The 127336-nt window shown below is 40.8% G+C and overlaps 2 protein-coding genes and 1 long non-coding RNA gene across 5 annotated transcripts; 2 read left to right on the plus strand and 1 right to left on the minus strand.

The window, feature by feature from the left end:
• Positions 1-13679: 13679 nt before the first annotated feature.
• On the minus strand, positions 13680-16736 carry HTR1A (5-hydroxytryptamine receptor 1A). The gene has a single exon (XM_053408436.1). It carries the CDS (start codon positions 15675-15677, stop codon positions 14355-14357), a length of 1323 nt encoding a protein of 440 aa, XP_053264411.1. The 5' UTR covers positions 15678-16736; the 3' UTR covers positions 13680-14354.
• A 32604-nt stretch (positions 16737-49340) lies between these two features.
• LOC128423370 (uncharacterized) lies at positions 49341-62417 on the plus strand. 2 transcript variants are annotated; one of them, XR_008332736.1, is made up of 3 exons: positions 49445-50012; positions 53733-53890; positions 62246-62417. It is a non-coding gene; the product is annotated as an uncharacterized LOC128423370 (long non-coding RNA). The 2 variants fall into 2 exon arrangements; XR_008332737.1 differs by lacking the exon at positions 53733-53890 and having other exon boundaries at positions 49341-50012.
• Positions 62418-69481: 7064 nt separating this feature from the next.
• Positions 69482-121119, plus strand: RNF180 (ring finger protein 180). Of its 2 annotated transcripts, XM_053407869.1 has the most exons (8): positions 69482-69862; positions 72740-72875; positions 80384-80479; positions 81398-82345; positions 105654-105731; positions 106557-106770; positions 109267-109392; positions 120801-121119. In XM_053407869.1, exons 2-8 carry the CDS (start codon positions 72768-72770, stop codon positions 120995-120997), a joined length of 1767 nt encoding a protein of 588 aa, XP_053263844.1. In that variant the 5' UTR covers positions 69482-69862; positions 72740-72767; the 3' UTR covers positions 120998-121119. The 2 variants fall into 2 exon arrangements, with proteins under 2 accessions (XP_053263844.1, XP_053263845.1); XM_053407870.1 differs by lacking the exon at positions 105654-105731 and having other exon boundaries at positions 69483-69862.
• The last annotated feature ends 6217 nt before the right edge of the window (positions 121120-127336 follow it).

The following is a 127336-nucleotide window of genomic DNA, read 5'->3' on the forward strand; positions in this document are numbered from 1 at the left end:
TTTTAAAAAATTCCGAGAGCACTAAAGCAGATCCCAGCCATCACCAACACAATGGAACTTTCCATTTTTAGTCAAAGTCAGTGTTGTCTTCCTTGTGTTTTGTCAGAAACTGAGGACACTGTTGTTTCAACAGGCTTCTCATTTACAACATCTGTTAGGATTAAGGCTGTCAGGTTTCTAGGTAATTGTTTTATATATGTTTTTGTCTGTTGGCAATTTGATTATTGTCTTGTATTTTAGGAATGCATTGCATGTATTTTTCATCTTGTAGGTTTCTGTGGGCGGGGAGTGGAAGAACACGGAAGGAATCATTACTACTGTTGTTGTTCTATCATTATAATTATCATTGTTGTTTTCAGCTAGTAATCAATCCATTTGTTGGTAAGGACACAAGAAGGACATCAGACCAATGGTCCATCAGTCCAGCATCCTGTATAAAAAAGTGGCCAACCTATGGGAAGCCCACAAGCAGGACCTGAGCATTATAGCACAGCCTCCACTTGTAATTCCCAGCAATTGGCATTCAGATCCACAATGCCTCCAGTAATGGAGGAACAACGGTAAAGGTAAAGGACCCCTGGGTGGTTAAGTCCAGTCAAAGGCGACTATGGGGTGCAGTGCTCATCTCACTTCAGGCTGAGGGAGCCGGTGTTTGTCCACAGACAACTTTCCAGGTCATGTGGCCAACATGGCTAAACCGCTACTGAAGCATGGAGGACCGTAACGAGTGCCAGAGCACATGGAAACGCCGTTGACCTTCCTGTCACAGTGGTACCTACTTATCTACTTGCACTGGTATGCTTTCGAGCTGCTAGGTTGGCAGAAGCTGGGACAGAGCAATGGGAGCTCACCCTGTCTCGCAGATTCGAACTGCTGACCTTTTGATCAGCATACTCAGTGATTTAGACCACAGTGCCACCTGTATCCCAGCCAATGAAGGAACAACATAGCCATCCTGTCTCATAGTCCTATCCTCCATTAATTTATTGAAAGATGTTTTAAACTATCCCAGTTTGTGGCTATCACTGTCTCCTGTGGAAGTAAGCTGAACAGTTTAATTATGTGATGCACGAAGAAGTACTTTCTTTTATCTGTCCTGAATCTTCCAACTTTCAGGGTCAGTGGACTATCCACTTTGTCCACCTCATGCTTAACTTCATGTCCTCCCTCACTTTCCTTATCTCTAAACTTATAATCCCCAAAGGCTGCAACCTTTCCTCATAGGAGCATTGCTCCAACCCCTTGATCATTTTTGATGTCCTTTTCTGAAACATTTCCAGTTCTACAAATATCCTTTTTGACATGTGGCATGCAGGCCTTTTTGCATGCAGTGGTCACACCATAGATACATATAACGGGCAGCATTGTGATATTGGCAGTTTTTATTTTCAACCCCTTTCTTAATTATCCCCAACACTGAATTTGCCTTTTTCACAGCTGCTGCACACTGGGTTGACATTTTCACTGAGTGACCTGCCATGACCCCAAGGTCTCTTTCCAAGGCAGTCATTGCCAGTACTGAGCCCATTGGTGTGTATGTAAAGACAGGGCCTTTTGTCCCAATGTTCATCATTGTACACTTGCTATGGCCCATTTTGGAGCCCCTGGTATTTAACACAGATACAGAGTCAGCAAACATACAGTTCCAAACTATTCATCATAACCTTTCATCGCTTTTGTGCCTTTGAAAGCTCTTTGAAAATATAAAGAAACCAGAAGATGCAGCTTTTCCTAGCACTGTACTGAAGAGAAGTGTGCCTCTGTGCCATGCAAGTCTATAAAGGCACAGGGGTTATTTTCAAAGCCACACGTTGCATAAATAGGGATCTGCACAGGTAACAGTAAATAATGTTGTGCAGTACAGTAGCAATGCTAAACCATGATATTGAACCATAGTTCTACTTTAAGTGTTAACCCAGCCCAGCAGCTTAACTATAGGTAAAGGATTCTTGTCAACCAAGGCTTGCAGTGGGTTTATAAACCTTGGTTAATGTTAAACATAATTTAGTGTTACATGCAAACCCAGACCCCACTACACCATAAAAATTACCTATTTGACCTAATTCATTCACCTTCAGCTACTGAAGGGGATGAAGCCCCATCTTCGTCAATCAGGTTCCAATCCTTCCCTTAGATCAGTGCTTCCCAGACTTGGGTCTCCAGCTGTTTTTGGACTACAACTCCCATCATCCCTAGCTAGCAGGGCCAGTGATCTGGTATTATGGGAACTGTAGTCCAAAAACAGCTGGAGACTTAAAGACTAGATTTATACTTTCCAAAGGTTAAACTTTTGACTTGCCGGTTTGTATTCAACTAGTGTTTGCTTAGAGTAAACCCTCTGAAATTAATGGCCAGGACTAACTTAGGCTGTTCATTTCAATGAATCTACTCTGAAGAAAATGTGACAAAACACCCCAAAATGCTGACTTCTGCACTCACCTCTCTGCCTGTATATTACAGTAACAAAATAAATAAGCATAATCTTCTCTCTAGATATTGCATTCTCAGGGAAACTTTTACCAACCTCCATTAATATCAAAAGAAGGATTCTAGCAGTCTTCAAGGGAAGTTCATATACAGTACCTCTGGTAATGCAGTTCCTCTGCCCTTAAATGTCTGCAGGACATATTCCCCACAGTATGAAGCAAAAATTATTTTGCTGTCCATTTAGATTTTCTCTTTCATCATTGCCTGTGCTAACATTCATCTTAAAACTTAAAGAAAGCATTCGCATTTGTGCATACCTGCTACTCAAAATATTGATTTAATATTCTTCTCTACAAGAACAAGTCCATAATGCGATTAGAAAGTCGGACCAGGGTACTATGAAAGCTGCTACAGATAAGTGCAATTTCTCAACATTAATTCCTTATCAGAGCGAATGAACTGAGAGAAAATGAGTGCTGGGGCTTAGCACTATGTGAGCTTTAACAATGGCAATTAGCTGCCCACAGGACACCTATTTTTTAAAAGCCACACTCTGTTGCTACTGGGCAAGAGTCAATAATAGAGAAAGCAAATATTCAAAACTGGATTAAACCAGTAAGTGAGGATCCTTCCAAAATTCTCCTTGGAGTTTCTCCCTGGATTTTGACATTCCAAATTACCTTTTCCTGTTTTAAAAGGGGAACCCAAACCATCAGTAATTCTATTTTTTTATTATCAACACTGTTGCCACAGCAGTATTTGCAACAGCTGCATGTACCCATCTTTTATTATGAAAATTGTAAAGTTTTCCCACACAAATTTTGCATTGTATTCTGCACATTTTGCCCCAAAATAGGCATTTGTGTATGTATTTTAGTACATTCAGTATTGCATAATCTGGAGAAGAGTGAAAAACAAAGGATGACCGTATTCCAATCTATATGTTGATCCAGAAAGTGTGGCTCTGGTCTGTGCACATTAAAGTGCTGGACAAATCACCTTGAGCATCTCTGTAGAAAGGAATGCTATTTGAGAAGTATAAGCCCCAAGCTAGGGGGAAGTGCTATGGCTCAGTTTTGGGGCATCTCTTTTGCATGCAGAAGGTCCCAAGTGTCTCCCATCATCTCCAGGTCAGGCTGGGTGAATCCTTGCAAAAAAGAAAGAAAGAAAGAAAGCCACTGCCAGCCAGTGTCGACAACATCAGGCTAGATGAACTAATGGCCTGGCTTGATATGGCAGGTTCCTAGTTTCCTGAGCTCCACTGGGCATGCATAACTGCATGGATGGTTTATTTTTTCCTTCTCTCCAATCTGCTATTGAAGGTCACTGACCAGATACATGTTCAGATTAGGTGGAGAATAAGTATATGTCACACCTCTGCTTTTTCATATGAAGTTTCATTTTTTTGCAAATGGAAACCAGTTCCCTTTAAAGGTAAGCCCAACAAAGGGGGGCAAGTGGAAACAGGGTTTTTTTCCTCTCTCTTTTTACAAAACCCATTAAGCAGCTTTAAAATGCCTTCATTTATTTTACTGCCGCCTTATTTTTCTTGTTCCTCTCCCACAGCAATTCTAGGCGGGTTCTTTAATTATGCTCGCAATGGCCATTGCTGAGTTACCCTAGCAGTGCTACGTATTTCCTCTGTAGAAATATTCCATCTGGTAGCATCAGCTGTCTGCTAGTGCCAGCTCTTTATGGTACCCTGTTGCAACGATATTCGGCAGTAAAGTATCAACAAACTTAAGCCTGCCTGTACAGCAGGAACTGCCAACTTAGAGAGAATACACAGAATCAGCATCCGACTTAATTTCCTTAATGAGTTCTGTGTGAGGTTTTTGCAGGGAGAGCTGGCATCTGTAACTCGCTGGAGCTATCAAGGTTCTCTGAACGCTGCACCTGTTTGCTAGACACACAGATCCACCAAGAGGACTCCTGAGTACCTAAAATGAACTACTTTGATAGCAGTCAAAAAACAGGAAAGCTTCATTTGAACTATCACTTTGGAAACAGGTTTCCAATTGAGGAAGATGAATCCAGTTCTAACCTAGTATTATGAGCTTAGTAGAATTGTAAAGCAACAGTGGATTTTTTTCTGTTCTTCCCTGCTGTTTGATGGGTGGTGTTTTCAGCAGCATCAGAGCTCACCTTGGGCTAGGGAAACATTCCCACAGAGAACCACAACCCTCTGCTTATTACTACACTCGGTAATATCCGTTGAACTCTTATGCTCATCTCTAACTGTGCTAAAGTCAGGATATAAAGCACTTTATATCCAGTGCTTAAACGTCGTTACATACATAGCCAAAACTGCACCACTTAGAGACAAGAGGGAGACATCAGCAGGATCGAGAAGACCCAAAATTTGCAGAAGCCCTTTTCTTTTTTAAAAAAAAGGATGTAAGGAAAGAACCCAAAAAGAGCCCACTGAGAGCTGAGCGTGCTCACTTTTGTGAACTGTTGACTGGTGGTTGGGGGAGAGATGGAAAACCCGAGGGAGATGGAATGGGGTGGAGTGGAGTTTCCTTGGACTATCACTCTGAACAGGAGCACTCCACACTACTGGCTTTTGTATATATTCAGACTGATTTCTAAAGCACCCCAATATACTTGAATCAACATCCCTCATAAAAAGATTCCCTCTCACGTTCATGCTTAAACATGGAATTTGGTGCATCTCTGCAACCCTCTCTGCTTGGTTGTAAGTCACTTTGGGTTGCCTTGTGCAAAGTAAAGCATCTAACAAATTTAATTAATAATAATAGAACCATGCAAGCAATCTCCACCTCTCCATGAAAAAGGAAATTGCCATAGTAAACTGGAGGACTCAGGATACATTCCCACAACCATGTTTTCCAAGGGAAACATCCCTTCAGCTTCCATGGCACAATATTTGTACGTAAACCTATTCAAAACAATCCAGTGGTGATTAGTTTGATTATGTGAATCATCAGGGGGTTGTCTGCATCCAAATTATTACAAATATGTGGCTGTGGGAAATAAAACTGATGCCAAGGATGTGAATCTGCTTCTCAAATCAGTTCGGCTGAAAGAAAGCTGAGTCAAATGACTTATCTACGATAGATATATTTGTTTAACTGTCATTCTCCCTCTCCAGGGAAGTCTAGGCCTGTAGTTCTGTGAGGGGAGGCAGATTTGTCAACACTCCACCAAGGTACAATTCCCAGATTCTTTTAGGGAAGCCTTGACAGTCAAAGTGGTGTGAAAAATCGTCCATGTCTATAATGTAAATATGGTCCTACTGATCACCTACAGCCCATAACTCAACTTCCACTTAAACTGGCAAATTATGTCAGGCAGACACGTGGTTGAAATAGAAGTATGATTTACGAGTTATATTTCTCTAAAGGCATAATTTCTCTGAAGCCATAGTCCACTGATGACTAATATAGCCTCTTCCAGATCGTCCATTAAGAGCTGAAGCCATGCATGTAGCTTTCTGTTTGCTTCAAAGCTCTTTGATTGCCCAGCCAAAGTGGAACTCTCATAAAACTGTTGCAAAAGAAAATTAATTGACTAAAAAAATAAAATGAAAGAGATTGTGCATACCTCTATCAGGGTATAGGTTATAATCTGTGGCCCTTCAGGGGTTGGTGGATTATGTCAGCCACAACAAGCATGGCCAATGGTCAGGGATCATGGTGGTTATAGTCTAGCACCATGTAGAAGACCACATATTCCACACTAGTGGTGCATATAAAAGAGATCTAGACTGACCATTCCTTCCATTTTGTGATACATCTCCCTGAAAGGAGTAATAAGAAAGAGAGGCAACCATCATGACCCACAACACAGGGAACTTGCAGCGTATGGCAGAGGACTCTGATGAGGACAAGGTTCAGATGCCATCTTTGAGAAGACAGCCATGAGCATGTCAGAGGGCACAGCCCTGCCAACACCCTCTAACTCAGAGAATGAGTCCCATGAATTGCTTCTGTCTCCCCAGCCCTGCAAAAGGCAAAGCCTACAAAACAAGGTAAGAGCCCTTTAAATAACCAGCTAGCTCCTCCGAGGAGGCAGATCCTACCACACTCTAGTTCTAGCCTACAACATCTCTGCAGAAACAACATCATTTGTAGCTTACTCCAGAGGACAGTGTGTGATCCAAGATGTGACCTGAGGAGGAATTTGAAGTAGTGCTGAGGAGATCACTCCATCAGCACTAGCATCTCTACTTGCCTGGTGAAATGATATCACCTCTCTTCCACTCTTGCCCTGTTCTGGGGATTCTCCTGACCTCCTAGTGTGAATTAGGGGGCACGGATGAGGAGAGGGGAATCCCCATTGTATTTATAGGATGTGTTACACTGGCTTCCACTAGTGCTACTATCTAGATGCATCCAGCCTTGGACTAGATTTGACACTAGTCCTTCCCCTGTGATCCTCAAGTTCTCATTAAACTGTGCAGAAAAATCAGAATATAGTATAAGAACAGCTTTATGGCAATGATCTGTCTATTCCAGTAGTGTGATACTCATGCATAGCCAGGTCTAGGTCCTCTCAGTGTGTAAAATAACAAGCACCTCTGAGCACCCTATGCTTCACTAGATCACCTCCAGCTTCTGACCATGTGATATTTAGGGAAAACAAGAAATACAACCCATTTGTTATCCCATTTAATCTTCCACTAAAATAAATCCAGCTCTAATCCGGCATTATAAGCTGACATAACTACATTTAGAAAGTATTTAGTGTTTTATACCAGGAAAGAGAAAGGAACATAGGAAACTGCCTTGTGCTGAGCTCACTACTGACTACACTGACATGCAGTGACTCTTCATGATTTCAGATGCAAGTCTTTTCCCAGTTTTAGATGGAGATGCCAGTGATTAATGCAGTGGGACCCACTGCATGCAAACCATGCTCTCTGTCACTGAGTTACAGGAAGGAAGGGAAAGTAGGAACCAACAAATTTGCAGATGCAAACCATTCCACACCTACACAGATAAATAATGCATATTTTTCAAATCATCATCATCATCACTACTCATGCATAGGGAACTTTTTGTTTCAACAAATATCACCCACCAGTAACACAGAGCTAATGAATTAATTTGTAAAGTCCCCTGAAATGTTGTTTATATATGTATAGCTAACAAATTTCCTGCATCCCTGTGTACAAGTTGTGTCTGTTGCTGTAATATGGCTATATCAGCAACACTTGTTAATTCTTGTGTGTTCGCCTTTTGCAGTGTTGTGGGGACCTCAACTTCATTTTCAAAGACCAGAAATTCAAAAACGTGTTGATCAAAGAAAGAGGGGAAAGTGAGATCAAAGATCACTTTAATTGAGAAAATGCAGTCCATTTTAATCAGAAAATTAGACTATTTATAGAACATATTAAAATTATCAACGTCATTGAACACAGTATGTAGTAGCATCAGTTCATGAGTGGACATATACATTCACATGAATCACAGAATAAACATTCCCTTTATCGCTAGGTAGCACAAACTGTATCAAACTAAGCAGGACAATCACCTCTTTCTCTGTCTTTGGCTCAAGCATGAGATCATAGATGAACTTCACAAAGGTTTCAGACTATTTCATAGTGCAAAATTAGCATCCCTGTCAAACCAGGAGTTGGGAACGTTAGACTAGATCACAATCCATACCCTGTATGAAGATAGGGGGTGCTGTGCAAAATGGGCATTCTGTCACCTCCCTACGAGTTCTGATTCTGGAAAGGACCTCAAGGATCATCTACTCTAAACCCATCTCCCTTAAGACAACACATGCCTTCCTTAACCCATCCAGGTTAAGGATCGTTCCAGAGTAGAAGACTCTCAATAACTTGTATTATTGCCCAACTGATCTTGCAGTCAGGAAGTGAGTCCTAACACCTAACATTTGTTTATACTACAGCATGTTAAAATATCTCACCATACACATCCCTCTGTGTTCTCTGTCTTCTTTGTGGTAACTTTTAAGTGCTGGAAAACTGACCCCAAACACATACATCTCTCTTTTCATACAAATTGTTTTCAGGCTCAAGATAACAAGGTTGACATTTTAACAGCACCTGAGAGATCTGCACCTGGATTGTAAACACATATATTTGGAAACAGGTCCGGTGGATTTCTATAGAACATCTTTCCAAGCCAGAGTGCTTGGGCTTGAAGCCAAGAAAACAAAATTCATTTTCAAAATGGGTTTTCATGGGACTTGGGTTAATTCTATCCATGCTATTGACACTGCTGATGTCAATGGATTTCGTTTAGGTCAGGATTACATTGAAAGGGACAAGCCAGTCAGGTAAACTATGCGTAATAAGAGGGGCTGTGGAAATTGGGGCGGGGCTAAAAATAGCAGGAAAGGGTTGGAATGAAATCTTATGCAATTTGACTCAACTTCTGTTTATTTATAAGTTTCCAGGAAATTGAATGGGACTTGCTCCTTGCTAACTGGTTTACACTAACCCCTTTTCGTGTGTGGATTTTTCTAAAACAGGAATCGGGAACCTTGGGATGGTGGGGAGGGAAATGTGGTCCTGCAGGCATCTCCATCTGGCTCTCAAGACTCTCACCACCATCCTTCTCCCCAGGTCACACCCATCATCTTCCTCATTTAGTGTTTCTGTCTCGCATAAATGTATCCTTGAATTTGGATAATGCGTCTGTCTTGCTGTGCGTAGAAACCAGCCTACTGTACATAGGTAAAATTCACATATGTTGCCCTGCCAACCTTTGCCTTTGGCCCCATCCATCACCAGCATATGGTGCCCAAAGTGTTGCCAAGAAGACAGTGCAGCCCTTGGGCTGGCAATGGTTTCCCCAACCCTGCCGTAAAAGGGTTTTTTTCATTGTTTTGGCTTCCTTTAGTTACTTGTTTGTTTAAGCGCCTAAAGCTTTGAGTCCCACGGAGGCAGGACATGCATATGTGCAAAGCTGTTGTGAGGCACCGTGAGTCCTGGGAGATGGTGGAGTATAAATATTTTCAAAGTAACTCATGTAAAAGACCAAACCCTGCATGCCAGTTGTGCTGAAGCAATGTCAAGGTATTCACATAGCAAGTCCAGCCCCTGCTAGAAGGCAGGTTATAGATGAAGGAGAGAATTGGCATCTTTTTCAAGTATTGGCTCTTGCAGAAATATCTTGAACTGGTACTGTCACTGAGCCTTCAAAGTGACTTCAGCTGCCATGTTCAAGAATAAGCGGTCCCATATGCAGGAGAAATGATTTTGAGGAGCTATGGAAGGTATTTGTAGAATTTGTACTGTTAAAATGGAAAAGGGTCAAACCATCGCAAGAGATGTTGAAATTTCGGGAGGTTGGATAGTTACAATGCAATAGTCTCAGGGGTGGGGTGCACATTATTATTATTATTATTATTATTATTATTATTATTATATTATTATTATTATTATTATTATTATTATTATTATTTTAAAATAAATGAATGAATAAAAAGAATAAGTGGTCCTGAATCACAACCTTTGCTTCCAGCTCCAATTATATGGGCATTTAGTATAAATATAACATTAGCTCATTCACATCGTGATCAACTCCTGCCCGGAAACCAATGTCCCCACTGTGGAAGGACGTGTGGATCCAGAATTGGCCTCCACAGTCACTTACGGACTCATTGTTAAAACTGTGTTTATGGGAGACAATCTTACTCGGCTACGAGTGATCGCCAAAGAAGAAGAATTGCAAAATTGTGCAAGATCCACTACAACCTAAATATCCCTTTGCTGTAAAGTGTATCAACTGCCCAATCAGCGCACTGGCTGCAAAAGCACCCTTGAAATGATGGAGAACACTTTTGTTAACTACCTGGGAATTGTCTCTATACAATAAAGATGTAATGTGTACATCAACCCATAGCTATTAAAACTCTTACATGCAAATATGATTCTTAGGCAGTAACAATCCACTTTCATAGTTGCATGCCCCCATAAGATTTCAGTGAACTCAGTTCTGTGTAAATATGCTTAAAACATTGATAGACTTCACTTGAAATTATGTCCCATTCATATGCCTTTGGTGTTACTTTTAGTCCCATAAGGAAAAGTGCATTCTTCTGCACGTTGACTTGGAAGGAAGTCCCACTGTGTTCAGTGAGACTTACTCCCTAGTAAGTGTCTTTAGGATTTTAGACTTAAATAATTAGCAGTCAAACTGTATTCTAGGTATGGATTTTAGCCTGTGTTAAATTGTTCAGCAAGGACTAACTCAAAAGTAATAGCTTGATATTGGGTCAAGATTGGAGTAGCTTTGCTGCAAATAATAATCTTGCTCTAGGGGAACAACAATATTGCTGCTTTTTTATATATTAAAAAATACAGATGTAGGCTTCAGTCCTGAGAAATTCTGGGAGTGATTTATTTTATTAAGAGCTACACAAATATTGCCATGCTCCACATATAAAGCAATGATGGGGAACCTGTAGCCCTCCAGAGGCTTTCAGACTCCAACTCTCCTTATCCTTGACCATTGTCCACACTGGCTGAAGCTGACAGGAGTTAAAGTCCAACAATATCTAGAGGGCTGCATATTTCCTATCTCTAACTGGAAGATTAATGGTAATTATAATTTGCTAAATTGGACTTCTTATATGTACATGAAATTGAAGCAGGCATGTGGAAGAGTTGTGCCACTTGTGACTGATAATGTCACAGACACTCTCCAATATGTGCCTGCAGCATTGATGCTGCCACATTCTACACAATAATAAAAATATCAATGGATGCACCGTTGGGATCCTACCAATAACAATAGTTCAGTTGGAGAGCAGTGGAAATTGGATATTGGATCCCTCTAACAGAAGCATAGCTTTCAGAGAATATATCTGGGTCCTTCACAATAAATGACTCACATTTTGTTTCTATTATAACTTAGTCTTCTGGAGTTACCCTGCAGGGATATATCTGCTGTGTAGTTATCCATGTGTGTTTTTCTTGGTGAAGCCCAGTAACTGAACCAACACAAATCTAGTCTCCTTGGGAATTCAACCTTTAAAAATCTGTGTTGCTAATGAATTCTGACAAGACTTTTTTCCCTAGGTTTATTATGTCTTCATAAGAAGAATTCCAAAAGCTTTCCCATGGAAGCAAGTTTTACATAGAAATGCCCATGACTTCTTTGTATATGTGCTTAGGCTTGTTGCATCTGGTGTCCATTATGTTCTACAGTCCGTGACTTGTCAGAAAATCTCACTTCCTGGAAGCAACGCAATGCATTTTCCAGTCATGTGCTCAAGGGACTGAAGCACTGGGCACTCTAACATGGTTGCTCATGAGTTTAAGTTGTCCTTTTATTTATTTACAGCTGTATGGCTATTTTTACAGCTGTGTGATGCACAAGACGCCAGACATACCTTTGTGCAAACTCCTCTGAAGGATTTGAGAGCACTTCTCATGCTCTGGCACAAGTTCCATTCATATCAATGATGGAATGCACAGAACTTTGGGAGTAAAACTTGCCTCTCTTCATTAATCTTCAACAAGAGAACTGAGATTTTTAAAATGAAGGATTCAATATGAGTCAAAGTCATTGTGGGAGGAGTTAGGAGACCTCTTGCTGCCTCTGCTAACATATGCCCTCTACACCTACTAATCTTTAGTGGTACTTTAAAATACTCTTTTCAAATAAAATAAAAAAGCAGAGTGACAGTTTTCTACAGTCTGCAATCCACAAGCCACATCCTTGGGCTTGTGAACTGCAGTCAGTAGCTGCATTGTAACTTTCAGCAAAGTTTATTAGACATGAGGGCTTTTTTATATGCAGACATGCATGCAAATAAATTCAGTCTGTGGTCACGTTTCTCTGATTGGACATTTAAATAATATGTAATGGCATTATATTACACATTTCCTTTGATTTATGGACTTTTGCTATCTCTTGAGCAATGTTTTAACTTCTTTGCTCACTCTCTTGGCATACAGCCCACTCATTCACCTACTCTGCAGACAATCTGTCTACTTGGGAGTAAGTGTCTAGAGGCTTGAAGCCAGCAGGGTAAGTTAAGGGCATCACGTTCATCTATTGATGCAATAGTAAGAGTTCCAAGTCTCACGTGTTGATCCCAAACAAGAAAGAGTAATACTCAACTGAGACCATATATTTATCTGGACCAAATGTTGCAAGCATTTGCTAATCATTTATAATTGCTAGGACTGCCTTCTTTATTTTGACTTTTCCAAGCATTGTGGGAGACTCCAGTGATGCAGAACTGTCTTTGTTCTGCTTCCAAAGGACACCTCTGGGCACTATCCACCAGAAGCTGTTTTCTCCCTGGAACAACTTTTTCTAATTTGCATCCTGATCAAGGATTTTTGATCTAATGAACGCTGCCTGCATTAAGCATTTCACTACTTATTTGTCCTGATAAAGGGTTGAATCCCATGCTAGTTCTACTCAGTGTAAACCCACCGAAAATAACGGGCACCCCAAACATTCATTTCAGCGGATCTGCTCTGAGTAAAATCTAGCTGGACTCAACCAAAAGATATGTAAATACTGTATCAAGTTAACCCTACATCGGTTTGTCTGCTGCAGGAAGTTCAGTGTGGCCCGGAAGCTTGCCTCTAGCGCTTTAAACACCGATTAAAGCTATCTCCTCGGTTGCTGAATCTTTCATAAGAGGTGTGTTTCCCACCATTTCAGGCTTCAAGCCTTAACGGCGGCCCGATCCGATGAACGTTTTTACTTTGAAGTAAATCTCGCCTCAACCAATGGCTCTTCTCTCCGTTCCCCTCCCACCCAAGTGTGCCAAGGACCGCGGGCTTCCTTGGGAGCATTGAGCTCGGTAGGACTTACTTCCGAGTAAACATGCGTAGCGTGGGATCGGCTTGCCCTTTCGCGGGAGTCCTGGACATAGAAATGGCTGACAACATATAAGCAGGAGAGCGCTCTCTACAATACATGGTACAGACCGATCAGTTAGCAAGTTACTTACAGGATTGCGGATCCGCTTGACTCCCTCCCTGCTTTCCCACCCCATCGAAATGCACTTTGCTCAAGCCAGCGACCACCTGGAAGCCGCTCCAGTTGGCTTGGTTGCTTCGCTCCCTTTCAGAGTTCGTACTTACTCGGCCTTAAAAGAAGCAAAGAAGTTTTTTAGCTTCTTCTTTAAAATAATAAAAATAAATAAATCCGAGGGGTTTTTGGGGGGGCGTGTGGGGAGCGAGCGAAGGAGAGAAACCAGACAGATTTACGTTGTTATGCATAGGATGGTTTTATTGTGTGGTTTCAATTCGGGCAGGTACCCTGTTTGTTGGTTGGTTGGTTGGTTGGTCGGTTGGTTAGTCTCCAGGTCTGCAGCCCATCCTACCACCCCCACACGCAAACACACACCCTCAAAATCCCAGATCAGCTCCCCTAGATCGGATTGTTTCTATGCACAGTTTGGAGTAAGGAGGAAACTCTGAGAAGGAGTCGAGGCCGGGAGCAACAACAAACGAGACTGTCAGGCTTCCCTGGGACGCTCCTACCTTCCTGAGCCGCCTCGCGGTGTTGAAGCAGGAGTTCAGAAAAGGGACCCCCGAGGGCGCCGGATGAGCAACACTGCGGGGCGAGAGCAGTTGGCTTTGGGCCCCGGTCTGTTTTGGGACCCAAGGCACAGGGCAGCCTCCATTCGAGCGTCCCAAATGGGGAAAGGCGGGGTCCAGGCGACGCTCACCGCCCTCCTCTCCTCCTCTCCCGAAAATAAAAGAGCCATCAGTGCCCAATGAAAATGGCGCAGAAGAGGTGAGATGGCCCAGCCCCGACGGCATTACAGGGCATCAGATGTCTGCAAAGCATCCATGGTAGAAGGAGATGCCTGGGGGGAGGGGAGTTCATGAAGAGGTGAGGTGGAGGATAAGACCCACACACCCAGTGCCTACCCTACCCCTCTCCCAGCCCCCCACTTTACCCCCCAAAAGCATCTCTCTCTGTGTGTGTGTGCTGCCCCTCCCTGCGCTCCAGTCACTGCGTGCAAAACTTGCACTTGATGATCTTCTTAAAAGCACTTTGGAAATCTTTGTTGAAGTAGGCATAGATGACCGGGTTGAGGAGCGAGTTGGAGTAGCCTAGCCAGTTGATGACGGCGCCCAGCCAGTCCGGCATGTAGCAGCCCGAGCCGCACAAGGGCAAGACCAGCGCCACGATGAAGAAGGGCAGCCAGCACAGGATGAAGGTGCCCATGATGATGCCCAGAGTCTTGACCGTCTTCCTCTCCCGGGCCAGGGCCATCTTGCGCTTGGCCTCTGCGTTCTTGGGCTCGTTCTTGCGCTCCGTCGACGGCGTGGCCGCCCCCGAGCTGCCTTGGGGAGGGTGGTGGTGGTGGTGATGGTGGTGGTGGTGATGGTGGTTGGGCAGGGGCAGGTGGCTCTTGGTGGAGTTGGACGGGTTGACCTCGAGGATTTCCAAGGCAGCCACCGGGCCGTCCTCTCCCAGCCGGAGGGCCCCATTGACGCACGGGCCCTCAGGCCCTTTGGGCTCGACGGAGCTTTTCCAGCTTTTGGCCTGCTGCTGGGGACCCCCGTTGCTCCGCTTGGGCTCTCCGCTGGACGAGGAGGCTGACAGGCAGGTGTCGGCCACCTTCTCCGAGTCCTCATGCTGCTGCTGCTTCTTGTCTGCTTTCTTGACGGTCTTGCGGATCCTGAAGCGCGCCGCCTTGAAGATGCGCCCGTAGAGGACCAGCATGAGCAGCAGCGGGATGTAGAAGGCGCCGAAGGTGGAGTAGATGGTATAGCCGGGGTCCTTGCTGATGGTGCAGGCGTTGGGGTCGGCCCTGTCCTCTGGGGTCCGCCAGCCCAGCATGGGCGGGATGGAGATGAGGAAGCCGATCAGCCACGTCAGGCTGATGAGGACGGCGGCCCGACGGGGCGTCCGCTTGTTGACGTAGTCGATGGGGTCCGTGATGGCCCAGTAGCGGTCCAGGGCGATGGCGCACAGGTGCAGAATGGACGAGGTGCAGCACAGCACGTCGAGGGAGTTGAAGATGTCGCAGGTCACCTGGCCCAGCGTCCACTTGCCCAGCACCTGGTACAGGGCGGCCATGGGCAGCACGAGCACCGACACCATCAGGTCCGTGACGGCCAGGGAGCCGATCAGGTAGTTCGCCACAGTCTGCAAGGTGCGCTCCAGGGCGATGGCGGCGATGACACACGCGTTGCCCACCACGGCGAACAAGATCAGCGCGCCCAGCACCACCGACGTGCACAGTTGGTAACCCAGGGTGGCCGCGGGCGCCGGGCTGGTCGGCTGGCTGCCGTTGGCCGCCGTCGTGCTGTTGGGCATCTCCATGGCGGAAGGGGGTCGGAGGGAGGAGCGGGGGGGGCGGGGGGCCGAGGAGGCAGCGCCTTCACTCCGGCGGCGGCGGCGGCAGCGGCGGTGGGCAGCAGCGCTTCCAGAGGGTCAGCACCACCATGGCCCCCCGACGGGACGGGCGGAGAGAGGCGGCGGCAGCTGGCGGGACTCGCGCGCCCCTCGGCGGGCTAAAGCCAGGCAGCGCCTCGGGCTAGCGCCAGTCCCGGCACACCGGCTGCATCTCCTGTTCCTCCTCCTCCTCCTCCTGTTCCTCCTCGGCTAGGCATTCCCGGGAGCAGTGCCCAGCACCTCCTCTCGAGCTTCCTTGCTGCTGCTGCTGCTGCTGCCCCCTCCCGCCGCCGTCGCCGCTGCTCAACCCTCCGGCGGCCCCCACTTGCTGCTGGGCTGGCTCTCCTGCTTCCTCTTCCTCGCCCTTCCTTCTCAAAGTCTCTCTGCTTCTCTCTGGCTCTTGCCCGCCGCTTCTTATCCTCCCTGCCACATCCCCCCGTCACTCACTCGCTGAGCTTGGCTTCTCGCAGCCTCCCGTCGCTCTCGCCGTCCTCTCTCTCTCTCTCTCTCTCTCTCTCTCTCTCTCTCTCTCTGCTGCTCCTCTTCCTGCCGCTGCCTCTTGGGCTCCCTCCTCGACTTCTTTGTCTCCTTTATTTATTTATTTCCTTCTGCCTGGCTCCCATTTATTTATAATTTTATATCCCTTTTCTCTCTGCCCCACTTCTCCTCTTCTTCCTCCCTTGTCTGCCCTCTCCCGCCTTCTCCCTCGCTTCAGCTCCGCTTCTCTAGCCCTCGCTGCTGCTGCTGCTGCTGCTGCTGCTCTCTTTCTGCAGCCGCTCTTCCCCCGTCCACACACACACTCTTTGCAGTCCTCGCTGCCTGCTGCCAGCCCTCCCCTTCGTCTTCTCCTTGTCACCCCGTCGGCTTCTTTGCTCCTCTTTCAACCTTTAGGTCTGCCCCCCGGCTCCTCTCCTCTCCTCCTTTCCTTCCTTCTTCTTTTCACTTCTCCATTGCCAAGGACTGCTGAGATCTCTCGCCTTCAGCATTTTGTTGCCCCCCTCCCCCCAATTCTCCTCCTCTTGGGTTTATTTCCTCCCTCCACCTCCCCTCGGTCCCTCCCTTTCACTTCTCCGCCCCCCTCCACACACACACACACAAAACGCCCCCACATAGACACCTCGTGTGTGTTAGTGGGTGCTTCTCGCCGGATGACATGGGACTCTGGGCTGATGGTCCTTTTCGTCAATGGAATCTGGGGCAACATTCATTGGGTGCCTTAGCAGCCATAGGGGAGTAAGGATAGGACCGATAGGACACATTCTCTCCTCCCCACCCCAACACACATTCACACATGATCCATACACATGTCAGAAACTAGACCAGATAGATTCTCTAAAGGAAGGGGAACCCCCTACACGCAACGCAAACCGCCTCCTGCTCCCCGCCCCCCATCGCAACCCTCCAACAGCAGGCGAGAATCGTTAAAAAGAGCAAAAGTTATAGTGGTGTTGCTGGGAGTCCGGGACTGCTTCGCCGCGCGTCAGCCCCCTCCCCTTGAAAACTCAGTCCCTGTAGGTGCGCCCTCACGTCTACCCAGCCACGAGTGCCAAAGAGGCAGCATGCAGTGGAGAATGAGCTTCGTCTTGGCCGGAGGCGACCCGGAGGAACTGGCGGGGGCTTGACGAGGGAAAGCAGCGAGAACCGCTGAACTGAGCTCCCCGTCTCTCATTTCGCTTCGTTTCAACTGGAGCGCTTTGCCTGGGGAAGCAGCTCCGTTGAACCAGCGGAGGGTCACTGGCGAGAACCGTAGGGAAGGGATCCCCCTTCCCTCCCCCCCCCCGAACCGCCTTGTTCCCTCGCTGGAATCGGGCGCTTTGCAAGGAAGGCGGCGGCGGCGGCGAATGGGCATCCCTGCTCTGCTCCCCGCCTTCCTCGCGGCAGCAGAGCCGACGAAGTCCGTTTCGGCGCCGGCTGGGGAGCGCCAGGATTTCAGCACCCTGGACAGCGCTGAGCTTCAAGGGCATTTGTCGCCACCTGCAGGCGCGCCACGTCGGGCTTCGCCTGTTCAGCTCGCGTACCTGCGCTGACTCGGAAAGCCTCCCCAGATAGCTCTGTAGGCAGAGGACGGCCACGTTTCGGCGCGCCCGTGGGCAGCTGCTTCCCCGCTGAAAAATGCTTCGGGTCGCTTGAATGTATCTGCCCGAAAAGTCCCTGAAACTCCACGTCGCCTTTGCCCACCTCGGGTCAGCGGGGGCGGGGGGAGTTGCGGGGGAAGGCATTGCTTGGGCGCCTTGAAGCGAAATGTACTCGAACGCTCCGTCTTTTATTCTCTCCCTCCTCTCCTTTTTCCTTGAACTTTTGTTGCTACCATTTCACAGACAGGTAAATCGGACCGCCCTGGTGTTTCAGAGCAGCGGAGTGTCGGTGTGTGGGCGCATTTGCCTGGAGGTTACAATTAGCCCTTTTATTTCGCCTAACCACAAAGGCTCGAACGGGGTTTGGATTGTTTGGAGTGGGGGAATCCATAAAAGGCAGCACTTCAGTTCCAAAATGATGGCGCACAAAGGCTGGATATAAGCCGCGCTATCTGCTTTGAAAGACCCCACTCCTAATTGCAGGTGATCTTTAAAAGTGGCTGTTACTAAGCAGTTAGGAAAAAGTGCTCTGCAGAGGTACTCCTTTCTTAGCTAGCACTTCAGGGTTAAGGGGGGGTGCTTTGGCACTGAAAACAAGAACACAGGAAGCAACCTTATACTGAGTCTTCCCATCTATCTCAGTATTGTCTACACAGACTGGCAGCGACTATCTAGGGTTTCAGGCACGGGTGTCCCCCCTCCCCTCACAGCCCTATCTGGAAATGCTGGGAAATGAACCTGGAAATTTCTGCAGACACAGCAAATGATTTACCACTAAACTCCCTGGAAAGGTTCTGGAGCTGACTCTTAGCTTGCACCAACACTTTATAATATAAGCATATGGGAAGGCATACGGTTACCAGGTACTTTTTAATTGCAGCCAACAATGATTTTCAGTGCACTTAAATGAAAAGGGACCCCAAGCCAAAGAATTGTATGTCCGCTGAAATTTCCCGTAAGGAATGGTGACTTGTATAGCAGCTAAAGAGTTTGTTTCGTTTCTGGGTGTGCAATCGCACCAGAAAGTCATTGTCAATCTGGCTGTACGTGGATGACTGTGCAGCTGTTTTTCTAAGCTCTTCCAACTTCCAATGGAGTAAATGAATCGTTTTGTCCTAGAACCTTTGAACTGAATTAGTTGGGTCACACAATGATCAATAAAAGAGCCAAGGTAAGGGGAATAGACCAAGGCAGGTTTCTATAGCGTCATGTCCTTGAAGTATCTTAAGATGGATTTGTTTACATGTTGTCCACTCAAATCATTTGGAAGCACTGTAGCACAGAGTCATTTAGGAATATCTTATCCATCCACTAGATACTGGTCACTGAAAGTGGAGAGGTTTGTCTGGTTGTTTCTGAATCTGTTTTCTGGATTCTGTCATGTCTCACACACACAAAAGCAAGGATCCATTCTGTCCTGCTCTCTCTGCTCAAAGGAAAGTTGCATTGCAGGAAATTACAATGCAACCAAGTATTGAAATTGCTGATCTCCAAAAGATAAAGGATGCTATAGCTTCACTTGATAGAAAGAGGCAAAAAAAACCAAACCAAAACAACAACAACTAAAAGAGAGCTTGAAATGAAAACAGTATCTCTGGGAACAATCTGAAATGAGCATCAGATTGGCACACCGTAAATCAATGCATTTCTAGCTGGTAAACATCTCCAAAAAGTTCAGAGGGTTTGGGGCTGGTGACAATTAGCTGACAATTTTATTTTGTTGACAAGAGTGTCAGTTTCACTGGAAGAAAGAACTGAAAATCCTGAGGAAAATAATATCACTAGGTTGGTGGGATTTTCTGCATCTCTTTACAAGGTTCTTTTAATAAAGAAAGGGGATTTTGCACCCCAGTTTGCCCTCAGACATTTTTAGAGTTGAATGTTGCTTAGAACAATGTTTTTTCTTTTAAAAATGTTGCTCTTAAGAACATAATTTATAAATTGCCTTGTTGGTTCAGACCAAAGGTTTATCTAATCTATAATTCATTTTCCAACCATGACAGCCAGATACCCTTCAAAAAGGGTATAATGAAGATAACTACCTCTGTCCTTGGTTCTTAATAACTAGCAATCAAGTCCACAACACACCCACACACACCACACGAGCTCCTTTTTCAGCTATCATATATACTACTAACAGCAAACTCATTATCCGAGTGCTAATAATTATGTAGCCAAAATGGCACTATCGTGCACGTGAGTTGGCTCGAGGGAACCCCAAGGTTTGCAGAAATGCCACAAAATTGGGGGGGCAAGGAGAGACCCAAAATAGTCTAGTGAGGACTCAGCATGGTCAGTGGCCACAGAACACAGAGCGACATAGAAGGGAGAATATCCTTTTGGGAGCGGAATGGAAAATCAGGGAGAAAGGAATGGAATGTCCTGGAATGGGGCATTAATTGGCTGGAACTCTGAACAGGAGCACTCCTATTGCAACATTTAGTCACAGAGGTGCACCTTGAGGTGTCTAATAACATTAGTCCCACCTTCTCTCAAACAATTAGAGGCATTATGGGTAAAGCAGTCATACATGAAACCTGCAAAGAGAAATTGTGTTTGCATTTCCAACTGTGAATTTGAATATCAGCTACTGCTGGGTCCCCAGTAATATTTGGCGGGGGAGACTATTATTAACTTTATGATGAGGCCCTTCATGCATTCATACATATCTTCTTTCCTAAACAGAACACTACATTGTGGATTTCATAATCCTACATCTACATGAGCTTACATAAAAGGAGCCATAGCTCAATGGTAAGAGCACATTATTGATACAGCTACAGCCCTAGGTTTTCTTTCTGGCACTTCATCACAGTTAAAAAGGATCTGAGGAGGCAGGGAACAGAGAGAATTATGTGCAAGACCTTGGAATACCACTGCCAGTCAGAGTAGACCAGTCAAACTTAAGCTGGTGCCCTTCAGATGCTTTGGACTAAAACTCGGACTGTCAGCCCCAGTCAAAGGTAGGAATGGACACTGGGGCTCCTATTGTTAGCAAAATGACTTGGTATACCACGCTGTCCTCCTAGGATGGCCATTGAATGACAATATAAGGGTGTGGGGTGTGGGGAGATCTGGAAAGGAATGGTGGCTGCCAGAAGAGGAACACACAGATGGTGGGAATGAGAAAGAAAGAAAGAAAGAAAGAAAGAAAGAAAGAAAGAAAGAAAGAAAGAAGCCACTACTAGAGGAAAGGTGAGTTTCCCCAATCCCCCCTTCTTTTCAATCATTTTCTTCCACTCTCCAATTTTGGCACCTTCATAGAAGTTTCTGCTCAGGACTACATAAGGGGAGGAGAGGGTTTCACATGTAATGCTGAACCATAGGACAAGCTGCAGCTTCTCCTCTCCTCCTCCTCCTCCTCCAATGCAACCACGAGGAAGCAGTTCAAAGCTTCCACTTCCATTTTAGATTAAGCGCAGTTTTGTGTTGTGTCTGAACCCGAAACAGTGTTTAATCTTAACTATGGTTTGCTGAAACAAGTCAATTTTTCAAACCAAGGTTTATATTAACAAATATTTGGGTTCTAACAACATAGCATGCTCTGATTAATTTTAAAAAATAGAGGATTCCAAAGCCCTCAAGGTCACACCAGAGAAGAAGTAGCAACACTGGAGAGAGATTAGGACCCTAAACTGTGTCCAAACAAGCCCTATGATTCTCAGTGTTCTATTTGCAGTCCCTTTTTTAGTACTTTTTGATAATCAATTATTTTGCTGCTGCAGCAGACTGTGCTAATATTTCTACTGAGCTTTCTACTCTGCCCCATGACCTCTTTTGTAGGCAACTGCAGCTATTCTAGATTTCCATAGCAGTTGGGATTTATTTTCCCCTTAAGTGTTCTTGTTCTTTTTTGGGGAGAAAGTGCAGCAGTTTACACTTACTCACACTTGATCTCAACTCTGTGATTGTGTTGCCCCTCAATAGTTCTTCACCGTAATCTCAAGAACGTGATGTTTCAAAAACTTACCTCTTACTATTAACTGATGGCTCCAGATCATTTCTGACCCCAACTCCATAAAACCTTCCCACCAACCCTATACCCACTTACCTGGGACGAAGGTAGTACCTTCCACCTCTATGATTCTATGATGCAATAGGACTTATTTCTGAGTAGGCATGCTAGGATTGCTGTGTTACTAGAGAGTAAGTCTCATTGAGATCAGTGAGTCTCAGGGGCAGAAGTACACATAGCAAGGAAATACAACAGGCACAACTGTAAAGGAATGGTTTGTGATTTACTGTGTCATTTTATTGAGTTGCTGTACCATTGGAATACAAATCGAGCATTGTTTTATTCCGCTATCAGGCAAGATACATTTAATTGGGCTGTTTTCAAAAGCATAGAGCTGCTGTCACTGGACTGGTGCCCACCAGGTGTTATTGAACTCCTGGCTCATCCAGCATGGCCACAAAGGACAGGAATGGTGGGAGTAGCAATCCAAAAGCACCTAGGGGGCACCAGGTTGGGGAAGACTGCCATAGAACATACATTTCCCACACATCACTTTCTTATGTGACCATCTCTTGTTAAGTTCTCACACTTCCTTGGAGGTTTTTAAGCAGAGGTTGGATGGCCATCAGTCATGTATTATTTAGTTCACAGGCAACTGGACTAGATCCTCAGCATCCGTTCCAACTCCACAATTATTTGATTCATAGTTGTGACTTAGGCTGCAACACCATTGGACTTCTGAGTAGACATGCCTAAGATCTGGCTTGAAATTTGTTTATTGTTTCCTTTTGGAGACAATATAGGTTTTAATTTCCTGGCTTCCAATAACCTTCACACGGTTAGAGAAAGAAAATAATAAAGGAGGTAAACCCTGTATTTGTGGTCACCAACTTCTGCCTTCATGCACATGTATATAATGGTACCTCTGCATTTTTTCCTTTCTTCTCTTTAACTGAAAAGCAGCCTTGGGAGACTGAAATCAGAAGTGGAAGAGTCAGTGGTAGACTCAATAGGGGCATAGTCATTTCCCCACTGGCGATTGTTCTGCCCAAAATTGGCTCCCCATGTAACATTCTTTATCAAAACTGAAATATATGTGGCATTTTAGTGAAGGGAAATAGCTAGAAAGAAAAGAATCAAGTATCCCATTTCTTCACCACTACCATGCTTCCAGCACCAGATATTCTCCTACTCATACAATAATTCTGAGCTTTATTTGATGGGTATTAGTAAGAGGGTATATCAATTATATTTAATCCTCTACAGACTCGTGTGCTTGGGTTAGCTAACAAAGGAGAAAATGACTGGTGCCAGTTTTAAAACCGTGGGGCTAGCACATAAAGAGCCCCAGTAGCAGAGTTTAAAAAACTCTACCCAGTAAGCAGATTAAAGAAGCATAGGAATGGGTTATTAAACCTTATTTTAATGCCTTCCCAGGGCCATAGCTAGGGGGTGGTGAGGTGGGCCCCCGCTAGGGGCGCAGGTGATTTGGGGGCACAAAATCGGCTAAAAATATGTCCATAAATATTGATTATTGCCTCATAAGAAATGGTTTTGGTGGAGGGAGGGGGTTGGAGGAGAGGCAGAAAGAAGAGCTAATTTGTTCGTGGCTAGGGGACGCAATCTGGATGGTTCTACCAGGGATGTAAGATCACCTAGCCACAGCTCTGTGCCTTCCAGCTGCTTGAGGCAGCTGGCCTCCTTACTACCCTCATGCAATGAAACACTCTGAAGTAAGTTTTAAAATGCTTTTCTTAATCCGAGGTCACAGTCATGCATTATCCTATGTAACAATAAGGAATGCAGGTAAATGTTCTTGGATAGAAATGTATAGCAAAGGCAGCCTCATACACATATCTGAGGCAGAGAGGTATGTTGAGGCATGTCTGCCTCCATCACTTGCAGTGGAGAGGGAGAGAGGGAGGGAGGGAGAGAGGGAGAGGAACAGGAACAGGAAACAAGCCTTACTCCCTTCTTCTCAGGAGAAGCGGGAGGTGACCTCACTGAGCCTAGTGTAGCAATTTAGAACTCTGCGGTCCTTAACCCCTTCACATACTAACTAGCATCTCCAAAGTAAAAGCAAACTGGGAATAAATCCCATTGAATTCAGTGGGACATACTATTGAGCAGATACAGGATTGAGTTACTAAATGTTCCTTTCAGCATCAGGTTATAAAACCTGAGTATTCCAGAAGGCTTTGAGATAGCATTTTGTAGCCATTTCTGCACAGTGGCATTGACAGTGTTGCTATTCTCTGTGTTATTAATTGTTTTTCTCTTGCAGCTGTGTGGAATTTCCTGTTGGAAATAGGGTCATTATTATTCTTTACTTCTTTTGTATTTGGTGTTTGGAGACTGTATTTTATCAGTAATTAGCAATATGATTTGACATTTTTATCTGGTTTTATCCTTTATCAGCTGCATTGGATCCATCTCAGTGGAGAATGTGGGGTGCAAGCAGTTAAAATAAGATAATTAATAAATATAAATAATATTTAGATTAAATTAATAAAGCTGGGGAGTTACCTAGCTGCTGAGTAAGCTTTTCAAGTTCTGTAGTATCATTGGAGCTAATGGTCTGGAACCAACATCTGCCCCAGTATTTTTTAAACTAAAGAGCTATAGTCCTTATTAGTATTCTGGGGAGAGAGTTCTAGAAACAACTCACAAGTGCAGGATATACATACATACATATAATAAATAAACTGAAAAGCTACAAATGTTGCAATCCTATACCCCCTTAACTGGAAGGAAGCCCCATTGAATTCATTGGGACTTACCTCTGAGTAGACATGGCTCAAATTGCATTGCAACCCTAATTAGCAGTTAAGAGGGGCACAATCCAAGCACTTGCCACCAATGAGGCTTTATGGAGTAGCAGGTCCACTGCCTCACCTACAGCCATGCTGCTCATGGCAGCCAGGGAAGCAGGAGGACTATAGCTGTTGTACTGGACCTGCTGCTCCATAAAGCCTAGAGCTGGTACAGCGATCAGACCTGATTTGGGTCCCATGCTATTGCATGATGGTAGTGAAACAGACTGGGAATCCAATGGAACCTGGCCAGCTTAGCTCCACCCTGCAGGCATCTCACCGACAATGGTATTCCCACCCACTGGTTCTGTGGGCAGAAGGGGTACTGCCTCACTGGCTGAGTGACACTAGCAACACTCTGGTGGCAGCTGGTGGGAGGCTACCTTGGCCAGGAGAGCTGGGTGGGACACTTCTGCTGAATCTGTACATATACGGCAGCTTGGGGCAAAGCAGGTCAGGGTGGAAGAAGGTTAGATTGCAATGTTGTTCTTTTCTTTCCTCAATACATTTTCAATAGGACTGAGCTGAAATTTCTCGGAAAAGAATTATCTGGCCTGAAAAAGAAACAAGTCCATGAATTTTGTGTGCAGCTGTGGCTCCAGTTTTTAAATATTGTACAATACTGTTTTTATATCTGATGGGAGCCATGTCTTGGTCCTTGCTCCTTCCCATCCTTCTGTCTTAAACCATTGCTTTCTTTACCCAGTAATATGAAACGAAATGAAATAATAATATGAAACAACAACCATTGAGTTTCATTATCCATTAGTGAAATTAATTCTCAGAGGCAGTGTGGTGTAGTGGTTAGAGTGTAAGACTAGGACTTGGAAGACCAGGGTTCAAATCCCTCTATTCAGCCTTGAGGCTTACTGGATGACCTTGAGCCAGTCACTCACACTCAGTCTAACCTACTTCACAGGGTTTTTGTGAGGATAAAGGGGGAATGGACAGAACTATGTAGGCTGCCTTGTGATCCTTGAAGGAAAGATGAGACATAAATGCAATAAATAAATAATCTGAGCTAAAATTTCCCTGATCAATTTCTTTTAAAACATGAATATTTGGCAATCAAACACATGTACACACCAATTTCAGAGGTAACATGGAGAGTTTTGGAAAAGCATCCTCACTCAGTCATGCTATTCCACAAAGAGCAAATGCTGTCTGTTTTGCCTTTCTTCTTTGCACTAGAAATAGAATCAACTAAGAAACACAAGGTCCTTGGCTTATTGCATTGCTTATTAGCTAGAATGATGCCGAAGTGTCACAGCATGCAGAAAGAGAATATGCTTCATTATGACTCTATTTGGACCACTAACCCCCTGCTACTGCCTCTCCCCCCCCCCCCCCCGTTCTACAGGATGAGTCAGAGAGCTCTTGCTGCAACAACTGTAAGCATGACAGCTACATGGAAGTGCCAATAAATAAAGTTTTCCGTTTGTAAATGGAACTTTCTCGGTGGAGAGGGGCTTCTGAGTTTGTGCTCGCTTTTACGGTGACGCTTGAGAGCTTGCTTTTCATCCAAACAGGCCTATAAATATTAAAAATGCAAGCCAATACACATCTCGAAACATAAAAACCATTAAAAGCAATCAGTTCAGAAAATCAAAGAAGGCAGACAACTGTACCAAAGAGCACATCCAAGAGATAAATAAATATATTTAAGCATTTCATTGTATTTCTTAATTTTCATATGATATTATATTGAATTAAAAAGCTTATCAGTTTTTCCCTGCCAACAAAATGGGTTGTCATTTGTATCAGAACAGCTTAGGACCAAAATCTTGTTGGATCACAAATTTCCATGCTAGTGTGCAAAAATCTTCAGATGGAGCCCAGTAAGGAAGCCATTGCCCATTGAAGGGATCATTGCTTGTGATGACATGGAGGTGGGCTGGTGCTATGGAATGCATTTCCTGCCAAATGGTATTCTGCTGGCTTTTAAAGATCCACCTGCTTACACAGGCATTCCATAATGTTTCAGCTTCCTGTTATAACTGCAGTGTTTGATAGGATTGCCTTATTTTACTTTAATTTTACCTTTATTTTAATGGGGTTGTTTTACTGTGTATATTAATTATGAATGCTCATATTTTAATGTTTGTGTGATGGGTTTTTATACTTGTAAACTGTTTTGATTAGATGGTGATGATCACAGAATCATAGAATTGTAGAGTTGGCCGGGACCATGAGGGTCATCTAGTCCAGCCCCTGCAATGCAGGAATCCTGTCCACAGCCATCCCTGGGTGGGCTTGAACGACCAACCTTCTGGTTAACAGCCAGCTGTACTGCCCTTCTGCACCATTCTCCAAGGTAGTTCCTATGAAGAAAGGGTATTCAGGGGCCTCCTTCTCAGGTAAAATTGTCTGGGTTTCCCAAATGCAATGATCTTCCTCTCAGCTAACATTCCTCTCCTGTTCACATGGTTGAACCAACTTGGGAGGTGGAGGTAGACAGAAAGAGAAAGATTGATTAATAAAGATTTAAGGTTTTATTGTGTAATAATAATAATTTTTTTGACATTCTTTCTACATGAATCCTAATGGATCATTTGGATCTTCATGGCATACAGCACATATATGCTAATATTCCTTCAGATAATTCAGGGTGGCTTACCTGAAACTCCTGGGTTGGTTCTTTCATCCTGGCATTAACCAAACCAATGAAGTAAGTGTGTGTGTTTATTTTTTTTGGGGGGGGGGTTTAAAAAAATGTACTTGTTACGATTCAATTTAAAACACAAAATTGAAGTTCATTATTTAAGTGACCAATTATTTGTTTGGTTTGGTTTGGTTTCTCTGTCAAGGCTGCAGTGCTGAAGATGAAAGATTAATTTATCTAGGCTTCTTTCCCTTGCAATCAATAAAGATGCCTGTTCCAACATTTTAATGGCATTGCTTACAAAGAGAAAGAGGTGACATTATTCAATGTGACACACAAGAATCTTTCCAAATAAAAACCCAAAGGCCCCAAAGTTGTTGGCGCAGGGTGACTCACATGGCCATGAGTCTTCCACTGAGAGCCTGTGTAATCCAGTATAGTGATACCTTGGGCTAAGAACTTAATTCGTTCCGGAGGTCCGTTCTTAACCTGAAACTGTTCTTAACCTGAAGCACTGCTTTAGCTAATGGAGCCTCCCGCTGCCACCACGCGATTTCTGTTCTCATCCTGAAGCAAAGTTCTTAACCCGAGGTACTATTTCTGGGTTAGCGGAGACTGTAACCTGAAGCATCTGTAACATGAAGCATCTGTAACCCAAGGTACCACTGTAGATAGAAAGTTAGCCTTATAGACAGAACATAAGAACAGGCAACCTTTGCATAGCAGCGGTGGCAATAGGGAAACACATGGACATCTTCATCCTCTAGTTTAAACAAGTAAGAACAATGGCTATTCAGTCTAGTCCCCCACATGGATGGATGGATGGATGGATGAATATATGTGGGTGGAGGAATGTCTGTGTGTGTGAATGGACGGGGGGCGGGGAAGGATTTGGAAGGACTCTTACTCCCTGTTTGTTAGAAAGAGTGTGAAATGGTCTGATTCGAAGTTAAGATCACCATTGCCATCAGCTTCTTTCCTCTTTGGATTGAAATAATGTGGGGTGATGATTCTCTTAAGAGAGAGGAAAAGTGTAGGGTGTCTTCAGCCCCATCCTCCAATGTCTATGGACTCGTCCAACTATCAGCATGAAGCTTCTGAAACATTACAGTTGGTGGGACTCTTTTTCAGTCCTTGGGGGGGGCAGTACCCCACCGCTGAGCAAAGTTCTTGAACAAGTTCTGAAACTCTTGTTCCAGAAAGCTGATGTTATGATAGCTTCATTTTAACTATAGTTATTCATTTTCTTCTCTGTGCAACTTGAATAGAGACACAGCATTAAAGGTGATTAGAATTTAAAATACACCCTTGTGACCCAATGAGCCTTGTACTAATCTTTCGATCACAAACTCAAGTCACTTGGGCTTTTTTTGCAAGCTGCTTGTTTGTAACAATTTCCAGAAGGGTAGCTGTATTAATGTCCTGGCCATCACTGATAATTTTTTTTATAAGATATTTATTAAAGTTTTCAATATTAATACAATAAGAAAAAAATCAAAAAGAAAAAATAACAAAAATACAAAAATAAAAATAATTAAAAACACATAAAGTTTCCATAACTTATTTTCCATTAACTTATTTCCCAGACCTCCTCCTACCTCCCTTTTTTGTATTCCAATTCAAATTGTTAATTCAACAAATCCTTGTCAATAAATTTTAACCTGCTTCTTTTTAATTCAACAAATCCTTATGTTCCAGTTCAAATTGTTAGTTCATCAAGTCCTTATCACCAAAACCTTAGTTTCACCATATTTTCCTTTATATAACCCGCTTTTTAACTTTATCCAGACTTAATTCTCGTCCAAATCTATATAACGATGCTTATTCTTAAAACATTTCCCTAAGGTCGAAAGAAGGTTCCCTTCCACAAATTTCCAGTTCTCCTAGAAATAAGACCAAAAAAAATTGAACAGAAAAGCAACTTATATCATGTACCCTTCCCATTTTTCATTCCACCCACCCCCCTTCCTGGTTTCAGTCCCAACAAATCTCAAAATAAAACCACCAACCCGGTGACCTTATGTCCGAGGCTCTTAAGTCTCTCTCCTGACCCCTCTGCCAGTCTCTTTGATAGTCTTTAATATTCAAGACCAAATCTCGATGGGGCTCCCGCCCTGCAGCATCCAAGTTTCTTCCAGCCAGGCCTACGTACTTGAAAGTAAGGCCTATAGGGTATTCCACATCTTGTTTCATTCTCCTTAAGATTCCAAATGTCCCTATAGCTCCAACTGTTACGAAAAAGGAGCAATGCAGAAGCAAGCACCAGGTGGCTGGAATGGTAAACAGGATATGGATGTTATTGGATTGTCCCGTGGGAAACTGGGACTGTCTGTAAAGTGCTCTGAGAGCCGGATGTTACCTCAGAGCAGCACATAACCCTGTACTGGAAGTACATGGGTGGAGATTATTCTCTCTCTGCAGTGGGAAGCAGAGTGTGCAGACATGTTTTCTCTGTACTGGTAAAAGACAGGAATAAAGACATGTAGATATATTTCTGTCTGTCTCTTTCCCCCTCCCCTGGGAATGGAGGTGGGGGGGGAGTGGTGTGTTCTCTTCACGTTGAGGAGAATCGCCGATTGGAGACCTCCTTTGATCTTGCCGGGAGTCGCAGACGGGAGGTCATAAGGATTCAAGCCGGGCACCTGGAGGGTGGCCAAATTCCTCTGGACTAAGAGCTAAGCTGGAGGCTCTGACTTTTGGCTTGATCCCGACACCAACTTCCAACTGAATCAAATTTATAATCCAAATGTCATATGATCTCCAGATAAGGAGATCTCTCCATTTTTCATTTTCCAATTCAGGCCAGGCTTCCATCTTCAAAGGTTTGTTTCTTCTTATTACCATCGTGTCAGGCCTCAGGTTACAGCTCACCTTTTGCATCTGCAGGGTTGGGTCCCCCCTTTTTTTCTCTTCAATGGCAGCATTATTCTCCTTCTCAATTTCCTCTGTTTGTTCAGTTAAGTAGAAATCCTGTACCAAGTTCTTATCAAGTTCATTGCTAGAACTGGCTCTTGTGCCCAAGGTTGTAACATTTGTAGTCAAAACACCTATTTGATCTTGCAGCTTTCCCAAGAGAAAGAAAGTCTTGTTCAGTTCAGACTGTATTTCTTTGCCAACTGCCATTCTTAAACATATCAAGGTCAGAAAACAATTTCTCAGCTGGTTCTTAATGCAATGTCCCAAAACTCCCTCTAGGGGGATTTAAGTTTCTTTTTACTCCTTTCAGCACAAAACCAAAAGTTCCATACGTTAAATTGTAGCAGTCCTTCCTTCTTTTAAAACATAAAAATGTAACCAGTACTTACATTGTAGCCAATATAAGCAGCAGAGACAAAATCCTCTTTTTGTATCTTGACAGCTAACTTGACAGCTGTCAAATTATTCAATTACTACTCAACCGGCTCTCACGGACCACTCCCGGGTCCAGGGGGGGTGGCACGTCGGTTTTTAAATTTAGTTCTTCTCCCACAGGTTCCCCTGCTTCCAAGTAAGTTTCCTTGTAATTTCAATCGGTAGAATTAAAATCTTTTATAAAAAGTAGAGTTCTCCACGACCTTAGTTGGAGGTTCTTTGCTTTAAAATATTTACAGAAAGGGGAGGCAGACTTCCTGGTTGTACCTTCCCCGATCAGTGCCGAATTTAAAAATATTTAAAGGATCCAATTTCCGTACTACTCACGGGTTGTTGTTTTAAAGTCCCAATTGTTCCAGGAAAAGGCAGCACTCTCCGGCAACAGCAATGCGGCTTCGCTCCACGGAAATAGCCGATGACTCTCAGCACCGCGCCGCTTCCCCCTCTTCACTTCGGAGCCCGTTGGTGGGTTCCTTAGTGGGTTGGGGGGGGCGCTAATGGTGCCCGCCGAGTCCCATGGTCACAGGCTTCATCCGCCTGTCATTTTTGAAAGGGTCCCCGCTTCGCCGCAGCGGATACGACCCGTTTCGTGCGGAGCTGGTCCCTCCAGTTCAGAGGGAGGCAGACATTGCCGAAGGTGCCACCCCGGAAGTCCATATTAATGTCCTGGCCATCACTGATAGATGCAGGGTTCAAACTCCCAACTCTGTTTCTGCCAAAGGTTTTAATGTGCATGTCAATATGATACGTAACTCAGGTTACAAAGCATTCAGATAACAGGTGTTGTGGCAGTCTTAGCTTAAGCTAATACATTGTCCAAACACTTCACACACACAAGTGATACACATACACACCTGTAAGTCTGGATTTTTCTTCATGCATCTGATGAGGTGGTCTGTAGCTCACGAAAACTTATGCCATAAGTCCCATTGTTGTTTGGACTCTTCTGCAGTAGAACTTTTACATTTTGGGGGGGTTGATATCACTAGCTTAGAAACTTGGAAAGGTGAGAATAGGATAAAGTGAAACTATTATATGTGCAATCATGCAAATAGGTCTCTCCCCCCTTAATGCTAGTAAAAATGTTCTCCTGGGTATAAATTAAGATGCATCCCATAATTACAGAACAACGAAAGAGACTAGGGCTGTAGATTAAGGTATTTCTAGTTGATTGTATTTTTTAAAAAGCAGCATGATTAAACAGGGAGCTATGACATGTATACCTCACAAAACAGTGCAAGGAAAATTGAAGCCATTGATTTTAGTTGAACTTCCACTAAATATGGGTTGTGAGTGTGGCTCCTGTTACATTTGTCATTCAAAAAGTTCTTGTATTTCAATTAAAGCGTGAATTATACATATATTGAAAAGGAAAAGGGGTGTTTAAATTGGGGAACAAATTCTACCTGAGCTCAGATCTGCTGGGCTGAGCAGCTCAGGATTTAGAGTTGTCTGGTGCAGTCAACCAAGTCCTGGCTCAGCCAGGTTATGTTGGTGGAAGTTCATTATCCTGGTTTAAATTAAACCAGTATAATGTACACCAGTTTACTGTGCTCAGGATTGCTCTCTTAGGCTGCAGTCATAAACACATTTATTTAGAAGTAATGAACTCTGTAGCAATTACATCTAAGTAAACATGGATAAGTACAGCCAGTTGGATAGCATTTGGAGGGGACCCACCCTCCCACTCTTGCTGTAATAGATTTAGCAACTGGATGAATATTTAACTTTGGGGTAAACAATTGATGAAGCTGCAGATGCAGTATAAATTCAAGGATGGCTTCATTGTGTAATCAGAACAACAACGAGTCCGGTAGCCCCTTAAAGACTAAATTCACAATTCTCTGCACACCTGGAAGTAAGTTCCACTGAACTCGATGAGGCTAGTTTCTCAGTTAAGATGTATAAAATTCATTTACAGGAGTGAAATTTTCATGGAGAAGACTCTACTTTGTCAGATCCAGCATAGTTTGTTGAATCCTAAAATAGTAAATATTTTAAACTGGTCATGTGGAGGGTGTATTGTCACATTTTCACATTCCCTGACTGCTTTTTAGCAACTGTATGGGCTTTTATTTTTTTTTAAAAAAACAACAACAAATAAATTGTTACATTCTCTGAATTTTGGTCTGATGCTTTAATCAAAATTAATCAGATTCTGGAAGTCTTTTATTCTGGCATTTAATGAGCAATTATAACGACAGACTTCACTGCCTTATAATAACTTTACTAGTAATGTACCTGTCAGAGGAAAACTCCATTAACTGTCAGAAGTCCAAATGAAGTGGCATCCCCTAATTTTAATAACATTTAATATTCAGACACTTGAGGGCTTTCATTAAAAGCCTTTTTTATTCCATTCAGTAACAACTTCAGGAAATGACCTTCATGGAAATTTCCTTATTAGCAGTGTATGGAAGTCTTCCCCAACCACATGCCCTTCAGATGTAATTGGAAGACAGCTCCCATCAGCCCCAGCTAACATGAACAGTGGAAAGGGATGATGATGAGAACTGTAGTCCAAAAACACCTGAAGACCCATGATGATGGTGGTGGATCTTACCTGCACTGTCTCCATTGTCTCACTCTGGTCTTTCTACTTAGCTGCTTGAGGCAAGACAGCAGTCTCCTAGCTAACTGTTATTTATTCAGTATTCCAGGAGTAGCCTCAGCACCAGGTCCTACATCAGAGCTCCACATGGGACCATGAATAATAATTGTAAGCGAACAAACCAAGACCCAACTTATGTCTCTATTACTTGTAGTGTGGGACTGGGAACAAGTTCTGCGTTGGTCCAGTCCTAAGCTGTACTGCTAAGGACCTCATAAAGGAACCAAGCAGACTGGGTGAACGAATGGCAGTTACTTCTCATGCTGTCCTAGAAGCTGGTGGTGCTGGACGGGAAGAAGCTACATAATTTGTGTGGCTCCTCTTTATAGACATTGCTGTGTATGGTGCAGCCAGAGAGCAACTTGCATGGCACAGTAGTAGTGTGGTTGCTTGTTATCCAGTTGCAATGAACACCTGTAGGGTTCTGACAAAATAATGCTAATGGGCTCGTTCCTGGTTAACATTCCTTTATGGTCAACGACCAAACCATGCCTTCTGTAAGGAGGTAACTGGTCCAGGATGTGTGGTGGATGTTTACTTGAACTACTTGATAGAGTGGTGGTTTCATGATAATCCCTGGAATGTGAAAGCCACCAGTTAGGGCAAGGGAACTTATCAACCTCCCCCACCCTGCCCAGGTCTTACGGTGTGTGTTAGATAAACGTAATTTGAGGCAGTGGTGGAGAGACAGGCAAATCCACACCATACATTTAAAGTACATACAACGGATATTTAAAGCACAGGACTTCCACTACAGAATCCTGGAACTGTGGTTTGTTAAAGGTGGGAACTGTAGCTCTGTCAGGGGAAAACAACCGTTTCCAAGAGTCTTTTGGAAAAGTCCTGTGCTTTAAATATGTGTTGGATGTGTTTTAAATGCATGGTATAGAGCAGAGAGAGGAAGCCATACCTGAGACCTTTGGAAGAGTTTTGGAAGCATCTTGGGGTGCAGGTTCCTCTTTCTGGGGATCTGAAGTGGGGCAGCAAGTCTTCTGCCTGCTGGAATGCTTATGCTGTTTGCTTCTACACATGCTCTTCTTGTACGTATGTATATTTGCAGAAGAATTCCAAAAGTCACCAGTGATATCTCATCCAAAGGGAAGCAAAACCTGAGTAATGCTGCCCCTAGAACTTTTCTACACTCAGAAAAATGAAGAGTGTGCAAAAATATGAATTGAGCCCTGGGTGATGAGTTATAGGTGCAAGGGGAAAACAGTAGAGTTTGAAGACTTTTGTCTTTTACCAAAGACAGACTTTCTACCTATTATGTCTCAGGCAGGGATGGGGAATTTGTGGATCTCCAGGTGCTGTTGGATTGCAACTCATATTATCCCTGAGTGACCAGTAGCCATGCCAGCTGGAAACCAACAACATAAGGAGGGTCGCAGGTTCCCTATCCCTAATCTATAATGAAAGAGCTGCAAACATCTGCTTGTCCATCGCCACAAATGCCTATCTGAATAAAAACATATTAGACTGCTTCCAGAAAATGTCCAAGCCAAGGCTTTAGAAGACATCCAGAAGAACGTGGTTCTATTGGTTCTATTCTACTAATAATTCCTTTCTACATGTGTCATATACCATCTGTGATAAATAGACGTGAGTATCATAGAAAGTAGATCAGGGCATGTGTCCAGTGATGGCTATTCTCTGCCTCCATGTCAGAGGTAGCAATGCTTCTGAATACCAGTTGCTGGAATCTGCAGGAGCAGAGACAGCTCTTGTTCTCAGGTCCAGCTTGCGAGTTTCCCATTGGCATCTGGTTGACCACTGTTGAGAACAGGATAGTGGACTAGATGGGCCATCGCTGGACCAGATACACACACACACACGACAAAAAGCTAGAGGATATTGGGGGGGGGGATTTTAAAATATTATAGGGAAACTTCTTAATTATGAAAGCAGCTTAGCACTGGAATACAATGGGGGCCTCTCTTTATCTCAAAGATACATCCTTAACAACAACACACCATGAACTCAGTGGAATGAGACACACAGTTGCAACTGTAAAATGAACTGCTTGCCTCAGACAAATAATGACTACATAAATTTTGTTCCAATTAAGCAGCATCTCATTTATCTTCAGCTTGTCCACATAAAAGACCTGTTCTGGTGCTGTGAATGGACAGCGCTGGGTAAATTGCTTCTTTTTCACAAAGTTTTTCTTCCTGGAAAATATCCTCCTTGCAAAAAAGGGGGTGGAAAAAACCCAAGGAAGGCATTTGGTCAACAATGCTCACCTCAATCTCTTTGTCCCCATTTCAAAGCGCTTCTTAGAAATACATTTCCTCCTTCCGCTCCCCCAACTTTCTTCCGTATTATTTGTTCACGCTGGTTAGCTCTTTTTATGAGGTTTGTGCTGCTAAGTGATTTCATAATTTAAAGGAAGGAAGAACGCCATAACGTTTGCTCTTTCCACAAAAATATTTGCAGTTAGGCAAGCTTTGTAAGGAGGAAACAGCATGTGAAATTTTAAATGCTATCAGTTTTTTGCAGCATGGGACACAATAATAAGGGACAGCTATATTGTCTGTCTCTGCAGAAGACCATAAAATTCAGATATAGGTACCTGCTTAATATTCTTGTTTCTAAAACATTCCTAAAGAAATTTGCAATGTTCTGAATTCAAACTGTTGTCTATTCTGACTGGCACTGGCTCTCCAGAACTTCAGACAGGGGCCTCTCCCAGCTCAACACGGAGGTCTACACAGAGTAGACCTATGGGAATGAATGGACACAACTAAGACATGTTTATTAATTTCAGTGAGTCTACCCTGAGTCTACCCTGAGTAAAGCTTAGTTTAATACCACCCATTGATTTTAGTGGGCCGTTAGTGACTCGTTTGTAACACAAACACCCCCAAAAAAGATATTGTGTATAAAAGTATCATTTTAATTACAAAAATTCTACTAGAAATGGCTAACTCCTGTCTTTGTGAAACCAGGGCAACAAATTCCTTATGTAATACACTGTAGCTATGTTTATATAAATCACCCCTTATTTGTTATTTTTATCCTGAAATCTTTTATAGACTTTTAAAAAGTTGGACCAGCCCTTCTATTTGCTTTCTTAGAATCTGCTGCCACAGTTATATCCATTGCTTCTCCAAACTTCCACTTAAACATACCTTGTCAAGGGTCATTCCAGTTGAGGTTTAGGCCCAGTTTTGGCATGGGAACTACTGTAATTGCCCTGTGTGATGACCTCTGCCAAGAGAGAGATGGGGGAGTATGTCCCCTGATCTCTCAGTGGCTTTCAATACCATTGACCAACATATGCTTCTGGAGCAGCTGACCCAGTTGCGGGTAGGTGACATTACCCTGCAGTGGTTCAAGTCCTACCTGAATGGTTGTTTCCAGAGGGTGATTCTTGGCCCCGTCGAGTCTTCAGTGTGGGGTTCCACAGGGTTCAATTTTATCCCCATGCTGTTTAACATTCACGTGAATATTAAGTGGGATCATTCAGAATTTCAGAGTACGTGGTCAGCAATATGCTGACACACACAGCTCTACTTCTTTATTTCCGCAGGCTTGGCAGTGGATGTGCTAGATCACCTTTTCTTCTCATCTTTTAGTGGGCATCACGCTCACTCTTCAAACTTTGGTAATTCATGACTCTTTTACTCTTGATGATCAAGGTGGCCAGCGAGCACTCCAATTGGAGAACAGCCTTTACCAAAGGTGTCATGGCCTTTGAAGATGCTCAAACTCAGAACAAAAAGGAGAAACGTGCTAAGAGGAAGGCACACTTGGCAAACCCTCACCATGATCAACTCCGGCACGGAAACCTATGTCCCCACTGTGGGGCTGGTGGATTCAGAATTGGCCTCCACAGTCACTTACAGACTCACTGCTAAAACTGTGTTTATGGAAGACAATCTTACTTGGCTACGAGTGATCGCCAAAGAAGAAGAAGCTTCTACTGAATGATTTGGTGCCTACATATTTGTAATATGGTTTGTGCCATGTAATAAACCAACATTTATTTATTTCCCAGTGTGCACAACTTTTTCATGGGGCATAAGGATAAGAATAAACATGTTTCAATAACAGACACACATACTGACTCTAGCAAAAGAATCCAATCCTCTCAGAGTTGTGTGTTGAATACACATGAGTGCTGGATATGCATGTGGGTTCAGAAGCACACTTGCAGATGTCATGAAATAAACTGAAGACCTGCATGCAAAGCATTTTCTACAGTCTCTCCCACTAAAAAGAATGCAATATAGTTAGGAACTGTTGCAAAACTAAATTTCTAACAATATTATAATATTCATATAAACACACTAGAAGAAAGCAAAGCAAAACAAAACAAAACCTAAAATTACACACACAGAAATCTTCGGTTTGCAAATGGCTATGGATACTATGACCTTAGGTATGCTTCCCACCTTACCTCAGTTCTCCATAGGGAAAGTAGGACTTATAAGGAGCACAAAGTGCTTCAAATGTTCTTAGCTGCTGTACAGTTCTCTACAATGAATACCTGGTAGCAAATCCTTGTGGAGGTTCCATGAAGACTTAAGGATGCCTGCATGATAGACTGATTCCAAATCCAACAAACAGAAGGCAGAACCACTTAAAAGAATTCATTTTTCTACTTGTTTTCTTATTAAAGGGGCTTCATGAAACCGCCTCCATGAGGATGTGCTTAGTTCTTCTCTGCTGGGCCTTTTCTGCCTGAGCTTGCTCCCTAGTGTTCTAACTGGACAAATATCCATCACTGGATAGTGATGGATATTTGGATTGGCATGAGAGAATAAAACGTATCTTAATAAAACAAAATACTCTCCCCCAATTAAAATTTATTTTATTTATAGAGTTTATTTTCTCCTTTTATTATTATCATCATTTTTATGTCACTTAAGGCTGCTGGGATGATCATCTTTTCCCTCAATATTATTGAAGGTAATGGAAAAGAAGGAGCTGGTCGAAACAGGAGGAGACCTGCTAGGGCGCATTGTAGTCCAGACACTCAGCAAGTTAGTTGATTTATTTTGTGTGTATATTTACGGACCTAACCCTGACATTTCAGTCCCCTGGGCCGTGAAACCAGTCCACCCCCGCTTCCACTCAGTAATGTCTTCGCAATGTTTCCTTGCAAAGAGCATTTCATATCTGAACTGACGGCAGTGCAGAATTGCCTTATTGAAGCTACCAACAGACAGACTGAAACAATCATCTTACTGAGCATAATTTAATTGTCAATATTACTAATGCTCCCTTTTTTGGCCAAAGGGTGAAATTTGACCTGATGGTAATGGATGGCAGTGTCGTTTTCTGAAAGGAATAGCAACATTGCTGGAATGTGGGCGGCTGACTATGCACACTTCCACTGAAAGTAAACCCAGTTGAACACAGTGAGGTTTACTTCTGGGAAAACATGCATATATTTGCATTAATGAAGTAAAATGGTAACAATCAATCCTCTGGGCATTGGCATTTCAGTGAAAAAAAAATGTTTTTCATTTTAGTAACTAAAATCTGCATCTTAATAAGCAGGCATTTTTGAGGCTTTTGTTCTGCTCTTCTTCCAAGATTCTCAGGACAGTGTAACATTTTTTTATTATTATTATTATTAATTAGTTGGCTTAGAAAGGGAAATATGCCCCATTTGTCAGAAGAGGTTTCCTCCAACCCCAAAACAGGACAGCTAACACAATGATAAAATACAATTGGGGGGGAGGGGGGAAGCTAACAAATTAACAATTACAAAAGCAGCATATAGAAATAGCACTTTAAAAAAAGATTCAGAGGAAGTGAAACACACCTCTTTACCCTGGTCTTTGATACCCTTTGCATGCACCCCAATCTCCAAGCGGCAAGTAAGTCCAGGGGTGTCACCACTTATCCAAGATTCCGTTTCCTTAGAATGAAGGTCATTGGAGACTCTGGTGTCCTTTGGGTTTGTGATTTTATTTACGCATATACACAGTCTGAGATTAAGATGGAAGGGCTCACAGAGTTAACATTCCAACAGATCTTGTTTCCACATATGGTTGTCAGGGAGGCTCCCCAAAGCCAAAGTTTTGGTCTCAGCACAGAGAGCAAACTCAACCTCTATCGCTTTCCATCTTCAACCCCAGACTCTCATACAAGCCCCAGCTATTTTTTCCTCCTTCTTACAAGATGACTTGGTCTCCAGCCAGGTGGGAGGGTGAAGGCTGATGCACTTATCTTGATGGCAACACATCTGTTCTTCATCCACATCTTCAGTCATGCAGTTGGGGATTTCTACAGATCTAACCAGCTTAAAGAAAATGGTTTGACCAGTTCAGCAGTTTCTTCTACAACCAACTCCCACCCTGTAGATATAAAATTACAGGTTTTGTTAGCACCCACAGGCAACATCCAAACCACCCCTCGAATCCTATAACAGGATAATATACAGAGGAATTGGAGGAGGGAGAAATGATGACTTTTGCATGCATGTGTAATCTGATCGTTGCCAAATGTTTGCCACAATTCACCTCACTTAGCAAATCTGGTTTGTTCCTTTTGAATTGTTGGAGTAGGAGCAGTCTCTCATCCTGTTGGTTGTTCATCAAACTATAAAAGATGATAGTCTTGCATTATTTCCACACAGATGCACACTTCTGTATTCATTTCTGTGGATTTTAAATCAATATGTTTCAAGATCACTGAATTCTGTGAAGGCTGGTATAAGCACTACTAGTGGAGCACAGACGAAAAAGAAGATTCTGTCACAATATTTTCTTTTCTTTTCCCAATGCTATACTCAAAGATATAAGGATGTGATGCATAGGGATGTGATAAGTAGGGACTGGTGTAAGATTACCAACTTTTCTGTAAATTCCTTTGTTCATTCTCTTGGGATGCATTTGTTCAAGGATTTTCTTCTCCCAGTTTCCTTCTAGTTTCTAATACTCCAAAGGTCCCTGGCCGTTAGGCTGCTGCACTTATCATTGATGTAGGACTGTCTGCAGTTTTGACTATTGTTAAATCTGGATCACCTTTCTTGCCATAAGTAGGGTGTACCCCCAGGATAAACTACACATTATGGCAGTCTAATTCTGATGCCAATCAGAACCACTGGGGAGGTGGGGTGATGATCATTAGGACAATGACACAAGAGAAAGCGTTGATACTGCCCATTCACTGTGGCCCTAATCCTGGTTCTCCTCAACAATGAGGCTTCATTTCCCTCTTCCCACCTCATCCACAGAGGCACACACAATGTTTTAGCCACCTGTTTTTTTCTTTGTCGGTAGGTTTGCCATTCCCTGTTGCTATGTCCCAGCAGCAATTAACAGGTGGCAATAACTCTACTCATGCATTCAGAGAATCCTTATGGGTATAACATGTAGTGGGAATGAAAAGCCACATAAAGTCCCCTGTCCCTACCAACTTCACCCCAGACGTTCCTGCATTGAGTGGGGAGCTCTGAAGTGGGATTCTAAGTGCATCTGGCTGAGCAGACTTAGAATCTTCCCCTGAAAAAGCAGCAGTCCTGATCACAGGTAGGATCCTAAAGAAGGATGAATGAATCTGTCAGTTATGTTATCATTCCATTTCTAATTTTTCCATTCTCAGGTTCCGTTTGCCCCATTTCAGCATCAGTTTGCAAACATATTTTTAAGTCTGCATGAAACTCCATGCATATTTCTCCTAATATACATATTTCTGCAAGTAATTTCCCCTAATATAATGCATTTTTGTAGGGGGGAAATGTGAAGATATATGCATTGTTGTTGTTGTTGTTAGAAATTATTTGGTTGGAGAACTGCATTGCAAAACTGGGAGAAATGTGAATTTTGAAGGACAGCTGTGTTTTGGTTCATGTATTGCCTAAGGAAGTATGATTATGCAGGTTCACATTAGTTCACACTTTAAACAAATTTCTCCCCCATCACTGCACGTGGAAAAATCCCCATTCAGACCTTACCCACTCAGGAAGGTCAGGATTGGCACTGGAAGGATGGGGACACTGGGGATGGGGCAATTGTGCACACCTCTCTGCCCCAATCACACTGTGTGATTCTTGGAATGCATGAACAAGGCTAACGTTTACCTCTATCCTGTTAAAAGCATCATCTGCTGACTTCTGCAGATCAGCCTGCAGTCTGGAAGCACAGGAGTAGGGGCCATGTAATTTCATCAGCGGCCAACCCTCCAAGTCAGTGTGCATTAGTATATAGGGCGATTATTCTACAACATTTGAATTGACATGTATTCTTGCGCTGTTACCATATTTATTTATGGGAAATGGCATTGCAAGTGAAAATAATGATGGGTATCAGGTCATTTTTACACCAGTGTAGTGTATAGTGGGGTTTTAGAATGTACACATTCATACCCAAAGGTAAAATGCATGTGAGACCTTGGTTTTCAGTTTATGGGGTATTTGATTTAGAAGTGCATGCAGTCAAGTGCTTGCATTTGCATCTTAACAGCCACTATCCCATTGTAAAGAAGCGCATTCATTCCTTCTCCTCTGTGGCAAAGTCATTTATTGTCATCTGAAGACATACCAATGAAATTGACTGTCAAGACCAGATTAGGAAAAGGAGGCGGACAGAGAAATCATAGCAATGCGCTGATAAAAATGTGAATGGTACTTCTAAAGAAATCATTTTTCTTTTCCCAGCTGTGCAGCATTGTCCCACTGTCGAATGCTTGAAATTTCTGCTGATGCATGAAAAGGCTTTGGATCTAACACTCGGTGAATTTGCTCAACTCTGTTGTACTTTGCAATCTACTGGCCTAAGTCTGATAACAGGATTCAAGGTTGTTAGCTGATCCAGATCAACAGCCCTAACCTGTCCTGTTCTCTTGCCAATTGCCCTCCATGGTTTTTGCACATTTTGGGTGAATACAGCTAGGGGTTTCATGGCACTGACAAATGAATTACAGTAGAAGCTGTTGTCGAACAGAGTCCATTTGCATCTGACAAAGTGGAATCCAGCCCCTAAAAGCTTATGCCCAAGATAGCCAATATTGTGTCCTCCAGAGGTTGCTGGAAAACAACTCTTACTGGCCCCAGTCAAGAGAGTTGAATTACCTTTTAGTGACTACTATCTTTAATGACTATCTTTAATTACTTTTTAATGACCATCTTTCCTTTGTTTTAACTTTTTCTATTTTATCTTCAAGCCACCTTGAGTCCCAGCTTGGGGAAAAGGTGGGAAATAAATATTAACAACAACAATAACAGCAACCAATCGTCAGGGATGATGGGAGCTTATTCCAGCATCTGGAGGGCACCATGTTAGCTAGCCCTGGCTTACACCAAATCAAGTCATTAAGGTGCCTTAAATTATTTGCTACTTCTGTGCTGGCAGACTGGCATTTGGAAATCTTGAGTAAATAGACAGAACAAGAGTTTAGGTGGTCCCTAAGATACACTGGGCCTAAGTTGTTCAGTGCTTTGTAAATTAATACGAGGACCTTGTTGGAGTGTTGTAGGCATTTTGTGCTAAGAGAAAATGCTGACTCAACATCATTTGATGAGTCAGCACCATGAGATGTGGGGAGTTGCCTAATTGGTCTATAGCCAGCTAGTAAAAAGAGGTATGTTTGACTTCTCCACACTGGCTTCTCCCCTGAATGCAACCCAACCTGTGTATGCTGGTTCCTGGATGTAAGAAGATGGCTTTATGATGATGCAAAACTGCAACTGGAATAAAGCCTGCTTAAAATACAGCTTAACTCCTGAGGGCTTCATGTGGGGCTTCCGTACATTGCAACAGACCTTGAATGTGGCTCAGTGGCAGATGGGCAGCCAGTGCAGATTGTTAGACAAAGATGTCAGGTAGTGTTGGCCATGTGCCCCCATCAGCAGTCTGTCTGCTGCATTCTGCACCAGCTGGGGCTTTCAGGTGAGGTCCAAGGGCAACCCCATGCAGAGTGCATTGCAGGAATCCAGCCTCAAGGTCAACATCACAGTGGTCAGGCTATCCCTGTCCAGGGAACAGCTGTAGTGGGTGAACCAGACAGAGCTGGTAAAAGGCATTCCTAGCCACAGAGAATACTTGAGCCTCAAGTGATAAAGACGTTATACTTACAATCTATTATTAATATGAATTGAAAGCATGTTTGATTGAAAGATTTTCCTTAACAAGTTAAAGGCTTGCTTAAATAGCTATCATATCTGTTCTAACAGATTTATTTATTGCAAATATCCATACCCAGTCTTCAGTCAAAGGGCTTACAGAACAGCTAAAAGCACTGGATGGTTTATGGCGCTCAGTCATTGAAAGAGAAAGCCTGAGAAGAACTTGGACAAGAATCTGGCGGTCTAGTCAGGTCCCAGGAGATGGACACGTAGATTTCAGTTAGCAACTCTATAGCCCTTTTCTTTAGAAGAAAAAAACTTACAACCAGCAAGATTTCATGGACAGATACAGTGGACAGTTTTCACCACATGCCTGTTAGAGAGTTGGGGCAGCCATCTGAGTACCAGGACTTCAGGGGGTTCCATGATGCCAGCAATCTTACTATTGCACCCTTCTGCAACCTGGTGTCCCAAAGACATTGTTGGACAAAAGCTCCCCACTTTCCCAACCATTAGCCATGATGGCTGGGGCTGATGGGAGTTGTAGTCCAATAACCTCTCGAGAGCACCAGGCTGGGGAAGGTTGCCTTACTCCAAAATTAAGGGATTTCCCACAAAGGTTCTTCCCTGCAATTGTTATTTAAAAGACTTCAAATGGAAGCCCTCAAGTTCCTGAATATTAAAAGTTATTAAGGTGGAGAAAAATTTCTGAAAGTTACCAATATGGGGAAGGCTATACTATGGTCTCAAGCCATTTATAAGCAACTCCATTCACTGTTGGCATTAAGATTCATTAATTTCATTAGTAGTTCATTTTAAAAAATCACATTCATTTTATTATTCATTCACCGAGGTCACATTCAGTTTTGTACTTAAGTTAACATTCATTCTTTTGTTCACCCTTTTCCTTTTCTTTATATTCACCACCTTTGGCAGCAACAGGCTGAGTCTGGCAGCTACTCATCTTGGAGGTGTTGTGTAATTCTGGGAAATATCAGCAACAATAAAAATGATCACCAGTACAGACTGACATTTTTCATGTGCTGGCTTCCATATTCCCTCCCCTAACATCTTAGAAAGACACAATGGCTAAGGCAGTCTGGGGAGAAAATGAGCCGCTTCTCAGAGACTTTCCAAACTCAGCACTACCACCACAAAGTAAGACAAGACCTTACAACATCTGAATGGTACAAATGGGTATGAATGGTAGTCCCAAAGGGGAATTCCATTCATGCCAATTTGTTCCCTTCTGCATTTGTTTCAGAACTAACAAACATTTCATTCAATGAGCCCCATTCAGTTCATTTTCTTTTTCATGCTGTCTAAAACATCACAGTATTTCAGCTTTGGCCAGCTGGCCTCTTGGTTGGTTGTGGAGGAGTGAGTTGCAACATTACAGAGGTGCCCATGGTTGCCAACTGCTGGGGTGGGGACAGGTCACCTTGTAGTTGCTAAGCTACTACAAAGTACCGGTATGTAGTTCTCCTTTTCTCACACAGATCAAGCAACCTAGCAGCCTGTCGATGCTAAAAAGCCAAAGGAGTGTAAGGTTTAGAGGTTAGCTCCACAGCAACCAAAGGCAATTTTCATTTGAAATACGAGTAGCTTCTTTCCTCAAGTCTCTAGAATTTATTTTTAATTCAGCTACAGAAAAGGGTCATCTCTAGTTTGAACATCATATGTACATATGTGAATAGCATAGCATTCAGATTGATCTCAGGGTGGGAGAGTACAAGATATAAATATAATGAAAATATGAATTACAAATACATAAACAAGTCAGAAATATATAAAAAGGCCAAGCACCTTTCAGCTATGTCTTGCTCAGTGGTCTTAAATGCTTAACAAGATTGCTGTTGAGGAAGATGTAGTCAAAATGCATATTTTGCCTTTATATAATTAAAATAGTGTGTATATGTAGATATTTTTATTCATAATAAATGCCTGTATTAGTTATATTTTAACCTTAACTCTTGTTTTATCTATTTGATCATTGTTAAGGACTGTTTTAAGCTTGGTTGTTTCATTCACACAGAAAATATATGCCAGATTTAGGACCATTGGAATACATACACACACACACACATACACACACACATCCCAGACCTATGGGTAGCTAATTGCTTCTTTTGTTCTCCTTTTGGAAACATTATTCATCTGATACTTCACGGCATTATCATTTATTTTCAACTTGGATCTGAAATGCAAGAGATTTGCATTGCTCGGCACTGCTGAGAAAGAATGCATATTCCATAAATTGGTCTTCTAAAGATTAAGAAAAGACATTACCCATGCTTTGATATTTCTTTTCATTTATGTGTGTTTCATGCTCTTCTGTCAGGAGGTTACATTCATTATCTTTTCCATAAGAGCCCTCTGAAACTTTGTTTCGCTTCAATCAAAAACTACAAACCACAGATAGGAAACTTAATTATTACTGTACAGTACAAAGCTTTTTGTGCTTGTACAGGCAGAAAGATGGTTAAAAGATACTATATTAAGCTAACTCTTGCTTTCAAAAATATGATGGCTTGGAAATACATGCAAATATTATGGCTTGATGCACATTTAACTTGTGCACATTCAGCTTTATGTGCTTGCCAAAAAGAAGGAGGGGTGGAAAGGGGGTTGACCTTTTTTTTTGCATTCCCACCCATTGAACCCAATAAGTTTTGACTATACACGGTTTTGGCTTTAGGCCCTATCCCCAGAACTGCAACCCCAGCATAAATTGAGAGTCGCCTATACCCATTATCTCCGAAACCTATGGAGAAAGATTGACTGTGCACATAAAAAATGAAATGAAGGAGGCAAGCCAAAGCAGGGGAAACCAAAAGATAAAAAGTACTGATTTGAGTGATAGATCTAAAGAGAGTATTTCATCAAAACATATCGAATGGAACCAACTGGGAAATTAAAAGCAGAGAGGGAAGGAAGCACTTGGAGAGGAACCTCTTTGTGATGAGTTGGAACTGAATAGATGGCATGACAACCCAGTACTTCATCACACCTTAGTCATTTTAGCAAAGTTGACAGATATAATGACTTTTGCTCTCCCCTTGGACTTAACGTCAAGGGAACATTAGAAGTCCGTATTTATCAGTATTTCTAGTAACAGAAGAGAATAACACCCCCCCCCCAAAGAATTGCTTCTTCCAGCAGTTTGTCACATCCTTCCTTGTGTGACATAACATTTGTCAGATGAACTCAGCCTCTTATGCATTGTTCATAAAACATCCACACACCCTGTTGGCACCAGGGGTGAAGCTGACCATTGCAGATTCACTCCCCCTGATAAACACTTTGGGGGAGTAAAATTGCACTGGTTAGTTATGATCTCCTTTGTCCACATGTCTGCTGGCCTTGCACCCACAGCTGTGCATTTGGAATGGCTGCTTACCCTTCTTGGGGGGGTAGGCAGTGGTTGTGGCCTGTTATGAGCTCCCCCTTTATTATTGGGTGGCAAAAGCCATTTCTCCACAGCCGCCTGTTGGATAGCCCTCCAAGCTTCAAATTTTGAACTGCCCAATCATAGGCAGGCTAGGCGGTGGAGTTAGGAAGTCTTCACTCTAGTCCTCCGAAGGGGGACCTCTGCATGTAAAAATATATAGGGCAGGGCTGCTCTAAGTGAGCAGGAACTCTGGACAATCAGAATACTCACTCCTCTGTACCAACATAGGCCTGCATAGGTTTTAGCACAATTTGGCTTCTAAAGCATGAAAAGAAGAGTAAGAGAGCAATGAGGTTGAAATATGATAAGGGCAGAATATTGAGTTTTTAGTTTCATTAAATATATATATATACCGCTTACATGACAAAATGCCTTCTAAGCAATTTACACCTATAGAATAAATTATTAGATTCATACATAATCAAAATACACAATAAATCCATTCCATCAATGCATTAAAACATCCTTAATTAAAATGTACAATAAGACAAGCCAGTTAAAAATAATAACATAACAGAAGTTCAAGTTAAGGGGAATGCTTGTCTAAACAGGTGTGTCTTAAACAAAGCCAATATCAATGGGATCACAGATATTTCAGTCAGGGAAGGGATTCCACAACATTGGTACCACCAGTGAAAAAGTCCACCTCCAGTGTTCTACTTCATGTTGGGAGGCCCCATGGGTACAGGAGAGTCCCCATTTCAGAAGACAGTGATGGTAAGTTTAACCAGCTTATCCCCTTTCTCCCCACACTACGTATTAGTTTTACATGTTAGTACACTGCCTGAAGAGGGCTAGAATGGAATATTATTCAAAAGTGAGTGATATTTGTCTCCAATGGTAATTTAGTCTGGTTTTGGTGCCTCTTGGAAGAAAAGAAATAGGTATTCATCTCTTGTTACTTCTGGCCCCATCAGCTACAGCTGAACATTCATGGAACAGAATCTTGTACTCTGAAAGAAACCACTTTTGCCTGATACAGGAATAAACTAGTAAGTATATCAGTTGAGAGGTATGCCTGGCAACTTCATTATACAGCTTTCGGCGAATACTGAAGACACACTTCTTTATTCTGGCCTTTGACAACTGTGGTGTATATTTTTAGGACCTGCTTTATTTCTGTAATTTTAAATTGTTTTAACTGTTTTTAATACTCTGTTTTATTTGTTGCAACCAGCCCATGACCTGGGGTGAAGGGCAGGTAATAAATTGTAAGAAGAAGAATGTCAATGAAGTGACTATCAGATTGAATGTACTGCACTCAAGAAGTTAATGTGCAAATGTATAGCAAGAAACCAAGATAGGATTAAGATTATTGCTAATTATTAGCAGTAGTAATACTGTTAATTTTCAATTTTTCACAATGGTGCTACATGGCTTGAGATTTGCCTAGGGTAATATTCCACAGTCCTTAACCCCTAGTTGCCTCCCCCAAATTCCAATACACCCCTCCATCCCATTTCAATTTCTGTGGGAAATCCAGCATGCAGTTGTACAGAACAGGCAGTTGTGTGGGAGAAGCTGTGTCAGTCTTGATTTATGTTGCAATGGCAGAATTGAAGGTAGATCAGGAACCTCAAGCATGTAACCTGGCAAACCACCTTCTTCATACTATGACTAATATGGAATTTCTGATAAACGTCAGCGTGAGAAAACTTTGCCTTGTGAATAATGAATCTAAAGAGAATAAGCACCATAGCTAAAGTTGCAGAGATTTAACAGCACAAATAGGAATTATTACCAATTAGTGTGATTATATTTTGCGCCATGAATGCTGGGCATGAGAGTATAATGTTAATAATTACATTTTCCAGCATTTAAATAGCAGTTTAAAATGATCTACTGAGTCAATACTCTAGGTGAAACTAGAGAAAACCACTGGAATGAAACATGATGAGTTATAAATAAACCTATGGTTTGTGACTTTTTGCCTTAAGGCAAGTAAGATATGTATGAGTTAGAGCCAATAAAAATGGAAGTTCCTCCAGGGCAAACAAGGATGGAGAATGGCTTTAGAGAGAAGAAATCTGTATTGACTTGTAAATAAACATATAGATGAACACACATTTTTTTTCAGTGAAAGGGATTATAACTATTCTTGAGTGCACCATGTGCCCATTTATTGATTCGCGTAAGCACACAGGGTATCAAGATTTTCCCTGCAGGGGAAAATATAAGTCTCCCTAAAATAGATTTTCTGTTGGCTGCAATGTCTGCATTCCATGCTCCCTCCCTTTCTAAGACATATATTTTCAAAGAGCAATAGTCATAGTGATTTTGGCTGCACCCTAAACACCAGTGGTGACAAATTTGTGGCCCTCCAGGTGTTGCTGGACTCAAAATCCTATCAAACCCAGCCAGCATGGCCAATGCTCAGGGATGATAGGAGGTGTAACCCAACCACATTTGGAGGGCTGCTAGTTCCCCATCCCTGCTATATATAATTTCCTGTGGAGTAAGTCTTGTTGAGTTCAGTGGAGTTTACATAATTTCACTGTTAAAGTGTTTTAATGTGAACTGGGTATCCATAGCAGAAAACAAAGAAAGGCCTTTTTTTACACCCCTTTTTCATCATGCATTTGCATTCTAACCAACATGGCGGTTGGCTGTTTTTTTTAATGTCTATTCTATAGCAAACAATGTAGCAGGTACTGAGAACATAAGACGAGCCTGCTGGATCAGGCCACCTAGTCCAGCGTCCTGTTCTCACAGTGGCTTGTGGGTTGTTAGCACCCAAAATGCATATGTAAAGGGTTAATTGCAAGAGCTGTGGAACTCTATGATGTCATATACTCTGTGGTAGTTATGGAAGTTGGTACAGTTATGGCATTTAGTCTTAACGGTTAGAGCAGCAGGTGTGTTGTGTTTTGCTGCTGCCTGCCTCAGAGTCAGAATATCAGTCAGTCTGTAATAGTTTAATCTATGTGAGACCTATTAGCAATTTAAGTATCACCTACCTGTGTTGTATATTTAATCTGCAACTGAAAGTATACTAAGTAAAAGTATACTAAGTAAAAGTTATATATTATTTCAAACTTGCATAGTTTTTATAGGTGAAGACAGGAGTGCCTGGCGTGCTCTGGTCCATGGGGTCACGAAGAGTCGGACACGACTAAACAACAACAGTTTTTATAGGAGGAGAAAAGAGAACTAATTAAAGGGTCAAACATCCCAGAGCTGACTTCTGCATATCTCTGCAAATGGGAACTAGAGTCTAATTCCCACATGGTTGACTAAAATGCCCATGGGAAGCCTGCAAGAGCGCTCAGCAACTGGTATTGCTAAACTCCTAAAATACTTTCAAAGTACAAACCATAACACCTCTTTCAGATGCTCATGAATTAAGCCAAGAAAAGTAAAAAGACCACCAAACTCTCCGTGGTAGCAGTAAGTGATAAATCTCTAGAAGGACTTGCTTTTTCTTTCTTTTTTAGTCTGCAACTTCATTATTTCAACTGTCTTTCAGAAACTCTACCAGGCAAGTAAATCGGTTGCAGGTCAAGACCACAATATAAAAGAAAATCAGATATTTTTATCAAAATATGTTGTCACGGGAATATTTTTTCTGTTGATCTTTATGATTTAGTGTCTGCAGTGATTGCAGTACCACTTTGACTTTTCCTGACCTGGTGACTATCCAAAGGCCAATTCATTAGGAATATCTCCCAGCACATCCTCCATCAAAAAAGGATGTGCTCTATTATATAGCACAGTGATGCCCAACAGGTCGATCACGATCTACTGGTCGATCTACCCTGGTCGATCATGGTTGATTTTGGGAACCTGCTCCCCTCCCCAAAAAAGCTAAACAACTTTGGCTCAAAGTCCCCCCCCCCAAAAAAAAAGCTCAGCAACTCTGGTCAATCCAACAGGTAGATCACTGCCAGGTTTTTTTATAATGGGAGTAGATCACAGTCCCTTGGAAGTTGGACGTGCCTGATAGCACATTGATTTCACTGTTCAAGATGAAATTCACAATGGACTTGTGCTTATTATTGGCATATACAATACAGCAGTCCCATAAATCACATATCTAAGATTGCTGTGTCTCTATATATGAAATATGTAAATTTTAAAAATAGTTACAAATCACAGGATACAGCATAGGTATAGGATATGGCACAGACCAACCCCCTAGCACATAACCCGGGTGCCCGTATGTTACTGGGTAAGTTCAGGATTCTTTATTACTTGGGTCCAGGATACCCAATTCCGTCTTACCCTGCCCTATCGCTGAAATCTTCAGAGGTGTCTTTGTTAGTGGTCTACCATGCCTCAGATGTACAGCGCATATCTACCAGGATCCATGCATTAAGAATTATGGGGCTGACTCTATGGAACTTCATCCCAACTGAGATAAGTCTGTCCCCCACCCTGCTGAACTCCAGGTGTTCAACGAAAACAAGGCATTCTAAGTCAAATTATGCCTATCTGATGTTTTCACCTGTGTTTTTTCTTGTTTTAAACACCGTGTTGCTTGACTGATGCATTGTATTATTGATGGTTTTGCAGCAGCAGTTGGGCAATAAACACAGGGTGATGTTTCACACCTGGTTTTCCAGCGGCTAGCATCACCCCTACTTACCAAAAGGGGCAAGGGCAAGGCACAGGGAGCACAGTGCAGGCACGGCAGCAGAGCTAATCTGACTCTTGAACCTGGACCACATTGAACACTGCTCTCTGCTCCTCACCTCTCCTTCTCAGGAATTATCAACAATGCTCACTTTCAGGAAGACAGGTGTGCAACACCAAATCACCCACTGCAGCTGTTCTTCTGCAAACCATTTTGTGACCATTCATGACAGAAAGCTGTTCATAAATATTGGAAATTAAATAAATGTTGCACTGCCTGAGGCTGTCCCACTTTAGCTATTTTGCCAGCATATCACTGGTGTATCTGTCATGTCCAAAAAATACTATATCCATCAACAATGGTCACTCTATTATACTAATATCAAGTGTCTTTAAACCCCCTTCTTCAGAGTGGTGGTTATCGAGAAAAAACCCAGGAAGGAAATTTTGCCACAGAAAATATTTAATTCTTACACTGAGCATGGGCATTTGAGATCGTTAATTAACAATAGTGTGCTTGCAAATCACTGAAGACACATGTCCAGGAGTTTTCTGGACCAGATTTAACCATATTAGAATGGCAGCAAAATCACATGTCAAAGCTACTGCTTTACTGCTCCCCCTCCCTCTTGCTCCGCTCCTACTCTCAACTTCAGCTTGCTAAAAATTATGGCCAGCTAAGGTTCAGGGAGTTTATGATGCGATTATTAGCAATCATCATAGAATGCGTGGCTCCGTGTCAAAGAGGAGCACAAAGAAGAATGACCAAGAAATAAAAATTGCAGTGAGAAGCAATTAAGAGTCCAGAAATAATTTGTTTTCAATTGCAGAGCTGGGAGATGGCAGGTCTTTTCATTCTTCCAGCTTTTCCCCACGATATTATTGTGCACCAAACTAGATGAGATATTAATCAAGTGATGGTTTTTGCATTAGCAGTCAAAGTGGTAGCAGAGGGCAGGGAGAGAGAGAGATCTGAACCAGGACTGTAGCATTGGAGGAGGGAGTTTTAATCATTTGCCACTGCCATGGCCCTGATCCAGACTGCCCCTCCTGCCACAGCTGCTTTTTGCATTGATTGAGAGGCTCCCACCGAAACCCTCACTTGCAATATTATGAATTCTGCAGCTCGGCTATTGCCTTCTTGTTCACTAACACTATGTCTTATGATTTTTATTTCATTCTTATTTTTTACTCATGCACATTTCTGCCCTGCATGATTCTAAAGCCTTGGGAGTCATTTCCAATAATTTAAAACCCACACAGATATAAAATTTTCTATAGACATGGGACAAAAGCACAAAACACCAATTCATCTTTATTGACTTTTCCCTTCCCACCAACTATGAGAACTTTAGACCACACTTTCAAAAAATCCTTAGATGCTGGCAAATCCCTAGGGGAAATAAATTCCGCCATTGACAGCAGCTGCCAAGAACATTTCTCTATAATGTCCTTGCTGTCTGCATGTGGCACACAGCTAGTAAATTGAAGAAAGATCTCCAGGTTATAGTTTGATGAAATTGTCAACACAGCAGTAGGAGTAACTACAAGAACTATCCAATAATGCCCTGGTCAGTAATAGTGGTACTTCCTGTAGGAAATAAGACCCACCTGGTCTTTAAACAGACTATGGCATCTTTTGAAGCTCAGTCTTGCTCATTCATTGGGTTGTGTCCTATGCTAGTCCTACTCAGAGTAGACCTATTGAAATTAATGAGCCTAGGTTAGTTGTGCTTTTAATTTCAATGGGTCTAATTTGAATTGGGCTAGTGCTAGACACAGCCAATAGATCCAAATGTTGTAAGCTATATGGTGCTCAATTTCAGCCATGCTGTTTGTCTTCCCACCACCACCCACTTAACAGGTAGGAATAAAGCAGGGTGGTTATAGATTGGGCTCCTTAAAATCCCAACAATGGCCTCCTGAAAACCAAGCTTTCTTTTCCAAAAAGCTTCTCCAATTTTGGTTCCAAATCAGCAAAATACGAGCCAGAGTTCTCCTTTTTCTGCTCCACATAAAAAGAACACCGAGTTTCCTTTTGTATATATATTGCAGTTGTCATTTTGCAATCATGACAGCTGAAAGACAAAATGTGCACTCCTTCATCAAAACTCTCAGATGAAAATGGAGCTTTTGGCTATATTCACCCCTCAGGAAAAGAGGCTGTAGGGTAATAACAGATTCTCATTATGTAGTAAATATTTCAAGACTTAGCCATTGCTTAGCCATCAAAGGAGGACATTAAAGTGATAAGCAAGGCTAATGCTCCTGCGTTAACAGCCCCTTTCATAGTAGCCCAAGATTTTAATGCAGTATCCTATCAGCTTGGCAAAGGTACTCTGGACTGAATCTGTGACACATCTATAAAGTTGTACCGATATATTCTAGAGAAGCATATTGAGATGTATCATCCTAATTACAGAATAACATAACTGAAATACCCCATTCACAAAGGCCAAGTCCTCAACATTGAGCCAAAGCAATGTATACCCAGCTTTTTTTAATCATACTCTCCTTTTGAATTTATGGATACAGGAGTGGCAAGGACCCTAATATTTTGAGCTGATGTCAGGAATCATATCCATAAGTTACGGCAGCAACTTTATCGCCACAACATCACCCTCTCCCTCTCAGTAACCTGCATGCAGCATTGGGAAGCTAGGTGAGCAATGTCAGCTAGTATTACTTCCAAGGTAAGCTTCTCCAAGTAGGGCTGGGAATGTCTCCTGCCTGAAACACTGGATAACTACTATTGGCTATTACAGTGGTACCTCGGGTTGAGTACTTAATTCGTTCTGGAGGTCCGTTCTTAACCTGAAACTGTTCTTAACCTGAAGCACCACTTTAGCTAATAGGGCCTCCTGCTGCCACCGAACCACCGGAGCACGATTTCTGTTCTCATCCTGAAGCAAAGTTCTTAACCCGAGGTACTATTTTTGGGTTAGTGGAGTCTGTAACCTGAAGCATATGTAACCCGAGGTACCACTGTATATTGAATGAATGAATGAATGAATGAATCTTTATTGCTAAAAGCTGTAAGCTGTCACAATGAGTAGAAATATATTTATAATGCTGGGGAACCTCTGCTCTCCCAGATGAGGAATTGAAATGTGAAAAGAAAAAAGAATCTGGCATGCGAGAGTTACATGGCATTGCAAAACCAGATTAATTTCAAGCTACATTGTGGGACTTCATATCATACACCACTGCAGAACAATTACAGCAAACTTTGTAACCTGAATTATTAGACATCTGGAGTATCTGACCCTTACTTTTTCAAAATATCTTCATTCATTTGTTGTTTATTGGCACCCTTGAAAAATATGGAAGCCAATCAATATGCGTATATGACCTCTCTTTTTGTTGTGTTGCTATATTTTGTATTTCACCTTTGAGGACTTTTTGCTTTCCTAAACTATTTTGCTTATCTGACCACATGTTGCTTACAGATGTTTGGCCAAGCCACCTTAATTCCTAGCACTAAACAAAAACAGAAAGGTTTCATGCAGGGCTAGGGGATAATTTGATTCTGTCACATGCAGGAAGGCCAGTTTTGAATAGATTTCAAGCTAACTAATGTGGCTAGTATATCTTTCCAAAAGATTTATGCCTTATTGTTATTCTACCACCCTTCCTACCCAAAGGAGCCATGGTGAAGTCCCAGCATGAGTTTTAAAAATGTTCTGACTTGCCCAAACTATTTCCAACATGTAGATTATATGAGGAGGTATCATAGCTTAGTGGCAGAGCATCTGATTTGCATGCAAAAGGTCCCAGGTACAATCCCCAGAAAGTTGGGCTGGGAATGTCTCCTCTCTGGAACCCTGGAGAGCTGCCGCTACTCAGTGCTAACCTAGATCATCCTGCTCAATATAAGGCAGCTCCCTTTGTTTTCAGTTTGTTTGCAATCAAATTGGAGACGAGTAAGCATAAGTCTCCTATTAAGCAAGCATATTAAGCTGAAAGTTAAGGTTTTACTTTCCCATTCTCATTGGTCACAGCTCTTGAGTATGGCAGCTACTCTGCTACCATCTGTCTGTGGATTAATACCAGACACAGGAAATGCCAAGATTGACTTAGGCACTGACTCGGTTACATCTAGTACTGCCAGCTGTCATTAGCAATATACTGAGCTAGAGGGACCTTTCATCTGATTGACTGGCACTTCGATCTCAATGATTTGTAGTTGGTGCACCTGCTCTTACAATGCATCTGCAACTCTGGCATCACATCATACATTGCAAGATGTTACTCAACCACAACAGTCAGTACAATACTTCTCAAGTACATATTGCTTGCTGGTGAAGCAAGCAAGTACAAAATAATGGTTATTTTTAGTGAAATTAGCTATCCATTCAAATTCAGTATAGTTCTCTTTCCAAAGAATAAGAGACAAGCAGATTATCTGCGATAATGATAAAAGGAGATGCTTTCTTTATAACGTTCCGGGGGGGGTGGGATTCTGAGCACTAAATAGCTAAGCTGTAACCTTTTGTTTCTTTTTTATTCTAAGTCACATAGTCTATAGGGGACAATTGCTGGCAGGCATGTGTGTTTTTGTATTATATCCATAATACTCATTAGAAAATCCATACAGTAGGCCCTTATAGAGACAGTGGCTTGAACTTGTATTTGAAAACATGAGCAACACAGTGACCATCCAGCTACCATTTTGTTTCATATTAAGACAACAATTTGATGCAAAACAAAAACAAAAAAGCAAACTATAGCTGGAAATGTGATGATGCCTGCTTGAGTTTGTAGAAAGAGACTTTAAAACTCTCTTTCTCTATATATTTTAAGAGCTGGAAGTGATCATTAGAAGACATATTGTCCAACCCCCTGCTCAAAGCAGACATCTAGCAACTAGTATCCAACCTTTGAGTCTTTCCCTCAATTCCTGTCTTTTAGCACACAAGTAATTCAGTAATAATATTGTAACTTCCCTTGAAACTCAGTTTGCAAGGTCATGCCAAAGCAATGTACATGACAAAATTGTGCATGCTGCACATTGTTGTTGACTGTGTTTCTTCACTGAAATGTTCTATAACTGAGCAATGTACATAAAAAGAGCTGGAGGCAACTATTCGTATTATAACTGTCTGAATCCCTTCTGAGAATCTTTGCTAGTCTTTGAAATGTTTTGTTTTCCTTCCAACCCCTTGAAATTTTGTTTTATCAATTTTTGGCAGTCTAGAAGTAGAATCATGGAATTGTAGAGTTGGAAGGTACCCAATGGTCATCTAGTCAAACACCTGCAATGCAGGAAAAAGCCTTTCAACCCTGATACTTTGAGATCTGTTTTTCAAACTGGAAGCTCCAGGGACTGAAGTTGAGGGCTTCTACATGAAAAGATGAACTCTGCCATGACGCAACAACCTAATCTTTTTTTTTTCTTGCCTCGACAATTCCACATGAGGAGGAACCTTTAAATTCACTGTGAGCTTTACTTTAGGCAAAATATTAATGGCAATTCAAGTTTTACTGTGTATTCCTATTATTTCCTCAAAGATTGAAAAGGAAACTAGCTTTCCCTTGAATATTAATGACTGGGTGAAAACTGTTGACCAAATCATGAAGAAGCAGAAGGGACAACCGTTTCCCCCAACTTTTTAAAGTTGCACCACATATAGAAATTCAACATATGCAGTTTTTCCAACATAGATATGCTGTGGTAGGAAAGGTGCACCTTTTGAACTTCTGCCTGTTGCATGAAGCGGCTTGTTTTTTTAAAGAGCTTATGTTAGTGAAGAAGAAGAAGAGTCTGGATTTGATATCCCGCCTTTCACTCCTTTTAAGGAGTCTCAAAGCAGCTAACATTCTCCTTTCCCTTCCTCCTCCACAACAAACACTCTGTGAGGTGAGTGGGGCTGAGAGACTTCAAAGAAGTGTGACTGGCCCAAGGTCACCCAGCAGCTGCATGTGGAGGAGCGGAGACGCGAACCCGGTTCCCCAGATTACGAGACTACCGCTCTTAACCACTACACCATACTGGCTCTCAGTGAAAGGATGGCAGCCAGGTGACAGCAACCATTCATTTTAAAAGATTCACATTTTTTCATTGTCTTGGCTGTTCAGAGGCATTGATAACAGAGGTTGTACAGGGTTCCTTGATGGTGATCTGTTACTCTGCTTCTTCTCCCCAGTGCATTATTATGGGCTACACAGACAATTAATTGGCCATTGCACAAGGCAATCTGATTGTGTGAACTGTTTCTCATTCTGTCCCATCCATTCATCGTATTCTCTTGCCCCAAAGAAAGCTTTAAAAATGTAATGCTAACCGATAAATCTTTTTATAATAGGATGTAGAGCCTATACTCTAATGAACAGATGTGAAAAATTACATGTTCCAGTGATGAAATAAATTGCCCTATTAACAGCTTAATCTTATTTCATCAATATTTGATTTGTAGCAATCACTGAGAATAAATGTGCCCATAAGCTCAGTGATTTTAAATTCCAACCCACAGTGCTACGTCCACTTTTTCATCAAAATGTCATTATTTCTGCATTGTTACCACTTACACTCTTAGACAGAAAGCGTTTTAAAGAAACTAAATACTTTGACTCTAAAAAGTTTGTTTAGTGTAATAGTTCTACAACAACTATAGAACATTTTATATTTGAGTTCATGAGCACACACTAAAGATAAAGCCAGTGGTGTGTGAAATATTCATAGGTGGAATCTTGGCTCTGTTGAGCTTAACAGCTAAGCTTGAAGTTACTTTAGTCTTACTACAAGAAAGTGAAATATCATAACATGGTGACCCCAGAATGGGCATTTTCTGCTATTGACCATGTACTATGCAATGCCACTCACTCTACCCTACGTGAAGCAACAACCAACAGTTGTTTTACATGTCTTGTGAAGACCAGTCTATTTGTCAAGCTTTCCCTGACCCATAAGATTGGGCCTTGTTTTATGTCAAAGTTGGTGTCAGATGCAGCAATAAAGAATGCAGATCTCTCTTGTCAGTGAAATTAACTAATTATTCAAGGAAATGAACATACAACAGCCCAGTGGTCTCAGCAACATTCTTCAGCAGGTCTTGCCCCTATGGAGCAGTTGCCAGTTTCTATGCTTTTATACTATTGCTTCCACGCCTCTCTAAGGCTCCTCCTCTCCTGCATGTTTCCCAAGCAGTCTCATACTGCACATGCACACCTCTGACCTCTGTTCTGCTCTTCTCATTGCTCTGTGAGTTCTTGGAAACCGGGGGGGGGAGGGGAGCTTGTTGCAGCAAGAGAGGGAAGGTCTCTGGATTCTTCAGCAATTCCTTGACCACCCTCTCCTCTGCTTCAGCTTTGGAGTCTGAACTGCTCCCTGTCACAGGCTCTTCCTGCTCACTAAACCCTGTCACCCCTTCAGCACTTCCTCCCAGTCTTCTTCCTCTGACCTCTCCTCAGTGTCCCACCAGCAATCCCCTGCTCTTAGCTTTCCTCCTCTGGGGGTTCCCTGGCTGGTTCCTCCTACCACTCTTCTTCATCCAGCCAGATCCTGACATTTTATGTGTTGAAGTTTCCTGGATTCCTGTTATTATTTTTCTATGCTTTTATACTATTGCTTAAATGGGTTTTTTGTTTTGCTTTTGCTGTTGTTTTATACTATGCACTTAGAGATTTTTGAAAGATTGAGCATTTTATAAATGCTTTTAAATTTAAAAATAAAAAATAAAAACTGGAAATGAGAGATGAAAGGAGGCCTTGCTGAAATCAATTGATGAAACTGAGAAAGTCACACACTCTGCTAATCAATTTTCAGTATAACGATTAAGGAACACATTCTACTCTTTGCTCAAATCCCAAGTGTTGTAATCTTACGTACATACCATTCATGTTGATGGAGCTTGTATAGAAGAAGTTCCCGGTGGATCGTATCCTACAGCTTTCTAATGAGCACATCAGGTGATGTGAAAAATGAAAATGAAAAAGCTTAATTGGCTGAGAAGCGTTAGGAAGTGAACACATATTCATGGATAACAAAGATAATAATACAGCTCTGAATAAAGCACTGCTTAATGGCAGGATATTCTAAACACAAAGGATGCCATTAAATTGAGATCCAGGGTATTATAAACATGTGCTTATTTAAGGTTTGTTATTGTGTAGATGCATTGCAGTTGCAGGGACCACAGAAGTTTACATCAATATGTAAAAGCTTTTTACTTGCAGGGCTTATTAAAAAGAGAGGAGGGGAACTTTTTTGTTTAAAGAAATAATTTGAATATCTGAAATTTGCTGTTTAAAAATTCAGGAGCTTCATCTGTTCAACTTTATAAAACTACCAAAATATACAATATAAATATACAATATTTTACTAAAGAAGTCTAGGCTAACATCACATCCTTTTGAAAAACCAACCAATATATCCATATTCAAAGACAAGAGACCTACTTAGAGGGGAGGAATGGACAAGCCAGAGATCTCTGAGGTTATCTTTGTGGGTGGGTGTATATTGCAGGTGCTGGTTGCATATTGCACTTACTTAAGTCCTTTGTTATTGCTCTTGGCCATCCTTTGACTCTGGTTTTTGGACCTTTCTGTGGAAGGTCTATTCTGTATTATGTATTCTAATCATAATTTTCCTTTAAGGTTGCTGCTTTAACCTCTCTTTATTCCTTACTCCATTTATCTGGTTTTCATTCTTAGTGGATCCTGACCTTGCTATAGTTGCTAATGGTTGCCGTATTCAGAGCCAGGAAGGAATTTGCCTTTAGAGAAATTGGTCGGTCTAGAGGTTTTGCCTTCCTCATAGCAAAGCATCACAACTTTGAGCAGTTAAGGCATTGGGTGGAATCCTAGTCTTCAAGCTTTGGTGTAAAGTGGTACATCACCCTGCCCTGAACCAGCAGCGTAATCAGGATACCCTGTTAGAGGGGTCTCGGTGGAAGTTTTTGTCCAGAAGTGAAGCATGGGGACAGATGGGCCATAGAGCTTCTAGTGGCATCCTTAGGACAGTGACCTCAGTAGATCAACACCTTGGAGGAGGCCACATTCCTTGGCACGACACTGAAGTGGTTTCAGCCCTCTGGCAGGAGGCTAAAATGGATATACACCCAATGCCTGAGCCAAAATTCCACCTACACCTGTAATCAATAAAGTTGTGGCCATTTTTAATCCAGCTTATTCTCTGTTTGAGTTTATTCTATCACGCCTCACATTACTCACTGCACAGGGAAGGGTGGCACTGTGACTGGTACTACAATCACGTTATTCTTGTTTTGGATGCATTTGTCATAACGTTTCACATAACCCAATGTATTTTAGGAGCACTGTATGTTTTCTAAAACTGAGACAACTACAGTACATAACACATAGCTGAGCGAATCACTTCGTTGACTAATTCCTGCATATGGTTATTATTTTTACAGCTTAAAGTAGAATTTCTTGTTGCTGCTGTTTGCATAGTCATCCATGAGGAAGCCTTTAACCTGAAATGCGACATGCACCTCTAAGGCTCTCCCTCTTTTCCGGGCTTCTTGAAATTGAGCACTCTCAGGCCCTTTGTTGACAAATTTATATTGCTCTTTTCTAACCTCTCCCTCTAGTGGCAGGAAGGAATTAAACTGATTTGTTCTAGGAGGATCATAAATAAATTATCTAGGTATTTGGCACTAAATATTCATGAGGTTCAAGTTTTTATATGAAAAGTTGACTTAAGATTGCTTTCTGTGTTTTGGGGGAATTGTTTGTTGTCCTGATATGATGCTGCTTTGGAATCACTCTGAAAACCTTTTTCCCCTTTACTACATGATCCCACTCAATCAGGGATCATGCAGAGAACAGGATGTCATGACATCACATGACGACACCCCTAAGAGCAAACAAAGCTCTCCCATAACTATGACTCTTAATAATGGAACAGTCCATTCTGCCCAGGCAATTGCTTGATGCTCCTTGCCAAGCACTGTAGTGACAGTTTCATTGCCTACCAGCAGCATACAATGGAGCTCTCATCACTTGTGGCTGCACTAGACTAGTTGGGAGATAATGCAACTGTACATCCCTTTAATAGGAATGCAGTGCAGATAAACAACATTCATAGCCAGACAGATTCCCAAATCATAGGAGCATACCAAACAACTTTATAGCCAGGCTACTTTTCTAGTATTGTCATGCTCTGACTGGCAACAGCTCTCCATGATCCTGGGTAGAGATATTTCTCATCATCTATAGATCCCTCTAATTGTAGGTAGCAGGATTTGAACATGGAAGCTTCTATGTGGAGGAAATATGTCCTAATGCTGACCAATGAGTTTCACTGCATTGTTTCATTGCATTATTTTTAACGGGATGTGACTTCAGATGTGCCATTCACAATCACCAGTGCCCATTGGATCAGGGGAGAGAACACTGGCCGAGTTACGTCCACAAGAGGAGCATATTCCTTCTTCCAAACACTCACTTTTCTGTAATTTGTGTTGCAGTCTTTTAAATGAAATGATAAAATAGGAAAAATCAACAAAGGAAGAAAACAATTGAATGTGGTCAGGTATAAGCCATTGTATAAGGAACTGGAATACTCTGTTTAGCGCTGCTCATTATATATTTAATAAAATAATAACTGTAAGAATAGTAAAAAAAGAAAGGGGGAATCACCCAAGGGTGGGTGTACAGTGTTTGTTGGTTTTGGTGGGGTGGCTATATCTTATCTTTCTATCTATCTATTAATTGCCCCTTTAAGGTCAGCACTAGAATTTTACTCTACTAGGTGATTGGCTAATAGTAATGGAGTAAAAATAGTTCAACTGGATAGATAGATGATAGATAGATAGATAGATGATAGATAGATAGATATTATAAATAAGAATACTAAATTAACCTTCCTAATAATCATAAATTAATTAACCTAATGCATCGCCTGTATTAATTTAATAGAAGGAACTAACAAAGTTGCCTGTATCCACAGCTGGCAACATCCTCCTCAACCATTACTGAAGAATAAAAACTATGCACAACTAACGATTATTAACATTGTTTCCCCAGTTTAATGTCTACTTCCAGTTTATTTACATTGTTGTTTTCAAACTCTTTCTGTCTTTCAGGTAAACAGTGTAAGCACAACCAGAAGCTGCACCAAAAGTTCACATTACACTGCTTGAAGAAGGAACATATGTTCTCAAGTAAACTTAGTGCTGTACAAAAAGAAACGCCTTTTTTTTTTGCAATGTAACAAGCTTTATTAATAGTCTTACAATACATTACATATATATAGTACATCTCGTAGAGTAAATTGAAAAATAAATGCCTATTTAAAACTCTGAATTATTTTCCACAGCTGTTCTCAATAACTACATCCCCTGGAAATTACAGACATAGCTAGTCAAAGATGGAAGCACGTATCCCATTCCAGAGTTCATTTTGTCCATGCAACCAGGGTCCATGACATGTATATCTCTATGGAGCAGACACCTAATGCACATAAATAATTTCAGATATCCTACTGATACTACTTGTCAGGCTCCCATCCCAAATCACTGTGTCAGCAACTCTTACTGGTAAGCAAGGAAGAGTTCTTTATTCAGACTAAAAGCAGTACAGGCTCAGTAGGAAACGCAAGGCCAGAAGTCAAGATTCCAAGATTCAAGAACAAAGAAAGAGGTTCATAATGGGAGCTTTGAAGCTGTCTTGACAGTTGACATGTTTCTCCTCCCAAGTTTTTAAAGATGTGGTAGAGTGAGCTCCCTCACAGGACACGCTCACCCTATAAATATTCTGTACATGCACTCAATCAGGGCAGATGCACCTGGTCCCACCTGTGAAGACAGCACCTGGTTCACAATGACAACTGTATCTTGCCCTCTGCCTCCAGCTCCTGTGCCACTTCCTCCTGTTCAGTCCCTAGTCAAAGTCCTCCCCATTCCCAGATAAGGCAGAGGAGCCAGTCAGTCTGCTTCTCTCTCTCTGACATCTAGAGTCACAAAGGGAGGACATCTCTTTTTTGAACCTGGATTCCAGCCCCCCATCTGTACATTCCCTTCGTTTTCCTCCTGGTCTGTGTGAGGCTGATGGAGCTGAAGGGCACATGACGCATATGGACATTTACTGTATGGACATTTAGGTGCACTCTTTCTAAAGCATTTGTTACTGCTTCCATCTGCCCAATAAAAGGCACACAAAGCTTCTGCCGAGGCAATATTGCCTTACTTTGCAAAACTTTGATATGTACAAGATGCACAATTTTGAGGTGTACAAGTCACAGCTCAATATTCCTTTTAAAATCTCTAGCGAACTAATAGATAAATGTGAAGACACAATTTTAAAAGTCAACTGTTGTTCATCAGCTGTGACACATTTGTCAAACCTGTAATTTCCCCAATACTTACTATTTTAGTTGTTGGCAATATCTGATGGAGCTAACATATGCATTATATTTTAGCACATTTTAGTTTGAGGATTTCACTTCTCTTCACAGTACACATCGCATGCATCTGACTCACTTTGACTAGAATAAGTACTTCCTTTAGAGAAAATGGAGCAGATCATTGGCTTGATTGCTTATGGAAGTGAAGTTTTTTCCAATAAAAATATTGTGCAATTGAGTTAAGGACATTCCCTTTTCTGTACAGTAAAGGAAAATGATTGCCATAATAGTATTACTCACCTGACAAATCAGATTTGGTCCTGAATAACTGATTGAGAATCATTATCTTTCAAACAAAAGGAAACAAATGACATTTTCCTGAATATTACACTGTAGCCAGAAATAAATTGTATATGAGTCAGGATTAGAATTTAGAGAAATCAATTGGCAAACCAAACTGTTACGAACTAAGAGCCAATTCAGATATCCAGCATGCATGCATGCAGTTCTCCACACTCCCCTAGAGAAGCCCACCTAGTGCCCATACTGCTGTCTTTTGGATATCAGATTAAGACATTTCTGTTTTTCCTTGGTTTGTAGACAGTGTTAGCCATACTCAAAGTAGATCCATTGAAATTATTGGGCATGACTCACTGAGGTTCATTAATTTCAATTGGATATATTCTAAGAATTTAGCTGGATAAATCTCCCAGTTTTAAATCCTCACAGTACGGTTGGTGGTTTTAATGTATAGAATTTATTAGTGTTTTAGTTCTGCACACAATATAATGTTCTGTTGTGTTGGTTCTGTATTGCTATATTAGTTGTCTCTTAAGCTTATTGTAACTCGATAGGACTTCTGAGTAAATATGGATCAGGCTGCAATCTGATGGGTAGTCTGAAATTCGCTATCTGTTCACTTTAATGAAGTGGCTTGCTCCCCTTGTAAGAAGATATGTCTATAGAGCTTTCCTCTCCTGGGAAGTATATATCATGGGTGCTCAATGAGAACATTACCACTCCATCTTCCACAACAATAAAAAGGTAAAGGTAAAGGTACCCCTGCCCGTACGGGCCAGTCGTGTCCGACTCTAGGGTTGTGCGCTCATCTCACTTAAGAGGCCGGGAGCCAGCGCTGTCCGAAGACACTTCCGGGTCACGTGGCCAGCGTGACGAAGCTGCAGCTGGTGAGCCAGCACCAGCACAGCGCACGGAAACGCCGTTTACCTTCCCGCTATAAAGTGGTACCTATTTATCTACTTGCACTTAGGGGTGCTTTCGAACTGCTAGGTGGGCAGAAGCTGGGACCGGAAGACGGGAGCTCACCCCGCCGCGGGGATTCGAACCGCCGACCATACGATCGGCAAGTCCTAGGCATTGAGGTTTTACCCACAGCGCCACCCGCGTCCACAACAATAGCCACCTTAAAATATCTAAAGGACTGTCACATGTGAGATGGAGCAAGCTTGTTTTCTCCTGCTCTGGAAGGTAGGAGCCAAACCAATGGCTTCAAGTTACAAGAAGGGAGATTCTGACTAAGCATCAGGAAGAACTTTCTGACAGTAAGAGCTGTTTGACAATGGAATGGACTCCCTTGGAAGGTGGTGGACTCTCCTTCCTTGGAAGTTTTTAAGCAGAGGTTGGATGACGATATATCATGGTTGCTTTAGTTGAGATTCTTGCTTTGCAGGGGGTTGGACTAGATGACACTTGGGGTCCCTTCCAACTCTATGAGTCTATGATTCCATACATATCCTTTCTTCCAAAGAGTTCAAGACAGCGTATAATGTTTCCCTTTCCTTCCGCCTCACTTCCCATTTTAACCTAACAACAAACTCTGAGTGAGAGGGGCTGGTCCCAGGTCACCCAGCGACTTTTGCGGCTTAGTGGTGAATGTGATTTGACTCAGTTTCCCCAGTTTCAGTTTGACACTCTAATCACTGCACCACACTGGTTCTTAATCACTTGGGCTGAAGTGACAGTCAAGACATTCAGGTCTTGTTATTAAAGAACTTGGAACAGCAGTAAAGAAAATGCCCTAAATATATTTTCACTTTGGGGTAAAGGGAGAGGAAGACCAGATATAAACTATAAACTGTAAAAGGCACAACAAATCTCTTTTAGAGAACTCCAATATTACAATTTAAAATATTAATGTTTGAGCCTCTTGCAGACTTTCTAAAATAACTCTACAGGGAAGCTAGTTTCTGTTATTATTTCTTTCCCAAAGACATGCATTCCAACATTTATGGAAGTTAATTTTCTAGATTGAATGGCTGCACAATCACAAATGAGTTCCAAAGTTTTGACATCTTGTAGCTAGGTCTTAATTTGAGACAGAGCTCAATGCCACATCCTGTAGGCCTGGCTCCAAATGACAGTGCCCAACCTTAGAAGCAAGTGATAATCAGGAGGATTACTGTAATCCAGGTGCATTTTCCTCATCACTGAGCATTCAGAGTTACCTCCATAGATAAAGAAGCAGACTGGAGAGCCCCTTTTCCAAAGCAGAGGTCCTACAGGGATGTACTTTAACAAGATATAAGGTGACACAGAATCAAGCCTTGAACCCTAGTTTGCTCTTTATAACTAATTACAGATACGCACACGAGATGCAACATGAATCAGAACAATTTATTCGGATTGCTATGTACAATTCCTTAAGTTTTCACATTGATCTTAACTGAAGAGAAGCTATAATATTTGACTGTGTACAGTAGACATAATACATTTAAACCACACCCACAAGAATCCTGGGACCTGTAGTTTGTTAAAGGTGCTGGGATTTGTACCTCTGTGGGTGTAGAATACTGTACATCTCTCAGAACTCTTGTGGGATGTCCTGAAATTAACTCACATTTCTTCCTTTTTATTTTTTATTTTTTCCAATATATTGGCTATCAAAAGAATCTCTCTCAGCTTTACCCAAAGTCGTTCCATGAGATTTGTCAGCAATGAGCCTTATTGCAGCAAGAAATAGCAATTAGAGCGGCATCCTTCCAATAACAATAATAACGCTAGCCTCACAAAGGACCCTTGACGATCCCTCATTTTGAAACAAAAGTAACAGCTTTTGTGAAGCAAAAGTAATAACTTAGTGATTTATGTGCATTGAAAGAAAGGGGGAAATGGTGCAAATTCATCTTTCAGGAAGTTACCATATTATCTTTGTGTGTTGTTTACAAGCGCTATCATATTTTAGAGATAACTCACCAGAGCTTTTCTATGAACAAAGCAGGGGATTTGTGGTTAAACCTTGTAAAAACGCTGTTCACACTTAGTTGATCATATTCCTGTGAACGTTCCAAACTTGGAATGCTCGCATTAGGACTGAAATAAAGTCATTGGACCAGTCACACATTGTCAAGTAATTGTTAAGTGTTTGAAGTGTTAACTTATTAGAACTGGGTGCACTACAGAGATTTCCATTATTACAAAAATAAAAATCAAAGCTGGTTAACTGTAGTGGTGAAGCAATGACATTAAAAGTTCTAAATAATTGTAATGAATTATTTAACGCCACAGGGTCTCCATTAGAACAGAAGCTTAATTGGGGAATACTGTACAATAAAAAGATATACTACTATCTAAAAAGAGGCATTATTGGCTTCATCCAGCAATATCTGAATGCAGTCTAACAATATGCTAAGAACTGAACTTTTATTACCCAATGGGTAAAATAGAATGGCTTTCTGCAATAGAACTGCAATAGAACAGCATATTGTTTCTATGTTTCTAGTTTCTCCCACCTCAGTGATGTCTGTAGCCCTACTTAATGTCATTCCTGATGCCATTACAAGGTGCAAGGAGCTGTTTAGGAAGCAAGTAGGGCTTCCCTTGCACTTGATCCAGAATCTGCAGTTAGTACAGAATGATGCAGCTCAATTGCCAACAGGAAGGAGACCCTGTTAGCATTTTAGACCTCTGTTCAGAGATCTCCACTGGTTGCCTCTTTGCTACCAGGCCAAATTCAAGATGTCACTATTAGTATATAAAGCCTTTAACAGCTTGGAACCAATTTACTTGCAGAATTGCCTTATCCCATATATGAGCACACAACAACTTCATACTGTTACAGACACTACATAATACTTGTTCTGCACTTGTAAGAAATTACCTGGCATAGAAATTTTGTAAAATAAAAAATAATAATAAACAACAACACTGGCAACTATGACGACACACAAAGACAGCACAGAGTCTGGAAAAATAACCTAAGTCAATTGCCAGCTGCCACTAGGCTACTGCTACCAAATGTTATAGTGCCCACTCACAATCACAAACTCTTTATTTACTTGAGCTATTTATGTAGTGCTCTTTATAATATTTATCACCAGGTGGGTTACAATGCTAATTAAAACATTTTCATATCTTACACAGTAAGATATGCAATGGAACATTTAAACTTCACAACCAAGCTGATGGTCTTGCAAATGTCAGCATCTGCACTGTCATTTTGGTGCTTTAAATAGGTCACAGATTATTCCAGATGATGAAAAGCTTTGAAACAATTCTGTGCTGTTGTAATTTGTGCTGTTATAATCCAGCAAAAACATAAAATGTCTCTTTAAAGCAGATATAGACAACAATGACAATTGCAACTCAGAGCCTTTCCACAGAACCACTGAGTGCATGCCCCTTCATTAATGACTTCTTCATTGACAATGGTATGAGCTACCCAGAAGCAAGGGAAGGACATCCTGGCCTCTGTCACTACTGAAAGCACAAAGGAGGTTATCATTATGCAATCCTTCCCTCCCCAGAAAAGCTCCATAGCAAGTGAATATTACCATGTCCCCAGATACTGATGAGAGAATGAGCAGATGCAGCAACACTGAGATTGAATTCTTTGTCCTACAAGGAAGAATACCATCCCAAAAGTCAGCTGCACGGAGAATGAAAAAATGAAGGCAAGGTCACTCTGGCTGGTATAAGTACGAAGAGCCAGTTAGATGCAGCAACCAGCTCCATCCCAGGAAGAAATCCAGTAATGGAAGATCAGTGCAAACGCCTGTTAAAATCTCTCATGCAGACATTAACAAACAGATCTTAGTGCTTTCCTTCAACTTGCTTTCCTTTGCACATGTTGCCTTGTACATTACTTTTTTAAAAGTCTGAGGGCTGGGTCTGCAGCTTATTTCCATTCTATGTTCAGCACCTGCCAGCAGCCTTGTTGCTTTCAGAGTCAACTAAGAAACATCATTGGTCTAGAATGCAAGATAAAAATATAATCTTATAACAGGGAGAGAGATTCTGTTTTTCACACACACACAACACTACTTTTGTGAATACCCAAAAGGTGCCCCTTTCACCAAATACATTCCATACAACAATCTAATGAAGCAATGAATAAGCTTTGACATTTCATAAGTCTGCCCTGCGAGAATGAAGAAATATCTGTAACAAATGTGTTGTCTTCAGGGAAGACTTGCGGACTCTGAGCTACAAAAAGTGGAAGCCAACATATAACCTGGTCCCATGAAAACGTTCTCCTCAAGAGTATTTGGGTAGTGCAATCCCTCCAAGTGTATAATACCAACAGGGAAACTTTGGTGCTTGTTTGAGCAGCAAGACCTTAACCGCCATATTATTGATTTATTACGATTCTACCCCTCTTTTCTGCCAAGGAGCCCAGAGCATGCAATGCCCATTGATCCTTACAACCACCCTTGTGAGGTAGGCGAGACTGAGAGACGATGACTGGCCCAGGATCACCCAGCAGACTTCAAGCCTGGGAGGGGGATTTAAACCAAGATTTCCCTGGTCACAGTCTAACTACGACACCTCAGTGGCTCCTAGTGCCTAACCTATAGTATATAGCAAGGCTTTCCTTTCGAAAAGTACTCTGAGCATGTACGGAGCGCGCTCCAAAGCAACCACAAGCAGTAGGGTTCGGGGTCAGATCCTCCACACACCCCCCCCCCATGCTCCGGTGCTTTCGTTTTGGAAAGAAAAGAAGCAGCTATATTATAGCTATAGGCGCGAGAAGCAGCAGCAGCAGCAGGCGGCGACGGTACTTTAGATAGAGCTCGCCGCCCCTCCCAGCCTGCTCTACTACTACAGCCACCATCCCGGGAAGGAGCGGCGCTGAAGGAAAACGAGGGCGCGGGCGAAGCCGACGAGCCCTTCTTCTCCCGCTTCCAGCGCCCCGCTTTGCCCGAGGAGACCGAGCGCTTTCCGCTGCCGTTTGTCTCCCGTCTCTTCCCGTTTGGCGCCGCGACAGCCCGCATCTCTCATAATCCCCCCGGCGGAGACTCGACAAAGCCCAGCCGAGCCAACCAGGCCTCTCTGACGCCCTCCTTGCTCTCCCTCAGAGGGCGCCTCCGCAGCGGCCGGGCGCCAAGAGGGGCAGAGGCAGGTAAATGGGGGCGGGCGAGCGCGCGGGAGTTTCTGTCAGGCACGGCCGGGCTGAGGAAGAGGAGGAGGCCTAGTCGCTGTGGTCGAGGAGACAAGCAGGCAGGCGCCTCCTCCTCCTCTTCCAGCCTTCGCGTGAGGGCAGAGGGAGAAGGGGGTGTCACACGAAGGCTGCCTCTTCCCTGTGGGTGTAGAATAAAGGGGCGCCTCGTCTGAAGGGGGCACAGCAGCCAGGACGGTCCCGCGAGGAAAGCCGCGTGGAAAGGAATGGCAGTGGCATCGCCCTTCCCCACACGACCCCCTGTCAAACAGTAGGGGCGGCAGCAGCAGGAGTAAAAAATACAGTATGTGTGTGGGGAGAGAGAGATGAGAGAAGCTTTCCCCCACCTGTTTCCTAGGAAAGGTGGAGGGAGGAACCATGCTCCCTTTTCTACATGTATTTCATCTGAAGCGCCTTTTTGATTTCGAGGGAGTTAACTTGAAAGCACATTTAGAATCGCAGCCGTTTTTTTTCTGGATTACGTTTCAGTCATTTGTAAGTGAAACGTGCCTTTTCTTGAAGGTCCAGCAGTTGGGCAGGAAACCATGCTGCTTCTTTTAAGGAGGGGGGGCACTACTTAAACTGCTAAATTCCACAGGGATTTATGATGCTTATTATTCTTAATTTCCATTTATAGACTGCTTACAACATGAAGATTGCAAGGCAGTACAATAAATAAGAAAATACATAAAGAATATGCATTTACATAAATACCATAGCAATATAAATCAAGTCAAGAGAGCATTACCAGGCAGTATAATGTAAGATTTCAATTATCATAACAAACATTATTCATACAACCACTCACCTAATCTCACTCATCATCTATTCTATAGAACCAGTACAATCATTCACTACCTAAAGTATTATCTCTGTCATCGAACCATTCATAAATAAACCACTAATGCTCAATAATATTACAACCCACACACAGGAGATCCCTGCCAAGTACACACATGTAAGATACTCTCCCCATTTCTGAAGCACTGTTGGTGGAGAATTCCTGCAGCTCAATTCTAAAAGGTCCACTAAGGCTGTATCCTATACCCACTTTCTTGGGGGAAGGAAACACTGAACACAGTGGGATTTCCCTTTGAGCAGACATCTATAGTATTGTGCTCTGTGTGTGTGCTGCGTAGTTTTATGTTAGATTTATGTACCACCTTTCAGTAGGCATGTTCATGCCACTAGCAAAATTACATCTGAGCAAGAAGATTTTTCATGATGGAAACAAATACAATGTCTGCTGCTTAAGTACACAGGTGTACTTCAAGATATTCAAGTTTTCTGTAAGCATTAGCATTTCTTCATTGTATCCAAACATAGAAGAGCTAAGCATACTCTCCTCAAGCAGGACTGCAAGACATGAGTAAACTTGACTAGTAAAAGAATTTCATGAACTTTTTTTAAAGGAGCAATGCACCACAAACTCTGGAGCAAATGAGAGGACACATTAAATACATGTATGCATTTAGCATGATTTGTTTTTACTTTACAAATAACAATTGTTGGAGAAGAGTGGAGATCAGGATCGGGACCACAACACTCAAGAGGGATAGTCCTTTCCCACTGTGCAATTGATTCTGATGAAAATGTCTCTCACACACTGTTCCCAAGCTGCTATTGACGCCAAATAGAAAGCAAATATATCAAATGCACATTCACATTTACCATACCATCTCATTTTGTCCTTGAAAACTAAGCATGTTTTAGTGGCAGTTGAATTCCATAATGTGTTTCTAGATTAACACATTATGGAATCCTTGTGGATTATGGGCCTCACCGGTTAGAGGAGGAGGATAGTTGGTATGGGAGTTTACAGAGTCTACCAGAGGTTAACTAGAGGCCTGACTCTTACTGTGCCAGGTGTTTAGCCTTGAAACACTGAAAAATAATGATATTTCATTATGTAACATTTTGTTTTTGTCATTCATAGTTAAGAAATTTGACAATGGGGACTAGAAATCTAACTAGTCATGGTTTAATATAGTTTAATACTTCAGGAAAAACCTTGACTCAAAGCAACAGTCAGAGGGAGAACATGTTGCTGCAGAGCAAAGCAACATATTTCACCTGTCAGGAATACATTCCTGTAAGCAGTCCTATGTGACTGCTTGTGTGAATGAAGAATTGAAGTTTTCTTTTAGCTTTGCAATCAGGTAAAGATTTTACACCGAGTTACCTCTTCAGGTATTGAAAACTTGAACACGGTGATGATGCAGGGGATGTAGTTATGGGGCATGATGGAAATTCAGCTGCACCCTGCATCTGTTCAAGGAATCTGCATAGATAGCAGAACTATTTGTTCAAATTATTTGGACCTGTGCAAAAAACAAAACAAAAACAACCAAGAATATGACTGTCATTAATATGACTATTCTGTTAATGGGAATAAAACAGAGAATAAACTTTACTTCCCTCAGATCCATTGTACATTCAGAGATGGATCAGGGGAGGAAAGTGGGGGAAAGAGGGCTAAACCGATTTCACAGGAACAAAGCCCCTCCCACTGATTTTGGTAGCAATACTGTGCAGAAGGTGCATATGAGGAAATGAGTGGGAGCAAAACGCAGTAACTAATAAAAGTTAGCATAAAGTACTCTGATAAATCACAGGATAAAAGATCATAAGTAGTGGCATCAATACAATGGGCTAAGTAGTATGTGCATCGCGAAGAGTCAAGAAGTGTTTAATATGGATAAAACATCAGCTAATGTGGATTGACCCATAACTTTGTACATCAGAATAAAATGTAAGCTTCTCTTTCTCTGAAAGAACTGGTGAAAAAACACAGAATACAGAAACATAATAAAGTATGCTATTTTTATTTGATTCTAACAGATATACAGTTCAAAGAACCAGAATTAAGATGAATAGCCAAGGTCAGGGTGACATGCTTCGTTGCTGGAAGTGTCGAAAATACGTAGCTAATTCTGATTGCCTCATAAACGACCAAACTGCAGATTTGGTCTTTGAAGTAAGTAAAAAAATGTATTGTTTCTTCTAGGCCATTACTAGAGTATGTATGTATAATTTAGGAATGCTGGAATTAACATGTTCAAAATTGCACGGTTTATATACTACTGAATTAAGAAGAACTGGTTTATGGATATTCACCCATTGGACAATTTAAACTATTTGCTTATCAAATGGAGCTTTATTGATATTTTTAGTATTCTGAAGTACTCTTTCATATTTGTATTGTATTGTATTGTAGATGTCATATATGCCCAATGCAGAAAACAGGGAAGTAAATCACAATACCGGTTTTGTGCTGTTGTACTGGATCTGTGTCTCTCCATAGCCATGAGTTACTTTGTAGAGAGTGTGTTCAACTTTACAAATTTTCTACAACTCTGCAGCTCAGACTAGTGCAGTAAGTATTTATTTTGATTTGTAGTTATGATACAGTGCTATTAAGTTGCTAACCCTAAAATTTTAGGAAAGCAAAAAAATTAAAGATACCCGCAATGCTAAATTGCCTAATCTCTATGATTTATAAGGATACTTAAGAGAGATTCACCATTGCAGCAGGGAGCACAACAAGGGCTCGCAAGATTAAACTTCTGAAAAGTATAAATAAGCTTAAACTTGCAATAACTGTTTCGACTGCACAGGAAGATGAACAAAGGATCAGTAGGCACCAGCATTCTTACATTATTTTACAGTCAGAATAAGAATCTGTTTGGCACAGACCTTTTAGGTGATGGGGTGCTTTTCACTGTGATAAAATAATTTCAGCAACTATTATTGTTATTGCTATTGATAACCCAGAGAAATATAAGCACACTTAAATCCTATTGAAATCAATGTAAATTAATAACACAGGTTTCTTTTGAATGCACCTATTATCTTTAACCTCCTGCCAACCTAGCAGTTCGAAAGCATGTCAAAGTGCAAGTAGATAAATAGGTACCGCTCCGGCGGGAAGGTAAACGGTGTTTCCGTGTGCTGCTTTGGTTCACCAGAAGTGGCTTAGTCATTCTGGCCACATGACCCGGAAGCTGTATGCCGGCTCCCTCGGCCAATAAAGCGAGATGAGCGCCGCAACCCCAGAGTCGGTCACGACTGGACCTAATGGTCAGGGGTCCCTTTACCTTTATTCTCTTTAACAATGCTGTTTTCTGTTCAGTTGCTTTCACAATTACTTAGAAGTGCTATGGAAATCTGTCAGATTAGTTTACAAATAATCGTGGCATTGGTCCATTGCTCAAGCCTGCTTCCTCTACAACCTCTCATTTTCAACCCATTAAAGAATCTCAGATAGGGGAACTAGGAAAGAGGGCTTGGAGAGCTGATACTAGATTGAATGGGCAGGCCTGGGCTCGATGGACCGATGGTCTGAGACCAGGCATCTCCAAACTCAGCCCTCTAGATGTTTTGGGACTACCATTCCCATCATCCCTAACTAACAGGACCAGTGGTCAGGGATGGGAATTGTAGTCCCAAAACATCTGGAGGGCTGAGTTTGGGGATGCCTTGTCTGAGACAGTTTCAGGCAGCTTCGTAAATTGTTAATATATCATCATAATTCACTAGCTAAGAAAATCATTTTCATTAAAAAATGGGAAGTTTAAATCTTGGCTTAAAAAAAACAAAATACAAAATGCATTTGTGCAGTTGCTGTCATTTTGCAGCATCAGTTAATTATCAAGCACTGGTTTCCACTAGCTCCCCTGCTGATGTCTTTTATAATGTTGGTTCAGAGAGAAGAGCAAAGTAAAAGTGCACCATGCTGATTCTTCATCCGCAATGTAATGCTGTGTTTGCCAGGAAAGAAAATAACATCATTTTTTTCAGTTTTGTATGTCTAAGTTAAGCATAGACTATTGGGAGCAGCTTTATTCTTAATCTGGATTATGAAACTGGGTGATACATGCAGAAAAAGAAATTCACATTATTTTCCTTTCCTTATATAGCAACCCTTTAAAAATTTCCACCTCTTAATGATTTGAAATAATCTGTAAGGAGAATCTGGACGGTGTTTTTGTATCTGCTTCTAGCTTAACTGTAGTGTCTCCTACACATTCTTCAGATGTTATAGCATGACTCAGCATAACAGGGCTAGGCAAGCAACCCAATGCACTATGTGGAATCACATGGTTAATAAGGACAAACAGATGTCAAAAGTTTTGCATCTGTCCTACTTTGAAACCCAGTGCAAGAACAGGCAATACATGGCTTGTGAATTATCTGTACTTTTTACAGCTTTTTATGTGACTAGCAGGATATTTTTAGGATTCCAGTTTTTACAGTGTCAAAAGCCATCTATTTCTCTCATTTAACCAGTTTCAGCTAAGAAATAAGCCTTCAAATTCATCAAGCTTCTCCAGTCAAAAGGACAGGTCTGCTTCCTACACTTGTGAATTGTGAATTGCACAATTTTTTCCACAATATGTTATCAGGCATAGAATTCAGTACCTCAAGTTTCTCAGGCTTAGTCTTTTTTAAAAGCAAGTGATTGGCCCTCATGATAGTGAAGATATGCTTGAAAGTGTGAAGGAGCATCTGGTGAAATCTCAGAAGCTTTCTGAAAGCAGCTGATGGATAGGGGAGGTGGTTTTATTGACCTGCATAGTTTAAAAGGGCTTTTCTACACACACACACAGAGAGAGAGAGAGAGAGAGAGAGAGAGAGAGAGAGAACGGGCATTATTTTGTACTACTTACGTTTTTTAATATAGAGTGTACATAACACTTAGGTCCTTCCATCTCCTTCCAATCATCTGACTGGCCACAAAAGCACCAGGCTATGATGCAGCAAACGATAATAATGTGTCTTAAAGGTGTTTATTCATAAAGGTGGGATTATTTTTACACAATATTATAATTAACTATCAATGCTTTTAAAGTCTTCAGTACCATCCAACTTTTATGTTACATTAGAAGGATTTTTTTTAGCAATTCTCAAACATCACGTGCTGGATGGGTAATAGATATCTGATATCTCACAAGTTGATTCTCTGTGACTTTTTCCAAATTAAAAAGAAATGTGGAAGTGTACCTTGATATGGGTGTGGAGGAGTGGAGGAGAAGAGGCTCAGTAAGGCATTGTGTCCAGAAATACATACACCTACACATAATCCCTCCAAAGAAAGTATAGTACCCTATAATTTATCTGCATATTAGGTAGTCTGGGTAGTCTATGCCTGCAGTAGTAAGTTTAGAGGAAACTGCTCCCCCCCAAACACACACACATGAAGCACATGCTGCCCTTGCTGCAGGGTCTACTTGCTGTCCTAACTAAAGTATGCATGCACTGCAGAGGGCAGGGTTAGAAAGTGAGACTGCCATCAGGACTTTCTGATATGCACATGTTGATCTGCTTTGCAGAGAGAGGGGTGGGTAGACTTTTAAAAGAATGTTTATTTGTCCATTGCACCTTGCTTGTCTGACAAGGAGTCTATATACATTAAGAGGGTGTGAAGAGGAAAAGAAGCTGAGCTCCAGTAAACAGATCACAGTGCAGTCAATTTGGGTTTCAAAGAAAATGCACACATCTCTAAATAAGTATCCAACTATGCCACGACTGGACTTAATGGTCAGGGGTCCCTTTACCTTTTTAATGCATCCTATAAGTCAATATATATTCCACTTGCTAGAGGGGTAAAGAGAGGGGAGAGTCTTTTCTCACTTTTGCAGAAGTCTGGATAAGATAAGAAACAGCAGGGCAGAGTCACTGTGAGTCAGATGGAACAGTATCTGCATTTATGTCAAGTCTTCTGTGCTTTCCAAAGGGTTTGCAAGATGTGGCTTCCTCCCACTGTCCCTGCAGTTTGGACAAGAGAAGAAACAGCAGGAGAGAGTCTACTGATTTCTTTCCTTCTCCACACTGCAGGACAAATCAGATAACTCTCCCAGAAACAGTCTGCAAATGATAGAAAATTTGGTGTTCAGTGGGAAAGAAGGAAAGTTGATAGCAAATGCTATCAGAGGCTGGTTAACAAGCCAGATTGAGGTTTGTGGACATGTATGAAACTCACAGTAGACTCAGTTTGGACATTTGACTGTCAGTAAAGTTTTGGTCACATTACCAGTCAAATATTTTAAACTATGAGCTTCATTAGAACAAGAAAAAAGATACTTTAATTGCCTGCAGGTTTCCTGCTTTTGATATAAATTTGTTACATTGTAATGTTTCTCAGTAACAGTTATATATAATGACTTACTGTAACTTTTAATATATTTAGGTAAGGTTTCTATAAACGTGAATAATTTACCAAACATCTAGAACACCAGGGTCAAGCACCTGACAAGCCATGTTGCAGATTCATTTATGACTGCATTTATGTAGCAATGCACACATAAATGCACACATAAAAAAAATCTTTTTTTCATGCAATGCCCCTGTGAGGTGCAAAATATCTCCATATACCATACCCCACGGAGGCATATGCAGCCCAATTTCAACCTGGATTGCAGTTTCTGTTCTTTGTAGCTGCTCTAAGTAACTAACACTCTAAATTGATTTTGTGTGGCAGGGTGGTATTGTTTTGGTTTGTTACTATGGTATGTATTTTGTGTTTTTATATTATAAACCATCCTGTGATCCTCTGATGAAGGGCAGTATAGAAATTTAAGAAATAAAATAAATAATAAAATAAACCTGTAAAGAAGAAGAGATGAAAATGCAACCGCACCACCTTGAAAACTTGTTGTAAGTGCCTTACACACAGAGAGAGAAACAGATTCAAGGGACATACTTTACACCCAAATTGGCATGGATCCGGTTGCACCCAATCTGTCCATTATTAAGATCCTGGGGGGCTTCTTGTAACCAGGGCAAACATTACTGTGCCAGATGGACAAATAGTCTAACCTAGTATAAGGCACCTATGTTCCTATTATCATTTACTCACATTCAAGTGGATTAAGTTAGGGCTGAGCCTTGTTTGGTAAACATAACTAAACAGGGATTCCCATCACATCAACACACAATATTAGCTCCCTTCCTTCCCTTCACCAGACTTTTCAAGCAACTTATTTATACCACTGGTAAGAAAGAAACTGGAGATTAAGCAAATAATACAGAGTGTGGAAGCTTTTTTCTTCTGCTTACTATTTTAGGACTTACATTTGAGACAGGGCTTAGCTACATTCTAAAATTTCATTTTCATATGCTGCAGTGAATTCAGTCTTGGGAGTGCAACTGTTGGCACTAAATTGTGATTATTTAGAGTGCACTTGATAAAGCTTTTAGTAGCATTTAAATGTCATACTGCAGTATAGTCATAAGATAAATTAAAATATTTTTCATTACTTTTCTTGTTTTTTCCTACTTTCTTTTTGTTACTGCCATAGTAAAATAAAGCCAAGGCTCCAATAATCATATGTTTTAAAGCCAAGTATTCTTCACAATATTGTTTTCAGTATAAAAATTTGCCCTGCTCAAAGAACAATTATTAAAATTAGGTAAGTTTTTGTTTGAAAAATAACAACAACAAATTATGGGGGGAGAATGGAATTTAAAGTACCAACAATGTGAACTGATTTTTTCCCCAGTGATTATACTAGTGTTATTGAACAAGTAGGTTTTCTCAGAATTAAGCATGACCCCATTCATTTAAATTGTGTTAGTTTTAAACATATTTTTTATTATTCTTGCAACCCTTTTATAGTTTAGAAACTAGTACCATTATCTTTAAACTAGTTAAACAAGACTGATTAAACTGAAACACATTTTTTATTACATTAGTAACAATGAGACTAAACTGGCTTGGGTCTATAATTTGTCAGTTCAACTGCTTTCGGAATTGGGGCACGTATCTGTAACCCTAAACCTTTTAATTTTCTCATGAAATGCTGTATTTATTTGAAACCGTTTATTTGCTATTTTCTGTTTACACATTGCACAATGCCTATTTTCAAGAAAGAAAATGGCAACATTTATTTAAACAATTACACAACTTGCTTTTATCCGCCATTGTGTCCTAAATGTGTAGTGTATTCTTGGAAAACCTTATAATACTGATTGCATAACTACCATCATAACAATATTAATAAAGGTTTAACAATAATCTGTCAGGAAAGAATTTAACCACAAGATTTGAAACAATTTCCTAAACTTTTTCACTATATGCTTGAGAAAATCCTCATTTTCTAAGATGGTTAAGAGACGTCAGCTGTGTTCCATCATCTTTGCAGCTAGGCCATTACAGTATCATCATCATCATCATCATCAACCTTTTATTCGACCGTCAGTCAGAAAAAAGTACATTTGTCAATACACAGTTAAAACATCCAGGAAGATTTTAGAACTTAGCCAACACTAAAATGGGCTAAACAGATAGCCCCATATCAATACAGTCAATTATAGTCTTGCGACGCTTAAAAGCTAAAAAAAGAAATTTGGCCACCAAGGAAGGTATAGCTCTAGTGACATTATTCAGCAAGTGTAAAACCTGATTTTCTCCGGGTAGGAAGCTAAATTGACATAGGAGTGGGTCTATAAAATTTTGTCTAAGCTCTGCATAAGAAGGGCAAGTCAAGAGAATGTGTTCGGTGGACTCAACCACACCCATGGCACAGTGACAGGTTCTCTGGGCGTATGGTACTCCCCTGTACCTTCCCCACAATATCGCAGAGTCAAGGACATTTAATCTAGCCGCTGTAAGAAGTCTGCGGTATTCCACATAGTGGATTTCTGCAAGGTAGGGGGCTGGTATGGTCTGATAAATCTGGTCCCCTAGGAACATCCCTGGTTTTACCTGGGCTATGTCCTCTTGTCTGGCAATGTCACTCAGTCTCCGGGAGATCACAGCTCTAGCTTGATTGTACGTCATAGACTCAAAGTAAAGGTGAGACAATCCGCAGGATTGAACCTCATTAATGACCTCCCTTTCCCACGATGATTGGAAATCGTCCCTCAATATCAAGGGGGCAATACCCACTGGTTTAAAACAAAGCTTGAGCCATAGCCAGAGCTTCGTCTTCAAGGCCACATACCGTAGAGCTTGCCAGCCGACCTCTAATCTCATAACCGCACCCGCTACCGAGGGGGGAATCCTAAGGATGGACCATTACAGTAGAAACCTTCTCTAGGCAGCAGTCTTATCTTGCTGGTCTGTCTTTTTATTGCAGCATCAACAATATGTGTTTTAAAACTATCAAATACTTACTGTCTTTTAGGGCAAGCCCTCAAAAGGTAACATAATAAAAACGTCAAAAGTGCATATTTGTATTTCATGACTTAATTGTAAAACACTGAGATGCACCCTGCATCATGGAGAAGGAGAAGCAAAGGTGCTAGGTATAGAGACTTGTTCAACCTGGTTGAAAGGGAAATAGGTTGATGGGCCACTAATTAGAAGGAGAGCTGGCATAAAGGACACATTTGCCTGAAGGCAAGGAGGAAGGAATAAAGAATGCAGGAAATGGATACAAAGGAATTGGTTCATGGCACTGGAAGTGGAAATATCAATGATAGGTATTTTAAAATAGCAAGTAGGTCAGAATATTATTAATATATTGAATCTTAATTCAACAGGAACCTCACGCTTCTACTGCCTCTCAGGACATCTGTAATGTATGGCACATGAACATAGAAGCACTTCCAGATTGGGTGACTCGTATAATAGAAAATGTATGTTCATTTTACTTATCTCGCATAACTTTTTATAATTCTATGCAATATTCTATAGAAAGTAAACAATATCTAGGTCTTTATAAAGCACCTTAGAAGTACAGTTATATCATTACATATTTTATAGTTATTTAAGTAGGTAAATGCCTTTTCAAATGCTTATAATAAACAAGTCATTGTGTCAACTCTGTTCTTGCCATATTTAGTATACATATCAACACATCCAAAGTTTCTGTAAAATTGTAATACATAATGCTATTCCCATACTTCGTTTGGTGTCATAAGTCCTGAAACTTCAGTAAGGTTTCAACAGATGTAAATGGGCTCTTCTGCTAAAAGACTGATTTTGATTTATTGGAAAGATAACACCATGGCCCCTTTGAAAGATGGATAGAAGCTATGACTACTTTTGCAACATACAAACATAGATTGTATGGAATACATTTATAAAAAGCACAATGACTTGTTAATAATTTTATACTCGTTAGAATCATGGTACTACTTATATACTCATATATTGCATTGTATCACAGTTTTAAGCACTTTTTTCTTTTCTTTTGACTTTTCTCCACATTTTTCACTCTACTGAAATTTTTCAATAAACTATATATTAACAAAAAGATTTGAACAGACTGACTTCTGCATAGGATTGTAGTTTACAAGACTGTTCAAAGGTTACCCTTACCCTCCCCCTCAAAGTTCCATGTTAAATATATGCCTTACTTAGTATAAAACTAAGGTCTCAGAGTATTTAGGAATATCAAATAACCCTTTGAAATGATTACATTGGTACATTGCCTTTTTTCAGTCATAAAACAAATGTTTACATGCTTTTCTGCTCTGTTTGAAAAAAGATTTATGTCTTATCTTCTGGATTACAAATAATTAATTGTTTGTTTCCCTTCACATTATCCTCAGGCACAGTGGACAACTGGAAAGCTGAACTGCCCTTTCTGTGGGGCCCGTCTGGGGGGTTTTAATTTCATCAATAATACAAAATGCTCCTGTGGCCAATTTACAAACATCCATCTTTGCAAGAGGCGAACTGACTACCAAACAGTTAGTTCAGTTACATCAGCAATATCGCCACTGAAGCACTTGTCTCTTTGTAAAGTTCATTCCGACTTTAACAACGAAATATGGCAGAGTGTGACAGGTGGATCTTTGGAAGACAGAAATCAAAGACTTCCATGTGTAGCCAAAAATAACAATGGCATTGGACGGTTAATGGAGGCACTTTGCCTAGAGGTAAGATCAACCAACTTTGAGATGAACAGTAAAAAAATACACTTCAAAGTGTCTAATCCAAAAACAAGTATTTCAGCTTCACTGGCTGTGAATGACAAATACACTGTAAAAGCTTTTCATAGAAAATCACAGAGTTTAGACATGAACTTCAGAGAGAAGCTTGTTTTGCTGCCTACTTTATATGGAACTTCCACTGCTAAGAGACCTGTTTTCTCCAGGCAACATGAAGGGCAGCCTTTTTACACAAAGGGTTGCTTACAATTAAAGTCCACCAGAACACATAATTTTTTTCATTTCCCACTTAAATCAGATGCTGGTGAGCTTCCAAACAGTTTTTCAGTTACTTCTTATGGTGCATTTGCACAAGAAGAGGCAGAGTTTAATCATGGTTTAAAAGCTTCCAAACAGTATCTTGAGAGCACTACTGCTGACCAGCAGCTGTTCCTGTCTTCATCAGAGAGCACTACAGAAGAAGATACTGTGCAGAAGCACATCACACCTCCTGCTCTTCTTCAGCCTTTCACAACTATTGATCAAAAGTTGAGCAAGAGAAAAAGGAACCGACTGAACAGTTTGAGGAGGAAGAAGAGGTGGCCAGAGAGGTGGCCTCAGAAGCAGGTATGTACAATAAAATAGAGATTGTAATCATACCAAATGTTATCATGTTAGAGACAGCAGCCTCTAAGTGGGAGTAATGGCTGCAGCCATGATATATATCAGTTCAGATATCTTACTAAGCTATAGTTAGCATCAGCTACTAAGCTACTAACCTATAGTTAGCATGTTTTACAAACCTACTTCAAACTGTTCTGTTTGGGGGGTGCAGACAATTGTAAACCATGGTTTGTTGACTCAGACATAACATCAAACCATAGTTCATTACCTATACTTCACACAATGTCTCAATGGACCCATTGGCTAAAGGACAAAAATATGTACAAACATTTCCTGTTCTTATGAAAAACACTAGTAGATTATACCAAAAATGTAGAAAATAAACTATGTCTATGTACACTTTTAATTATTTTTTTCTCGCACCCAAAACTTGTATCAGTATAAAGAACAAGTCCTTCATCATGAGCATTCACTTAAAATCCAAACAGAAAGGAAGTCTTTCAATAATCTCTTGTTTCTAATCAAAATGTGAGCTCCCTTCCTGTAATGTAGTTCTTCTACCTGACAAACTACAAATACAAATTCTCTTCTATAAAAGGTGAAAAAACTGCTTATTCTATTCTTAAAACTTTTGTGCTCATGTTTGAAATTAGCTCCTCTGCAGTTTTCTTTGCAGCTTTCTACTTCCTACAGTCAGTGTGAAGTTTTTCACTATAGCTAAGCCATATACACAAGTAAACGTGCATTAAAGCATTACAGGTTATTTGAGTCATATGCACAACTGCATAAACATCATTTTGAGCTTTCACATTACATGACTACATAAAATTTCCCATTATGAAATTCTCTATTGTTAATAATAATAATTAATTTATACCCTGTCATAGCTGTCAACTTTTCCCTTTTTTTAAGGGAAATCCTATTTGGAATAAGGGAATTTCCCTTTAAAAAGGGAAACGTTGACAGCTATGTACCCTGCCCATCTGACTGGGTTGTTCCAGCCACTTAGGGTGGCTTCCAACATATATAAAGATGTAATAAAACATCAAACATTAAAAAGCTTCCCTATACAGGGCTGCTATCATTGTTATCATTCATCATGTTATTTTCACCCTGTATGAATCCAAGAATTATGTTTATAAATATTTCCATATATTTTATAGTTAATACAATATATTAATATTGTTCTCTCAGACAATAGGGTGTATTTTCCTATATTGTATTGTCAGAATGCACCCAGGCACCAAAACATTACAGTTCAAGTTCATTAAAATTCTATATTTTTATTTTAATGTAATTCCACACAGCATAATGTATCATTCCTCCGGAACTATAGTATCGTGTTTTTGCTGCTAATCTTCCTGTATAAGGGGACTCCCCAGTAAGTATACAATAATAGAAGTTTGGGTTTTTTAACAGCAGGGGGCACCAAATTTCATCTAGCTACAAAACAATGGTAACTAAACTTTTATGAAGGAGCATTGCATGGTATAGGTGTATTTTGTTTGTATAATGTTTTATAGATTAAAAACAGTAACACTGCTAACATTTGGTGATTATAGGTTTTAAGCATAATAGTGATACCTGTTGCCACTGCTGCAGCTCAGAGTCTGCCAACATTTTTGTAATAAGCTGGTTCTTGTGGCTGATTTTATTATATATCCATTCCAAAATTGCCTTTGTTAAAAGCTTGTGATAAATGGCTGCAATCTGTCTGCCAAAGAACTGTTCTTCTGCCTCTTAAAAACTGGTACCATTTGAGTTTAAAATATTTTTAGTAAGAGCAAGATTAATTTTTGTAACAATTCATAAATTATTACTGGAAAAGAAACACTGTGAATGATAAAAAGCAAAAATATTTTCTTGAACTTTCTTTTTGTTTAAAAGTTGGGGAGAAAACAAATAAATGGACAACTGAATATGTGATATAATTTTTTAAAATATTACTGTTACAGTACAAGGAGCTCTTCACACTGAATCTTTTTTTTTAAATGACATTAATTCTTTCCAAACATTTGAGTCATTGTCATAAAGCAAAATTATATGCAAGACATTAATTATCACTTATCAAACAAGAGTTTTGTTTAGCTTGTAATATGATGGTGACTAGTATCCTGGTAATTAATCTAAGTTAATCAAAAGAAAATATAGGTAAAATGTCTATTTACTGAAACACTCATTGGTTTTGAGATATCAGTTTCATTTCTATTTTTGCCATTGCTTTAGTTACTTGAAGAGGGTGCTTGAGAAGGCAGTAGTGGCCCAGTTTCAGGCATGTTTGGGGAAAAACTGATTACCTGGATCTATTTTAGTCTTGTTTGAAGCCCAGGCCTAATTCGAGGTGCTCCCAGTAACATTTAAAGCCCTAAATGACTTATGCGCCAAATATCTGAAATATTGGCTCCATCTTCATAGTTCTGCCTATGGAACTGATGGCCCAGAAGAGGACTTTCACTGTGGCAGCCCCTAAACTGTAGAACTTTCTCCCATCTAGCACTCTCATCGTATAGCTTTCACCATATGCTGAAGACATGCCTCTTTATACTGGTGTTGTGTTCTGGTTGGAACGGTCGTATTTATTTTAATAATTCAGTATTATATTATTGTACAATATTGTATTGTATACCACCCTGGAACATTCTAGTGAAAATAAACAAACAAACAAATAAGGGCACAGACATATTAGCATCTACCCTTCCCATTTGTTGAATGCTTTTTCTAATTCCAGACCATGCAAAGACTCTGTTGTGCATTTGTAATAACACAGGGGTGCCATGTCCAACACTGGCCTCTGTCCCTCTTTCCTTCTCTGATGCCCTCCCACAGCTTGTGCCTCCCAAAAGCTTGCACAGCTGTTTGCTGCAGCAGCCCCGGCTACAAGTTCCATAGGCAAATTGTGCCTCTGGGGCTGGTCAGAAGTGCTGGTTGCAAGCAAGCAAGCGGGCAAGGGAGCCCAGTCAGCCAGTCTGCCAGCCCTTGGGAATGGACAGACAAGTCCCAGGCCTCTGTTGGGTAGTGTGAGGTGGCTCCTTTCTTTAATAATAATAATAATAATAATAATAATAATTATTATTATTATTATTATTATTATTATTATTTATTATTTATACTCCGCCCATCTGGCTGAGTTTCCCCAGCCACTCTGGGCGGCTCCCAATCAGTGTTAAAAACAGTACAGCGTTACATATTAAAAACTTCCCTGAACAGGGCTGCCTTAAGATGTCTTCTGAATGTCAGGTAATTATTTATCTCTTTGACATCTGATGGGAGGGCGTTCCACAGGGCGGGCGCCACTACCGAGAAGGCCCTCTGTCTGGTTCCCTGTAGCCTCACTTCTTGCAATGAGGGAACCGCCAGAAGGCCCTCGGCGCTGGATCTCAGTGTCCGGGCTGAACGATGGGGGTGGAGATGCTCCTTCAGGTATACAGGACCGAGGCCGTTTAGGGCTTTAAAGGTCAGCACCAACACTTTGAATCGTGCTCGGAAACGTACTGGGAGCCAATGCTCCTTTGGGGAAGGGGGGCATCTCAGAAACCAGGGGCAACAGCAGCAGCTGCCCGGACGACTCCTAAAGAGAAGGGAGTGGAGAGGAGGCTCATGGAACACTCCAAAAAGGAGGGTGTTCAAAAAAGGGCGAGAGGCTGCCAGCTCTTCAGGCAAGGGGTAACATAACTGAGCTCCTGAGCCCATAGGGGTGCGGCAGAAAAAATGTAGTTGGTCAAGGGAGCAGTGAACTCAAAAAGGCTGAAAACCGCTGCCCTAACACAATATTATTGATCCAGCCCAGTCTTGCATTTGATCACTGGCATTTTAATTTTCTATAAACTACTATGATCTTGAAGGATATATATGTCAGTAACGTAGTATTTACGTGTGAGGTTTTCCTGATGAGAGAAGGAGGAGACTCAAGTATTGTAATTACTGCGGCCAATGTTTGAAATTTTTTAAAGGGATAAAAATGTATGTCCCAGCTTCCACACAGACTAGACCAGACTCTACTGTTTTCAGTTGTGTGTGTGTGTGTGTGTGTGTGTGAGAGAGAGAGAGAGAGAGAGAGAGAGAGAGAGAGAGAAATCAACTATTTACCTTCATTTGGAATGTGTTTTTTTAAAATAAATTAATGGTAGCTTTTTTGACCAAAGCAAATAAGTGATACAAATTATGGGTGATAGCCAACTAAATTATCCTAAGAGTACACTTATTAAAATGAGTGGTCTGAATTTCATTAATATCAAAGGATCTCTTCTAAGTATGACTAATCTTAGATAGAATAATAGAAATGCAGAGTTGGAACAGACCCTGAGGATCATCTAGTCCAACCCCCTACAATGCAGGAATCCTGCTCACAGTAGTCCCTGGGCGAACTTGAACCACCAACCTTCTAGTTAACAGCCAGACACACTGACTCACTGTGCCACTGTGTGTCCATATCACACTTTCTTTTATGGGACAGAAGGTTCACAAACAATGGAATTATTCAGCAAAAATAATAATTTGGGGGTCACTGAAATAACTGTAAAGGAAAACTGAAGGAGTGTATAATTTATAATGGATTAAGAGTTAATTTGAGGCTCCATTTCACCTGGTCCTGTGAAGTCACCAAAAATTGCAGACTAAGCATATACAGTATAAATTCATTTATATTTGTAATACATACCAACTAGCCTGGATACACACAAGCTGACCACCTTTTTAGAATGGAAGGACTTTCTACTCCTACCTAAGATTGTTGGGACAGTATGAAGGTGTTTTTAAGGCTACTCAACAACCTTAGTGCTTGGCAGAGCACACCTCACCCCTCATTTCCCCTCTGTCTTCCAATTCTTTGGCCATTATTAGAAAACACAGGGCTTTTCCACTTGACCTATTTATTGAACATTCACCCTGATCTACTTGAACAAAGCTTACATGGAGGTTAGATTATATCCTGTCTTCGTTGAGCATTCATTCCAATTTGTTTGTGGGGCTAGTCATCCTTCATTCATTCTGATTGTTTGCATTGTGTTCATCCCACAGTTTTCAAAGCATTTCATCATCACTTTCCAAAGAGCACTTTAATCCGCTTTAATTGTGCAAACTTAAGTTTATTACAGCATACAATTGAATCCCTCCTGCAAAATAGTGTCAATCTGGAGACACCCTCAAAAGGCCACTGAGAAGTGGCATGTTGCCCATGGGGGGGGGGCAGATTGAAGACTTGTTTTAGTGGTCTATGGAACTTAGCCGCTATCTCAGAAACTAAGAAAGTAGGAGTACACATTGGCTGAGTCCTTGGCAAAGCAAAGGAGGTTTGGAAAAGAGAAGGACCAGATGTCCCACTTGGATTCCATATTGTTTTCTAATGTCTTAGTAGACAACATCTACATTCTTTGCAGTTTTCTGTGCAACCAAGAGGTTAAATGTTAGTGAAAACTTGCATTCAAAATGTACTGCTGGAGCTATAGATTATGACTCAGAATCCTCCTCATGGGGCACTCCCACATTAATTTTTCTTTCAATTTCATTTCTTTTTCATTCCATTTTAAGTAGAATCAAGCTAGTATGGCATTTCCCACACCTTTGAGAATTTAATGTATTTATATCCACTGTAATTACATCCACGCCAGTGGGTGGTGCGCTGCTGCTATATCCTTAGTCTGCATTTGCACAGACTCTCCTGTTTTTATAGACTTCCCACCCACTTCCTTTTTCACCTCACTGAGCATGTGCACAAAGAACAGCAGGATTTTTTTCAGTTGTTTTTTTAATTGTCAGCCTCCAGGAAGAGCAGCTTGTTGTAAAATCATACTAAGTTCCTTTCTGCAGTTGTTTGCTTCATTTGTGCTCCTTCAAAAAGCCTGGCATTTCTGCCATTAATGAGAGCAGTAATATTGACAACAACTGTCATTTGTGACAGCCTACAATTTTGATTCCTTCTGCATCTAAGGAAAGGCAGGATATGCTTGTTACTTTTGACACCTATACAGTGGTACCTCGGGTTAAGAACTTAATTCTTTCCAGAGATCCGTTCTTAACCTGAAACACCACTTTAGCTAATGGGGCCTCCTGCTGCCGCCATGCCTCCGGAGCACGATTTCTGTTCTCATCCTGAAGCAAAGTTCTTAACCCGAGGCACTATTTCTGGGTTAGCAGAGTCTGTAACATGAAGCATATGTAACCTAAACCGTCTGTAACCCAAGGTACCACTCTACTAGACTTCATCATACTTACCTGCTTTTTTCCAGTTAGATAAAATCTGCATAATTTGGAGATGGAGGGAAATTGGGGCATGTTCAAATACAGCTTGGCATTGTGTGGATACACCCCTAAAAATGAATACTGTGATTATGAAATGAATGCTTGGTGTGGATGCACCAGGAAAAGTAAAAATTCACAAAGACAGGAGAGAGATGGAGAGCACAGGACTCCTGCACCTTTAATAACTGTTCAGAAATCCCCTCTTCTATACAACTATTAAAGGTGCAGGATCCCTCCCTTCTTTTTCATCGGACCATCCTACATTTATTTGCTGGTATGCTCTAGGGTGTACTAAGTTGCAAAAGCCATCTACTGCTCCAAAAGGCTTCCAAACCAAAAACATACGGATGCAATCCAGAAGGCAACATTCATCATCAGTAGGCAATGGGATTGACATACCAGCTCAATTAATCTGTTAAAAAGGAACAAAAGAGAGTGGAGGCAGAGTAAGTGGCATTCATTATGCAAGAACACCAAATCAGATGCTGAGCGCTGCCTTCACTCGAAGAGCAATTTTCTCCTGGCCCTTGAGCAGGAGGGAGGTTTTGGAAAGTAAAGAGATAGCCAAGGAAATCAGCTGACATGGACAATGCCAGAGGTTTGCCTAAGGGTCTCCTCAGAATCACAGGGGAGGATGAGATGCAGCTGGCTCCGGATCCAATACAAGGTCACAAGAGAAGCAGCTGCAGCACACAGGCTGCCTCACCATCCGTTGACATTTCGAGGGATCCTGAGATTCAACTCTCGGCTCCTAGGAATGAAAATAGATATTTGTTACATAAGTATGCTTACAAAATGTTGTTTATTCCAGATTTAGTCCCAAGAAACCTGAAATTAGAAGGGAGTTTTTGTGTGTCATTGCAGAAAATCTGTTGAAGCAGCAATGCAAGTCAAACTGTTACGGGGGAAGTTTAATCATTGATTTTAGACTAGTGTCTCTTAAAATTCAGTACATGCATTTCCAGCACAATCCTCCATGTGTCTGCTAAAAAGTAGATCCCATTGAATACAATAGGGACTAAACCTTAAACTGAAATTCCAGATAGAAATTCCAGATAGATAGATAGATAGATAGATACCTAGAAGTAAGTTCCATTTTATAGACATGTATAGAAATGCACTGTCAGCCTGTAATCCTAACACCTAGCCAGCAGTGGTGAGGCTTCATAGAGTGCTGAATCCACAGACCTGGCACTTATAGCGGCCAAAACAGAAGGGGGTGGTCATCCAAAACTTATCCAGCCCACCGGATTGGGTTTCAATTGCCCTGGCAGATCTGTAGATACGAGACTTAATAAATATAGCCTATTATATTTATTGCATCATTTTACCTCAACTTGGAATATAAAACTTTTTATCCGAGTTGAGTAGTTGTGAAATGAGCTTTATAATGGCTAAAAAATTATTACCTCACAGCAATCTGTTTCAGTTTCTCCCAATTTTTCATTTTCCCAATTTTCAGTCCCCCCCCCCCATTTCTGTATCAGTTTTTGATTTTTGTAAAAGTCCTCATGAAAATTCATCAGCGAGTCTCCTAATGCACATTTGCTTGTATGCAATTGTGTGTAATAGATTGATTTTAATATACATTTTTGCATGTTATTTTCACTAATTATGCATTTTTATGCACCGTTTAGCCTGGTAAACTCATTTATGGAGCAGGGGGTGCTGTGGTCTAAACCACTGAGCCTCTCAGGCTTGCTGATCAGAAAGTTGGCAGTTTGAATCCATGCAATGGGGTAAGCTCCCGTTGCTCTGTCCCAGCTTCTGCCAACATAGCAGAATGTGGTGTTAATATATGATAGAGGCCTCACTTGCTCTTTTAAAATAAGAGATTTGTCTAACAAGTTAACTGTAATTATTGTCCTTCATTAACTTTATATTGCATGTTATATTTTGTTTATTCAGAATTATTTTTCAACTCTCAAAAGCTGCTCCCATTTTTTCTATATATGTTTGTTTTCCTCTAAATGGTGGCTTATGGAAGCATGCAGCCCATGACAGTGTCTCTTATTAAAACGACAAGGGATGCACAATTAGTACATTTCCCCACCAAACAGTGATAGTGGGTTCTGCTGTACAGATAATTACAACGGTGCCATAATTGCAGTTACAGGAATTCATGCAACTGGAAGTAACACAGTTGGCAGGAAAGCAGTCCTGATTACTGCCATGCTGTTCCCAAATTCATTTTATGTTAAGCTTATTATCTCGCTTTGATTTCCTAGGACAAAAAGATTAAATTATTTGCTTCAAAGCAAGAAAATGTTTTTATTTCTTCTTCATTAGAAAGGGGGTTGGGAAATGTAATAAATTCTACGTAAGTTTTTTGAATAAGAATAATTTGATTTGAACAAGTTATATAAAGAATTTATAGGGTATTTTTTACAAATGTATAACACATTTGTTTCATTACATATTTTAAATAAAAAACAAGGAATTTACAAGTATTGTGCTTTATGTTGTCACTATGCAACATTTTTTATGTGCTTTCTGCATCACAAAGGCATCAATCACATCTTCATCATCTATTGTAATCACTACTTCTACTTCAATATTCTGTGTGGCTAATGCGCTAAGTCATTCTTGTAACATTTGAGAATACAAATATGTTTTTATACTCAATTTTCTTTGGCTGTGCAATTGGTTGCTGCTGTGCAGAGAAAATTCTGAGTGGTATGTCCGTTTATGGAAAGACATCTTGTAGTTTGTCTCTCATCATTGCACACATTTTCAAGATGCTTTTATGTCCTTCTGCCATACTTAATAAATAATTTCTAAAGTGGCTGCATTCATTAATGAATGATCCTGCCAAGTCATCCTGATAGTAATATTGCAAATCTTTTGTGTGTATCTGCGCTTCTAATTGTTCCATTTCTGGCATTTTAATAGGATCACAAACTTTGAAGTATTAAGGTTCTTACATGCTAACTTTGGTCTCTCCAGTTTTGAGATGAACCTATCAATTATCACATTTATATGTGTTAATTTTGAAGCTTTCATGTGCATTAAATTTTGTTTCAGTTTTATGTGATTCGTCACTCTGAAGTTTCTTTTTCTGCTGCTGTTTATTGGACATATCATCAGAGTTGCTCAAACCTGGCTTTTCCATAGCAGCTGGTTCAAAAAATTCAAACATATCACCAGCATCTTTCATATACAATGTCAATGAATTCTACAGCTCTGCCACAGTACTAATGTTGATGTCAGCAGATTGAAACTTCTTGCTATGTTGAATCAGTCCAAAATGTGTCCCACATTTGTGCCATTAGTGCTGTCTCCAAGGACTCCAGTTTATTAAACAATCCTTTACCTTTACTGCGAATTAAGGGTTTCTCTTATTTATAGCAGATCATCATGTAATACTGCAATAATTTGGTTCCAGTTTTGATTAAGCTGTGACAAGCTTCATTTAAAGATGACTGAGTGCCAGACATGTTTTTTTAGAGAAACATTTCTGGATATTGTCAAGTGTGATTCTAATACCTCCCACTGATGAGTAGATGATGAGAAAAATACATATAAGTTTTTGAAGTAGGCCAAGGAATCCAATACAGTGGTACCTCGGGTTACATATGCTTCAGGTTACATACGCTTCAGGTTAGAGACTCCGCTAACCCAGAAATATTACCTCAGGTTAAGAACTTTGCTTCAGGATGAGAACAGAAATTGTGCTCCGGCGGCGCGGCAGCAGCAGGAGGCCCCATTAGCTAAAGTGGTGCTTCAGGTTAAAAACAGTTTCAAGTTAAGAACGGACCTCCGGAACGAATTAAGTACGTAACCAGATGTACCACTGTAGCTTATTTGCATTTTCAGTAGCTTATGTGCATTCTGCTGCACATACCCCGATTAGGTTCAGTGAGTGAGCACGGCATTGCATGAAAACATTGAGCTTTTATTCTCACTAGAAGACCCTTGTACAATCCAGGCATTTTGCTTGCAGTGTTGTATGATTGCCCTCTACAGTATTCAATATTTATATGTCTTAAGTGTGCTAAAAACTGCATCAGCCAGCTGTTCTGATTTATGGCCAGGATTAGGGAGAAAACAAATAAAACACTCTACAGGCTGTTCATTTTCGTTCACATATCAAATTATCAAAGAAAGCTGGTCAACATGACTTATGTCAGACATTTATACTTATTTTTAAAATGCTTTGCAGAATATGTTTATTCTGTAATGTGATTCAAAACTTTATCTTCCATGTTGTTGATTACTTATCTATTTCAACTTAAGACCCTTGCCTGGGGTTCCATATTTTGATACGTGCTTTACCAAAAATAGATCAAATTCAGCTGTGACCATAATAAAGTTTCCATTATGAATAGATCCAAAGCAATTTGTGCTTCCTCTGAAAGACAGTCCTCAAAATGTTAAAGCTTTGACTGCAGCTACAACTCTTCTAAGAACACACCTCCAATACTTGACTTTTTCATCAGTCTGCCCTTCTAATGCATCCACCCTTCCAATGACTGATCCTCACTGTTTCATAGCCAAAACCTAGTTTTTATAGCCAAGAGAATTCTCATACTTATAAATTCATGGGCATGTTTCTAGCCATTAAAACCTTCCTTACCTATGAAATATGTCCCTCCAAGCAAAAGCCATTGGGGAACAAAAAAACAAAAACAATCTGAGCCTATTGACTTAAGAGTACACTAAGCATTCCTCCTAGTCTTTTCTCCATTCAAGAGGTGTCCTTTAGATAAATAATAAAAGACTGCCAGCACCAGAAGGCCTCTTAGGTTGCAGAAAATCTTTAAATTTTGTTCATATTCATTCTACATAATCTCACAGTTCTTCATTTATTCTCCATAGGGCTGTATCAATGGTCATTGACAAAAGTGACCATAATTTCTTATTTCACCACAATGAAGCGTATGTTCAATCTCACTGCAGTATTTGGAATCTGCAACAGAGTTATCAGAGCTAGTACCGTGTTCAAGACTGTTTGTGCACTGAAATGGAATCAGAGTTTTCTTTTACTTTCCCCCAAGGTTGAGGTCAGTGCTTATATCACTCAACTTGTTTGCATCTTGTATTTGAAAACTGGTGCTCAGAATGCTGGAACTAACAATATTTTCACTAATAGGTTTCTGAGACTTGTTTTCATTTACTTGTTTTATATACAGTATATAAAAAAAAATCAAGTTCAGAACATTTATCAATAACGTCACTTGCCTTAGATGCCTGCTTCTTTGCTTTTTCCTATATTCAACCACTTCCGTTCATCTCATGATGATAATTTAATAACTACTAAAACCAAACTATTCCCAAAGTTAAGCAATATGTAGCACAATAAACATTCAGAAAACAATGTGATATAACCACCATCACAAATGAGCACAAGTCATCTCACACTAATACAATAATTCATAGGAGGTCCATGCCTACATTATGTACTGCACTGTGGGGCCACTACAAACACTTTAAGTTGAGCATCTCCAAGTTGTTCTGCAGTCAGACCAGGATCAATGTAATATGCTCAAATTGTCTTGCCCCAGTGAGTAACCTGGCCGCAAAATTCTGCACTAGCTGAAGTTTCCAAACTGTCTTCATAGGCAGCCCAACATATATGCTGACTCGAGCCTTTTCCAGATGACCTGTGTAGTGATTTTTTATTTATTTTTTGCATCCTGATATTTTTACACAGAAGTTATATGACATTGTATTGTTTTCCCTGCCTGCTTAAAACATTTTGTTTAGGTAAGCCTAGCTACGCCCCTAGAAGTTACATCTCTTTTCAGTTGCTGCTGATGTTAATTATTGTTTGAATTATTTAAAAATAGATGTATTCAGTTGTTTTTAATAAATAATGTGTTATATTTTTTGTAAACTATGTACAGTAGAGGCTTTCTTACAATCAAATAATTAATGCTCAATACACAGCAACTTCTGGTTGGTTTGTGTGGCAGTTATAGGACACCACCAATAGAAGGAATGGAAGATCCTTTACTTTGCTAATGTACACAGGGCCAGCAGCAGTTAAGAACAAATGTCTGAAAGTTAATGTATGCTCATTATTTGTTAAGCTCTTTATATGAAGATAAATTTAATATTCAAAGCAACAGTACCAGCACAAATTCAAAATATAAATTCCTCTAGATTACATAGCAGCTATTGCTTGCTGGTGGTGTTTTATTCCAAACCAGAAATCTTGTTATTTCTTATGAGCTTTTGTTGGAAAACAGGAATTAAATTTACATTTTGAAATCATACTCTCTCTTTTTTAGAGTTATAAGGGTGCTTTTTCACCTTGAGCTGAGTTAAAAGCTGTTGTATTGATTGCAGTGGTTGGAAACCATCTGTTAAATTTTTAATTTAGCTTTATTTGGCAGGTATGAGTTTTCAATTGATCTCTTGAAAGGCTACGCACATTCTGTCATTGAGCTGCTATCTTCATTTTAAAGATACAATAGCTTGAATTAATATTTTATGTAGTATCTGCATAAATGAATATTGACTAAAAGTATAATTTCAAACTACAACTGCTTACTTGCAAAATAAGGGTTACATGAAAAGCACATATTTCATTAGAGTTGACATTAAATCCTGTGTTTCGGATAATTATTTGAATGGTAACCGATCAGTTATTTGCACCTCTCACCTTTCTGAAGCATGAGACAGTTTCTCTAAACAAGCAGCAGGATGAGGCGGCAAAAGTTTGAGGTGCTAGACAGAAGCGTCAAACTACAGGTGAGGATGCCCTACTCCCTGTGCATAAAAAAGCATAACACATTATGGCTGCTTTGCTGGATTAATCTTTTTTATGTGGAAATAGTCTTTAAAGAAGACTATTTTTGAAAAATCTCATGTAGTCTGAATAGGTGTATTCTAGTCTATCACTTTAGTTGCACATTCTGATCTATATATGCAGGAAATGAGGCTGAGGTGAGATGTGGGAGTCCGGAGGTAGAAGAATGGACCACTTCAGGTTACATGTGAAAAAGTTTTATGCTTGCCTGTGCAAAAAAAAACTCCCTGCAAGTATAAAACTAGCATAGCAGGGCTGATGTCCTAGTTTTTAACTAGCAGGGACAGATTTTTTAAAATTGGGCACATTCAGAATGGCATCCTGCACCTGCACCCTGAAGCAGTACCATCCATTCCACTACATCATTCTGCTGTGTGTGTATTCAAGTCTAAACTGGATAAATGCCAAATCAAAGTCATTCTCATTTCAGTTTTTATGTAATTAATGGTACCATTCCTCCAGGCAAAATCTGCAAATTTTCATTTGCAAAAAGATGCCAAGTGGTATTGCTCAGCTTTAAGAGCTGTCTAAAAATGTAGTTCCTATTTTATAACAGAGTACACTGGAGGATAAGTAGCGTTGTACAGTAGGAGTAAAATTTGGAATGCAGGAGTTCACAGCCATGCCCCCCCAAAAAGCCCAAAAAGCCAGACAGCTTTGTTGATTCATTTTTGTTGATTATTTTATTTACATCTATAGAATGTACAGTATATGCAGCAGGCTACAACATATGTCTAGAAGTCTGAGTTTTACTTGGTGAGTAATAATATTTGCAGGCTTGCATTAACAAAATAGACACAGGTGGCGCTGTGGTCTAAACCACAGAGCCTAGGACTTGCCGATCAGAAGGTCGGCGATTCGAATCCCCGCGACAGGGTGAGCTCCCATTGCTCGGTCCCTGCTCCTGCCAACCTAGCAGTTCGAAAGCACGTCAAAGTGCAAGTAGATAAATAGGTACCACTGCAGTGGGAAGGTAAACGGCGTTGCCGTGCGCTGCTCTGGTTTCGCAAGAAGCAGCTTAGTCATGCTGGCGACATGACCCGGAAGCTGTACGCCTGCTCCCTCGGCCAGTAAAGCGAGATGAGCGCCACAACCCCAAGTCGTTAGCAACTGGACCTAACGGTCAGGGGTCCCTTTACCTTTACTGTTACTGTGTTTTGATATGTGACCAACAAAGCAACTAAAATAATTTAAAATTTTATTTAACTCTTTACTGATTAGTAGAGGAGTGTCAAAAAAACTTCATGTAAACTAGATAGAAATGCTTGCCTCTTTTGATTTCAGCTGTTCTTAAAATATTCTAGTCCCAAAGCTAATTAAGCATTTTTTCAAAAATAAAAAAGTTAGCCATTTTATAACCACTGATTCCAATGTGAGTAAATCTCCTTAAATTCCGACGTATCTTAGCAGAAGTGAATGTAGATTCCTCTAAACAAAAAAATTTTTTTCTTCCAGTTTTTTGTTTTTTGTTTGTTTGTTTTTTTGTTTTGACTATGGCAGACCAACACGGCTACCTATCTGTAAGTAGATTCCTCTGTAAGAGATTCTTTCGTTGGAGGGTTTTTGGGTTTTTTGGTTATAATAAAAATAATAATAATGTAACGAGTTTGGGGTTAGATTAAATTGGTTTTTTAAATCCCTTCCAATCCTGTGATTATATAGATGTAACATGGAGTGGGAGGGTGGGCAGAGACAAACCATTTTTTAAACCAAAGTAAGTCTGCTTTGTAATGTAAGCAAGGACAGCAAAACTTAACAGCTGGAGAACTTTCTGGAAAATGGGTGGAATGGGGCTTGTCTTCCTCCCCCATTCCCCTGCCTGGTGGTTTCATCAAGGTATCTGTGTGTGAAAGTGAACAGAAGAGATTGGTAATCTTGGACACATAGGTCCTTCTTGCTCTCTGTGAGCATCCAAACGATAGCGTTAGGAAGCACCCTAGAAATCTGATGGGGAGCAGGGTAAGTTGGAGTTTTAATGCTGGGAATCTTTCCATGCTAACAACTATACTGCAGTGGAACCAGAGCTTCAGGCAAGCATGAAGGGTGAAAAACCTATATGCATCTCAGGGCTTTCTCTATCTTCCAAAAAAAAAAACCAACGGCTTTTTAACCCCCAAACTTTAGGGAACTTGGAGAAATCTAAGAAGTCTATCCCTATTCTTTTTCCTTCCCTTGGTGGAAAGGGAACATAAAGAGGTTTGTTGGCCCTTCATAGTCCCCATAGATTTTCACATTTAGCTCAAACCTGCATTGTAGAGTTTTGCTGCTCAGTTGTGAGTTTTGTCCCCTTGTAGCACATTGTCTACTAATAACAAAGCGTGTTCTCCATCAGAGAGAGCACGTGTTGCGGTTGGGGATTCCAAGACACCTTGCTGTTTCTGGGCGGTTGGTTTGGCCAACTCGTAAGCAGGGAAACCCTGTTTTGGGGATCTGGAGCAACGTGGGGTGAGTGGCGCGGTGCTTCGAATTGACTGCTTCTTTCACGGAGTGAAGCCGCATTGCTGTTGCCGGAGAGCGCTGACTTTTCCTGTGGACAATTGGATTTTAAACAACTACCCGTGAGTAGAACGGAAAATTGGATCTCTAAATACCTTAATTTGGCACCGAAACGGGAAGGTCTTAAACAGGAAGTCCGCCTTCCTTTTTTGTAAATAGATTGAAGCAAAGACATTACAAGCTAAAGTCTTTGAAAGCTTTTGGCAAAGGATTAAATTTCCATCGGTTAAAACTACAAAACCCCCCTTGGAAGCAGGAGAAGAGGGGGGAAATTTTGGACTTAGCGAGCCTGCAGGAGAGAGTGAAAAACCAAATTACCACTGCTCTGAACCTGGAAAAGGGCTGCCAGAGAGAGTGAAGTTTTGGGAGAGTTCATTGACTGAGAACAGAACGTTTTTGACAGCTAGTTAAATAAGAGAAAGATACTGTTTCCATTGTCCTCTTCTGCGTTTAAAAAGGAGGAAAAGTAACTGAAATTTGAAACTATCTTTATGGCTTGAGTTGTGTTTGAAAGGATTGATACAAGTGGAGACTGTTTCCCTCTAGAGGGAGCTTTTGAAACTGTTACAGGAGTGTAACTGGGGAATCGCCAGCTGCGAGATAAGAAATTGTGAGAACCAGAGATTGACCTTGGACCATTTAAAATGTTGACAGGAGAAGCCATTGTGACGGTATTATGTAAGATAAGCTATTCACTGGAACAGCTTCATAAGAAGATGGATGACATGTCTTTTAAAATTGACAACTTGGAACAAAAAGTGACTAATTGGAGACAAAAAGTGAACACCAATACAGAAATAATTCAGGACTTGGTACAGGAATCTACTTTGGCAGGACAAATTGTGGAGGAGAAAGAGAAAGCTGTGGTTGTTGAACCTAAAGTAATACAAGCGGGATCCTCAGTCTTACAGAAGCAAATTGAGGACTACAAGTTGAGGCCTTCTATGATGGAATCTAGAAAAAGCCAGACTTTGAGGATCGGATCCCGGCTTGGACGGAAGAAGGAAAGTTGGAAAGATCCCTCTATGCAGGGATTAACTGACTTTTGGGACATGGACTTGGGTCTGGAGGAGATTGGAGTTCTGGGGGCCTTTGGATTTGGAGGAATTTTGAAACCTGTCTTGAAACACCTTATAGACTTTAGTTTCAACTATGGAAATTTGGCTGACCTGACCAGAAGGAATAAAAGCATTGGTAGGTTGGAGTCTTCCCGAGATCTGCTTTTTGGCATTAAAGAATATGAAGAAGACCTGCAGAAGGGACCTGGAAAAGAGTTAAGAGCCTCAGACATAAGATCTCCAGGTTGATGGACTATATGGAATTGACGGAAAGGACTGGCAGAATCCGAAACCAGGGAGAGGAGATGGTGGAAGAAGATTGGAAAATTTAAAGTTTATATATAGAAATACTGTAAATTAATGAGTGATAGAAAAATGGTGGAAAGAAATTTTATGGCCTTAGCAGAAATGTTATAAGGAGTTAAGCATATATAAGCATTTTAGTTTTAATGAAAAATAAGGTTAAAAAATATGTTAAGATATTTATAATATGATAGAAAATAGAGAAAGATGGAAAGGATTTGCTGAAACAATTAATAAAAGTGGAATACAAAAAGGGAGGTGAGAGGAAGTCGAGGAAACAAGGGAATGAAAGATAGAGTATGGAAAAGGTGTGATGTATGTTTTTAAATGGTTTTTGTTTTGTTTTGTTTAGGGTTAGGGTGGGTTAGGGTTTTGTTTAGCTTAGTTTAATGTGTTTAACGTGTTTAGGTTGTGTTTTGTATTGTTTATATATTGTATTGTATTGTTTCTTTTTTTGTTTTTTCTCTTCTGTCTTTTTTCCTTTTCTTTTCCTTTTCTGTAATCTTTAAAAGTAATAAATATTATTTTTAAAAAAAACAGATTGGATGTGCTGTTAAAACTATCAGTATTCAGTCCGCTGCAATGTCTGTTATAGTAAAGCTTTAATTTTCAGAGACCCATGTATAAAGTCTGTCGTGCGCAGGGCCTTGGAAAGTTGGAATAGGCTCCAACCTCATACGACAGTGGGCAGGAAGTCGGTCAATTTTTACCTATGCAGTATCTGCAACAAGTTATAACTTGTCTGCTGGTTAAAGATCAAGGCGAAACTCCTTTCAGTATTCCATTGCATTTTTGGTGCACTGAGGGTTGGGGAAATTGTGTTGGAGCCAGCACGGGGCTGAGAGTCTGGAGGCTTATTGCTTCAGGACTTTTCCTTATCTGCTTGGAGCTGGTCATTAGAGTTGGGAACTCTAAAACAGACCTAGTGGGAAGGAGTGCCACCATCAGGCTTCCCCTCACAGGTGAGGAGGGCCCTTGCCCAGTTATGGATACCAGAAATATTTGGCTTTTCATTCCCCTGGGGGCTGGCCCGCTCCTAGTGCATGAAAATGGGTTCCCGTTAGCCAGGCATCAATGTGCTTATGTCGTGCACCAGTTATTACAGCCTGCGGCTTGCCTACCGCTGAACACGCCTCATTCCTTCCGAATACGGCTGCTGCAAAGGCTGCACACTGGGGGCCTGTCAGTAGACAGGATTGTGAATACAGGTCATTGGAAGTCTGATGCTGACAAGGGTTACATCAGGAAGTGTCACCAGTGATGTCTGTGCTGATGCCTGTCTGTTATTTCCTTTTTTCATAGGAGCAGCTGTGCACATTTGGATTGGCGGTTGAGCAGGCCAGAAAGCATGTTAATAAGGCGGTGGAAAATAAATAAAATAAATAAATAAATAAATAAAATAATAATAAAATAAATAAATAAATAAATAATAAAGCATTGTACACTGGGCTGGCAAGCGCTCTGACGAGTCTGGACTGGGGCGCCATCTCAGTCTTCCTGCCCATGTGAACATATATTGGGTGTCCAGATGGGGAACGCTTTGGGAGGAGTTCCTTCCTTTGGTGTGGTCGAGTGTGACCTGTGCAGGTCCTCCCGCAGTGCTAGTGGTGCAGCTGGACGAGAATGACTTGCCGTCTTCTTACAGCATAAGTTTGTGTTCCTGCATGCAGGAGGACTTGGATGAGTTGATGACAGCTCTCCCTGGACTCAAAATAATTTAAGGCATTGGCTCAAGGTGGTCTGGAGGGGGTGTCGGAGCACCTGTCCCCTCCAATGCGCAAAGGTAATCCTTTAAAGGAATCCAAGGATTCGCCATGCTTTTGTTGACCCCTTTCGAGGGGTAGGGCCACGCAAGGGTCCCTGGAGCATTTGGGGTGCACTTGAGTCTGATCCTGGTTCATTGCTCCCCCACAATGTTTGCTTGTACTGACGATATGGTGGGGCCCAGTCGTCAGTGCTGCCCTGCTGAGGTCAGGTGCAGATAGCCGGAACCAATGCCTAGACAAACTACCACCGAGCAGGCCAGAAAGCATATTAATAAGGCGGTGGAAAATAAAATAAAATACAATAAATAAAATAATATATATAAAAATAAATAAATAAAATAACAGTGGTTCTGTGATATTGCACCCTGCTATTTCCTTCAAGGCTGTTGCCCTCTTTAGGGCAGATGGGGTGCATCTTTCCCCTATGGGGAATGACACCTGGCTGGATGCGGTTGCTTTGGGATTGAAGGAAGGGTTGCATTTGTGAGTGGTTTGGCGGTGAGCTTCAGTGCTCAGTTGGCGGTTAGGCATTGGTCTGGAATTGGTTGCTGGAGGGGTATGGATTCGGCTGTGCCTGCCCCTCCAAAATGCTGCTGAAGGGTTTTACCGTTATAGGAACCCAGGAGCTCCCCCAAGCTTTTGTCCGAAACCCCCTGGCAAGGGGCTAGGGCCACGCAAGCCCCTGGGAGCATCCTGGGGAGAGGTGAGGCATGGTTCCCAGTCCCGTCTCTCTCCCCAGGTGACTTACCCTTCCTGACTTCGCGGGGGGTGCGAATGTCAGAGCTGTCCCCGTGCGGGGGCAGTTAGTGCTACCAATGCCTAAGCAACCACTCACATTGCTGTATTTGAATAAAGTTGTGGCCAAAATTATGCCAAAAAATGTAAACAAAAATTAAGTGTCAATTGTGTTTTCCTTTGGGGTGTATTGGGGACCTCGACACGCAACTGTCAACACCCTGTTGTCTGCCTCCAAAGTGCCCACCATTTGGGAATTTTGAGCATGTGTATATGTCTAAGCATCTTGGGAAGCTATTTTCATGAATCTATTGCGTTAATTTGTTTCATGTAATGGGAAAAATTGCTACTTCCCTGGGCGATTGCCAATGGCTTCACTGAGAGCTGCATTCCCAAAGGTTCTTAAACTGAAAAATGTAATCTTTCCAGTAGCATTTATCTGGCTACTAGTAATATCAGTTGCCACTTTAGATGTATATTCTAATAAATGACATTCCAATTAGGACATGGAGTGATCTGGGGGGATTAGTATTTAAAAAGCTGCATAACAGTAAAGCTCTTGAAGTGCTTCTGCATTTAACAATGTGGATGCTGCAGAATGTCATCAGAAATTTTGCTAAATACTAAAACAGGCCTATCTTCAAATTGCTGTGGCTGGGGTCATTCCCATTCATTGCAATGAGACTTGCAGCAGTTCAGTGCTTTGATGAGAGCAGACTCTTGCAAAAAAAAAGGCTCTTCAAGGCAATAACAATGCTTTCAGAAATGGGTTTTAGAACATTTAGCACAGGGGTTCTCAAATATTGTTAAAGTAAGTTTCACTCAGTCAAGGATACACGTATTAGAATCCATCTGTGTGAAAGGCAGAGGAGGTGGTCTGTGTAGGCAGTTATTTTTCAGTTTGGGCTCAGATCAAGCTGTTAAAGGAGAAGAGGAAATAAAACCTACTCAAAACATATCCTGAATCGGGGTGGGGTGCGTAGATTGTGCATGCATGAAAAGGAGCAATAAAAACTACCAAAAAAACCAGCTGTGCCACTATTATCTCACTCAATATACAGTATTAGTGAATAGCTATATGCAACCATAGCACTAATATGCAAGTTTCAGTATGGAATGCAGAGTAATTGGGAGGAAGGGTTCAAATTGAATTCATCTTTCCACAGTGGCTCATGCCTCCTCAAGGACATCGGGCTTTCACTTTGAGAGATTTTGCACAGTAAAGTTTATAGTACAAATGAACACATAATTCACACTGGCCCCCTGGCCTGTAGCTTTTACAACCAAGCACATTCCTCACTATGTATAGAACACACACTGTAAATCTGAGCATCTGTATATACATTAATGGACTACTTTGTTGTAATGACCCATTTCTTGATTTAGAACCAGGTTGTCTAATATGAACTATTCCCTCAAAAACCAGCATCCCTCCTTCTCCTGAGACCAGTTCCCACCTTTGGAAACTTGTGTCACTTAACCAGTTTTATAACTGGAAGCTCAAAGTGGCCCAGATGCTTCTTGCACAGATCTCTCACCCATAAGTTTGATTCCTGCCCCAGTTTTCCCTTCTCATTTCACACAAAACTTGTCTAGCAGTAGTGATTATAAAGCTTTCCCCCTGACACATAGACAATTGAATGTGCTTGACTGTATTACCAATCAAATGCTATTTCCCCAAGAATTTGTTTCCAACTCAAACTGTGAACTTTTCATCCAGTCATGCAGATGTCCCAAGTAATGTAGTTTTCAAGGACACGTATTCAGTACTGGCGCTGATTTCCATAAACACTTGTGTAACTGCTTTTGTGTCTATACACATGCATATGTGAACCTGTGTTTCCCACATTAAAGCATATGGTATTCCCCAAATAATCATGAGAACTGTGGGTTGTTAAGAATGCCAGGCATTGTAGCTCTGTGTGCAGGAAATTACAGTTCCTAGGATTCTTTGGGAGAAGCCATCTCCTTTAAATGTGCTTTACTGGAGACAATTGCATGCCATAGATGTTACTGCAATGACAAAGATACTCTGTATATATACACGATATTCCTTTGCTTATTTGAGGAAAATTCGCCAATTCCAATAAGTGCCAATGTAAATGAATCAAACTGTTTAGTTATACAAAATGGGAGACAGTGAGTATAATGACTTTGTGCCAGAGTATATAATAGGTTTAGTTGCAGTAACTCTACTCATTTGCAATGAATACTGCCGTAGTATACCACCCTTTTATGCTTCCAATTGTCTATGGATCATTTATTCTAGGTGCCATAAGTAGACAATACTCACTTTAAATGTAAATGTTGTGCTGAAAAATATGCTCTTCTTTATAGTTTTCTTTGTGAGCAATTTATCTCTCCCAAGGTGAAGTAGAAAAGCCTGAGAGGAGGCCATGGCTCTTTGTAATTCTTAGCTCCAAAGACCCTCTTAACCTACTTTGTTCTCCTTGACGTTTTTTACTTCTATTTTGCATTTTAGTGAGAAGCCAAATAGAGAGGAAGTGAAAGTAAATTATTAACTAAATACAAACATGGATGCTTTGACTTGTTTTGCTAACCATTATATGTGAAGTTTAGCCATAAATTTCTCCAAAGTGTAAAACCATAAGCAACTTTGCTAAATATCAGACATCAGTCTGAGCACAGAACCCTCAGAGGCCAAATTATGAGGAAGGTCCACATCTTTAGGTGGTAAATGATTTCAGTGCTTTATTTTTCTGGTCTGCTTTAATCTCACACTAATCACATAGAACTACTTGTTTCCTTTTGCTGTTATTTTCTAAATTTACTACTTAATCCCTACTACCTTTTCTACCACAGGATGCCTCTTGCCACTAAATCAGTGCCTCAGGTAAAACTGTAGAAGCTTTGGGTGAAGAAGACGGGGAGAATTGCGTGACAGCGGCAAGTGAGGGATGATAATCACCATTAAAATAACTTTTCACTAGTTTATAAGAATTGAGAGCAGCCTGGAATTGTGGATGGTGTCAAAGTAATCCCAAACTAGAAGCTGATAGAATTACACTTCAGTATTTAAAAATTAAATGTGAGCAGCAGTCCCATTCTATATATTTTTCCTCAACTTGGCTCAATGATTATATTTTTATTCATTTCATTTAACATAATTTATATACCAGTTAATGGTAAATAAAACCTATGAGCAGTTTATGAAGAAATTAACGTTAAAAGCAAGCTTTTAAAATTCAAAATGTAAGTCACCAGTTAAAAATAAACATTACAAGCTAAATTACAGATTAAAATGCATATCAATTTTGCATGTCTGGGTAGGTTTTCCTAAACAAAAAGGTGCTGAAAAGAGAATATATATTTGCAGTGACGTGAATCTATATATACATGTTTGGTAAGAAGCAATTATCACTTACATTGTTCAAATAAGTTAATAATAATAATTCAGGACTTCGTGTTTACTGCATGCCAAAAACAAAAATGCTACCATCTGCAATGCCAAATTCACAATTGACAAAATAAAGTAGACAAGTTTAGGTCATCTGAGCTGAGGAACTAATCAGAAATGATTTATCATTCTAATTTAATTTGGCATCAGCAAAAGAATGCAATCGCAAAAAGAAAGAGGAGTGAGATGCACACGCAAGCACACACACACAAAAACCAGACCTTGGCCGAAACCCATTTCTGACCTCTAATGTCTAGACCTAATTAATATGTCCTATTTAATTAACATTGATTGATTGATTGATTGATTGATTGATACCTATTTAATATGTCTCTGCAACCATGAGATCTAGAAACCCCTGATTAAAAATGAAAGCTGGGTTTGCTCTTTCCATTTTGCCATCCTGTGCTCTTGATTTCTTAGTCATTGTGCTAGAGAGTTGGGACCAGGTGTGGGCAAGTTCAAAGCTATTGCTTAGCTACAAAACTCCTAAGTAGCCTTGAACAACACATTGCTTGACTATACCATTTCCACTACTGCTTAGATTCTCTTACCAGCAAGACTTTGGTCACGGAGCATGGTTTCTACAAAAGCGCAGGAGCCATCCAACTATAAATCACAGGTATCTGAGCTAGACAAGGTTGCATCAGCAATGGCTCGGCACCAATTTTTTGGGTTGCCCTTGCTCTCCCACCCCTTCCTGGATCATGAGCAGGGCCTTGGCTCACAACATGTGCTGGTTCTGAACCCGTCCTCCTGACTAGGGCTCAGGGAAGGGAAAGGCTGGGGTGATCTGGGGGATCTGAAGCTGGGAGGTAGGACCAGCTAGATTGTGTTAGATCTCCCAGATCCATAGCCCACCTGAATGGGACACCTTCTGGAGGGAGGGGCAGTAATCAGGCAGTGGAGGTAGTTTCTACTGCCTCCCCTTGAAACCCATTAAGTGCTAGGTGGGCTAGCTTGTATGAGCGCAGGCTTGCATTGCTCACTATTTTCGACTACAGCATATGGAATTCTGAAGATGATGTAAGCATTCACTTTCTCATAAAAGAAGAAGATAATTTGTTATAGTCATGCTAAGCACTCACCTACTTTTTAATACACCTACCCCTAGCCCCAGTGTTGTCGTTCTTTTGCTGACTGTTGTAATACAGTTCATAAAATGCGCACATCACAAGTAATAGGAAAGCTTGCCGTACATAGGGGGAGGTGATTTGTGTTATTTTTCAGCTGTTGCAGCAAAGCATGTTTCTTTTTGTTCTAGTTCCACCTAGAAGCGTTCACATTACTTCAGGTACATTGGTTTTACTTTGGGGTTATGTTAGAAAATATTAGTGGGGGTGGGGGAATACACATTGTACTTTGAGCATGATGCCTTTATTGTGTCTCTTATTTGACTGAGTGAAATGATTTTAAAGCACTGCTTTGTTTCTCCCTCTTACCCCAGGCTATGAATACAGAAGAGGAGCACGAACACTGGCAAGATAAGGAAAGCTACCTCTGTGCAGTGTGCCTGGATGTTTATTTTAATCCTTACATGTGCTATCCCTGCCACCACATCTTCTGTGAACCTTGCCTACGCACACTCGCCAAAGATAATCCAACCAGCACTCTGTGTCCTCTGTGCCGCACGGCAATTGCCCAAGTTTTTTTCCAATCAGGTATAAAGCTTTCAAATATATATTTCATCTTTCCTAGTAACGACCAATAAATATTTAGCTGTCTTCCCTCAAAGTGAATGTTCAGGACTAATTAGACACTGTACTCCAAATCTAGTATAATGGTAACTACTCATACATTAGGCATGATGGTAGCAGATCCATGTGTCTAAATCCACATCTATTCCAGTTATGTAGAGAAAGGGATGGGTACAAATGTTAGTAGCGAAAGTGGAACGCCAGGAGGGGGTGTTAAACTGTTCCTCACCAAGCCAGGAGGTTCTTCCAAGACACATTCAGCTGGGCTCAGAATCACCAATATTGAGAGAAAAGCACGTGGGGAGATTGTGTGTGTAGCACTCACTTCTCCATAGCCAAACACCCTGCCCCTACATAAGGGGGTCAGATGCTGCTTGAAACACATAGTCAGTTACGTTATTATCTAGTCGGAGCCTTAGTGGTTACAAGTTTCTCATACTCTCTTCTTTCAGGTGCACCCAGAACAGCACTCCAGAACACAATTTTTGTTGCAGGAACAAAAATATATGGTTTTAAATAGAATTAACCCTAAATCCCAGGATGCATTCACTTAATAGTCTTACCTGTTGCTAGGTCCAACCCTGTTTGATGCAATAAACCCAGAAGCATGGGCTATACAAAAATTAACTATTACAGCAGGTGTTTCAGTTTTTCCACAATATGATCTATCTCAGTCCAAGTTCCTGTGAATAGCTCAAAGCATTCCTCTCTCACAACATTAAAAATATAGCAATAGAAACTAGAATAGCTATAATCCATTCTTCTAAGATTTCTCCAGCTATGCAACTTTTGAAATTAAAGAGTGGGTACAAACATTATCTGGTTGAGCTTAGATACCCTGCAGCCCAGAGAGCTTTTTCCTTATTAAGTTTTCAGCTTTGAAATCTGCAGTAACGGGGGAAGAGCACTTGGTATGCCCACAGGACCAGATAAGATGCATTTGTGGTTCAATGGAAATTGAAGAGCTAGCTCATTATTTATTGTACTGTCCATTATATAGCACATCCAGAGATAATCACTTGGGCGCTTTTCTAAAGAGGATGAGTAATGGCCCACAAAATTCCAGATTAATTTTTTTGCTAGGTTTCTGCCAAAATGGTGGCAGAGACAACTTGCCTGATTGAGTCAGGAAGGAAGGCTATTAATTGCAAAGGTGATGAGAATCATTAGTGATCCTGTGTTTATGTATTGAGGTTTTGGACAGCTTTCCTCTGCACTAGAGCCCAGGCTAGACTATGCTTTCCCCCAATCTTCTCTGCATATTAATTTAGAAAATGTTGATACTACTCTTCATCCTACAAGTGATCACAGAATGATATCCAGCAAAATATAAAAACATTATAAAATACAAACAATAATTTAAAAATAATGCAAACACTAAACCATCATAAAATCATAAAAAATAAGGCAAGGGATAATCTCTACCAGTTTCCTGCCACTTAAGTACTGCAAGCTGATAGACTACCTAGAAACTTCATCAGCTAATAATCTACTTTAGGGCGCTGTTATATAAAGTTTCAGAGAGCTCTTTAATTGCATGTGCTCAGCTTCCTTAGCTATGATTGAGACCCTTCTGCTTTAAAATCTATACTTAATATCTGTATGTTTACTTCCTAGACTGCAGCCCTTTATATAGCTAGGGATGCTATATAAGTATTCAAGAAGATATCACCTCATAAATAAATAAGCTAAAAGTATTGCTGTGCTTTCCTTTGGACCCCATCGGTGAGTCCAGTGAGTCTTGTCGTCTGAGCAACCCAGGACCTCCATACAAATTGCCCAGGCTTATGCTCCAGAGAGGTCACTTTAGTGCTGCAAGTACACTGACATGTAGCCTTGAACCACAGTGTATATAGCTAGACATACCCAAATGCTTACATGCAACCTACCTATCTAGAATCTGCTGTGGCCAGATCCTAAGTGTCCTTGTTCAGTGGAGCTTATTCCCTGGTAAGAATGGATAGGATTGCAACCCAGGTCATGCAACTGTAGCCTGTATTTTAAAGTATACAATGTTTACAAGTGCTATATATTTTTTTTAAAAAAACTGCTGCAGGAACTCAACCAATTTTTAGATCTGTTTTAACATGCAGCACAGAGAGCAACTGTTAAAAAATCACATACCCAAAATTCTAGTTAGGTGGTAACTAGCTGGATAATTAAATGGTTTTCTGGATTGTGGCATTGGTCTTGATTCCACATTACTGAGAATAAGTTTCCTGAAAGTAACAGATCTATATACAAGAGCTCATGCTTGCCAGGTTTTCTTATATGTGTTTTGTATTGAATGTTTAATTTTGGATTTAAAATTCCTTTACGTGCTGCGTGGAGACTGTGTGTGTGTGTGTGTGTAAGTGTAATATGTGACAAATGTAAATAAAATCTTTGGCAATTACAATATTTACATTATGAAGTGGTTTAGATTTGTGACATGTTTTTTTTCCTTCCCCAACACTGCAGAACTGAACAATTCAACAAAGGCTCACTTTCCTATTGAATATTCAAAATTAAAGGAAAACTTTCAAGAATCCGGTTTAGCAAAATGGCCCCTCCCTAGTTGCAGGAAGGCATTCAGAGTTATTGAAGGTAAGAAAGATTGCTAAATATTTTGCCTTTTCATGTGTCACATGCAGCCTGTAGCATTCATGTGAATGGATTTGATGCCATTTCTTGGCCGCTACCTGTAAATTTTGCAGCCTAAGGGCTACAGATTCATTACATTACATGTGCCAGAGCTCATAACAGGACACTACTAGGGCCCTGTATTGAAAGAGTATAGGATAATACCACTGTTCAGATTAGTGGGTCTAACTGGTATTTGGGGTAGTCTATGCACCATGTTGTACAATATTATTGCTGTGTTTCACATTTGAAATCTAGGTATGTGACATTTTCCTGTAAACTTACTTTACTGTCAGTTTCCCCAGGAAATACAGGTGTGAACCACCTGAAATTTGCTTTCTTTTTCATTCATCTTCCTACTAACTTCCGCTTACAGGTTTTCAAAATCTTAAGCAGATTATAAATGCTTCTAAATAAATAAATAATACAATTGCCCTATGCAATGATGTGTACAATCTTATAATAGTATAACTATGATCTTTGATTCAGCAACAGCCATTGCCCTCTAATATGCATTGTTGCCTCATGGGGCTTGGAGTTGGCTTAAGCTGAGGTCCTTTCTGTTTCACGAATGCTAAGAAGTAGGCAGAAAAGGAATAAGAGACCCTCTATCATGGTTCAGAATAGGCACTGCCATGACATGACTTTATCACTTATTCTAGGGAGCAGAGCCCTGCACTGACTTGGTTTTATTTGAAACATTATTCTTTACTGGCAAGCCTTTGAACAAGATTGGAAGGTTAACTCCAAGGGTACTATATCCAGAATTGATAAACAGTTGACCCAAAAGCATCTTCCAATGTAGTACTGTAAAACTGGGTCAGTCAAGGTCAGTCCTTTTTCACTGAAAGCAACAAAAAATGTTCTGTGGCCTATGGAGCATTTATGGTTCTGCTCCCAGGCAAAATTTACAACCAGCAAAGACTATGCTTTTCTCTTCTTTCATTGAGTACCATCGTCCTACTAGGCTTGTGCTGAGCATGTATTTTTTGTTGTTACATAACTGCCATAAACACAGCACAGGACACACATTGTTGCTGGTATCCTTGTTTGCCCAATGTCACTTTGAAAAGAGTAGTCATGCAGTATGAAATGACAGATCTGATGGAAGCAACTTCAAAGAGTTGATCTAGCTAAATGTCAGATAAAGGAAGGAATCTGCAGAAATGCTGTTGGGATTTTAGAAAGAATAGTCATAAAGAGAAGGAATGTCTAGATGCCCTCTAACATTATTTACAGATGTATATTCAAGAGTGAAGATAAGATGACAAAGGCGGGTTTGGGCATGACCTCTACTTCTGTCACAGGCTTGAAATTGATGGTTCATTAAACCATTTCAAGCTTTGTAATTCTGTTTTTTAAAATACCAAAAATTAAGAGCAGTTTTAGTATTTCAGTGAACTTCTTCAGGAGGTTGTACATTTCCTTCCTTGTAGGAATTATGAGAAAGGTTGAACAGGCACCTGACAGGGATGCTTTAGGTACAGCTATATTGACAGAGATTAGGGAACTGAACAACAGCCCTCTGGTTTCCTTGCCGCCTTATGATTCTATAATAATGCCCACCCAGTCATTAATAAGTATATTAAATATCAATTAATGTTTAACCAAAAATACTCATGAATTAAAATCACTGCTTCTCATCAGTTGGTAATTAGCATCCAGTTTCAAATCCGATTATTGGTATTGACTAGCTGTGCTAGCTTAAGACTGTTTTTGTTATGAGAATTGCTATGAGTTACATAAAAGAGTAATCACTGAGAGTCCAAAAAAAACACACCCACCCAAATGAGTGTGCCCAATCAATTTTACTGAGTAAAACTCTCAGTACATCCCTGGTTCTGCTTTCATGCCGGCAAACTACTTGCTGGCTCTTTTTTCTAATTCCTCTCCCTATATTGTATCTCTTAGGATTGCTAAAATATTTATAGAATCTCTAATGACTTTTGGGTCACTCCTCCCAAAGGCTCTGAGAGCCATGTTTTAAACATAATGCATTATGTTTCTTTCCTCACCTTTCCACACTTTCAGAACATCCTGAGTACATGTTGCTACATAGAGCTTGTGAACACTTCCTGTTAAGACAATTTTTCATTGAAGAAAAATAATAGATTTAAGTTCCATGGAATCAGTGAAAACACTGTATCCAAAAAGCAAGAGTATTAAAACTAGAGATAAAACATACAAACTACTATCTTACCGTTTGTAGTTTTACAATGCTTTACGTTTATTTTCCTTATTACTGTATTATTATTTACCTGCCCTTTGCCCTAAGGTCCCAGACCGGATTACAACAATACAACATTTAAAACAATTTATTATCACAAATATAGGGTGAGTCCTGAAAATAGATATCTCAGGCATCAAAGCTTTGCATCTTCAGCATTCAGGACAAGCTGTATAGTGAATTGCCATATGGACCACTGTGAGGAGTTCCACAGCTTAGGGAAGAAGGCTATTCTGTTATTTTTAATAAGTGCTTATTCTGTAACAAGTGAAAACATGCTATTCTACAACATTGTTCTGAATCACTCAATCAACAATTAGCCTTAAGACCTGCTGTAATTAAGATAGCTACCCGCATTGCTCAAATAATTAATTACATGCTCACTTCATATATGTAGCATTTTAAGTAAAATTGTCCATTACCTGCAGTTTTCATCATGTGAAAACACTTCACATAAATTTTACATGGGCAGGTATTTTTCAGTCCCCCACAACCACTACACCAGTTGAAGCAACTGAGATGCAAATTCTTTGTGGCAGGCACAAGTATGGGGCACGATGGTGGCACAAGTGCTATCGATGGGGTGGACTGAAGAACTGTAGGATACAGCATAAATTTGCTTTTCTGCTGTGCTTCCCACATCTCTTCCACCCCATCCTATTTCAGCTGGCACAATGGTTCCACCAGTGACTTGCTCTGCCAGTGTTCCTGCTATTCCTCTGGGGTAAAGGGGCTTCTGCCAAATCCTGTTGCCCCTAGGCCAGCATATCTTGAGTACTGTGCCCTAAATGGATTGGGTACTTATTGGCTGTGACCCAAGCCTGGTGGATGCTACTCATGAAGATGTGGATGTCCTTTTGCTTTCTAACTCAGCATACTATGTAGCCTATTATGATGATGAAGTAGATAAAGTAAATCAATACCAAAGGCTTAGCCTTGAAGATTTGGAAAGAATAGAAATAGATCCTGAACCAACTCTCTTTCAGAGCCCAAGTTCATGTGCATGAAGCTCCATTATAAATACAAAGACACAAGTGGATATTTCCATACCCTTAGAGCAGTGATGCGCAATCCTGAAGAGGATGGAAAAGATACTCTTCAGTGCATTGCAGAGATTCTGCAAATCACAAAATAAGCCATGGGGTTAGTTGTAGCCACTACTGAGAAGAAACTGGAGAGGAAAAGTAGTAAACCCCATGCGGACATCATTGGTATTAGATCCCAAAATAGAGGGTCCCTAGCCCAAGGAAAATACTACTTAATGAGAAAGTTCTCATCTCTTAATCAGAAAGTGAAGCAAACCAAATCCAATGTAAACATCAGCAACCTTAGATAGTTGGGGAACTTTACAAAGCCTGAAATGAAAGTCAACTTCTTAAGACCCAACTTGAAAGTGAATCTTTGGAAATCTGACAATAGTCTTGAAACCATGGAGAATCCTGTGATGGCCTGGGACGCGGGCTTGGACTCGGAACCAGAGGAGTCTCAGTCCACACCGGATCCTTTGCCTCAGGCGGCATCTGAACCTAGTCTGAAGAGCCCCAGTCTGCACAGGTTCCCCTGCAACAAGCACCAGCTGGGCCAAGTCAGGGGCCTGAGCCTGCCCTGGCTCCAGATGCGGCTAGTACCTCGTTGCCTTCAGCTGGGCAATCACTTACAGCTGCTCCACTACCAGTTGGGTCAGGAGAGGCTGAGGCGGCCTCTGGGTCCAGTAACCCACTGACATCTCCCGAGCTGCAGAGACTAAGGTCTGAGAGAAGGAGAGACCTGAGTACTTGCAGGAGGAGTGCTTGCCTTTGGGCGAGACAGGGAGGTGAGTCACCGGGGGATCAGGACCAGCCATTACCCCAACAACGATAAAAGGCTGTCGGACCCTGCCCCAGGTTGCGGGAGCAACGTTGCTGTTTGCTAGAACCTGCCTGAGACCCTGTGCCTGACCTTGCCTGGTTTCCTGCCTCATGTCCTGCTTTGGCCCTGTCGGACTAACTCCTCGCGGAACCCTTGGATTCGGGTCTGGATCTGGACCGTGTTGCTTGGGTTACCCCCAGGCCCAGCACAAATCCCATGACAGATCCTAAAGCCAATGCAGAATCTGAATTGAGATCTCTTCAGATACTGATTCATTCTGATGAGTACCTTACAAATTCCAAATCTGATGATGACCAGCAGTTCATGGACTCCTTGGAGAACGTGGGACAGATAGATTATGTTCTGCCCAGTTGTGGTATCATCGCCTCTGCTCCTCGGCTAGGCAATTGGTCCCAGTCTATACGCAGCACTGACATCAATGTTAGCATTCCTGTTCCTTCAGAAATTCACGTGACACACTATGAAGACCAAACTAACAAGTCTGAATTGGAAGGCAAAGGACCCCAGGAAACTGCTGCCACAGACAATGCCGTAATAGAGTTCACTAAGCTGATTGATGTCTACTGCCACAGATTTATGCAGGACGCTCAAACTAAGATGACAAGTGTTTCGGAAATGGAGATGAATTCTCAAGAAGCCCAGCAAGAGGTGGATCATGTTAGCAATAATGCTTCAAAGAAAACTGAATCTTGTTTGGGAACAGCTGTTGAGGTTCCTTCTAGACCATTTAAATTGAATGTACCATTTTGAGAGTCAGAATCCCAATTCTTAGCAGTAGAAAACATCAATGCTAAGTCTCATAACAGTCCAGGCTCCTCATCCAGTGTACTGGAAGCTGGGTCAGGTTTCATATGACTCCTTCACCAGCAGAGAATAATGGCAGTGGGGCAGTTTCTCCTTTTGCAAAGATACACAGCTCCATGGTTCAAGTGACTAATATTACACAAGCTGGTTTGACCCAACAAATCAGCTTTGCAGTGGCTAAAGTCCAGAAGAGCCCAGCCGAACCAGAATCTGTAAATTAAATTCAGCAAAATGAACTGAGAGAAATGTTCACACAGTGTCAGATGTGAATAATTCAGATCGAGAGAGCATACGCTTCAGATTTAAGTTGTACATACAGTATTACTAAACTAATGGTTTGTGACTGCCCTTTGAGGGGAGGGGTGAACCAACTGCCACTAAGTATTGGTATCAAAAAATGCCAATAACTATGTTTACAGAAAGGTTTGGGAAATGTTAATTGGGTTCTGAACAGGTTTCAGAATTATTCTCAGGTGAAGGTAAACGATATTAAACCGGCAGCTCATACACCAGTGGTTGATGTTCATGTTAGTTTGTGTGATCAATTGCGCAATTATCTTTTGAGACCAGTTTCTACAGGCTTTCTGATTTATGTAGAAGAAGCTGGTTCTGAACACCTGTTAACCCTAAATGTATTTAATGTTATTGGCCAAGTGATAGCGAGTGTTTGTGCACGGGTGCATGCCCATGCAAGACTCAGCTCTCAGTTTTAACATAAAAGTGAATTGATTGGTGTTGAATTGCCAGGAGAACAAATCCCTCTATAAATATTTCTGTAATTATCTTTAAACTATTTTGAAATGATATGATAAAAAGTGTCAACGCATCTGTGAAACAGCCAACTATTTTGTTTAATTTCAGCACAAGATGTGCTCGATACTTAAATAACAGATTTAAAATAGCGACAAGCCACAATGTGATATTTCCTAACATCTTTATGTTAGTTGCTTAAACTCTCAGTAACAGTAACATGCCTGGGTGTGATGAATATTCATTGACCTCTGATTTCCAGGTTAATCTTGGGAACTTTCCTTGTATTATATAAACCATCTTCAAGTCTTCATGCACAAATCACAGAAAGGAGTTATATTAATCAGTTCTTACTGAAAACCTGCATGTAGGACATCTGTATCTAGTAATTTATTTCTACTTAATGTGCACAATAAAACTGTCAATTTGGGTGAGGAAGTAGCACAGAGACAATGGAGGAAATTCAGAGACTTTTACATCATTTAAAAACTTTTCCTAAGCCACAATACCTCAAGGACTGCCTCTCCTCATATGAACTGACCAGGATCCTGCGATCATCATCAGAGGCCCTTCTTCACTTGCCTCTTCCATGAGAGATCCAAAGGGTGGCAACACAAGAACAGGCCTTTTCTGTGGTAGCTCCCTGTTTGTGGAATACTCTCCCCCAGGGAGGCTCGCCTGACACCTTCATTACAGGCAAAAACATTCCTCTTCTCCAATGCCTTGGGCAATTAAACAATCTAGGGTCTTTTAAACTGTGGTGGGGTATTATTTTGTTTTTTACTATGTTATGTATTTTTATGTTAAGTGCCCTGTGATCCTCAGATGAAGGGTGGTATAGAAATTTTAGTAGTAATAGTAGTAGTAATCCCCACACACAGAGAGACACTTAATCATCTCTATCCAACTATGTACAAAGGTTCCAAAGTCTCACTTCATATGAAGCCACTGATTTTGAAAAAAATAATTTTTGTAGTGCCTGAATGGTTGAAGATTCAGGACAGATAGAAAAAAGTACATAGTTAAACTATGGCACTCACTTCCACAAGAAGCATTGATGACTGCCAACTTGGATGGTTTTAAAAGGGGATTGGACAAATTCACAGAAGACAAGGCTATTACTACTAGCCACGGTGACTGTACTGACTGCCACAGATGGAGGCATTAGAGGTTGGAGGTTGTTGGGAATTGCAGGTGTTGTTGTGCTCATGTCCTTTTTACAAGCTTCCCACAGTATTCTGGTTGGCCACTGAGAGAGCAGGATGCTGGGCTGATCCAACAAAATCATCTGATGTTAATCAGAAATGGCAAGATTCAAAAGCCAGTTGGGAACATTTCAGTGTTCCAGGACGTTCTGTAAATGACCTTAAAGTAGCCATCCTAGGAGGCGTCGGTCAGTAAGGGAACTATTTGTCCATCTAGCCCACTACCTCTCTCCTTCCTATGTTCCTTAATGCCTTTATTGTGTTTCATACCTGCATGGTTTATTTTTTGAATTAAATTGCATTCCAAGCAGTTGTTTGGGGGTTAACAATCAAGTTTTAACTTGAAGAAAATTTTCACGCATTTTCCCTCCGAATCCAGAAACCTTCACCCATATTTGTTATCTTCATTAACAGCTGTTGCTAGCCACCTGCTGTGAGGCCGAAAAGGAAACTTGAGTGACTGTTTTCCACATGATTTTTTTCAGCATCACACAGTGCTCACATCTATATATAAAATGTGCTGCACAATCATACAAGGATAAATCTCACTTGGCTAAAATCTCCTGAGTTGTGAGAAATGCAGGTTCTGCTCTCAGCTTAGAATGTGCTAAAATGTTAGCTTCTGTTTGATCTACCTGCTACTCTTTGGTTAGCTACTGAGATTTAAAACAAACAAACAAACACCACCTGTATGTTTTCCATCACTTTGCTCATTGACATTCTTCTGTTCATAATAAAACAAAAATGATGGGTTGTTGTTGTTTTTTGCACCATCTCACATAATGTCTCTAATGGACTTTTGCCTGTTGTTTTTCTTGAGGGTAGGAGAGAGTGGTTACTTTCTAAAATGCCACAAAAATCAATGCAAGGTAAAGAAAACAGCTGAAAGAAGGAAGATGAGAGCATACTGTTAATCGAATCACAGACAGTTCGCTTCTTGGAGCAAAGACTGACTGTCTCTTATTCAATTAACACAGTTCACTTTTGCCTTCTTTGTTCTGAGAGCAGTATAAGCAAGTAGATTTTAGCCTGAAATCATTATAGATTTATTTTATGTTTCTTAAACAACTGGTGCGAAAACCTCTGGGAGTGTTTTTAAACAATTAGTCCCATATATATATATACTCATTGGTTGTGTGGCTGTCATACAGAACAGTTTCCTGATGTGCATCCTCTACCTCTCTTCAGACTTACTTCATAAAAACATCCATCACCACAGTTTGCCTTACTAGCCGCATAAATGTAACACAGACCACATTGTCCCTGAAACATCACAGGGCCCCATCATTGAAATCTACATGGAATAAATTTTAAAGACACTGAGAAACTAGTTGAAGGGAGAACTACAAGGAAGGTATTTGAAAGAAGACATTTGATTAAAACATCCCTTTTTTGTTTGTTAACAGAATTTTTCTAGATAGAAGTATTCCTATTTAAGTGTGTCTCAAGTTATCAGGAAAAGAATTAAATGGCGTGAAACATGTTCTAAGGAGCTGGATATCAAGCAGACATTTGCATCATGTTACTAAATACAGTATGCAAGAGCTAAAGCTTCCTAACATCACTGCAAAACAGGCAAAAGACTTCCAAAATTACCCTTTACCCTTGCCACTAAATCTCTACTAGATGTCTGGCAGACCAAGATTATGCTTTTCTTATACCTAGTGCCTTTCTGTTTGTTGAAAATGGGTAAAAAATGTTGACATCCTTCAGTAATGGTGACAACATTCGGTTTTGCGGGTTAGCAGAGGCTAATGTGGTAAACTACCCTTCATTCCAATTGGGTAAGGCAAAATTATGAGAACATTGGTCCATCTAGCCCAGTATTGTCTATCCTGGCTAGCAGCAGCTCTCCAGTGTTTCAGGAAGGGCCTTTTCCCAGCCCTACCCAGAGATGCCACCAGGGACTGGACCTGGGGCCTCCTCTATGCAAAGAAGATGGTCTGCCTCTTGAGTTGCAGTTCTTAGTAACACATATGCTTATGGTGCTGCTTGAGTTTGGGCCAGAGACCAGGCTGGGGATGGGGTGGTAGGTGCCGATTGTCCCCTCGCCCCAGGAAACACTTTGCCCTGGGGGCAGGGCTGGCTCATGGCCAAACCATGGATTTTAATCCTTCCTTTTTGGAAGGAAGGCATATGGAAAACAATTCTTAAAAACAAAGAAAATATTTTAAAGACTTTATGGAAATGACTAAAGAACATGCTATTCATCCATAGCCATGTGTACTGAGAAGACCCAGATTCCCCTTTTTTAATTCGGTGTGGACTATTAAAACTGAATTAATTAAGATATAGTAGAATGAATTTCCTATTTATGTGACAGAAAGTTGAGGCAAGAGCCTAAACTTACCGTTTTTATGCTTTTGGTGCATGCAGTCATGAATCTGCAAGAGCCTTAGATGGAAGGGTGTTTAACACTAGCATGTAACTTATGCTTTGGATTTATGATTGCTTTTCATTTACTCTTCGAAGTCAAGGGGGCTTCCCATACAGTTCTGGCGGGGGAAATTGGGTCAGACATTTAGCTAATGCAGTATGAGATGTATGACTGTGGAGTTCACCGGCAAGAACAATTACAGTAATAAAATTTCTATTTTTGAATGAAAAATGATTACATTATAAAGTCTAATCCAGGGTAAATATAAGGCAGGTTTGCTTAAAGTAAATCACACAGAGATACAAATCAAGGATTACATCTATTCATCTGAATCTTCTCAACTGGTGCAACTTAACGTCACAAGTTCAACTAATGTCACTAAACGTTTGCATGATTATGTTTTGATTCATGATTACAAGATGATTCAAAGTTGTTGAGGCAAAAATAGCCGCCTGGCAAATTTTGTGTTATATTTGCCATATGAACGGAGATAAATAAAATATAATCAAACGTAGCCAATTTGATTAAAGTCCTCTGGAGAGTGGACTACATATAGAAGATTTATATATGGAAATCAAATAGTTTCACACCAATGGCAGCACTTGTCACTTCCAGATTCATTCCTTACAAGCTGTGACATAAAATGAGGAAATAAAACCTAGGTGCACATTTTGTAGTGATGTTTAGGATATGTTAATACCCCAGAGCCATTGAAAATATAGTCTGAAAGCTTTTATGTGGATTAATCTAAGATACTTCTGTTATTACTGTATTAAAAACCTTAAAAAATTAAACTTTATTAGATTAAAATTATTGGGGAAGAAGCTGATCTGATAATAAAGAATGTAATTTCTGCTATTGTGTGCATGTTATTCTGGCATGAGGTTTGGCATTGAGCCATCTTTCCCTTATACATTTTTATTTCATTATTTGAGAATATGAATGCACTATCAATTAAAAAAATTGATAAAATATTATTCCCAATCCATTTCATTTAATTAAATGCTGGGAGAATGGGTTGGTTTTGTATTGGGGTGAATATTTTACTTGTGTTGCATGGGGAAGGGTCTTATTTTGGGATTCAAACGGCAGTTGGCTGCAGTGACAAAAGTTTTGTTCCATATTCTCTTTTTATCACATATCATAGAGCAAAACCATGTCAGATTTTTTAAAACCAAAATTAATTGAGAGTGATTTATTATGAGCCTTTGAGAGACTGGTCACTGGGAGGTGGTTTTTGATATTTCATGGCTTTTCTTTTCAAACTATGCACAATAGCCTCATAAGCACAGATGCTCTAACTTTATAAAGATCTGCAATAGTTTGACACGCAGTCACATTTTTTTAGGTCACATTTTTAAAGCAATTTTGGCATAAGGGTAAGTACATCCATTACAAAGGCTGGAAGTTGCAAGAGGTTGTATCATGTAAAGAGCCTATCTGAAAGGGACCATCCCATATTGGAGACAATGCTGCATGAGAAATTAGGTAACATAAAGCATAGTTGGTTCCAGATAACCCAAATTAGATCTTTCATGAGCTCTGCATTGTCCAAAAAGGAAAAGGAATTTGCTCCCAAACCTCGTTTGTAAAGGGTTAGCATCTCAGTTATACAAACTATCATTATAGGATCCTCAGAAGGCTTGAGAATGGTGTGCAAGGGAGATCTAGGGTATCTTGTTTTATTCTATTTAATTTTTAGGGATTCTTGTTTGTTTTGTGGTTTTTTACTCCCCAGAGGACATTATTGAGTGGGATATAAATATTTCAAATAAATAAAATAAAATAGAAGGCATGACACAGAAGGAAAGAAAGATAGAGAGGAAAAAGGAAAACAAGCAAAATCTGGCACAAGTGCTTAAAGTTTGTATACTAAGCAGCTTGAATGGAAACATTTGGAGGGAGAAGAAGGGCAAACTGGAACTGATCTGTCCTCAGAGCCCACAGAGTGTGTCCTGATTTATCTCATTCCCTCTTTTACAAGATGGCATATGAGGGAAAGATGAGATCAAATGTAACTGGACTATTATATTAGCATGTGGTTTCCCCCTATCTTTTCTCTGTGTATCTAAGAAAAGGAATTTATACTAGCTGTAGTTTTGACAGAATTATAACTTGTTCTTTTTTTCTGGTCCTGCAGGTTTTCAAAACACAGATTCCTTTACCCGAAGGCATTTCCCACATGCTGCTCACAGAATGGACTATATGGACTTTGAGGATGATAGCAGAGGATTGCGATTTGACATGGACATGGTGATAATCTACATTTATTCCATCAACTGGGTTATAGGATTCATTGTGTTCTGCTTTCTCTGCTATTTTTTCTTTCCCTTTTAAGGACTTTGATTTCCCATTGTTTCGTTCAGCCATCAGGCATGGGAACAGACATACCCTGATGTAAAGAGCATGTAGAAGACTTGGATTTAATGTTTTAAAAATTGAAATGGTTAAAATATCAAGAGTAACCCAGTGTCCATTTTCTAATCATTAAGTTTTTCTGTCGCATTTTGAACTTTGAATTGTGAAGAAATATTTGTATATAGTGTGTACTTTTACTAATGCCTTCTAAAATGGACACACAGTTTTCTGATCCAATACTTTCTTTTTGGTTCTGTATTGCTAACCTTTAAGCAAATTAGAGCAGATTCAAATGTGCATATTCACTGAAAAGTGGCTTCAGCTACAAGCAACAATTGGCATGTTTGAAACAGTCTTCATAGTTCACATCCTACAGATAGACCCTCCTTATCACCTCAGATATAATGGTTTCTGTGGAGGAGTTCACACCTTAAGCAGTTAGGCTTCCTTGTGATGTTTGGAGTTCTCCATATGATATATTTGCTTATTTGCAGTGTGTATCAAATGCACTGTATATCACATGTGTTAAGACTCTAGCTTTTCATCTCCAGTATTCATCCTGAATATATTAAGTTCACATAGGATGTGGTGACCAATGTAGCCAAACCTGCAGAGACAATCTAGCTCTCTTTTGTCTATGTTTGTCTGTAGTCACATTTATTATGGGACAATGAGTGTAAACACAAATCAAAGGCCACATTAGTACTGCCTATGTTTAATGGAAGCTGTTTCCACAATGCAATTAAAAGACACCCCAAAAAGTCATATCGGATTGCTATTGTAGGAAAATGCTACACCTCATGTTTACTCTAGATAACACCATATGTGGCAACAACATTACACCTCACTTCCCACTGCCAGTGGGAACATTTTAGGGAATGTAATGTTCAGACTTGGTCAATGTCATCAAGTAACAAATAATCAAGTGATGGTGCAAGATATCAGGTGACAAATATGAACATGTGAATCAGCCCTTTGTTTCTTTCTTAGCACTTGACATGCAAGGTAGAATAAGGTTACTTGCCTGTTACTTTAAGCTTACATCTTATACAGATTCACACATGCATACAGAATCAACTGAAGCATGAATGAGCAATCACAGCTCAAGTCAGAAAGGTCGTATCACCACACATTTCCTTAAACACAGTGTTTTTCATTAGAGACTGCTCACACATTCAGCTGTGTGTTGTCAAGTGTTGAAAAATCAAATAATCTTTACTTGTGCACAAACTGCCCTTAGATGTAAGAAGACTGGAAGCATTGCAAAGATACGTATGTCACACATTCTTGTAACACACACACACAACCTCAATATGTGGAAGAATAGGTAACTGAAAAGATTGTGGCACAGATTGTTGTTTGGCATTCTGAAGTTAGTCCTGTTAATCTCCTCTGCTCTCAGTATGACTGGATCTGGATCCAGCCCATAATTTAACATAGTATTTATTATTTCTAAAGTGCCTAAAACAAAACAAAACAGGGTGCTATGAAACAGAGTTAACCACAAGAAAATGACGCCCCTCTGATTACAATCTAAGTGTGAGACAGCAGGTGTAACCTTTGGTCTGTCTAAGAGATTTCTACTAGAGGAAAGCAATGTATACTGAGAAATAGAGGCAATGAAATGCAAGCACTAAGAAGTTTTTTTTTAAAGCAATTTTAAATTTTAAAAGATAAGCCAATGCAAAGAGAAAAGAAGAGGACATACACTGTTATATTTACAGACAAGAAAGGTGAGAAATATTCAGAGCAAAAAAATAGATATTTATCATTCTAGATAGCTTCTTAAATAAGCCAGCTTCATAATCTATGGTTTGAAGCTAGATTGTTTAGAAAATGACCAGAGTTTATTTTAGACTATGATCTATGCTTCTTACCAAAATTCATAGAAAGCGAAATTACTGTACTGCAGACATTTTTCTCCAAGCTGCACAGGAGAAGTGCTGAGCTCAGGCTTGTTCTAGCTCATGCACTTTGCGGTGGACCATGGTCAGCCCATACTCTCAAGTTCACAGCATCTTAGTCTATACACTGTTTTTAATAGCCCAATCACAAATATCACTGGGAAACTACAAGGATTCTTCTGAGAAAACACTATCACAGATTAGCAGCAACTCACTGAGCAAATTTCTCAAAATAACAGGGTTTTGCCCTTGCGGGGCCAAGCACAGGAAGCATGCAGCCCTGGTGCGGGGCTGCCCAAGATAGAAATGAGACTCATAACATCAGTTTGGAGTTGAAATAGACCACAACTTTATTGATTACAGATGTAAGTAGGATTAAGTGAAGGCATTGGAAATGCATCAGGTATCAAGCAGCTCACTAGCTGGTTGATCAGAGGTTTGGTTGACCTTGAATAGTAAGTCTTTCTATTATGTACATTAAATTGGGGTGAAACCTCCCTGGCCACAAATACAGCAACTGAGTATTCCATGGAAAGGTCCACACACTGCCTTAACCACCCTCCTTTGGGCAGGACCATTCAGAAACAGGCTGGGAGGGTGAGGGATCCAACAATATATGAGCAGCTACAACTTGCCTTTTAATGGAGCCAGGTCTGTTGCCATAGCAACGCCCCTTCATCACTCTGATTGGTCCATTTAAATGGGCTTTCACACTTTACAAGGCAACCACTTGAGTCGTGCCATGATGCAATGGCCCTGGGACTGGGCCACACTGGGTCACATACCATGCTTCACTGTAGTCCCAGGTAACAAGCCATCCTTTAAATCTATACCTGGCAGCTTCCTTCTGTCTGTGCCCAATTTCTGACATACTTTGTACAGTCAATCTGTAAAGATTTCCATTTTAATTCATTAACTCTTTTATACAATCTTTTTTGGCTCCCTCTTTTGCATTTAGCTTGGGCCAGAAAAGCTTAATCTGCATTATCTCAAAGGCAAAGTACAGACCAGCTGAAAGCCTGGGGAACACCTGATGCTGCAGCTGTGCTAAAGCTAGGCAGCTGTTGCTTCTTCTATGCAATCCAGTATAGAACTATGGATGTCTTTTATCACTGTATGTTCAATATAGCAATACTGTGGGGCTGTTTAAGAATGAAAATATAAACTTCAAGGTTTTATTCATAGATCTGACATGCAGTTCCCCTCACCAAAGGATTTAGGTTGTTTGGTGCTTATTTGTCATAAGTCTATGACTCAGTTGTTCCTGGCTCACCATAATGAAGAATGTGAAGTACATTTTCAGCCAAAATGTGTTTTGTACTTTGGAGCTTTAACAAAAAAAGGGGATAGTTCTGAAGAAATAATAAAGTAATTGTTTTTCTTAACCTGACTGATTTTTTTAAATGTCATTCTCTAAAACAAAAAGATTTGAAAATATAAATCATTTGTAAGAATGTAATTATGGTGCTTTAAAAAATAAATATCATTAATAAACATTATATCCAAATCTATTCAAAACTATAAGATATAAGTAATCTGGTATATCTTGTGTACTTACATTAATAATCTGGTACACCAGCGCCACATAACATAATACTTAGGACAAGTCCATCCTCATATTACCTTTTAGTTACTACTGCACATCAGAAGTTTAAGCTTATATATCCATATGGATGACTATCCATATGGGAGGCTAGCATTCCACCTTCTCTCTGTCAGTCTCTTTCTTTGTTACCTGCACTGATGGGCAAGCATGAAGTTTCTAGGGTTGGAGGTACTCATATGCCAAGGACTAGATTCTCAGATGGGGATGCAGGTCCAGGACATGGTGTCTATGAAGGACCCAACTGATGTTGAAGTCTGGGCTGATATACCAGATGAACCTCTGGTATTGCTGGTTCATCTGAGTTATCTATCCAGCACCTCTTCATCTGTGGTAGTGTGGTAGTCATAAAAGGAAACAGGGGCATCAGTTACTGAGAAAGTTCAGAAGCCTATGCTCATTAAGGACCAAACTGGAAGTACATGCTAAATGCATTTGTATCTTTCATTAGCCTTTCAAACCCTGGAACAGAAGTCCGTTGTCAAATCCTATTAATATTCAATTGAGCAATGTTATCCCAGCAAAGGCTTAAGAAAGGCTGAGAGATTTATATCCTTGCAGTCAGCTCCTCTCTCTCTTTCTCTCTTCCTGGTCATCTGCTGGCTCTCAATGCATACCTGAACCTTCCCTAGTTTCTCCCTCCTCTAAAGTAGACCCCTGGTAGGGAAACCCACGGATGGCCCTCGAAGCACTCTTCTGCCATCTGATCTTCTGAGCTTGATGTTTTATCAACTCCTGGGGAGTAAGGATGTAGAAGGAGAGTCTGGGTCCAGGTGCTGATGATGATCAAGGGGTCCAGGCGAAGTGTCTTTGGGACTTGGTCAGACTGTTCAACTATGGCATTGAGTTCTTCAAGCTCCCTGGTGGCACTGGAGGTCTTGGTAAAGACCCATTCCTCTTCCTCAGATGAAGTCTCCCAAGAGTCATGGCTAGGCTGGACTCCAACAGTGCATGTTAAACATGTGTTTGGCCCATTCAAATATAAAGTAAGGCTGGTGAGAAGAAGTGGGGGGGGGATTAGAACCTCCTGCACTCTATATGATCTGTCACCTTGTGCTCCATATCTGTGCTCTGTAACTACAAGGATGAGGGTGATCTGAAAGTGGAGATGTTGACATCAGGCCCTTGTAATGGTCAAATCACTTCCTGTTGAAATTTAGGATTTCAGTGCCTACATAGCTGAGAGTAAGCCATATTTAACAATACAGTGGTACGTCTGGTTACATACTTAATTCGTTCCGGAGGTCCGTTCTTAACCTGAAACTGTTCTTAACCTGAAGCACCACTTTAGCTAATGGGGCCTCCCGCTGCTGTTGCCGCGCCGTCGGAGCACGATTTCTGTTCTCATCCTGAAGCAAAGTTCTTAACCCAAGGTACTATTTCTGGGTTAGCGGAGTCTGTAACCTGAAGCGTATGTAACCTGAAGCGTATGTAACCTGAGGTAGCACTGTACTGTGTATAGGATTGCACTGTTAATATCTCATCTAGCCCTAAAAGTTGGACCTGGAATTGTCCTTGAGGCCTTGAAAATATTGAAGTTGTTGAAGACTATGGTTGCAGTTGATACCAAATTGAACTGTCATTCTTGGCAGCTGTCGATTGTTTAGAGAAAGTTCTTCTCAGAAAGCCATAGCCAGAGCATATTTCAAAGGAAACTTCTGTCTGTGTAGGCGATGGCATTAAGCAAATGGGACATATTATGAATGTCTCCTCCTTACCAGCCCTAGCTTCCAGAACAGGACTGGATCCAGGGACCACTAAATCAATACTGACTGTTTCGCTGGTTCAGGAACCCATAGGAACAGATCTGTAATCATGGCAAATGTAACAAATTCATTAGTTAATGGAAATGAAGGACTCTGGAATTCAAATTTACTTTGCTGAATAAGTGGGAATGCAAGGTCCAATTTGGGGAAATCCCAAAACTTTGGGAATACAGATGGAAATTAATGTAGAGAGTGGGTTTTCCCCCCTCTTTAACTCATTGCCTCCTTATAAGTAAAACTTGTTGAAATGTTTGGGCTCCATCCTGTTCTGCTAAACCAGGCATAGGGAGCCATTGGCCCTCCATATGTTGCTGAACTAAACTCCCATCATTCCTGACCATTCACCATGCTTCCTGAGACTGGTGGGAAACATTAGGAAGTCAAAGGTTCCCCTCAGCTGTGCTAAACAAACAGGGGAAGCTGCTGTGTTGGCTTCCTTATGGCTGTCTACTCTAAGTAATCCTTCTGTGACCTGTTTTATTTCTACGAGCCATTATATTATTCTGGGATACATAGTTCCACCCATCATGTTTATTATGGGGCTTACAGTCGCATCTGATATATATTTGGCACCCATTTTAAATATTAGCTTATATTTGGAACAATTAAATTGGAATATTATTTGCAATTCAATTTTATGTCTCTGATTTAATTCCCTATGTACTTGGAAGCAATAGACACCACTCTTCACTTTTTGTAAAAGCATTGGTCTGTGTTCCCTGCATGAAAACCTAAAACTGCTTGAAGAGCTTTAGTTTGAAAATTGATCTAGCATATCTGGCTGCAATACGATCCCAATGTCACCATAATAGCAGTGTAACTGCACGAATATGCAAGTTTCAAAGGATGGTGAATTCAGAGCACAGGCAAAGGGATAACCTCACCTATTTTGGAGGCAGCAATGGGGAGAAAGCAGGACAGATAAGAACCTCATGGATAGGCAGAGGTAGGGAAAGATGCATTTATGTCAGAACAAGATGGAATGCTGTAAAAACAAAACCCAGAAGAGGACCCACAAGGATGGGCCACTGAATGCATCTCCAAT

The sequence above is a fragment of the Podarcis raffonei genome, chromosome 11 (assembly GCF_027172205.1).
Source record: "Podarcis raffonei isolate rPodRaf1 chromosome 11, rPodRaf1.pri, whole genome shotgun sequence".
NCBI lineage: Eukaryota > Metazoa > Chordata > Lepidosauria > Squamata > Lacertidae > Podarcis > Podarcis raffonei.

Excerpts from the sequence above, each read along its gene's own strand:
- HTR1A (XM_053408436.1), bottom strand. The coding sequence starts at position 15,677 with ATGGAGATGCCCAACAGCACGACGGCGGCCAACGGCAGCCAGCCGACC.
- RNF180 (XM_053407869.1), top strand. The coding sequence starts at position 72,768 with ATGAATAGCCAAGGTCAGGGTGACATGCTTCGTTGCTGGAAGTGTCGA. Across the intron at positions 72,876-80,383 it reads CTGCAGATTTGGTCTTTGAA|GAACCTCACGCTTCTACTGC; the intron begins GTAAGTAAAAAA and ends TTAATTCAACAG. Across the intron at positions 82,346-105,653 it reads AGAGGTGGCCTCAGAAGCAG|ATTCTCTTACCAGCAAGACT; the intron begins GTATGTACAATA and ends ACTACTGCTTAG.